We start from the raw sequence: 107,860 nt of genomic DNA on the forward strand, positions 1-107,860 counted from the left end.
TACAACAGTATAAATACTGGCATTAAGGTTGAAATAATAATCAGTTGCATGTTCTTTACAACAAAATACCTATGTCTTAGTAAATATATTTCATTCATTCTGCAGGGATTTTACTGTATTCTTCCCCTAATCCAGTAATCCGTGCTGTGGTGGTCTGAACTCAGTGGTTACCTTTTCACAATATAATCTCTCCCAACTGTGGGCAGTTGGCATACATCTTGGTACGGTGAACTGCACTCCATCTTCTGAGACATCACCATGCTGGCAAAAACTGGCTGTGCACATACAGTATAAAGGCATGCTTCTTGCTGCATGTGGAATCTAGAGGATTGTGTTCAAGAGAAAACTGTTTCTATGCAGTACAAAGAGTCTGTATAATCAGAAATATAGGTTTAGCTGACAAAATCTGTTCATTTAAAAAGAAAACCACACACATATCTACCCCACATTATGTACACAGACAAGCGCCTATGTGATGTCGACATACACACAAATAAGAAATGAGCATTCTTGTAGGACAATTAACATTTTTTGTCTTTATTACAAATGTACAGCTTACGAGTTTCTATTATGATTTGTTTTTGCTTAGTTGTTTCTTTATTTTATACAGTTTACTCTAAAAGAATTTCTCCCATCAGCAATCTCAGAACAGTCATTATGAGTACAGTGCAGTGGGCTGGACTGAACTGAAGAAGAGACTACTCAAAAGTAGGATGTGGATGTTCGCTCGAGCGCATGCACGTCTGTGTGCATGTGAAGGCTTTGTTCATGTGTGCATTGACTGCATGATGGCATGAGGCTGCGTGGGACAAAGGCAGACATTACATTTCTACAGTTTACACCAAAGGAGCCCAACATTGTGCTGGATAAATCATGCAGTCTATGTGTGCAAAGGCTCCCGCTTTCCAAACACACACATCCCCATCTCTTCTCCCAGTTTGGTGCTAACCTCCTGGGTTCTCCCAATATCTAACTACTGTCACAAAAATAAACAACTCCCCATAACCACCGTATGACATTACCAATCTGTGTGACACATACTCAATAACTCTGTTATATGTGTGCTACCCAGAGAGGTCAAAGAGGATGAAAGAGATGGCAACTATCAAGACAACAGATGCTACAAAGAATCTGGCAGATGTGCAAAGGCAATGACGACAGATTCTCTCCCGACAATCTTTTTTGACACATTTTAAAGGAAAAGCATCATCCCATTCCCCAAACGCAAAAAAAGGCAAGTGCATGTACTGGTCGAAATTCACATGGGATCTTAGACAATGTAAGAAACAACGTAAGCAAAATTGCAACTGAAGAACTTTTAAGGCTTATGTAGTGGCAAAAGAAACATACAAAACTAACCATGTAACATTGAAAATAAACGGACAGTATTTGAGTGAAGCTGATGTTATGCAGGCTGCACCTAGACAAGGTAAAACAGTTCCACCTCTGTTCAGACACCATCACTACGTGATCACCTGCTGAAATGTGAATGTGGTCCAGACGGAAACTCATTTTTTGTGTTCAAGCAAGCATCAGACAGGCCTGTGTGAATAACTTATGTGTCTGTCTAAATTAAGCCTCAGGCTGATGAACATAGTGTTTAGATTAAGTAGTGCTTAGTGTGTTTGCGCTTTGAAAGCTCCAGTTCACCACCCCCACAAACATCATGAGGAGTACTTCTCAGCTGAAATGGCTGCATCGTGCCAAGAGCCATTCAGCAGTAACCCACAATCCCCCGCTGCTGCCTACAGTCTCACCCACACCCTCTTCTTTGCTCCTGGATCAACTGAGGGAGAGGTTTATACAGCACAGCTGTCTTTTTTTCCTCATTACCGTAACCTGCTGAAGTGCCTGGGAGGAGAATGTTGATGGCGGTCTTCAACCACCAACACTCACTTCCATGTAGCTTATATAACATAAGGGTCTTGTTATAATTGACAGTACACATGCTTTCCAATAAAAGAAAAAGAAAAAAAAAAAAACGCATGAAGCATACTACATAAAAATCTGATATTCTCAGAGGAAAACAAATCTGGTCCAGGAAATAAGGGCTCACATCAAAGTTCCCTAACACACTACACCAGTAAAGAAGCCGATTTGATACTCTCAAAGAAAGTACAATGGAAGAGCTGGAGAGAGAACCGTTCCAACAGAGTGGAGCTCCTTGTTGCTAAACTGAAAGGTGCAGGCAGAGAATGTAGTGAAATGAGCCCACAATAGAGGAATATTGATGAGATGAATAGATCCCTCTCCTCTTCAGGATGAGATCTGACTTTACCTTCTGATGTCAGTGCACACAGCCGTCTGGGTCAAAGCTGACCACTGCCTTTGTGCTCAAAAGAGTAAGGTCATCGCTACAGTGTTCTCACACTCATCGTTCTCGTTTGGCTATGATGAATGCAAAATAGTTGTACACATAGTCACACATAGTAACCCAAACATGTTCCCCTAGATTACAGGCGTGTTCGGTAAGATCAGGGGTATCTTTTCACAGGTCTGTGAACACACCCAATACTGTAAGATCTGAGTGTCCCATTCAAGAACGCTCCCCTTTTTTTTCATGACCAAGTGATAAATGAAATAACAAAAAGTAAAATAATACCCCCCCCCCCAAAAAAAAAACAATAAAAGAAAATTAACCAAAAAATAATATTAATACATATTTAACAAAGTCAGAAGCAACCATCAATGACAATGATAATCATTACATTAATACAAAACTATAGTCATAATCATTACAATAATTCCAGTGTAAGTGTTCTTTTTTTTTTTTTTTTTTTTAAAGTCTGAGCATTTGTCCCGAGAGGTACAGGCCAGTGGAGTGGCATTCGAAAATAAAAATGGATTCAGGAAAGGGATGAGATTAAGAGAAAAAATAAAAACAATGACAGCAAAACAGAAAGATAAAGACAACACACAAACAAACACAGAGTGGTGCGAGGGGCTGTGGTCTGGTTTTCTGGAACAAGGCTGGAAGTGGGAGAGAGAGTGTGTGTGTGTGTGTGTGTGTGTAGTGTTAAAAGAGAACAGTATATATGAACATGAACCAGAGGAGCCACAGCGAGTGTGCTAAAAGGCCACAAGCACTGAACTGTGTGTTTGTATATGTGAAAGCCAGTGTGTATGTATGCGTGTATGTGTAAGAGAAAGAGACCAAAAAAAAGAAAGAAAAACTTGAGTAAAGGATTTGGGTAGAGAAGAACCCCGATAACAGAAGAGCCACAGGAGTGAGATGATTAGCCGCTCCGAAAAAAGTCTCCCACGAAGCCACCCTTTCTCCATTTTGGTGGTGATAGGTTGGATAGCTGCTTGTAGCTTCTTTTTCCCTTCTTTCACTGTCTTTTTCACAACTCGCAATATTTTATTTCCTTTTCACTTTCATCATTCTCAACATTCATATGCTTCCTTCTTCCATTGTTCATTTCATTCTTAACTTCAGCAGCTCCATTTGTGTCTAGTCCTTTCCTTCACCACCAACATGCCTAATTCCTGCCCCGTTCCTGTAGTGCGTCCCCCCGCCCATCTCTCAGTAAGCATGTGCCCTGCTCGCACTGTGGGTCACTGCTTCTTCTCACGGGTTGTGATGGTGACCAGTTGTTTGGCGGCCTTGGCAATATCATAGGCGCACTGGATGACCTGCTGTGTGAGGAGCTGGTAGTCCACCGTGCTGGCTGATGGCTCAGAGGGCGCCGCCTTGCGACACTCTACCTGTAGTCGAGAGGCACTGGCCGCCAGCAGCCTCAGAGAGGAGCGGACAGCATCCAGCGCGGGCCTCTGTGGATGAAGCAGAGAGAGTTTAACCTCCAATTCCATTTCTCTTTTCTGCTGACCTTCCTTTCTGCCTCCAAAACCTCTTAAAGTGTCATACACACAAGCTATTGCTAAAGCATGTCGACACTTCAATATGTGCACCCAACCATAAAAAATGGCTCCAGACCATTTTTTCCCCTCCACTACATTTGGCATTATGCACGCAGGCAGGTAGCATTCTCTTGGCATTGCCCAAACGCGGACAGCCATATGGTGAGACAATTCATCACTGCAGAGAAGACATTTCTGTTCCAGAATTCAATGCTGGTACGTTCTACACAGCTCCAGTCCACTGCTTCATGGCTAAACTGTTGTTCCAGACAATGACAGCTGACTGAGGTAAACACTCGATAAACTGACTTCCATGAAAAGTGACATCCTATGACAGTGCTACATTGAAAGCCACTGAGCTCTTCAGTGTGGGCCCTTCTATTGTCACTTTTTGTCTAAGTGATTAAGTGATACTTTTTTAATCCCACAAACAGGGAAATTCCACCTCCGCATTTAACCCATCCATGAAGTGAAACACCACATACACACTAGTGAGCGCACACACACTAGGGGCAGTGAGCACACTTGGGGTGGGCAGCCCTATCCACGGCACCCGGGGAGCAGCTGGGGGGTGAGGTGTCTTGCTCAAGGACACCTCAGTCATGGATTGGCGGCACTGGGGATCGAACCAGCAACCTTCCCAACACAGGGCCAGTTCCCTAACCTCCAGCCCACGACTGCCCCTGTCTACAGAGATGACATGATTAAATCTATGCACCTGTTAGCAATGGGTATGACTGAAATAGCAAAAATGTAGTATCATCACTGTCCAAAGAAAAAAATCTTGTCTAACATATTAAAACATAGCAGCTGTCTTTTACACTATGTGTGAACCTCATGACTAGACCAATGCAAATGCTCCAAAATCATGCAGGATAAAATTTCTTTACACTGACAGTAAACAATGTTTTTGCCTTCTTCTGTAAAGTTACCTTTTTGAAGATATTTGGTTTTCTTTGGACAGTGATGAAATGTAACTTGAGTGCTCAGAAAGTAGAAGGTAGTGCGAGATGTGGCAAGTTAAAAAAATGGAACAAATTAACCTCCTTGAACACGTGCAATCATGGAGATGGAACAGATTGTTATCCTAACAGTTTGTAGGCTAAACTTTGTAACAGCCAAGCTGCATTTAGTTAACTAGCAGATCAGTCTGCCATCAGTGTGCAGAAAAGATTACGGTAGTTATGTTTGGCACACCTTTAACTTAAAGAAACTGTGATTTGCTAAAATAATTTGCAACCAGCATGCACAGACAGCAAAAAAATGATCACCCATTGCTATTTAGTGTCTTCTGAAATGCGACAGCTGTAGCTGAAGAGGGTGAAAAGAAAATAATAATGCAAAATCAAAAGTTTAAGAGGCTGCCAGTGCAAACTTTATTTGACCCTTTCAAAAATCAAAATGTGCTTCAAGATGGTGGCAAGGATTCCCCTGAGGTCAAGTGTGAAGGTGAGGCCTGAGAGAGCCTTTCTTTTCCAGAACTGGAACACAAGGCAGATCTCAACCACCAAAAAAAGTGCTAAAAGGGACAGCAAGAAGGTGGTGGACTTACCTTAGGAAAAAGAGAGGCCATTTCTGTCACAGCTGAATGAATCTTCTCTGAGCATGGCACAAAACTACAAACAGAGTGAGAGGCTGCATTAGAGAATGTACAAGCTAAAGAATATTATTTTATTTGATTCAGAATCTGGAAAATTAGGCTACAGTGTGTGTTTTCCTGCAATCTACTGGCCACACAAATAAACTATACCATCATGACAAGTTCATATACAGTGTAAATGAACAATGTACTTGCAAAGCTGTGGAAATATGAAGCTCTTACCTGTCATGTTTGAACTCCTGTGCTGCTCTTAGCAGCTCCTGGATGTTCTTGGTGACTTGCTCAGTCTTCAGGATGACATCCTCCGTGCATGGCAGCGTGGGGTCTGGCTCCCCACCATCACCACTGTCCTCCACCTCCCCTCGGCTATCTTCTTCACTGCTGCGGCCCATGCTGCACACCAACAGAATAAAACAGAGTGGAGGGATAGAAGTCACATCACTTGAACTCAAATTAGGTTGTACTGATACAGATATGAAGTTTGTAACTCAACCATTTTTGAAATGAAATGTTCTGTATACATTTATTTACAATTATGGACAAATGTAGAGACAAAATTGTGCTTTGCAACATACTTTTGTCCACTTTTATACACAACAGTATGATTATATAGTATTAGAAACCACACAGGCAAGATTGTTTGAGATTACTTAAAATGGCTTAAGGGAAGGTATGTGAAAATTTCGATATGCAAGTAGCATGATTCTGGTGCACAATTTAAAAAAAGCTAACTTCAGGCACCAAAATCTTAAGCTTTCACTTTTTTCTGAAGTTTTCTGAAGTAATCTTCACTTACCCAAGAGAGGTGTCGTATGTTTGTGTATTATCATAGTCACTGTCAGTGCCACTACCATGTTTTTCTGTCTTAGGACCCTAGAGAAGAGACAGAAGTACACATTGCTTGATTTCACTGAATAACTATTGAAAATTATCCTTCTCTGAACTACTCCATTCACTTGAATGCAGATAATTCAAGTGATGAACTGATCAGCACGTCCCCTGTCCTTGCCTGACTCACCATATATCGCCCCACCTCCATGGAGGCTGACAGATGTGGTCCTCCATAGGGTGTGGGACCTGCAGGAGCCCCTTTGCGCACCTGAGGGAGAACATAAGTAACACAGAACAAGGCTTAGTAAGAACACTCAGAACAGGGAAGACATCCACCAAGCAGAAAATAGAAAGGAGACCTCAAGAGATGTTTCTGCAGAGAACAGCTCTGCAATGATTCAAGTGCACAATCAGTTTGTTGCACTATATAGCAAGTCAAGGAAGCTGAGACAAAAAATATCAGAATTTTTTGTTAAATGTAGAAGTCAGAAGAATAATACAGGCAGCTTACAGGAAGATAGTCAGGAAATTTTAAGAAGGAAAACCTAGAAATGTTCAGAACAGTAGAAGCAGGTTTGCAGTGGGAATAGGCTTGAAATAAATCTACAAATAGGTTGTTTAAATATACTTACTTTATAAATGAAGGGAAAAGAAAAACATTACAAATTACATTAAACACATCAGGAATTGGCTAATTCTCGACATTACACATGTAAGTCCTTCAACCTTTGTGTACAAATCATTACTCTGCAATTACAATAACTTACACTGAATCAGAAGTTTGATTTAATGTAAGCTAGCATCAAATCACTGCCCTTTACTTGCTCAACCTACAGAAAGCATGATCTTGTTGCATAGATGCATCATTTACACTCTATTAAATATTATTGTGTTTTGTCACATCAGGAATTAATGTCTCAAATGTGCTTTCTGCATTTTGCGCTGGAAGCAGAAATTATCTGGATGATAGGTAAGTGCCTGCTCAGCGCTCCTGTGGTGGTGAGTCAAATATATACAAGCGCTAATTTTTTTCAGATGCTAATCCACTATGTGTGTCCTGCACAGTGGTGACCTGGATCCCAAAGGTAATAGTGGAGAGGAAAAAAACAAAAAAAACAAAAGTACATTCAGTTCAAGCCACTCTCACTATTCAGTCCACAGATCAGACAATCAGGCACCTGAACATTTCATAAACCAGTTATAGACTACATTCCCGGCTAGCTCAAACAGCAGCTAAGCACAAGACAAGCTCATCTGAAAAAGACAGCCTCTCTTGGCACATAAACCATAACTTATAAAGACAGGGATGCCATCACCTCTAAACTTGTATACACCTCCGAAAAAGCAGCAGTTCATGCTCTTGACCATGGTGATGTGATTCTTTTCAAAGGTGTGTGTTATTTGGAGCAATTGGAATATTACCCAGTGAAGAAGTGCAGATTGTGCTGATGTATGGCCATGAGGTGGCAGCAAAGAGCAGTGTGCAGTAGTGAGTTAGAGTCAATGGTGAACACAAAAACACGGTTTAAAGCAGGGACTGCCAAGGCAGAAAAAGCATGTCACTGCTGGTGCAGGTCTGCAGAGGGAGACGGAGGAAGGGTGAAAAGGAACACAGAGGTTACGAAAGTGCAAGGGATCAGGCTGGCCGCTAGTGCTCACACACTTACGCTGGGGCCAAGGGGCTGCAGGTGATCACTTAGAGAGTCCAGCACTGGGGCGAGGGCTTTGGGGGTGGCTGCTCCAGGCTCGTACATAGAGAAGGCCTGCCTGTCCCTGCGGAGCGGGGCTGAGGAGGGCGGGGCCAGGCCCAAATCCCCACTGACCGTTCCTCCGCCTCCCCCTGCCACTCCCCTCAACCCAGCAGGCCAGAGTGGCACACTGCCGCCCCCACCCAGAGCCCCCGGCACCCCAGCCTGGGCCCCCCTCAACGCCGTGTTCTCCGTCTGCATCCGCGAGATCTACAGGGGACGAAGGGGCATCGGGGTAGTCACATTCACACAAATACAGAAACACAAGGAGTCATTCCAATACAAAGGTTGGAGAATGGTATACTGGTAAGAGCTGCATCATGCAGGGAGTAAACTGTCATACTGATAAAATGAGGAGAGTCTGAGCAAGGACAGGAGTCATTCTCAGGGAGGGATAAACACATATACTGCATTCTGCACCATTTTGTACCTGTTTAGGTAAAGGGTGGGCCTGCATCTTGCAGTGTATGTATGTATGTATGTTTGTATGTATGTGTGTGTGCACACGTATGAGAGAGACTGACCAAGTATGAATTATGGGCACACTCAAAGAACAAATAGGTAGTGACATAGACCTCAATAAGACACACTGATCAAATTAAAGAGATGAATGGACTCTAAAACATTTACGTCTACATTTAAATAGGCAATGAAAATATGATTGCTTTTCCTGCCTTATATTTCCATCTTTGCACTAAAAATGTATTAACATCTATCATGAGAGCAATCTTAGCAAATTACATCCTTGGCATAAACACACCAATCTCATAAAGAAGAAAAACAAAGCTAAATCCATAAGTTTAAAATGATCCATGTTTTCCAACACTAATTACTAACAGCCATGTCTAAATTTAAATATAAAGTGACCAGGTTAAGACATGTTCGGTAATCTTCCACAATCTCCTCCATCTTTGGTTCCGTACCTCTTTCTGAAGCCTCCTCAGCTCTTCGCTCAGGTTGTTGTTGACCTTCATGAGCTGTTGGACTTTAGCCTCAGAGGAGGCCAGGGCTTTTTTCACCTCCAGATACTCCTGCAGTGTGATGGGTCCATCTGACAAGTCAGACGAGTCCATGCTCTGATTGGGGGGAAAAAAAAACTTTATAAAAATAAAACCAATCAATCAGGGCATCTCAATGTCACAAGGTTCAAACAAAGAAGCACTGAGAGTTACTCCTATTTTTTTTTAATTCCATGTTAATAACATTTCACATGATGAGAAAGATTTCTGAAAAATCCAGAAATTCAGAGAGAAGAAATACCAAGAGCACAAGCTTAAGGCCTATAAAACACCCATGCTAACTGCTACTAATATTTGCTAATAAAAATATTTTTTATATCTTTTAAAATATTTTTTGTTAATAAATCACTCTGCACTGTGCTGATATTTAATAAACTTCCCTTCATATTGCACAGCAAATAACTCAGATACACAATTCATTGTGAAGCATATGACAGCAGATCATAAAAAAGGAGCACATATCAGACAATCGTAAAACAGGTATGTAACAATAAAGCATTGAAATGTATCACAGATTATCAAATCACTGTATCATGATTAGCATGTTAGCTTGTTGCTAGTGTTTTAGTTCTGGGGTAACATATTACCTTGCAGATAGAATATTTGATTTTGTTCCATTAGTATGCTTTTATAATGTTGCATACATAAATTAACTGAAAACAGAAACACATGAACATAAGGCGCATTTCAGGCACTACTTATTTGTGCCGTATCGAAAAATGTATCCAGTAAAAAAAATGTGTCATCATATCAAATCACATAACGAATTTCATGACAAGAAATTCTGTTTCCAAATTCACAAATTTGGATCTGATAGTACCATTTATTTGAATACACAGCACAGAACAAAAGCACACAGTGCAACATCGGCTCAGCCACAGCACTTCCTGTATGTGGATGGAGCGTGCTCAGACACAGCTTCCTTTTTCCAGCTGCAGAACAATGGCCCACACATTGGAGCTCCGAATAAGTGCTGATGTCATTCCACAAGTATGGGGCAGAGCCCATTTCCCCGCAATGCACGCTGGGACAGGCCGGGAGCTGTGACACAACTGCTTGCTGCTCTATACACCATAGTAGCTGAAGCCCCTTAGTTTAGAGCACTGAAAACCACACAATAAAGTAGTAAAGCAGAACTTGTCCTACACAGGCTCACCCAGACTCAAAATAAATGTGTATGCTGCAGCAGAGTTGCTTGATAACTGCCCCCACATTAGCACGAAGGCAGAGGAGCTGACCTTGGCGCGGTTGTTGCGCTGGGTGTTGTTGTTGTTCTGCGTGGTCAGCTCACTGTCTGTGTCCTCGTCAGAAGCTACGCTGTCATAATCATGCTGGTCGTCATCTGGCTGACCCACATCCAGAGGCTCTGAAACATTCAGCAATGTTAGCACAAACATATCCAGCAACTACATTTATTCTCAGCCCTTCTCTGTCCTTAAGCAGAGGTATTTAATCTCAGGCTACGAAAGAAGAATGTAGGTTCTCTCACCAGTGGGACTTGTCAGGCCTTTGCCTTGCTGCCGTCGCTTGGCATCACTGAGGATATCAATAATGAGCGTAGCAAACTCCCGTGCGTTAAATCGAGCCAACTTCTGTCGACCCTAGGAAACAAAAATTTTAGACTTTAGAGAGCCCATATACTCAATTTTTTGTGAACTTCTAAAAACATCTAAAAACACAAACTGACTTTGAACAATATTGTAAACTGTTGACGTGGCACTGTCTACTATGCTTGCAGAAGTTTAAGTGCATTTTGTGCAAAGTTCATCCTTTATCACAGAGCCAGCTATAATAACTACATTGCAAGCAGGAAATGCTTTGATTGGTCAATCCACTCTCGGGAAACAAGCAGACCCACAGCAGTCCATAAAAGACTGTTTAAGGCCAAAGTAAAACGGGTGAATGGAAGCAAGAGACAAAGTGTCATAGATGGCTCTCAGTGAAAGAGAGAATGTCCACAGCCCTCAAACAACTGGAAAACATTTCTGTCTTTTCCTCTCCTCCTCTGCCGCTGTGCATTGCCCAGTATCGGTCCTCAGCCATCGCAAAGCCACAGACCCTCTATTTTTAGACTTCATGCTTTCATCCACCCAGCCACAGCCCAGACATCATCATGCCAGTTCTGCCCTTCTGTTCTCCCTGCTGGGCTCTTCCTCCAATCCCTACTGCATACAGGCTGTTCCTCCTCACTGCCTGCGTCAGGCTACATCGCTCACATCTGGGTCTGGGCTGCAGCCTCGACCGCACACTACCATATCACTCCTACTCACCCCCACAGCCAGCTGGGTGCTTACTTTCGCAGTCTTGGTAAGGAATGTGCCAAGTGTTGCTACATATTGTTAATGTCCTAAGACAAACAAGGTTTTCTAAATATTTTACAAGGGAAAAAGAAGAAACAGTAACTTTACAATGGAAAGAAAAAGTTCTTAGTACAGCCTAATGTAAAACTGAAAGGTTGTGCATTTCCAACCTTCTATTAATTAATTTTTTATAAATGTAAAATATGATTTATCAATGCAATGTAAAGGCCAGCTAGCACAGGATTTTACACAAAATCTTTAAAAAAAGATCAGTCTCATAGAACCTCATGTGTCGAAAATCCATTCATTCTAAATGTTCACTCAACATAAATGGCAACTGTGTTTTCAGACAGTGTAAGGAGGTTTCCATCCTCAGTGATATATAGTGATGATATACATGTATGTTACCTGGTTGCGTGTGGCTGAGTATTCAGGGTTAACAGGCAGGAAAGGGACTGCGCTCCTCTCTGTAACAAGCGTGCTGTGGTTCTGAGTTGTTAGCCAGACTGTGAGAGAGACAGAGGAAGAGAGAGAGAGTTGAGAGAGAGACAGAATCACAGAGAAAGACCAGGAAAAAAAATGTGTGGTACAGTATGAAAAGCAAGGTCATTTTATCACCCACTCAAAAACCCACACATGTCGAGTTCTACAGAGATGAGCCACATTTAAAAGAACACTTATTTCCATAGAGAACACACACAAATAACAGGCTGCCTGCCCCTCCCCTGCCTCTGTGTGCATAGCCCTCTGCCTCCTACCCAACCCTGCTTACCTGCAGAGACTCAGCATGCTACAGCTCCTGCTTCGCAGAGGAGGAAGGAAAGAAAAAAAGAGAGAGGGCGAGAAGAAGGAGGAGGAGAGACGTCCTAAGGCACTCCTTCAACAGCTCACTCACTCTCACTTTCTCTCTCATTCTCTCTCTCCACTTGTGCGTCCCTCCCTTCCCTGCAGTCAGACTGCTTGGTCAGTGCCCTTCTATAGTCAGTGTTTATACAACACTAAGCAATCAGTCTCCAAGGACTAAGCTACTAGAAGCAAACCCACACTTCACACTCATACCGCAGCTGCAGAAGGCGGGGAGAGAGTGTGAGATGGAGGGAGAGGTGGACAGAAAACAGAAGAAAGGAGAATCTTACCCGCATCGTTTTCCCTGCGGTCCACCTCATCATATACATCCATGGCCAGCTCCTCAAACAAGCGATTATTGAGCTGCGTGTCACACAAACAAAATATCAATACATTGAAATTCATAGGATGCCAGAATGAAGTGCACAGTGAGTGCTGAGGCCATCCACAAGCACAGAGGTAGGCAGAAAACAGGAGAGTGGTATGCACAGACATCAGGACCACACATGGGAGGAATTTGGGAAAAGCCCAACAAAAGCACTGCAAGCCAAATGAAGCAGTAAATAAAGACCAGAGACAAGGAACTAATTCTAAAGGGATATACTTATTGAATATTTAACTAAACAGTGCTATACAAGTGACAAATCTACCATTAGGGTGCACTAATGCCTTCAACAGACATTAAACCGTTTAAGGGCCACTATGGGCCAATGTTAATCTCTGGATGATCGTGGAGGAGAGTCTAGCTCTCTCACCTGCATCCTAAACACTCACCGCTTGTAGCTTCTTCTTGGCGGCCTTGGCCAGTTCAGACAGGTCCAGGCTACACAGAGACAAAGACACAGACACAGGAGTAAAAGGACGCCGGAAACGTACAGACAGAGAAAGATGAGGAGAGAGAAGGGGAGAGAGAGAAAGAGAAAGGTTGAGGGTGGACGGATGGAGCTTGGCATCAAGACAGGAGAGGTGTCAGGTCAGGAAGAAAACGAGATGGGCAGTAGAGCAGCACTGGTCAGTCGAATTTACCCAAGCTTTCCCAAACTACTGCCTGAATTTTAGCACGCACCTTCACTCTAGCCATAGAACTGAAATGCCTATTTATTTTAAGGCAAAAGGTGCACATCTGTGATCACTAGCCATCTAACAGACGCAGTCTGTTCAGCTTTCACTCAGCTCAGACCTGTGCTCTGTTTACCTGTCTCGTTTATCCAGAGTCTGGCACCAGGATAAAGGACAATGAAGAGGAAAGAGAAGATAGATAAGAGGTTATGGAGAGGGGAATGAGAAGAAGGTGAGATACCTCTGCGTCGGGCACTTAGGGCGAGCTCTGTCTCCATAAAGCGCAGCAAAGATGGAGAGAACAGAGAACGAGTGAGCAAGACAGTCAGAGAGAAACAGAAACATATATACAGAGATCAGAGAGACAGGCAAAGAGAGAGAGTGTGAGTGAGAGAGCGAGTGAGAGAATGAGAATATTTGTGTGTGCACGTGTGTGTGTGTGAGAGTGAGTGAGAAAGAGAGAGAATGTGTGTGTGTGTGTGTGTGTGTGTGTATGTGTGTGTGTGTGAGAGAGAGAGAGAGAGAGAGAGAGAGAGAGAGAGAGAGACAGACAGACAGACTGATGGATAGACCCCATATCAACACTCCTGCAGTTCAGGTCAGTTTGACTGTCACATGGCTTTCTCTCAGCAGTAGAGAGTCTAACAGCCAGTCTGCATTAGTGCAGGAGCCTGTGGACTTTCAGCCCTAATGCACACTGACTAATGACACAGCGCAACCTGCTGGCCAATACACTCTAATACACCCACTACCAAGGCAGCTCAGCGTTTCGTGTCTGCTGTGAGAAGGCTATGAAGAACATCAAGTAGAACACACTGTGCAAAGTTTTGTTACACTACAATGTAACTGAACCACTCTAGCTACACAGATACATACTATTCGTGTACATGTAAATAAAAGCCCCTTCCAGCACACAGTTTATTCGCACCTGTCAGCCATCTGAGGGATGATATAATGTCCATTCTTGTGATCTGCAAAATAAACGAGATAAGAGAATACTAGCCATCATCCTTATACGGGTTCAGTCTGTACTAGGTAGAGTAAGAGACATCAACTCACCTGGGCGTCGGCCACACAAGTAGAAGGCCAGTCTGTCTGTGAGCTCATACTGACATTCCACTAAGCGCTCAGCCAACTCCACCTGGCCTGCTTGCCTGAGTACCAAATGCACAAGAATAAATACCATGAGGCTCACTCTGTCTCCACTCCAACAAATACTCATGTGTATGATCTAGAACTTGAAATATTATGTCTGATCCAGACAGGACCCAACTCCTCATGCCTGTTTGGACGTCATTTACCAAATATGTGTAGGGCTCGAGTCGAGTTTACATTTTATATTGAGGTTGTCAGAGCCCGCCTCCCGTTTTTAACACCTCTTACCCTCCACCTCCACTGCTTTAGGTATACTGCTTACTTTATTCTTCCTCTCTATGTCACTATATTAAACCAGTTTTAACCCGACACTCTGGAGTCGTGCATTTGCATTGACAGAATTTAGCACTGAGGTCCACAAGGCCCATGCTTGGATACACAGGAAATAACACAGCAAACTGATTCAAGAACAGTTTAGTGTAGCCAATAGGAGTTTAATGTGCTTAGCCAAATGTATTTTTTTATGGTTTATGTTCAACGTTATATGTAACATGTTCTATATAAACATATAAAGTCTATGGACTGAAGAGGAGAAGTGAACATCTCCCTGTATCAGCAGCGCACAGTGTGAGTGCAGCGCAGTATGTTACGTTTATCCAGACTAAAATGTTTGGGTTGTTCTTCAAAAGCAATATTTGATGAATAAATCTGTTAAAGTGAAATTTGAATTTAATTTAGGGCATCTGATTATTTTTCTTAACATGTTTTAGATTTTATTTGTCCATGATCTAATGACAGCTAGTATTTTCAGTACACAGTAACTAATAGTATGATCTACGTAAAGGTGGTAGCAGGATAATACCATATAAATATTTAAACAGATTTTTCCAATACATAATCCTTGTGACAATATTCTGATACACAGACACAATGCACCAGTACTGCCACATTAAAAACAGTTATTTTTATTCAACCTTTCACATACTGCACTAAATCCAATTTAAACAGAAGTAATAATGATCTCTTTATTTAATGATCTCAATCATACTACCAACCTCTATCATGATAATTCAACCTGTGTGAGGAGGGGCCAGCTCAGGTGAGTTTCAGACAGAATTTTCAGGGGAACTCGAGTCAGTTTCAGTTTCAATGATGTGAATCCGATCAAGTTGAGCTTTTCTTTTTTTGCCAGGCTTGGATCGGGCAAGTACTCAAAACACAATATCATTTGTTGGGCCGACTCTGACGAAGAACTCTAGCGCTGTATTCAGGTTCAGACCAAAATTTCAGGCCCAATTAAACCTTTAATATGATCACCCATTCAGGTTTATGCCTAAAGTGGTTCTGCCACTTTATTACTGTGGCTCTCTTACTGCTTGAATGTTGTGATAAAATAGTGTCTATTACAAGCTAAGCAAATTCCACTTTGGATTAATAAAATATGTATCTGTCTCTGTTTTCTCCTTCTATCTCTCCATTTATCTGGAACTGCTCTCCATTCTATGGCCAATTGTTCCATTTATGCATAAATACTACCAAAAAAGAGGATCACTGGTCTTGGCCAAGACAATGAAGAACTGACAGTGTTTACCCAGAACCCACTGATGGAGTGTATACGTGTGTCTGTACCTAGCATAGTCCATGGGAGTGCGGCCATTGATGTCTGGTGCTCCGGGGTCAGCTCCATAAACCACAAGCAGTTCGGCCTGCAGCACTTGTCCAGCCTTAGCAGCCACATGCAGTGGAGTGGTTCCCTTCTCCTATAGTCAGAGAGACAGCAAGAGATGCCTTCACACACAGCAGCCATGTCATTCTGGGAAAGCGCCTCTCAGACTCTGGATATCACTACTGGATGTCAATAGTGGGCAGATGCTGCAATGTCACCATGCCAGGCCTAAAAAGTAATAATCTACAAGAGAAGTATGAGCAAAATAAAATAGGTTGCCCTAAATTTAATGTCCAACAAAGGTATACTTCGTTTACAGGCACCTGCTTATCCAACATTTCTTCCAAAATCAATTATATTAACAGAGAGTTTGCCCATCCCCCTTTCCTGCAGTAAGAGTCTTTACTACTTCTAGGAAGATTGCACACTAGATGTTGGTGCACTGCCAAGAGGATTTGACTGCTTTCAGCCACAAGTGCATTCATGAGGTCAGATGTCTGATGTTCTACATCACAAACTGCACTCCGACTCAACTCAAAGATGTGGGATGGAGCTCCATCACTCCAGAGGTTACTGTTTCACTGCTCCTAATCCCAATGCTACCATGGTGACCTTATTCTACCATAGTGACCTTAGGCTCATATAGGGCTTGCATTCAACCGGCAATTCTATGGAGATTACACAAGCAGTGTGTGTGCAACTAAATGCCCACATTAGCAATGGATGCATCTTAAAATAGTTCAATTTACTAATTAGAAGGAATAACTGGATAATTTGACATGCAATGGATCAAGCATTAGCAATTTCCAATCAGTAAGGCGTTATTAAGTCAAATGCATTAGACAACAATGTTGTAAGGACCGGAGACTCACAGGGTGAAAGAAGTTAGCCTGAGCTCCGAGAGACAGTAGTCGCAGACATGTCTCCAGACTCCCTGTCCGCACACTCGAATGCAGTTGCTGTTAAAAGAGACACACACAGAGAGAGAGAGAGAGAGAGAGAGAGAGAGAGAGAGAGAGAGAGAGAGAGAGAGAGAGAGAGACACAGAGAGAGAGAGAGAGAGAGAGAGAGAGAGAGAGAGAGAGAGAGAGAAAAAGAGAGAGAAAGAGAGAGAGAAAGAGAGAAAGAGAAAGAGAGAAAGAGAAAGAGAGAAAGAGAGAGAGAGAGAGAGAGAGAGAGAGAGAGAGAGAGAGAGAGAGAGAGAGAGAGAGAGAGAGAGAGAGCTCTTCTATGAATCTTCTCATTAAGATTGCTCAACAGTGCTGAGGCGGGTTCCATTATTCACAAGCAGGGCATCATTAAGGGCGATAAAAGCCCTCCTAGAGGGCCCGCCTGTTCAATTCCTCTGTAGGGAGCAGAGCACAGAAGGGAGAGAGGCTCTGTCTCTCCTCAGGCTAATCTGACCTTTCTGAGCTGCCTCACCTTGCTGAGGTCCTTGGTGGTGACTCCATCGTCATCACGGCAGGGCAGCTTGTGGACGAAGGCTAGCATCTGATACTTGGCGCGAATGAACTCAGACTTGGTGGGGCTGCAAGAAGAGGACAAAAATATGACCGAAATAAATCGAGAGAGCAGGCAATGACTGGCCAATAATACTGTCAATTAACAATAAAACAAAAAACATGCACTAACTTGGCAATCTCAACTCAGATTAAACTACTACTTCAGAAGGACATATTCATGGAAAAAAAATACTAATACGTCTGTACTTAAATCGCATTGTCTTACCTGACAATTATCTGATGGCAGTAGATAAAGGATGACTCATTCTGTTGCACCAATCTCTATTTCCTTTGTTTTCTTACAGAAATTTTCCAGCAACAGATCGCTTCGAATTTGGTTACTCAGAGATGCATAAAATATGATAACATATGAAAAATTGTACAAAGCACTATGCTAATTGAAAAATATGACTAGATACGCAGGGTGGATTTTTATAAGATGTGATTCAGAACAACAGGTGAATAGGAAAATAAATATATATATTAGGGGCAATATAACTATAGACATGGTTTCCCAAAGTACAGGGATGGACAACAGAAGACAAGCATGGACAAGCATTGTGAGCATGAAGCAGTGCTGCCTGGAAAACTATCAGCGATTTAAAAAAAAAGCAAGATCAAGATCATGTATAGATTAATATGTAAGAAGGATAATCTTGTCATAAGTTATGTAAGTAAGACTTATAGCCAAATATCTAACAGGATCAGAAACTCTAATGCAGTTCTTACAGTGCTTCTTATGGTAAAATATTTTTGGTGGTAAGATGTTAAAAAGCTGCTGGAGTTTATATGGGATTTAATTATAAGATGATATTTAAAAAGACGCTTTGACCCCTGAGCGAGACCATGAGTAACATTGAAGTATAGGGGGACCAGGCCTTTTCAACTGAATTAAGAGGCAGATATGTCTAAACCTTCTGAAAGTTGCACTGACCTTTGATCTCATATAGCATGTGTCACAGTGAAGGGACATTAATCTCATGTATTACTCATGTAAATTCATGTATACTTACTGCACTTTATCTTGTGGGTTAGGTTTCCTGCGACCGCTTTGAACCTGTGCAGGGTCCAGTAGGGAGTGCTCCCAAATTGAATTAGCACCATTACTGGCCAGAGTCTGGACCATCTAAAAGTCAAACAAAAGCATATTCTGATATTTATCCTTTCTGGGTTAATAGGGCCTTGCTCTGTGGGGCAGTGGCTCTGTATGCAAAGTACCTGTAGTAAGGAAGGAGGCCAGCCGCTGTGGCGCAGATGCTTAACGATAGAGATGTGGCGTCCCAGGCTCCGGTGCACAGAACAGCACTCATCACAGATCAGCACACCCCGGTTTATACTGCTCCAGCCAGGATCTGCCAACACAGCGCAAAGCACACTGAGAATCCCTTCTGAAAGCTCACCCCATCGCTCAAAATCATCTCACAGAACAGGAGGCGTTTTTCGAATAGACAAAAATGATCAAACACAAGGGAGAGTCTAAGTGTCACATAATTATTTAAAGAATTAACTGAATGACTAATACGACCCAAATAAGAACAAAACAAAAATAAACCCAATGTACTGTTTTTGTCAAGCAATCCTTGTCACTGTGCTCCAAATCCTTTTCTAAAATAGGTCTCATAACTGTAGTGAAAGCAGTTTATATTTCTATGAGGTTATCTGAGGCAACTCCCTATCCCAGGTGAGTATGTCCCCACAAATCCTGGCCTCTGTGGTGGCAAATGACGCAAAAGCTGCCAGGAGACCGGTGCAGTCAGGGTGAAGGTTATGCTCAGGTGAACAGTAAAATGACCAAGCACAGAGTGACAGAACTGCACTGCTGGCTATTACAAGCCTCTAGGACTTCTCTAAAATTACACCAATATACTGCAGCCTTTTACTCCTGGCAGATATCCTCATTGAGGACACTAGTGAACTAAATAAAATCACAGTGGTGGTCATGTTTTGGGCTTTAATAGGCAACTATTTCTTTTCAGTAATTCAGTGGATCAGCCCTTGCATCTTGAGGCTCCTCAAGGCACATGCCTACAATCTACATAGCCTACAAAAAAAATCAAAATAAAACTAGCATTAATTGCATAATTACTAATATGAAAACTACAGCATAAAAAGAAAGCAAACCACGGAAAATTGAGATATTATGTACAATAAATTTAGGATGTGGTCATGCTTCTTTAGGAATATTCAAAAACATAAATACATATTAACTGGGCCACCTCACTTAAGCATAATTAAAAAGCTTTCTCCAAGAAATATATTGATCACATGAAAAAAGGTCTGCTTTTGTTACATTTTCAATGGTTTGATATGTGGTTGAGGTTCTCCACAAACACCAACATGTGTGAAAATTCTAATCAAACATGGGGAAAAAATGTAGGGGTGACATTATGACCATCATTATCAAAATAAATTAATTTCTTTACAATCTGCTTTTCTGAGCACATTGTGGATATTGCCAGCACTTTAAGAACAGTGACCTGTTGTATGCATCATTAAGCCTGTTTAACTGGACTTAAAATATTGAATAAAAAACATTGCATTCATAATTTCTGATAGCATTTAAAAGTGGCACTACTGATTCATTTTTGTCCGTACCCACCCCTACTGCACTGCACAGGTTTCAGAGGAACAACCTTCCACGCTGCACTAAAAATGATCGACCCAAACAATAACTAAGGATATTAACTAATTACAGTCTTTCCATCAGTGTCCGAATCAGCCAATGTGCAGAGACACAAAACTACATGAGATACGACTATGCGTGACAGTCAACACATAAACGCACACAGATTTCCAGCTCCACAGCTTTCCTCCATTTTTAGCCTTATCCACTCTCTATCTGTGTGCCTGTTGCCTAGTACAATTTCACATAAATGGTCACACTCTCACACTCAGTTACAGCACAAATAATGTCATGCAGTTTTTTTACAGCCATATCTTTCTAAAAAAACTCATTGACATTGCACAATATGCATCTTTACAGTCATCCCTTCACATCCACACCACAGCACAACAATCATCAGCTTCTCACCAGCTGACACACTCAGCACCACTTTACACCACACTATTATCTGCATTCCTCTGGCATGTCAAACGTGACAATTACACACTCCTCAGCAGCAGCCAGAGAGCTGCAGTGTTGCAGGCAGTAACAGCGGGGCAGTAACAGACTCAATCTGGAGCCTACACACCGCCAGCTCAGACCCAATGTAGGCGGGGAAAGATGATGTGGACACAGCCGTCCGCCTAGGGCTGACAATGAATGCAGGTACCTGCACCATGCTAGCAGAAGACTGCAGGTAGAAGCTCAGGGTCTATAAATCAGTAGATGGTGCAGGGAGAGGCTGAGAGATGAGAGCAGAGACAGAGGGAGAGAAAGACAGAGACACATTCCTGGAAAAAGAGCAGCTGTGGGTACAACAGTGGCAGCTGCCATACTGCTCCTTCTTCCCCATGGGGCAGACAGGAACTCCACAAGCAAGACCAAGGCCAAGCCTCCACTGATCCTCGTAACAACACGGCTGGCTAACCTGCCTATCATCAAAGGATGCTGTGTCAAAGATGTGGTGACAGCTTAACAGACTACTGATTTTAGGTGTTGAAAATGGAAATTAAAACAGCAGATGGACTTTCTTTCTAACTGCTAACTTCCAGAACAAAGAACAATTTGGTGCAATGTGACCAACTTGCACTGAATTCTCAGGGAACGCATGAATGACCTTTTGTGCATAATAAGTGAAAAATAAATTATAAAACATACAGCTCTATCACACAGTCAGTATGATCACTATTCTATATGAATTTCTTTAAAACATTTTTCAGACTCAGACCAAATGGAGAACAAAACAAAGTAGCCCACTGGGGTGGGAAATATGAAGATATTTATCGTTACTGTGATAAATTACATTACCAGTACTTAAAAAATAACTAGGCCCATTTCACTGTATTTGATATAATTTAAATTGTATTTGCTTTATGCGAAACTAGCTAGACGAAACCCTTTAGGTTCATAGACTTCTATAGCTAGTATTTTTAACGTGCCCGTGCTGGTTTTTATTTGTTCTAACAATCAAACATCTTGTGTGTCGTGAAAATGGCTTTAAATACATATTATATTATATTTTTGCTACCCCTGCTAGGCTTCGCGTTAACATTAGCTAGCTGAGTTATGATAACTTGTAGACAAGTTTTTGTGCTAAGGGTAGCTAACTGACAAATGAGACTTCAAGAGGGACAATCTGGCACTAGTGAGCCAGACGTTTCCGCCAGTAAAATAATATAACTAATAAGTCATTTAATTGAGAGTCACAACTTGGCCTTTCAACAATCAGGGAACTATCTGGTCACCTACCCGAGTTAAAGGCAGTGCCTTGCTAAGTGGCTGCAGTTTTTCAGCAAGACTAACGCTAGCTAGCTAGGTTAGCGACTTAGCTGTACAGCCCACGTTAACTGACCAGTCGTTACGTCAGCGACGCGTGTTAATATCAAACAGGTTTATACAGCCCAATGTGCAACCATACATCACATTTTTCCTGCTAGTAAATTTAAAGCGCATAAACGACTTAAACAGGTTCATTTGCCATAAGCAATGGGGGCAGATACGCAACAGAGGTAACGTTAGTGTTAGCTAAGCTAGCCAGCATAAACCGCGTTCAGCTGGATGGTCAGTTAGTAAGAAAACACAACCTCGCCTCATTTTGTGTGGGCAAATGCACATAATATAAGGATACATATCTAGTCCGTTAAAGCACAATTTCCCTGATTTATCTCACAGGTAGTAACCTACATGGGGAAAGGGTGGATAGTAGCTAACATTGCGTGGCTAGCTTGGTTGCTAACAACAAGCAGGGCTCAAACTCGCCATTACATTAGCCTGTAGCTAACTCAGCTCTACCAGTCAGCCACAGTCAGAGTTTTCAATAAACACTTTCTCTAAGCGCCGTATGAATTGTGTAATGTTGACGAACGTATAACATTTGCTTTGTAAACTGATATTATAGCCGTGGTAACTTTCTGGCCGATGTTTGCAGGCCGTTTCTCTGTTGTGTTGTTGGCCCACGGCTCTGCTGTGTTTCTCCTCCCAGCGCCAGCTTGTTTCAGTCACTTAGACAATGTTAGATCTCAACAACGCCTTGATCCATGAATTTCAACGTACCTGGCGCACTGCAGTCGGCACACACCTCGCTTCTTTGGACTTTCCTGGACATGATAAACAAAAAATAAACGACCAGCCTTCACGAGATAACGCAGATATTCCAATCCAATAACGACGATGTTCGGCGGTCCAGTTTAGCGACGACTGCAGCTTTGATGCCGCCCCTGAATGTCCGGAAGCCGGCGAAGAGCTTTCCAGCGCTCCCGGTCCTCACCCTTCTTCTCGCTAGGGTTTTTTTGCTGCTGCTTTCAGAGCAAGGAGTTTAGCTTTTGTGAAATATCACGGAAACTCTGTCTTACCGTTTGAATGAGAGTTCGTTCGCTTTCTTAGGCTGTATAATTTTGAACGTTTCTCTTGTATACTGTATGTACGCATTAGCCTATTTTACCCAAGCCCCATATCCAGAGCCGAGCGTGTAATAAGAAAAAACATGGAAACAACGTTTTATTTACATCCAGCATCCCCCACTCATTTGTAGGCTGTGGCAGGCTGCATACTGTCTCCCTCTGACGTCCTACTCTCTCGCCCCTAGTGTCAGTACATGGTGGGGTAGCAGGGAGGGCTGAACACATAGCTGTGCATGACTTTGACCACTAATAACTTACAGGATGCATCTGCTGCACTATATGTCAAATCTGCTAATACAATGTTTCTTCTGTGATCAAGCATATTAATAGAGTTTATCCCCCTCTTTGCTGCAGTAACAGCCTTGACTCTTCTGAAGTCTCTACACTAGGTGTTTGAACATTGCTGTGTGGATTTAAGCTACTGATGCTAGAATAGTTCTGGATCACAAACACCACTCCAACTCATCCACAAGATATCTGATGGAGCTCCATCATTCCAGAGAATGCAGCTCCACTGCTCCACAGCCCACTGCTGGAAGATTTATACCTTATTTGAAACTTGGCATTGGGCACGGTGACCTTAGTGTCATGTGATGCTGCTCCAGAGTTTCCCATTCTATTGTTGATGCTTTTCTATGGAGAGGTGTAAATTAAACTGGTTGAAATCACTATTTGGAAAGCATATAAGAACACTTTTGGGTATACAGTATATTTCCAGTGAATGGTCGTACGTTTAATGGTAAGAAACATAAAATTCCAAAGTATTACTCACTTTGGACAGGCAATAATAGGTAGCCTGGATACTAAGTGCATAAAGTTGGTCTGGATGCAGTATTTCATAGTATTATTATTATGATTATTATTTGGTTGCACTCAGATGTAAACTGTAAAGAAAATGTGGCTGATAACAGATATAGCCTGGACATACTTGGTGGTTACTTGATCTTTACTGTTCTTCAGAAAGAGCAGTGCTATGTTCAGGTCAGGGAAACAACATTACTTCATGCTTGGACTGAAGTTGAACCCATTAAGCATGGCCATATTGATACTATAGACACCTATGGGTTTCTTTTTTTACTCTTTCTATTTCTGGCAGAAGAACAACTAAGTATCTTGAAATGATGACTTTATTTCTTTGGGGATTTTAAGGTACTATGTTAATGTTATAATTAATTATTGAATTTAAAGAAAGTAATTATTCTGCGTATTAGGCCCTCATTAGTAGTTAGCCCATTATTTTGGCATAGTTTCAACACATTATTTAGTAGATCCTCACATGAAAATAGTCATACTTGGGTGTAAATTGATTTATTATTTCACTCACAGTAATTTTCTGTAGCAATTTGTTTATACTGTTAACAGCTAAAGTTGAAAAAAATGCATGCTCTGTCGAGTTTTAACTTGGACAAACAGAAACCATATGCCAGTTTTATACTTTTATTCACAATTAAATTTGGATTGTTAAAGTTCAGTAGTCCCATATGACCAGCGGCCAGATTTAATATGATAAATTAAGTGATAAAAACTCACTTTTTGCCCGCATAGGTAAATCAGTTTAGATATAATCTGACGATTGCTCACAAAGGCTCAGGGAGCACATGGACCAAATTAAATTTCAGACATGGACATAAATTTGTTAATGTTTTTACTTTTACTGTAGAAATCACAAAGGATTTCCCTGTTTATGTGCTCAAGAAGACTTTTAAAAGGATCAGGACATCAGCCTTAGTAATACTTGCCATAGGCAACTTGAGTAATGGAGTTACTCTTTTGTGTGTCCACAATCACAAACTGACAATATTTCTAAGTTGACTCCTACATTATTAAAAATAATCTGTACAGACAAAACTCAAGCAAAACATATTTTGCGAGAAAAACAGTCCAGTCTGAGATCACAGTGTGCTCACATAGTTAATTACATGACAGAAGAGCTTAACTCTCCACCCACAGTCTGATCAGATCACTGTTTGGGCCATTAAAGGTGCAGTAAGAGGTCAGACTCAGTGATGATCTCCCCCTTTTACTCTGCTTGTTTGTGCTGCTCAGCGTTTCATGCAGTTTAGGGAAAGTGGAGATTTTAATGTGCACGTCCTGAATTCCAAAATTAGGGAGGCGTCACCCCAGTGCTTTGAAAAGTGAGGGGGCGAATGCCCGCTCGCCATTGTGGTTCCAGGCGGCCCTGAATGGAACAATTCGAAGAAGATTTTGGCGAAAAAGAAGCTGACTTCAGCTTCATCGAGAGCTGAAAGGTGTGGAAAGGGATGAGGAGGTAGCTCTGTTTCTGCTGGGTGACATTGTTATTTTTGCTGTCACACAGAACCAGTACATCAGTATTGTTTTGCCTATGTTTGTGATCACACGTGGTTAGCTTTGCAGCAACAATTTTGCTAAGTCACAACCCAGCTGACATATCTACATCACCTGCTGTGTTATTCACTCTTTATGTCATGATATTTGTACATTTGTGAAGGGTTTTGTCAACGAAGACGTTAAACGTGTTGTTCCCCTTGGCAATGCAAGTCCGTGAATCTGGGGGACAGAGCTTCTGAAGGAGCACTAAAGGAAGAGCTGTGTTTGTTTTGCTGTGGAGTTCAGTTGAAAGGTTACGTTTTAAAAAACAAAAGACCAACAGAATTTTTGTCTAGAGGTTGTAGACATGTGAATTTCCTTCAAAGGTGCAATAAAACAAGTTATATTTTACATGGGTAAACTATACAGGTTGACACCTGTTAACTAAAGTAGCTCACAGACATTTTAAGTTGAATAAAGAGCCGTCATTTTATTCTAAAACAAAGAAAATAGTTAACACAGTACCAGTGCAGCTAGGGTTAGGCTGGAGTTAAGCTGTGAGAAGCTGCTCTGCTTTTTGATTGGAGAATCTTTTAAATTTAGGGCTTTTTTTATATAACTGGTTTATGAGCTGATATGCACACAATTCATTTTTACGCTGCGACAAAAACAATATAGTACATTTAAAATAATAAATAAATGTAAAAATACTATGTTTTAATTGTACAGCCAAAAGTACCGTTACAGGTAAAAATGAACTGTACAGTAACGACAGTAAATGTAATTCGTTAAGCTACACCTCTGAAAAGACGTGGCAACCTCTCGGTTACCATTATCAACAATGAATAAAAAACTCTGAAAGTCTGTAAGTTTCTCTACAGTTCACATCAAAACACCCTCAATGACTTTCATAACAACCCAGCGACTTGATTTTGTACAGATAGTCAGATCGATGGATTTCCCCTTTAAAGTGATTAGCGCCTGTTATGATGCTCAGATATGAAGAACGGTTTTGCCCAATAGGCTATCTGTGCTGTATCTGCCTATTTGAATACGCACTGTGGTGCAGGGCGCAGTGAGAGAGAGAGAGAGAGAGAGAGAGAGAGAGAGAGAGACCTGATCACTGATCGCTGGTAGGAGAACGAGAGAGAGAGTCTTCGCTCATAGGCGGTGATTTTTCCCCTATTTTTAAGGAAAGTGACAGGCTGCGTGCAGAGAAAGAGAAAGAGAGAGACAGAGCGAGAGACCACGCAGATGGCGTTGGCTACGAGTTAGCTGGCAAACCATGTACAGTTTTTAGACGTTTCGCGTATTTGGACTTTACTATGTGGAGGCTGTGCTGCTTGCGGGAGGGGAGAAAAATTCTCTTAACAGGAGCGCTGGCGATAAAATAGCCCGTCTCTTCTCAAAGTAGCTTAAAGAAAAAGGACGAAAACGAACGGACGGGCAGCAAACTATGCGCCGAGGATCATGATTTCTGCCAAGAAAACTCCGGAGAAGAGTCGCTACCGCCTCCATTACCTCGTCTGGCACAACAAACACCGGCAGCTGGAGAAGGAGCTCTCGGCCAGCGAGCAGGTGAGGGGGCTGGTGGGGGAGAGAGCTGCGGGGAGTGGGCCATGGCCGCCGGGCTAATCTCTCGTATAGGTGTGCCACAGAGTTAGCTAGCCTACTGGACTGTTAGTTCGCCTCGCTAAAACATCACTGTCCGTCTGTCATGTTATTCGATGTTAAGCTACACAAAAATGACTGGTAATAGCACAACATGGCTCCAGTGATCGACTGCTGACCGTTATTTTTTAAACAAGGCTCCGAACAAAATCACATACCAAGTCTGCTGTACATATTATAGTAATGAATGCACTTCTAACAGCGGTATGCTATTTTTGACACTCAGTGTGCGGTTTTGGACGCAGCCCTAGTTCATCCTGAGTGCTGCACTGTCTTCAGTAGCCCTCCTGCCTTTTTTTCTCAACCGTCAACTTATCACCCTTCATTAGCTTCTGGAGCGTTCAAAAAGAGTGCATCAATGGCTGTGGAGATCTCGTACACCCTGTGTCTGCACTAATGTTCAGTACCTGACATTTTACTGCGGCTGTGAGACGCTGAATATTTGCCTAATTATTAAAATGATGTGAATTAGAGATGTAAAAGAGAGAGAGAGAGAGAGAGAGAGAAAGGCAGGGGACAATGGCTGCTTGAGTGATGCTTCATCAACCCCCGTTTTCCACTCATGCAGCACATCTCAACACATTCATCAGAGGGTCTGTCAGTAAAAGGTGGGTTTGTCATTCTCATGAGCCCCGTTCATATGCTCATTTAGCACGCAAAGGATCATCACTCAGCCTGTCATTAACCTGCAGTGTGCAATTGTCAATGAAAGCACAGTTTGTAAAATGAAAGAGCAGAAGTGTGACTGATTAAGCAGTAAAAGAAGGTGACAGCAGACAGGCAGATGGAGGATAACAGATACAAAACAGCTTCCTGCATGGAACTCTTCTATTTAGGTTCTGTAATCTTCTCATCACATCACCTGATATACTCACTAAAGATTAGAATATGGAAGAGAGTGTAGATGAATAAAGCTTTGCATGTTAGATAATGTGTTCTTCATCCTGTGGGTGGAGGAAGAGGAAGATACCATGTTGAATGGTGTGTATTATTTGATTTTTACACATTTGCGTTGGTGTATAATTTTCTGGGAGATGAGTTTTAATCTGTGAGTTCACTGTAAATTATATTAGTGATAGAGGTTGAATGATACCACTTTTTCTTTTCAGATACTGATATTGAAACCCTGTGTATCAGCCAATACCAATAGCTATCTGATATTTTTCTTTAAAAACTCCTACACATTAAAATGAACTCTTTTTCAGATAGGATAGCCTATCTAAAAGTGGGCTGTTGTGCTCAAACTACTCAATCACTCTATACAACCCCTCAGGAATAAATATGCATCAAATCATATTATTATTATATTACGATACAGTCGTAACTGGGGCAGTCGTTGGCTGGAGGTTAGGGAACCAGTCTTGTGACCGGAAAGTCGCCAGTTTGATACGTGACTGAAGTGCCCTTGACCAAGGCACCTAACCCCTAACTGCTCCCTGGGCGCCGTGGATAGGGCTGCCCCCCACTCTGGGCAGGTGTGCTCACTTGCGTGTGTCTTCACTAGTGTGCATGTATGTGGGTGTTTCACTGCAAAACAAAATCCTTGATTATCGAGCTAATTGTAGCACTTCTGAATTAAGTTGCTTTGGTGCACTAAAGGCTTTTGCGTGGTTTGGATCCCACACACTAAACCTCAACTCCTGCATCCGTCACTGAACATAGCTTTATGGTCCTGGTCACTAGCTATAATTCAAGAGGTAACCCTGCTGATTATTGCTGTGATATAATGCACTTGTGCTTTATCTGATTTACTGGCTATTGACAGCATAATCTGGTCACAGTTGGCATCGAGTGCAGGCTCAAGAGATTAAGGTACACTCATGGTTCAGAGTGACAATAAGTCGAGATCATCTCCTTCAGGGCTGGGACACAGTGTGGAGTGTGAATGTGTAGGGTGGTGAGAACTAGAGTTGGGTGATATTGATAAATTCAATATCAAATTATTTTCTGTTTTGAATCTTGAATCTTAACTAGACAGAAAGGATATTTACAGAAAAAAAATACTTTTTAAAATTGTATTTTAATTTTTTCACTCCACAGATGACATACATTACAGTTAGCTGTGAGTGCCTGGATGCCATGAGTAAAGCACACAAAATGAAATAAAGCAAAAAAACCTGAAACTAAACCATTCTGCAACATGGACAGGCTATTTTATCACTGTACGTCAGTATAGCGGCATAGACAACGTATCACCCAGCACTACTCAAAACTATCGTGATGGTATCTTCAAAGGAGTTTAGGAAAGACGGCATGCTATGCAGTTTGACAAAGACAAAGGTAGTGCAGCAACACACAGGATTACGTGACTGGTGTTGGGTGTCAGAAAAAGAACAGAGGGGGCAAAACACAAGCCAGAAGGGAGGAGGAAGAGAAGGAGGGGGGAGGACATGAATTGCAAAGAGATGAATTTGAGGGTAGGGGAGGAAAATAAGTCAGTCGAGAGAGCTAAATTTGCAGTTTGCCTTGACAGTGCCATAAAAGCAAAGCAGAGAGATGGAGTAGACAGCTGACAGTCTGCAGAAGAGAAGAAGGAAATAGATGATGGATTGGAAAACAGCACAGGGTAGAAAACAGGCAGGAGCTGCAGAGGAGAGGGACGAATTGTTTAATATATCCAATTCAACAAAATCACAGTTATTAAAAAAGGGAAGAAAAAAACTGCACCCAGAAGCATGTGATCTAAGAAGAGAAATGGTTAGAATCATGTTCATGTGAAGTCAGCAGCAGCTTGAATACCTTTGTCTGCACTCAGGCTCGTTTCTCATGTGTCTTCCAAAAGGCTTAGATGCTTTTGCTCGTATCTGTCCAGTCAGAGTTTATTTCATCCCACTCTTTTCCTCAGGCTTCCATCACTCCAGCTGTTCTCCTCCACACTACTACTGCATCATGAAACCCAACACTAATTGCAGAATGTTGTCACTAGGGATGAGGCCTGGGAGAGAGTAGCCTGAGATTTAGTTAACTTACTGAAAGCTTTTAACAGACAGGGTGGGATGAGTGGGACAGCAGCTGCCGGAGCTCAAAGATTGAAAAGATGTCTGCACAGACCAGCCTGCAATATGTTGTGACTGTGTGGGTCACTGATTTGGAAATGAGGAAATGAAAGGTACTTTGAGGATCATATCTGATTTCATTACGGCTTATGGTCTGAATTTGCCAACATTGGAAGAACAGACACAAAAACACAAGCATTAACACACACACACACACACACACACTATAAAGAAGCTCTGTAAAACCTGTCAACTGTGAATGCTTTGAAGATGAGCTTTTGACCTAGACCACAATTTGACTTAATGGAGCCCTGACATTTGCTTCATGGCATCACACACCACTTCCTGATAAGCAGCTCACCATCAGTCATCATGGTATTTTGTGTTGCCAATAAACAAGTTCCCCTATTCTAATTTGACTATGCAAAAAGCACATAGAGCTTGTGCGTTATTCTACGGTCTCATGGAATGAACTGAGCCTTTTCCTACTTTGGTTTCCAGCACTTCCCCAGTGCCTTATCTCTGCTCCACAGCTCTGGGCAACACACTAGGCTGAAAAGAGCATAGATGACATCATCTGAATGCTGGGAAATGGAGAGTGGCTGGACATGCAGGACAGCGACTGAAAACATGCTCTAACCATATAGGGCTAGTTTCTCAGACCCAAAGTAAGCCAACGCACAGAATAAAATTAATCTTTCTCAAAGGAGATTCACCATTGGCATGGCAATTCATGTTCAAAGCTGCTCTTTTTCCCATCATAGTCAATTCTCTACTCTTTCACCTATTTTGTACCTTATATGAACCCAAATGCAAACTCCAGTGATTACAAATAACCCTGCACATTCACAGCTCTTTAATGCATTTACAATTAAGGTGAACCATGAAACACCTGAGCAATTAGACTCATCTGTCATTCATTCATTTGTACCAATACTTAAGCTTGCCTAAAATCAATGAAGTTCACAAAACAAATGACAAAAAATATGTGTGTGTGTGTGTGTGTATACACATATAAAAATGCAGAAACAAGGTTTTCTTCTGACAGCAGTTTTTTCACAATATCTGGCCTGCTTCATTTCAACATTGCTGCAGATGTATTTACATTTTATGGTATTTGGCTGACGCTCTTATCCAGAGCGACTTACAGTTTGCTCATTTTACACAGGTAGGCATAGGTGGTGTTAGGAGTCTTGCCCAAGGACCCTTATTGGTATAGTGTAGGGTGTTTACCCTGGTGGGGGATTGAACCCCAGTCTATAGCGTAGAAGGCAGAGGTGTTACCCACTACACTAACCACTAACCAACCACTTCATCTGCCTCTGTCAACAGTAAGTGCTATTATTGTGAAATGGAAGCATCTAGGAGGAACAACAGCTCAGCTATAGACCACCCAACTAACAGAGAGGGGCCACCAAGTGCATAGTATGTAAAAACTCAACTATCCTTTGTTGCATCACTCACTACAGAGTTCCAGACTGCCTCTAGAAGCAACATCAGCACAAGAACTGTGTATTGGGAGCTTCATGGCTGTGCAGCTGCACACAGACTTGTTTATTATGACACCCAAAAAAGCACACCGCCGGTGGAGCAGTGGAAACGTATTCTCTGGAGTGATGAATCACGCTTCACTATCTGGCAGTTTGATGGACAAATCTGGGTTTGGTGGATGCCAGGAAAACATGGTTTGACAAGTTTAGTGTAGAATAACTCCAGTGGTCTCCACAGAGCCCTGACCTCGACCCCACTGAACACCTACGGAATGAACTGGAACGCTGACTGTAAGCCAGGCCTTCTCATCCAACATATAGTGCCTGACCTCACAAATGCTCTTTTGACTGAATGACAGAAATGCCCATAGAGGCCCCAAATCTTGTGGAAGGCCTTCCCAGAGGAGTGGAGGCTGTTTTAATTGGAATGGGGAGCCAATTCCATATTAATGCCCATAGTTTTGGAATTCACTGTCCAAACAAGTTCATATAGATGTGGTGGTCAGGTGTTCACAACCTTTTGTCCATATAGTGTGTAACAAAAATGACTATTTTCACTTTATTGTACCAGTATTTTTGCTTCTCATTGAATGTTTGAGATTTATTTTCCTGCCGTAGTCCAGTTCCAACCCAAATCTAGCTAAACCTGCTAATAACAAGGGTTTTTTTTTTCACTCTCCGTATTGGTGTATCTGTCAGTCGTTACATCTATGAGTTTAGTCCCATAGAACAAAGGATGTGATGTGTATTATATTTTCTAAATCATTTTGATGTGAAATTAGAAAAATTCCAACAGTATGGTGAGTCATGGATCCCAAGGCATGAAAAAGTGAAAGTAAGATCTAAAGCTGTAAACGTCCTCTGTGATATGTAACCGGTTGTAGTTACATTTTGTTATATAGGGTGATATTGGCCCATGTTATGATCTCAGGGGTGTGGGCATAAAATAAAAAGTGGCTGCACATAAAAAGCTCACCTATTCAATTGCCAGACCAAAACACAGAACAACCAATATAAGATGGCAAAGATAGATTTTTATTTTCTTTCCTTAGTTTCTTTAATTTGAACTAACCATCTTCTAATGTAGTGAAATATACACTGAAAATCAAAATGAAACAAACTAATTACTGTACATAAAAAAGAAAAATACAATTATCTAGGCTGCAATTCCTACCCAAGAAAGGGAGAACGTTTTTACAGTATTCCTACTTATGAAATGGTTCATGCCCTGACAAACAAGTACTGATAACAGCATTTCTATTCAAATGTTTGCAAATTTTAAGTGAATTTCTGAGATGGCAAAAAAACCAAAATCTGTGTTTCTGTCAGCTACGTCCCTGTACAGCAACAGCACAAGTCTTGTTCACCATGTGGGAGGTATGCAGAAGAGGGATTTTAGCTCTTATTAGCTCTTAGTAGTTCTCAGTAGAGAGGTTTTAACAGCTCTTGGTCATCTGTACATGGCTATAGCCCAAACAGTTCAGGGACACTGGATGGAGAGGGCAGTGGCCCGTTTAATGAGGGCTAAAGCTGCTGTCCCACTTTGGTGGCAGCCACCAAACCATCCAGTTTTCCATTGATGTTGCATTTGTTTGTTAAATTGAGAAAGACCATTGTCTCCGTCTCCAAACATACCTTTGGTTATGCTGCCTTGATTGTTATAAGATGGAAAGGAAACATAACTTTTGTTTCCACTACATCATCACTTATTTCAAAGAATTTTGCTATTTTAAAAATGCCAAAACACAACCTTATCCAAACATGTTCAGGTACATTTTTCATCAAGGTTTATATACATTCCCAAAAGTTCCATAAAAAAGCAGGATGGAAAAGCTTCATGTTCTTCATCAAACAAGGTCCTACATTTTAAAAGACAGCTAGGAGTCAGTAGAGAGGGACTTGTGCAAACACTTTCTGTTTTTGGCCTCTTGGTTTGAAAGTTTGCTGCCTTGGCTCATGAAGTCAGACTCTGCATGAGACACAGGAGTGCTGCTCTGGTGATGTGGGTCAGCTCCCTGTGCGTCACACCAGCCACCTTACAAGCAGAGAGGAGGAAGGGGAGACCCATCTCTTTCTCTCTCTCTCTCTGTCTCTCTTTCTCTCTCTTTTGCTCTCTCGCTCCTCCACTGTGGCTGGGTCACTGGAGAGATGGCTGCTGAAGTCTGACGCCACTCAGAGAGCTTTTTAGAGAAGCCAAACATAACCTAGAGACAAGCTCCCTCAGATCCCACCTGTTTCTGCAGCTTGTATGATGGTCTTAAGTGCCTCTCTTTCCTTTACCTTCCCCTGTATCTGGGAGCAGACGGCCTGCTCACTTCAAGGTAGCGGTATTTATCCTCTTACTTTACATCCAGAAGATAGCAATTGACAGCCTCTGTGCTCACCTTCATGTGCTTTTGCCCACACAGAGCAGCTTTCATAACTTGATTATTTAACCACGCATTGCATCTTGTGCTATTCAAAGCGCACCCCCTGCGCAGCTCTTAGAAACACAGCCGTGCATACATGCACACACATATGTACATATATTCACATGATGTGCTTCTGCTTGCCTCCCACATGCACAGTTTGGGCTCCCAATGAAAGATTGATGTCGGTTTAAGTAGCTGCCAGAGAACATTAGCCAAGGCAGAGAGCGCAAGAGCAGATGCTCCACTAGAGATTACTATCAATAATGCAGTCTCCAGCAGGCCCATGACTGTAGAGGGAGAAAGAAGCAGAAAGGAGGGATGGACAAGCAATAAGTGTGCTCAGATGTGAGGGAAGACTCCAGATGAGATAATATGTACCCCTGGAGGGTGGGCGTCATGTTGAAACGGTTGTTGGGCAAAAACATTATGTTTATACAATTTTCATCTTTTCTCAGGAACCACATAAACAAGTCTACTATTACTTAACAGCCTAATGTAATTTGAGGCAGGTTTGTGGGTAATTTAGGCAGGTGGTTTGCTTTTTTAATGCTAATTGGTGGGGTACATTAGCCTCTCAGCTTCAGTTCAAAAAATAAAAAAAAACTTTAAATTCAAATGTCTTGGCTGATTGACAACATTTGGGCTAAGGGGGAAGAATTGTTGTGTAACATAGCATACAGCTATTAACGTTTGGGTTAACGTGTGGCAGTTTGAGCAAGCGATAAAGGGTAGCACTATGTTCAACAGTATACTATAAGTAGGGGAGAGTGCAGGCTTTGGTTAATGAGATCCAGATAAGTGTAATGTAAAGATGAACTTTCTATTAATATTTCAACCTTTGCTGCAGTAAGCACTAATACTTCATTATTGTAACACATTTTTTTATCATAAGTTCTCTGTTCCACATATGAAAACAAAGCCCATCCAGAACCAACATTATACTTTCAAACACTGTGCATCTCAACTACATGTAAAGTTGCATATAGTTTCACACTCCCCAAAGACTAAGACTTAAGGTGTTATTATTTTCAGTAATTGATGTTCATCTTACGACGTGTTGAATCGGATTAATCTATTTCAAGAAATCTAAGTGGAAAGGATATTATAACAGGCCGTCCCCCATTATAATAGTACACCATGTAACACTGTACAGTACATACTGTATTAAACAAAAATAAAATTTGATTGCTTGCATCACACCTTCTGTAACCTACTGCAAAATGTTAATCTGCTGTTGTATTTGTTGTATCTGCAGTTGTTGATAATATGCACACAATCTGCCATGTTCAGCATCTGACTGCTTGGATGAGAAGAGCAATATTTGTCATTGTCTGTGTAGTTGCAAGAAAGGCTGTTTTTTCTGTGTACTGCACAAGATGAAACCATAGTTCAGCGTGTGCAGAGAAGGTGGGTGAGCAAAAATGAGTGTGTGTGTGTGTGTCTGGGTGGATTATAAATAGCAAAGAGCAGGGTCATTGTAAGGCCAGAAACAATTGATGACTATAGTTCTGTCTTCTCACTCTCTTATCACTCTCTGATCCTTCATAACATGAAATTTCATCTTTCTCTCTTTTTCCCACCCCTCTTCTCCCTCCCTCCCCCTTTTCTCCCTCTCCCTCTCCCCTGAGTGTTAAGCTGTCGCCTCCTCTCTGTCGTCAGCCTCAGGGCTTGAGTTGAGCTGCCTGGCGGACTGACCTGAGAACCATTGTTCACTTTAAACTTGGGATGCACCGAATCACCTTTTCAATCACAATATTGACTCCAGTGTCACAATTTGTAATAAATTACACAAACCTAAATACACAATAGAGGCTAATTTACCTTAGTGGAGACAGTCAGTTATATACTAACTTTAGTGATGTCAAATTTAGTGTGTTGATAGTGTGTTGTGATGAATTATTAATGCATCTAATTTGTTTTAACAGCATTAACAAATTTCTCTAGTTTGAATCAAACATCCGTAGTACCACTCTGAAGCCTAGCTGTTTCCATGCTATATATTGCTTTGATTGACAGAGATTCTAGTGTTCTTGTTCAAATATAGGTTTAAAGAGTGAATTTCGTAAAGGACTATGATAAATCACATAATTATTTTAATCATCTAAAAACCCTGACATTATTTTTAAATACATTGTTCTAAAAAGTTTCTAAACTTGCACAGTTGCAATTCTATTATGACCGTAGCAAATAGTATTACATGTGAATCAGTCATGTGTGCCTGAGATCCTGTCCACGTTCCATAATAAGATTAGTAGTACTGATCCTTATCCAGAATATTGGATTGGTGCATCATTGCTTTAAACCACTACTGTGCTCCATACTTCCTCTCTCTTTTTCCTTCCATTGCACCATCCCACTGCTTCACACCCCTTCCTCTGCTCCCTCTATTACCATAGCAATGCACCTCCTCGTCCACACCCTCCTGTGTGCTCCTGCAGTGTGTGAGCTGCTGTGTTTTCATTCCTCAGAGGCTGCTCAGGTCCCAGTTGTTGCTCTGCAGCTGCTAACGAGGGAGGCAGCTAATTGCAGAATATGGGAGGAGCTCAGGGAGGGAGCCTGGAGCAGCAATACTGCACAGGGGAGCAGCTTTACTGCACACAAGAAACGCTGTATCTTACACATACTCACCACAGTGCACTACGTACATTACATGTTAGGTTAAATACGCATGCAAAACAACAGTGCAGTAGAGCTCAGTGTATCAGTATTGACGCCAGTACTGTCCTTATTAACAAACTGCATATCAGTCAGACATGAACGATTCACATTCTTAGTCATAGTTGTAATAGAATTCTATGTGCGATTATAGGAACTTCCTAGAAATGATATAAATACTGAGTACTGTGGTACATTTGCCTCTGCTATATATTTATGTTTACTGTGTATATACAGTACTGGGCAAATGTCAGAGACCCTACTTCATTTATTTAATTTCCAGTTAAAGAAGCCGTTAAGCAAGGTATCATTTTTCAGGAGATAAGTCCAACAAGATTAAATATAGGACAATGCACTTGCATAAGGAAGGAGAATGTCAAAGAAATATAAGAGTGAAAAATATATACACTGCTCAAAAAAAAAGGGAACACTTAAACAACACAATATAACTCCAAGTAAATCAAACTTCTGTGAAATCAAACTGTCCACTTAGGAAGCAACACTGATTGACAATCAATTTCACAGCTGTTGTGCACATGGAATAGACAACAGGTGGAAATTATTGGCAATTAGCAAGACACACTCAATAAAGGAGTGGTTCTGCAGGTGGGGACCACAGACCACTTCTCAGTACCTTTCTGCTTTCTGGCTGATGTTTTGGTCACTCTTGAATGTTGGTGGTGCTTTCACACTCATGGTAGCATGAGACAGACTCTACAACCCACACAAGTGGCTCAGGTAGTGCAGCTCATCCAGGATGGCACATCAATGTGAGCTGTGGCAAGAAGGTTTGCTGTGTCTGTCACCGTAGTGTCCAGAGGCTGGAGGCGCTACCAGGAGACAGGCCAGTACACCAGGAGACGTGGAGGAGGCCATAGGAGGGCAACAACCCAGCAGCAGGACCGCTACCTCCGCCTTTGTGCAAGGAGGAACAGGAGGAGCACTGCCAGAGCCCTGCAAAATGACCTCCAGCAGGCCACAAATGTGCATGTGTCTGCACAAACGGTTAGAAACCGACTCCATGAGGATGGTATGAGGGCCCGACGTCCACAGATGGGGGTTGTGCTCACAGCCCAACACCGTGCAGGACGCTTGGCATTTGCCAGAGAACACCAGGATTGGCAAATTCGCCACTGGCGCCCTGTGCTCTTCACAGATGAAAGCAGGTTCACACTGAGCACATGTGAAAGACATGACAGAGTCTGGAGACACCGTGGAGAGCGATCTGCTGCCTGCAACATCCTTCAGCATGACCGGTTTGGCAGTGGGTCAGTAATGGTGTGGGGTGGCGTTTCTTTGGAGGGCCGCACAGCCCTCCATGTGCTCGCCAGAGGTAGCCTGACTGCCATTAGGTACCGAGATGAGATCCTCAGACCCCTTGTGAGACCATATGCTGGTGCAGTTGGCCCTGGGTTCCTCCTAATGCAGGACAATGCTAGACCTCATGTGGCTGGAGTGTGTCAGCAGTTCCTGCAAGATGAAGCTATGCATTCCTGCATTGAAGCTGTGGACTGGACCGCTCGTTCCCCAGACCTGAATCTGATTGAGCACATCTGGGACATCATGTCTCGCTCCATCCACCAACGTCACGTTGCACCACAGACTGTCCAGGAGTTGGCGGATGCTTTAGTCCAGGTCCCCCACCTCATCAGGAGCATGCCCAGGCATTGTAGGGAGGTCATACAGGCACGTGGAGGCCACACACAATACTGAGCCTCATTTTGACTTGTTTTAAGGACATCACATCAAAGTTGGATCAGCCTGTAGTGTGTTTTTCCATTTTTTTCTAATTTTGTGTGTGACTCCAAATCCAGGCCTCCACTGGTTAATAAATTTGATTTCCATTGATGATTTTTGTGTGATTTTGTTGTCAGCACATTCAACTTTGTACAGAACAAAGTATTCAATGAGAATCTTTCATTCATTCAGATCTAGGATGTGTTATTTGAGTGTTCCCTTTATTTTTTTGAGCAGTGTATATAAAAGATATAGATATAAAGAAATGGGTCTTCTAACAACCATGCAAGACCTGGTAGACCAAAAACAGAAAAGGAAAAAGACAAAAAAGAAGAACATTTCAGAATCAAACACAGCAGCAGCTCGTGTTCTTAGAACAGTGAAGTGGTCACCATATTACACAATCTTTTTGGCTTAAGATGTGACCGGTCAAGGTAAGATTTTCACAAATTTGTTTTACAGAAGCAAATCTTATCTTAATTAAGGAATTCTATCTCATCTTACAGCATCTTGTCTTAAGTTAAGAAATCTTTACCTAGTTGATCATGTTTACAGTCAACTGTCACATCTGATACCAAGCAACCAATGATTCACCACAGCGTCATTATTGTGGTTATAGTGAACTGTGCTGCCTGTCACTCCCTGAAATGATACAAACAGAAGTTTAAAACAGAAGTTAAGACACCCCTGGAGTTGTCTTAATGGGCCTCATCCACCAACCAAGACATTTCTTCTTAAAACCCATTCACGCTGTTTTTGACTTCTGACATACTCGCCAGTGTTTTCTTATTTGGGATTTGTTCTTAGGCAAGAACAAAATCTACACACACTCAAGTGCACAAAGATGCAAACAGTTCTGTGGTTTAAGAACACATCATGAACTTGATGTAGAGTTTTTCTTATGATCTTTCTCAAGAACAAATCTAAGAATAAAATTAGAAGACTGATGAATAAGGCACAAAGTTAGGACACAATTTTCTCTAGTTGTGATGTTTTTGTAATACTGTTTTCTGATCTAGAGTTAGAATAAGTATATGAACTAAAGAACTGTTGTTCTGTAATAGCAGCTATCCTCAATTCAGTCTTAACTTGTTATGGTGACTAAACAGATAAGATGAGATTTCAGAGTTAATGTTTTTCTGAAATATGGATAACTTGAATAACTTGTGCATGATGGGCATTCTGACTGTAAATAAAATAAAGTACTGTATTGCATCAAGTACGCATGCAAACCATTAGAGCAGTAGAACGTGGTGCAACACTGTAGGGTCAACAGTTCTTCACACACACCTACACTACGTATTCTGTTCAATGCAAAACAATGGTGTCATATAACTCAGTGTAACAGTTACTGTATGTCAACACACACTACAACATGGTGCACACGTATGCAATGCCAGAAACACACTATACCTTCTGTTACATACACATTAAATATGAAAGGCCAGTGTACGCACTTACAGGCAGTCATAATTTTCATTCAGTGAGACACACAGACACTGTAAGAACTAAGACAGTGCACACAGACACTGTATAAAGTGTAAATACAGCAGTCTGCCAGTGCTACTGCGAGGCAACTGAACAGCACTCCCAGCAGACAGTGAGCCCTCAGGCAGTAATATGTTTCCATTATGATGTGCCAGTCTGAGGAGTGTACATAAAACCAGTATTATGTGAGTCACTTACTGTAAGCCTATTCGAAAGAAAACACTCCCGAGGCACTCGCTCATCTACATATCCTCATTTTCATGCCAGCCCTGCCTTTCCCTACTATTATGACCTTGCATCATGACAATGGGATTAATGTGTGTGGACACAATCCCAGGCAGTCCGCCAGCTCATCAAATATGATCAAGTGGGATGTGCTGCATGCATAAATAACAGCACCCATACAAATAAGGGCTGAGTTATGTTTTTTTTTTTATAAAGCATAGTAACAACTCTTTCAGAGCCCCTGTGATAGTTAAATGGCTTAATTATTTTTTTTTCCAAATACTGAATCTCTGAAGGCTTTATGTTTTATTAGCATAGAGTAGCTGACATTTAATGTACCTTATATAATTGATTGGCCTCTTTCCCTGGGCTTCATAGTCAACTTGAATATTTTAAATTAATATAATCAAAATGTTTCCCTGTAGCTGTTATGAAATTAACAAGGACACAGTTGGTCCTATGTATGTGACTTGTTGTGAGCTCTGTATTGAGCTGCTAGTGAGAAATGTTGATATCAAAAACTTGATATCAAAAATGTACTACTCCCACATTATAAAGTGGCATTTCAACACAGTCAAAGCACTAATAAATTCATTTGAGGGACCTCCAAAGCATTATGACATGAACTGCATTTGCAATCAATGTCGGCACTTTTTCCAAAAAAAAAAAAAAATAATTAAAATAAAAATGCAAAAAAATATGTTCTATGTAAAAACAGAAATGTGGTACAGGTTGGAAATTCAGAATCTTTTGACTGAATTTCTGTGCTCATTTCAGTTAACGGTGAATGAGAAGTAATTAATATACCATTACAGCATGTTTTGTAACTGCCAGTGAGAACTGCAATTACTGGGTTAATATAGTTACTAAGTAATATAGTAATATAGTACAGTCTGAATGCTCATGTTTCTCATGGGGGTTACACCACAAAGACTTCCCCTCAAAGCCTTTCTGCAAAGGCTTTCTTTGTCATGCTTGAGTGTGATGGTTTAATTATCACCTGGCACTTCTCCCTCCATCGTGCTGTCTCACCTCAGGCTCCCCCTCTGTTTACCACCTGGGCACCCATAAAGTAACTGCAGCGCTCTCTCTTCTTCTCTCCTCCTCTGATTTAGGTGGACCTGGAGGTACTGGACCCGCGGGGCCGGACTCCTCTGCACCTGGCTGTGACTCTGGGCCACCTGGAGAGTGCTCGTGTGCTGCTGAACTATGGTGCTGATGTCAGCAAAGAGAACAGCAATGGTTGGACAGGTAGGACCACAGCATTACGTCCATTCACCTTTGGTTCTCAAGTTACTATGTGAGGTTACATCCTCAAAGAGATGCTTAAAAATGTACACCACTTTCCCCTTAACCAAAATGTAGTCATCCAAGACATGTTGGGTGTCCATGGTTTAGTGTGATGAGAGCTTATCTACACTGATTAGCAGTGTGCAAACTGCATGCCTAAGGCCTGATCCCATTTCTTATTTTTACACTTAACCCTGGTTTTTGAGTGTCACTTTGCCATTTGGAACAGAGTTATAAGGTGTAGTGGTTGAAATCTTCCCCTATGAAATGGAACAGCTCTCAACTACAAAAGAACATTACTTCATTAACAGACTACTAGCCTGTCTGTAGGCAACCCTGCCAGTCTGCAGTGACAGCAGAGGAGGGTAAGATAAGATAGTCCTTTATTAGTCCCACAGTGGGGAAATTCACAGTATTACAGCAGCAGCAGAGTAACAGGAGTAAGGCACTCAGTAATAGAAACGGGAAACATTATAAACATTATCAACATTATAAATAATAAAAAATTAAAGCTAAATCTCTAGACTATTTACAACAAAATAAGGATAATAATAAAATAAGAGTTAAAATCTGTATTGCACTTAGGAACATATTGCACAATTTAAAATGTTTGCATTCTGAATGTGTGTATATTGTATGTGTGTATATTGTGTGCATGTGTGGTCTACTGGGAGCAGTGCTGGTTGAACAGCCTCACAGCAGCAGGAAGGAAGGACCTGCAATAGCGCTCCTTCACACACTTTGGGTGAAGGAGCCGGTCACTGAAGGAACTGCCCAGTGCTGCCAGAGTCTCATGCATGGGGTGGGAGTAGTTCTCCAGCATGGATGCTAGCTTGTTTAGCATCCTCCTTTCTCCCACCGCCTGCACTATGTCTAGAGGAGTCCCTAGGACCGATCCGGCCCTCCTGATCACGTTGTCCAGTTTCTTCCTGTCTCCAGTGGAGATGCTGCCGCCCCAGCAGACCACTCCATAGAAGATGGCTGATGCCACCACTGTGTCAAAAAAGGTCCTCAGGAGTGGCCCTTGCACTCCAAACGACCTCAGTCTCCTGAGCAGGTAGAGTCTGCTCTGTCCTTTCCTGTAAAGTGCAGCAGTGTTTGACCAGTCTGACCAGTCCAGTTTACAGTTAAGGTGCACACCCACACCTATAAGATTCCACTCTTTCAATGTCCGTTCCCTGGATGTTCACTGCTGGAGGGGGATGTGTGCCCCACCACCAGGTCTTTGGTCTTCCCCGCATTGATCTGTAGGTGATTCCGCAGACACCAGTCCACAAAGTCCTGAATCTGTACTCTGTACTCTCCGTTGTCCTCATTTGTGATGCGGCCGACGATCACGGAGTCATCAGAGAACTTCTGTAGGTGGCAGTTTGGTGAGTTGTATATGAAGTCTGCAGTGTACAGGGTGAAAAGGAACGGTGCTAACACCGTTCCCTATGGGGCCCCTGTGTTACAGACCACCGTGTCGGACAAACAGTCCCTTGTCCTCACATACTGTGGACGGTTGGTGAGGTAGTCCAGGATCCAGTGCATTAGGTGATGGTCCACCCTTGCTTGTTCCAGCTTGTCCTTTAGGAGCCCAGGCTGTATGGTGTTGAAAGCACTGGAGAAATCAAAGAACATGATTCTCACAGTGCCCCCAGGCTTCTCCAGGTGAGAAAGAGCTCCATGCAGCAGGTAGATGATGGCATCATCCATCCCGATGCCAGGTTGGTAGGCAAACTGAAGTGGGTCCATAGATGAGCTCACCATAGGGCGGAGATGTCTAAGGGCCAGCCTCTCCAGTGTCTTCATCAGGTGTGATGTCAGTGTCACCGGCCTGTTGTTGCTGAGGTCCTTTGGGTGCTGCGTTTTCGGCAATGGCACCACACAAGATGTCTTCCACAGGTGTGGTACTCTCCCCAGCTTCAGGCTTGTATTGAAAATACAAAGTTAAACCACCTTGGTACTGGGCTTTATTCTTCAGTGATATGAAGCTGAAGTCAGCTGTTCGCCAGCTTCTTGTTCCAGTTTTCCTGTTCCACCTTACATGGAGCAGCAATTCTGACACCTGAGGCACCCAAATGTAACTGCTGCACCATTTAAGGTGGGATCGATGCGTAAAATGGAGGAATAAGGAATGGAAGGGCAAGGGGTGAAATGGGATTGGGCCTAAATCATCACACACTTGCTTTACATCACATTGAGCTATTTTAAAATAACAATTTATAACACTATATGCTATACTACTAACTATATAAATGAGAAAAAGTGCAACAAGTTGCTAAAACAATAGTTGCACCCATTTTATGCCTGAATTTTGCCTGCCATTTCCATGACGGTGTCAAAAAGAACATTTCTATTTGAGAATATTCAGCAACTCAAGCAACACAGTTTGAGGCAAATGTGTGAAGATTTAGGCATGCAGTTTGCACAATGCTCGATTGTGAGATAGAAAAAGCCTCCATCATTTGTTAGCTACAGTAGCCACATAAGTCGTCTATTGCAAAACTGAAGAGGCAAACTTTAAAAACCAAACATATCTTGCCTGATTGACTACATTCCAGTTAATGAGAAAATTATGTGCATTTGATTTTTTTTTTTGCCAGACTATTGCTTTAAATGTTTAAGCATCACAAACTGCCTTCAGACCGATGATTGAGACAGCACTGGATCCGCTTCCAAACACATGAAGGGTGCTAAGTAATTAGAGTGCAGGCAGTACACTTGGGAGAAGAGGTTATTAGGAGAAGATTAGCATTATAAAGGAAGTTTATTGCTGCTGCAATAAACAGTTGCTCTTTCTTTCTCTCAGTGCTGCAGGAGGCCATCAGCAGGGGTGATCCTGAACTGGTGCGTCTGGTCCTGCGTCACCGGGACTATCAACGCACATCTAAGAGACTAGCAGGCATCCCCCGTCTACTGGAGAGACTGCAGCAGGTCAGTTAACAGCACTAACGTATCAGTTAATTTAAAACCTCACAACAGTAAAGCCTGGCACAAAATATGCGATAACAGCAGCCTTAGAAGTTTACTGCCCGCCACTCATTGCATGAAATGATGCCAGTAACGTCTTGGCCAGACTGTGCAATATCGATTATGTTCATGAGTGCCACATTCCAGATAGTACAGTAAAAAATGTGTTTCCCTACAATGCAAGAAAATGACCACTTTCTGTCTGGGTCATCCATCTGCATCTTTCACTTTTCATGGTAAAAAGCTGAAGCCTGTATTAACAGTGACTGCCTTACATCAAACAACTGCTGGTATTTCATTGCTGATGGAACAAAACCTTTTCTTTTCAAACTGTAACTTTTTAGGGAAGAAATAAAAGAACATTCTTTACCTATAATGGAAGAAAATGGAAAAAATGATATTCTTCCAACTGATCTTGAAGCATTTCTGTTGGTCTGTTCAATATGAATATTTCACACAATGTAAAAGACAGCTGGTGTTTATAAATTGCAGACAAGGTTTGTTTCAACAGCTACAATATGAATTCTTAATGCTAAATGTGGATGGCCTGTCTCCTCTACAGCTAGTACCACCATTTTATTTGCTCCAATATTAAGTGCAGTAAATGAGTGAAACTGTACACCAAGATTAAAAATATTTAAGTTTGTTCCCTGTAGAGGATGTTAACTTATTTTAGATTAGAAAATCAACAAAACGTGTAATTTGATCAGGGGTGTTCAAACGTTTTCATATAACTGTACATTACTGTTGTGCTGTTCAAATTTTTTAAATCACCTGTCTCATTAAGCATTGTCAAGGCCAGATTAAGATCCTATGGTGATGCTGAACTTTGGAGTTGTGGTGCTTCATTCCCACAACATCTGCAAACATAACACTGTCTGCATCACCAACACCACTTACCTACTGATAATTACCTAACCTTACAACTAGGTTCTTCCGGGAGACTTAACCAGTTCATCCTTCATAAAATTCCTAAACCAAAGCAAGGTTTCGATCCCTAGCTAAGGCCTTGTCAGCATTGCATGGTTATGCCAAAGAAAGAGCATCAGCTCACTTGTGAAGATCAATAATATCCAATTTTCTTCCAATTTTGCTTGTGTTTTGTTGGTAGATGGCAAAATGTACACTGTCTAACAAATTTAAGGCACAGATAATGATGATGCTTTGCATCTGGATTCTTACACAGACTGACTAATCTGTTCTCTGGGTACATTAGAACCAACTGAATCTTTCAACACATTTATTATTTTTAACAACACTTTGGTGCCCCTGGTCACCCAGGTCACCCATATTGTAGATTAGGCCATGATCATTGTAGTTAGTTTGTTCAATAAAAATCGAAATGATGTAGATCAAAATATTCTGTAATAAATAAGAGAAGGTATTTTTAGTTTTACTTAATATTTTAGGTTTTCTGAGAAGAACAAGGACTGTAATTATAGCAATTGTACTGTTAAGATTTGATCACAACTTGAAGACATTGCAGATATTAACTTAATTCTCAGTTCTATACAGCTTTCATGGTTATTATGGGATCTTCCACATCTCCTTTCATCATTCTGAGCACATTTTAAAATATCCTAATATTTTAAAGCGTCCAAAAAATTACTTGAAACCTGTAAGTCATCATAATGTAACCATATATGCATGTATTTGCAACAGACCTGTTTTTATACTATTGGAAACATCAATTCCGCTATTGAATAGTGATATTACTGAACTTTCACTGAATTACTGAATTTTCAGTACTGAAAATTCTGAATTTTTGAAGGGTGTTGTGCACGCACACACACGCACACACACACACACACACACACACACACTGGTTTTCTGCCACTCAGACTAATCTCTGATAAAGCTTGCGGCTCCTTCTTACAGCAAATATCCTGTGTCTCTGTCTCTCTCTGTCCCTGGGCACTTCCTGAAATTCACTTCCTTTTGGTGATGATGGATGTGCCATCTCTCTCCACAAGAAATGTATTAATATCTCCCCTAGTCTGCCTTATACTCTGATCTGTCTCATCAGCTCGCTCTGTGTTCACTGACGAATGATTGCACGTTAGCCCTCTCTCTAGTCCCTTTCTTCTCTGTCTCTCTCCTTCACTCCCTCTCACCTCTCTCTGTTTTTTTTCCCTCTCTCACTTCTCTCTCAGGCTCAGGACTTTTATGTGGAGATGAAATGGGAGTTTACAAGCTGGGGTATGTAAAAAAAAAAATGAACAGTTTTATATAAATTAACACGGATTACATCAAATTCACAGTTAACAGAACCCAAATCATGTGATACCAGTTCACAGCTGACCACAGTTTCATTTGACTACGTACACAAATTACGTTAAAAAAAAAAAAAAATCACAAAATATATTTACTAGGAGTTAATCCCTGGTTAGGCAACAGCAAGGTGAGTCTTATAGAGGTTGTCACCTGTCATACAGTACAACATTTGTTATAAGTCCGTGATCATGCATTTTGTCATGATTGACACTGCAAAGTGAGCCATACTGTACCCGAGTTCCCGAGCTGAATTTTAGTTACCCTTTATTCTGAGGTACGAAGCATGCCGAGCCAGCATGTATGGATAGAGCTAGTAAAGGTGCAAACCACTTATTCATGAAAGAATTATCATGTGGTGTCACTAGAATTGGATAGGAGCAAAAAAATGTAAAACACTAGCTTGTCAGAATTGCTGTCTGTCACCTTCACATAAAACCAAACAGCAAGTAAAAGGTAAATGAGCCCTTGAAGCTCCTCCATTGCACCATGCAGTACCGTACTGCCCAGTAGAAAAAAAACACCATAGGAGTGTTAGATTCTTGTTCAGAGGCGCAAAATCTGGAGAGATGCTTCCTGGCTGTTGTGCTACCTCTCTCTCTAAATCTTGCTCAGTCTTTCTCCAGTCCGGTAATATTTAGGTGGCTTTGTTCTTCACCCAGTTGCAAAAAAGTTGAGACCGTAGATAAAATGCAAATAAAAACAGAAAGCTTTATTTATTTACATATTTATTTATAATATAGATTTATAAATCTACTTTGAAATAATACCTATTTTGAGCAACAAAAAAACCAGTACAAAGTTAAGATGTTTTCTTAATGTTTTCTGCCAGTATACAAGTACTGAAGACTTGTATAACAGAACAAAGGCAAAATTGTCCACTTTTAAAACTGCATCAGTTTGTGTCTTCAGTTCCCAAACTTTTATTAAATGCTGTTAAAAGGAAAGCTGATGTAACACAGTGGTAAACATCCTCCTGTACCAACATTTTTGGAACATGTTGCTGGCATCAAATTCAGAATAAGCTTATATTTGCAAAAAACTATTAAGTTCATAAAATAAAACATAAAACATTGTTTTTGTACTGTTCTCAATCTCATTGAATACAGGTCAAACAGAACTGACTAAATGAAAAATTAGGTTGTTTATAATGCCTGCATTTTTCCTTAACTCCACATTAAGCTCACCTTACTAATTGTAATTGCATGAGCTTAAGCTAAATAGCTATGTGCTAATGTTAACTATTAAAGGATCTGCATAACAGACGATTGAAACTTCTAATGCCATATAAAAACATTTTTAGTTTTAATACTTAACATTCACAGCCCATAAAGTCCATTTAGGGAAACTAATCTTCAAAAACATCCTATTTCCCACATCCCACTTTAGTTTTTGATGCAAAAACTGGCACATTTATTTGTATCTGCCTATTTAGCCTGCAGCAGTTTAGCCCTGTGCAGAGCAGCCAGTCAGAACAGAGATCTATTACAGAGATCTATCAGTTTTAAAGGCACTGTAGCAAGAACAACCTGTTCTAATGGATGAGAAGAGGCTGGAATATTGTCATCTAAGAATTTATTATGACTAGAAGAATATATTAGGGTACATAAACCCACACAGGAAAAAAGGTACTCATTGCAAATAGTGAAGTATCGTATCAGTCATCATAATTTGTGACATATGTCTTCCATGCGGAAGTCTGCTTCACAATGATCTCCCACACTATTAATTGACCTTTAAAATAAGCTTAAAGTCGCTTCCAGTTTTGGACATAATTCATAATGGCCCTACGGAGTTGGCTTTCAGATTGGTGCCAAGGGCTATAAGTAACAGCCTGGCTTATAATCTCATGTTTGTGCCTTATGGTGTTATTATTGAAGATTCATTATGTTATTGCAGATTCATACTTTTTGGAGGTTATTTTTATACAAATTATTGAAAATGTCTTTATTTACTACATCGCTGCAGTCCCATAACATGTGTTCAGGCATTCCTTTTATTCACCTGAACTAATCTGGTAAGATCAGATAAGGAATGTAATTTTTTATGCATTAGTGTTTTAAAATGATCAAATAAACTACTGAAACCTGATTTTTTAAAAGTATCACACTGTCCATTAAACAACTGGATAAGCACTTAATTAAATTCAGTTGTTCTGGCTATAATTGCCAGTATATTGTCTATGTAATGTAGGTCATATACCTTTTTGTCAGGTCTGCCTTGAAAGGAGGTCAAAAGCTCAATGGGACTTTACCTGTATAAATAAAGAATAGGTCATAAATAATTCAGCTTTTATAGAATGCCTGTACAGTGACTCTCTCTCCCTGGCTAATGTCTGTATCTCTTTGTCTCAGTGCCACTGGTCTCTCGTATTTGTCCGAGTGATACATATCGTGTATGGAAGAGTGGCCAGTGTCTGCGAGTGGACACCACTCTCATGGGCTTTGAGCAGATGACCTGGCAGAGAGGCAACCGCAGCTTTATCTTCAAAGGACAAGGTTTTGATTGCTTTCTTCCTACATTCTAACATCCTTGCCTATTCTGTTTTTATTCTTTTTTAGATTTCTCTTAGTTGCTATCTTTTAACTCTAGAATTATTTTTTTCATTTTGCTACACTTTTGAATCCTCCTCATCCTCGTCCTCTAAGTCACTTCTTCCTCAGGGTCATGGGGGTGCCGGAGCCTATCCCAGCTGTCACTGGGCGGACACTTTTGAATCACATTAGAGAATTATGTATATGTAACTGTGTAATTAAATGATTATTTATATAGTTGGTAAATTTATAGTGAATTATATATACATCCAGTTTATATGCTATCGATCGACTGGTTAGAATCCACGCTTCTTACTTTTTTCTTTTTGTTTCAATGTCAAAAATCAACAAAACATGGCCAAAATGTGAAGAATATACACACAACAATAGCTTTTCATCAAATTTATATCCTGATAAAAGATTTCTGTACTTGCAGACACAATTATCCATTTAATTTAAAGTTTAGTATCTGCACTTTAAACAAATTTCTTTTTTCAGTGGGCTATGAAAAAATCCCCAAAATGTAAGAGGAGGTGTTTCAAAGTGTTTACACAGTCAGAGACCTGGAAAGTGTTTAGCTCAGTTAATGCTCACTCACTGAAGCGGTTTAGTGTAGCTCCAAATTAACACCGTGGCTCCATTGGTCTTACTTCTCCTCCCTTTCTCTCTCTCTCTCTTATTCTTTCATTCACTTAGACTCTAGTGCCATGGTGATGGAGGTGGACCACGACAGGCAGCTGGTCTTCTGTGAGACACTGCCCTGCCTTCCCTCGTCTCCATCGTCCCGGCCACACCCTTCCGCTATCAGCCTGTTGGGGGCGCTGCAGCCCAGTGATGAGCAGGTCGCTGCCCGCCTCTCTGCTCCAGTGGTCACTACACAGCTAGACACCAGGAACATTTCTTTTGAAAGGTAAGCCAAAAATAACTGAACAGTTATAATTTGTTATATAATTGGTTATAATTGAACAGAACTTTTGTTTTCAATATTCTGGGTAAGTACAAATTATATGTACAGTACTGTACAAGTCAGAGACCTTTAATGTACTAAATTTAAAGTCAAAACATATTCTCAGGAGATATTTTTGACGATATTAGCTATATGACAATCCACTTGCATAAGGAAGAGGAAAGTCAAATGACAATAACTGAAAAAGTGAAAGAGTTTTCAAAACAGGAGTTCAAAAAATTATTAAAAGATAAAGCAAAAATGGGCCTCCTAACAACCATTCAAGACATGATAGAACAGAAATACTGTCACCATAAACAGAACCAAAAACTTTCATCCTTGAGAGAGAGGGCAAATAAAGCTGCACTCTCTGTGTAATAAGGGCCAGGGGATGTTCTAGGGCATTGTTTCCACCCTACATAATTTATACATTATAAAGTTATCATCTCACCCCCCCCCCCCTCTTTTTCATTTTTTGTTTATCATCTTCATTTTTTTTGTGTCTTTTTTCTGTCTTTTGTAGGTAACATTGTCTTGATCTGTAATTCTGTTCAATTTTGTGTAAAAAACAATAAATACCTTTATATCATGATGCACCTTAACTTCTTAATGCCTGTTTATACTGGAAATTAAATAAATGAATGGGACACCTTTGCACTGTGCTGTAGATCGAAGGCATCCATATGCCTGCATTTTGAAAATATAAGCTACATTCAACTGTTCCTCTGGTCAATGCATCATCTTTTGTGGCATAGTGAGGAAATTACAGAGAGACCTATAGAATTGGCCTCCTCTTCATTTCCAATTATCGCTTTTTGGCTGCATCACAGTGACACTTATTTTGCTGAGAACACATGCCAGCACTCTTGTACTCTTCCTTATTAAAAAGATTGTGATAGACTCACCTCTGTCTGCAGGTCCTCAGCCCAGTGTTAATGCATCTGCCTTTCTCGGCAGGAACAAGACGGGCATTCTTGGCTGGCGCAGCGAGAAAACGGAGGTGGTGAATGGGTACGAAGCCAAGGTACTGGCTTTATGCTTAAGCGCACAGAACACATACACTCTCAACTGGTGTTTTGTATGTGTATATAACTATATAATGATCAGAACAAGGCAAACAGACAAAAAGGACATTTAGAATAACATTAAAAATTCCCTTAAAACCCCTGCCACTCGTGCCGCTAGTATTACACTAAATAAATCTAGAACAAACTTTTTTCGCCTTGCTATTTTTTTGAGAACATGGGGTCCCCCTCAACTAAAACAGACTTGAGAATATGCACTAGTACTGCAGCGTATGTATAAAACAAAATCAGGTCATCCCATTTGTCCATAACTTTTACTGTCTATTATTAACTCGCTAAAAAAAATAAAAAGCAGCACATGACAATAATATCTTCCATTTTCTGCATATGAACAGAGAATATTGATTAAGAAATTACATTATAAAACAAATCAGCTCTGGTAGCACATCCTTTAATTGATTTGCAGAATAAAAAAAATCCTGCTTCAGACAAGTATAGTCAGAGTACCTTACGTAGACTATCAAATGGGCATATATCTCATATTTCATACATCTGTAGCCTCATAAAGATGGATTACGAAGTCATACGCATGTATACGATACTAAGTTGTTTGAGGAAAGTTTTTGACATATCTGCTATTCACTGAGCCACTGTAGTGTCAGACAGCATCTGGTTTTCATCTTTTCAGCGGCACTGCCCTATACTTGTTGATAGTTGCAGGGAGAACAGGGATCTTTCCTACGCAGTATGGCTGCTTTGCCATTACAATGTGGTATGCTGCCTCATGTAACACTTAGAAGATGTTCAGAGGAGCTTGTCGCAGTTTTGATAGCACACTGTTGTTAGTTTACTTCACTCTGTTTAATGACAGAGTCATTAAAATATTTATTTTTTATTTAATATATTATTTTTATAAAATATTTATTTATTTTCTGTCTCAGCTCTCATCAGGCATGCCCCAGTGTTTGAATACCTCCACTCTAATCCCACAGTAATGCAGTCTGTGTACATCTGTTCTAGGTGTATTGCGCCTCCAATGTAGAGCTCATCACCCGCACACGGACTGACCACCTCACAGAGCAAAACAAAACCAAATCCAAAGGTACCAGTACACATCCTCACTGAGCTCAGACTGTATCCTGACAGACACGCTTGTCTTGGTGCCTAATCACAGTTCAAACATTTACAACACTGTTACTGGGACTCAAGACTGAGCTGCTCTTAATCAGTGGAAATATCATCTGCTCTCGTATTTTCCCCAAACACATAAATGAGGTTTTCTATGCCTACTGGATTAGCATGGTGTGATTACTCTTAACAAGTGAGGACACTCAGCAGTAGTAAATTCTAACTGCCATTACTGGCAAACTGGACAATTCAGTCAATTTTCCTAAGTAATGGCAGCTCTTTCCAGTAAGTCTCAATGAGGAATGGTAGTTAAGGCTCTGAGTTTGTTTCTGTTGTCCAAAAAGCTTTAGGTGAGTGATTATGTGTGGACAATAAAGTTTCCTCTCCTCTAGGTGGTAAAACCCCCTTGCAGTCCTTTCTTGGTATCGCAGAGCAGCACATGGGTACTAACAATGGGGTGAGTACACTTTAATACAATACTGAGCATAATAATAAACTACTAAGTAGTTCAGTATTTGAGTCTTAGCTGACATTATATAGAAAACATTCAGCTTTTGTGTTTGTGTTTTATTGAAGCTGAAGGAGTTTTACTAGAGGATATTCTGTAATGTAATTACACACAATTGTGTCTACTTGTTATTGCATTACTCTGAGGTGGATCTGAACAGAACTTTACAGTTTAAATGAATCCAGCATGAAACAGGGCTTTATATGAATTCCCTTAAACTGTAGACTTAAATTCCTTACTCTTACAGTTAACACCTTAAATGGCCAGGGGACTACAGCACAATAATTTATTAACTATCATACATAACTGATGTACTTAAAAGAGTGGGAAATTGCAGTGAAGGCCCGAATACAAGTTCTTAGGCTTTTAGGGATTAAACCAGGTCTCTGAGTCTGTGTATGAGTTGTTTTGGTGTGCATTATAGCAGACGCTGGTTACCCAGATGTCGTGCCCTGTGACGAACCCCTGTGCCCTTACTGCAGAGGAATACTTTAACCCCAGTCTGAACCACAGCCACAAAGACATTGGCCAGCCTTGCCACCTCACCACAAAAACACAGAGGTGCTTACTTTGATCTACTCTGCTAATGTGTATCACAGTTCTGAAACACAGTCCTTTGGTAGCCTAACCATTCTCCTTTCCTGCAGCACTGACAAATTTGTTGCCATACTGAATGCAGCTTAAACATGTACCAATATTACACATATGCAGCAATGACAACAAAACTGAACAAACGTATGAATGACCATAAAGTTTAAAATTTCCTGTCTATATCTTTAAGCATTTTGTTTACCTTGCATTCTCAGGTTCAAGGCAAAGCTGTGGCTCTGTGAGTCTCATCCTCTGTCGCTGGCCGATCAGGTGGCACCCATCATAGACCTCATGGCCATATCCAACGCTCTATTTGCCAAGCTCAGAGATTTCATCACCCTGCGTCTGCCCCCTGGCTTCCCTGTCAAAATAGGTGAGAGAAAGAGGGTATAGTGTATAGTAATATTATATACTGTTCAGAAAAATCAAAAAGGTTTTTGATCTACTTCAAAAATATGAAAACAAATTCAGGAGGACAGCAAGTTAAAACCTAGGTATCTAGACCCCTTACTTTAGTTTTGCTTCTTTCCTCTGCCTAAAAAGATGAACGATGTCTCTCTGTGATGCTATACTGGAGAATAATGCATAATAAACCAGATTAAACATATTAAACTCTAGGTTTTGCCTGGAATACCCTTCTAAGTATACACATATTATTAGCATCTTGTGGAGTTATGGAAAAAAAACAGGTGTAGTAAGTGAAATTGGATAATATATTGAAATACAAGATGTTAGTTTTGCTCTATTTAAGTACAGAAGCTTTGGATGGATATGAGGCACTATAACATCACAGCCCTCATTTTAGACGAGTGAAAGTACTGCAGCAAAAGAACTCTATATTTACCATCTGGCACTGATGTATTCATCAGATTTTGAGCAGGGCTTGACAGTTGGTTTGTTTTCCTTGTGGCAAAACTGTACTTTTCAGGTTGTCCAAGTAAAAATCCACAGAATTTTTCTATGCACTTCACCTCTTTTTCTTCTCAGAAATCCCCATCTACCACATTCTTAATGCCCGCATCACCTTTGAGAATCTGAACGGCTGTGAGGAGGGAGTAGTGGGCAGGATGGAAGGAGAAGATGGACAGAAAGACAGCCCCAGAGCAGAGACACCGTCTCCAGGCAGTGATTCCTCTAGTGTGTCTAGCTCCAGCTCCACCAGTGAGCACCAGTCTGTCACTCACACTAGCACAAGCCACAAAATTACAGTTGATCATTGTGTCCCTATTGTATACTAAAACACTTATGCTATAATGTACATGCTGTAGGGATGTAAATGATTAACCACAAAACATAAACCTAAATTAAAACATAATAAAACATAAATTAATTTAATCCTATTTGAATATGTCAGTTTATCACTTAAGGGACGTTATTGAATTGTACGCTTAAGGGTGCAATAGGCACTTGGTACCGCTGGATAGGCCTACTGAAAAATTAGTAGAGATGTTCAGAACCACATTTTGAGAGGACGATAACATAACTGCAGTGACATACCAGTGTATTGATGTAAAATGTACCGAAAGCAAACACCCTCAAGGGATTGTTGCTCATGTTTTCTGAGAAAGTGTGGTCCATTGCAGTGTGAGGAAAATAACACATTGATGTGCAGATACTATAGAGAAGGATGTGATGGACGGCACTGGCTTTCGAGAGCTACTGATTTCCAATCATGGCTTTTCTATTCTTTTTTCTATTCTATTCTATTCTATTCTGAGCCTGTAATGATTGGTAAATAGAACTTTACCACTTCAGAATACAGAACAGTAGCTCATGATTGTATATTCCAGTCATTTCGTCAGCTAATTTTTGGTCATACAATCGTGAACATTTAGTTGGCAGCCTCTCAGTTTAAACAAAACAGGGCAGGTACTGGTTATGGTATGTTTAATATAGTTTCACTCCATATACACACTTATGACTAAACCTACTCAAGTTTGACAGTAAATATAAGGAACACTTTAATAACATTAATACAGAATTCAGTTGTTGTATGCACTCATAGATGTGTATATTTACACAAGTATTTTACAGTGGCTTTCAACGTGGCTCAGCCAATCGGATTTCACAGTCAGAACTGACCTTTTTATAGTTCTTTTGATGAATCGCATCTTTGATTTTAGATTTGCTGGGTAATGATTGTTCAGCATGATTATTGGTCAAAAGCATTTGCCAAAATTTGCATCCCCAATATGCTGTGTACATGTGTTAATGGTGTACAAATCTGGTAGATTTGTACGCAAAATACTAAGATACTGCACTATTTATTAACAGGAAACTATGCCGACCTGTCTATCTAACAACGAATATGCAGACTACCACCAATTTAAACAACAAAATGTTATGTCATGGACTTAATAGTTTACTTTGGGTTTTCATTAATTGTTTTCTTTACTCATCATAGAAGCAGTCAACTCATCATCTGCCATGTTTTCAAAATTTTCCAGCCGTGAGTAGCTTCTTTATTTCTACTTTGCGTTGCACTGTAGGACATTTGTGTTAACACCATGCACTAAAATTGGTGACTTCAAAATATTTGGAATTTTTTGAGAATCTTTTTTAAAATACTAGCCTACATTTTGTATCTCAAACAAAAGTAGTGGAAATTATTATGTAGTATACAATTGGGACACAGTAAATGTGATGGAGAACACAACTTTACCCACACCAAACTCTTGTGCTTAGCAATTGAATGGAATTATATTACATGCGTTCAAAGAACATGCTGGTAGCAGTGTCTTCATTCTGTCTTTTACAGCACTGCATTGAGTCAACAGTCAATGCCTTTAGAGTATGTGGGTTTGTGTGTGTGTGTGTGTGTGTGTGTGTGTGCACCTCAGACTCATGTCGTGGAGGCGAGATTCCACCATGTGTGTTTGAGGCACCACGTGGCTACAGTGTGTTGGGAGGAAATCAGAGAGAGAATATGCGTGAGGAAGAGGATGATCTGCTCCAGTTTGCCATTCAGCAGAGTCTACTGGAGGCAGGCTCTGAATATGACCAGGTGAGACACACATCACACGTCATCTGTCAAATACAAATTTACCATAACATGTCAGTTTACTGATGTTTACTATTGTTTTCTCTATAGGTGACTATCTGGGAGGCTTTGACGAACAGTAAGCCAGGAACCCACCCGCTTTCCTGTGACCCCAGCCGCGTGGAAAGGTCTGCAGTCAGTATCTCTTCCTCCCTGTAGTCTCAGGGTCACCACTGTCAGGCCCTTATTCACCACTGCATATAGTGTAACTGTTTACACAGGTCCACTGTCTTTATTCTCTGGCATCACATAGTGATCCTCATAGAAGTTGACTCTGTTGTGCCCTTGTCATCTCTGTTTCATTTTCATCATTCTTGTCTGAAGCAGGTGTGAACAATGTCTTAAAGGAATAATTATTCCAAAATCAGCCAAGACTATGTGTTTTCCTTTGTTTTACACTGGAGCTACATTCTAGTGTGGCTTATAAGTAATGGAAGTTTATATCTCACCAGTTAGCATCATGCTGAAATCTTCACACAATTGTCTCAAACCATGTCTAGTGATCTCAAATAGACGTGCATAGTTGTTACTAATAAAAATAAACAAAAGTGAAAAGAATTAGGATTCCTGGTCACTGCTACTACTGATTTTTTGCTATGTAACATACTTTCGCTGTTTCAGAAAATAGGAAAAAAACAACACAAATGTCAATTAAAGGTTAATTAACTCGGTGCGGATTGAGGCAAGTGCATGATGATTTAGGCATGTAGTTTTCACAGTACTTAACTTTCTGCTATAATCCATTGCATGTAGAGCTGACATTGATTAAAATGTACATTCTAAATAAATCGGCAAGGATTAGTTCGCAATTTGAATGATAAATAGCAATGACTATGATGTCCTCAGGTCATTATAAAACTGTGCTTGGTGGGCTGAAGATTCTCTAAAATTTGCTTTTGTGCGCATAATTGAAAGAGAGGAGACCCACACCAGCAAGATCTCACAAATGCACCTTTATTTTCAGTTAAAAAATGCTTGTATGTGGAGCAAAAGGTGTTATTTAACTATGTCTAGCTTAGGCAGCTGGGCAGTCAAACCAATAATATTCAGCTAGGAAGCTTTAAATATATACTGTAAAATTACCATGTACAAAGATAGGGACATGCAGCTTGAATGTATTCACATGTCTGCACTTACATAGATCCCATGCTAGCAAAAATTAGCATTATCTTAGTGGAGGTACTCAGATAAACTAAAATAAAAAAATTAAAGACATTTTTTCACAAAATGATGAATTCTGTGTTAAACATATAATCATTGAGCAGCTGTGCCAAGAAATAAACTTGAATGCTCTCTCTCACCCCAGAACACCCCAGCACAAAAGCAGCGCGGTGGCCAGTCCCCGCACTCCTACCCCTAAGCCGCCACGCAGCTACGATGAGCAGCTGCGATTAGCCATGGAGCTCTCCGCCCGCGAACAGGAAGAGGCGGAGCTCCGGCAGAGGCAAGAGGAGGAGGAGCTCCAGCGCATCATACAGCTGTCACTCATGGAGAAGTGACAGGAATCACCGCAAGTGGGAATTAAAAAATGGTGGGAGGGCATACGCAGCAACAGGCCCAGTAAGAACTGCGATACTTTACAATGCCAAGCCCCTCCTCTTCTAGTGACCTGCCAGAGGCACAAAGCTCAGTAGGGCTGACCACGTCCTTACAGCATCACAGAGATCCGTCGCCGTCCACTTTCTACAAGTTTACAACCACAAAAGCTATTCAACTCATGGGCAATCAACTGGCAGGCACCAGACTGGTGCATGGCTATTCAGCAAATGTGTGTGTGTACGTTTTGTTTTTGACAAGTAAACGAGACTGGAGCTGCTTTGGAGATTTCAGCATCCCTCGGAAAGCCATTATCCTGAGCTCCACTCAGAATGAGGCTCAAGTCCTCCTAGACTCTCTATCAGAGGGAGAGAGGTTTACAAAACCATTGCGTTTTTTTATGGAATTGGTAAATAAGCCTTGTTTTTCATTTGCACAAAAAAATTTATTGCACTGTAGTAGAAAGCATAAGAAAGTTAATGGAATGTGTAAATGTAGAGAACACTGGCCTTATGTTTTGGAGTTGGATTGTTGACACCTACTCTCTGTGCACGATAGAAACAGCATGATCCTCTCTTCACTTGTCCACCTCACCCCGTGCAACTTAATTAAGTTTGTTTCTAAAAGCAAGAGCAAGTTTTGAACCACAGGGTGCAGGATTGCATTATGACATTGTAACTGATAGGCTTGAACAGCATAGTATCAAATTAGCAACAGGCTTCCAATAATTTTTCAGGTCTAATTTAGGTTAATCTAAGGTGTAAACAAAGAACCAGACACTCACTGCAATACTTATGTTGTGTGTAAAGAATATGATCTCAATAGCTCAGAAAACATACATTTTAATGTATGTACTATATCTAATATGGTGCTATGTCAGTCTTTCCTATCACTTTATGTTAATTGCCATTTCCCTGAAAGCATAAATCATACATTCTCCTTTTTGGATTTAGTGATTAAACCCCCTTCCTATGTCAGTTTCTTTTTTGTGGCTTCCATGCTGTGCTTCCCAACATATTCCTTTAGAAACCACTGTCAAGAAACTGTTTATCTTATCACAGTGCTTGGAGTACCTGAGTCAGCCAATCAATGGCATGACTGTAAGCAGGAAGGTCCAATCAGGTGCACTGATGCAGGGAGAAAACCAAAAGGGCTAGTTTCTCTGATCCAGATAACAGCCTCATCCTGATGACAAATAATCTATCTGGAGAACCTCTTGTCAAGAGTTTTTCTCTGTAGTCTGACAATCTGGGTCTAAGTGACTGGCAGAGCTTGTTTGATGGTAGAGCCTGAATAATAAAATCGGAGACAAGGCCATAGACCATTCCTTAAGCGCTATGGAACTCTAAACAATAGTGAAACAGAATGTTTTTTCCTTTTAAGCACAATTTTACACAAGGCAGTTGGGCTCTGTGCTACACAGCCAGAAACTTAAGTGACCAAAGGACTGCCAACAGTATAGCAGTCAAACAAAGGGACGTGTATATTTGTGTGTAGTGTTACGTAGAGAGTTAATGATATGGAACAAGTGATTATAAGGATTTGGGTGTATAGAAATGCTTGATGTGACTCAATGTTTTAATATCTTAAATATTAAAACAATATGACAATATTTCACTGTTTCTATTTAAATCTGATATGAATGTGGAGTGTTGCTATGGTGTCCGTATGATGTGATGGAACTGCCTACAATGACGCTGCTCAGATTTGTAAAGAGAGAACTGAATAAAAGAAAATACCATTTCATACCGAGTGTGGAATCTTAAATGGATGCTGATGGGTCACTGCTAACCGTGATATTGAAATAAGAGTCTATGAGGCTGATTTCATGCAGATGTATGCACAAGTTTAAATTCCCTAATCAAGTGATGTTTTGTTGATTTTCTAAGTGAAAATAAGCCAATACATAATCCACAGAGTATACACTTGTATATGAAATTTTTGTACACCATCTGTATTGATTTGCTTTAAATATTATTTAGTTTAACATTTATAAATAAAATGTTGCCCAGCCCACAATTAGTTTTGTTTTACAGTATGTGAAAATTCAGCAAGTAAACAGTAATTGTATATTAAAATATGCAGAAGTGTGTTCACTGTAGATGACGAGTTACTTTACTTGCACTTAGAAATTCAACGAAACACATCACACCCTGGTCGTAAGGCCATAACTTATGCATATGATTAGTCTTCTTGTAGCACATATATGTGTAAAAGTACAACATTAAAAAATGAGCAAAAAAGGCAGCACATTATATTAAAGTGTGTTTAAATTTTTTAAATACAATTATTCAAAAATACACTTTTACAAAATCCTTCAATGCAAGGTGGAATGTGCAAGTGTGGTTTTATCTTGGCACAGAATTTTTTTTAATCGCACTGTCCTTTTCAATCTAAGTCCATTAATCAAGCTAAAAACTGCCTTGGAAACCACATTTTATGTCCATTTATTGAAGTATCTAGGCTGTAAATATTTCTTAGCATGTGCTAATGTGCTAGCGTGGACTAAAATAAAAACAAAACTTTGCTCTGCTTCAAGCTTTAGCTCAGCTATAGCTGCTTTTTGCACATCTCCAGCAGGAAACCTTTCCAAAAAAGTAGAACAGTTTCTTGTAAAGTGTCTCAATTTTTATGAAGCTGAAATCAATTAGTGAAATTAGTTAAAGAGTTATACATTTATTAAAACGTTTAGGACCATTTATTGTTAAAAAAAACTGTTAGAACGGTCAGCATCACGTAATTTTGGTAGAGGTCACTAATGAGTGGCCTTTGATGTGGTCGTTACCAAAGACTGCACGAGGTCGCTAGTGTGCACTCCGTCTAACCTTGGTATAAGACTGGAAAGGACACATCTTACAGACTTTAAAAAAAAACAGTCCTTCAATGGTTCTTTAGTAAAGAAGTAAAGAAACTGGTTCTGTATTGAACCATTAACACTTACAGAACCCTTTAATCACGCAAAGGGTTTTTTAAGTGTTCACGGTTCTATATGGAACCATTTTCTTTACTAAAGAACCCTTAAAATAATTCATTTTTAAAGAGTGTTCAGCATCACCGACTGCAAGCGCAGGACACTGTACTCACCAGTGGACAGGACAATGTTAAGCTAGCACAGTTTTGCCATTTTGAAACTCAACACCCAAACAAACTCAGCCTCGGCCGTCAGTGCCGTCGCCCCATATACACGCACACATCCTGCAGACCAGCCTAAAGCACCTGAATTAGATACAACCAACAGTCACAACCAGGACAGTGACATGAGCAGATAATATATACTGCGTTCAACCGAACTAAACTAACTAGTTACGTTCGACCGTAAAACACTGCCCACGTCCGACTGGGAAAACTCAAGGAAAACGGCCTCTTCGCTTTTTTGAGAAGGTGAATACAGCATCACTCATATGGCACAACTTACCTGGCTAGCTTGTTGCTAACGATACTCGTTTTGAGGCGCCCCTGTTGTTCCCACTTTGTAGCTTGAACGCGTGGAGGCTGAGAATGGCACAGCTCTGAGGTCCGACGTCCCCATTCTTAGCACGATATTTTCTATTTAAAAGTCGTTATAATCGACTATGACTATATAAATGACAACTACACGCCGTCCGCTGCAGCTTTGACCTACTTTAGCTATGTACCGTGTATGTTTTGTTGAACATTAACTGTTTAAATGAAAACACATTAAATAATTAATATAATATAAACCAAGATCTTTTTAAATCTACACCTCTTGTTATAATGAGTACAGCTAACTAACATCTTCAGGCGCAGTTTAATGGTGACTTGCCTGTCAATAGCGCTCCCTGCTGGAGAAACGTCAGACTGTACATGATTTCCAAAGCCACGCCCACATCGTTTAAATATTAAAGACGTCGCTGCATGGGGAGTTTTCATAACTCAGATAACGACCGGAGCACTTTTCTCTCTGAGCTAGTATTTTTCCTTTTTGCTGTAAAGAAAATGTTGCAAAATATTACAGAGAGTCTTCTTACTTCAAAATGATGATGCCACAGATTTTCACAAGTTCTTGGGGTTCCCAATTTCTAGTCTACTGATGAAAAGAGAGCCATCTTATGCACAATACATTCAAATGAATGTCTCTTTTAATGGAATAAAAATGAGAGGGGGGGTGCAGTTTAAAAAGCTCCTCTGTCGCCTGCTCAGTAGCGTCAACTGGCCCATATCACCTCTCTGTCACAACATGAAGGAGCGTGAGAAGAGCCTCATCAGCAGCACCGAAAAGGCCTTTGCTCCAGTTATTTTTGGAGGATTGGGAAAGCACCGCAACGAAAGCCAAGCAGAACGCCACCAATCTCAGTATGAATCAGCAATCTGCAGAGAGCTTTGGCGGCGTGGTGAGTCAACCTCAATGAATAACATTAACCAGCCCAAGAAGTCAAAGCTGTAGCTGTGAAGAGAATTCACAAACAGCTCAGACACAGTCTGGGCATCAGAGTGCCAGAGCAAAGGATTATAAATATACGCGTGAATGACAGACGATGAGGGAGTTTAACTGAGAATAGATGTGGAAACTGTGGGCAGAATTCCAGCATTGCTAATAATGAGTTTTTATACTGCATGTTTGAGTAAACGCTTTTAATTGACGGTTGAGTAAATACCTTTAGCAAATGTGCTTGAGTGAACCTTTGATACATCTCTCAGCTTTTAAGAGTATTTTACAAGCTGCTGAAATGAGTGTTTTCAGTCCTGAAATAAGCGGTACGGATGTACCGATTCGGCTTGGCATCTGCAGTATATATTCTCGAAATAAAACCACCGCTTTAAAGCAATTCCTATTTTAGTGTGCACTGTTTTCAGTAATTTGCAGCTACTGCTGTTTAGCTGATGAAAAGGGGCAGTGAAGCTGTCGTGGATTAAATAAAGTGTGCAGCTTGAGTGGATGTGGAGGGAGGGCAGTGCTGCATGGACAGCACTAAAGCCGAGCTGAGCCAGCTACACACACCATTACATCATTCACGCAGTTCCACTTCTGTTCACACAGCGGCACTGTTTCCTACACTCTTAAGAGGCCAGAAAGGGTTCCTTAGAGAACCATTTTTGTGGACTGTCAAGAACCTTTTTAACATTTAAGGAACCTCCACAGAATGTGAAGGCAGCCGTAGCCTGGAGTTTAGGGAACCAGCCTTGTGACCGGAAGGTTGTCGGTTCAAACCCCAGAGCAAGGCACCTAACCCCCGGGTGCTGCGGATAAGACTGCCCACTGCTCTAGGCAAGTGTGCTCGCTGCCCCCTAGTGTGCATGTGGTGTTTCACTTCACGGATGGGTTAAACGCAGAGGTGAAATTTCCCTGTTGTGGGACTAATAAGGGTCACTTAATGTAGGACCCATATCCCTCTTGCATTTTAGGTTCTCCCTTGAGGTCCGCTTTGGACATGTGTGTGATATTACAGGCTAAAAACAGTTAAAACATTTACAATTTTTACATAATCATTTTCCAGTGTCTCCTTATGGCATAGTTTGTTTTTTGTTACTGTGCCTTTAAGACAGATCTATGTAAATATTTACAGAATTCTGAGTGGCTGTCCCATGTTCAAAGTACAGTCCATGCTGAAACACCTTATAACTTCCAACATAAATGGGCAGGGCAAACTATTGTAGGCTAAAGAGGTGGATAGATACATAGTTTTGGATGTCTCAAAATATTGCTGCTTATATTGATCGTATGCACTTGTAAGTGCACGGAGTGAACAGCACTTAAAAAGGTTCTTCTGCTCTTAAACCTCTTCAAATACGAGTCTTAAGGAGACCAAAAAAAATTGGTTCTTTTATATTATTGCTAAAAGAACTCACTGTGGCACCGTTTAAGAGCACACACTAACAAGACCATGCTATAGTGCTTAAAAGTACAAGTGCAAGTGTATAGAGGAAAAAATGGATGAAATGGTTAAAATGTATGTATTTTCTATTTATTTATAATAGCCACAAGATTAAAAAAAAAATACATAAAAGTCATTCTGGTTCTCCAGCAAAAACCAGGCCAGCACACATTGGTACACACACATACAGACAGACAGGCTACCTTCAAATCAGTGCAAAACATACGCTCCAAAATAAAAACAAACTAAAAAAATGAACAAAAACAATAATATTAAAAATGAAGGGAAAAAAAAAAAAAAAAAAAAACACAGAATAAGTAAAGTGCACATTTTAAGAAACAGGCCACCTTATTTTCCATTGATACTCAAAAGCTCTTGGATCTGGGCACAGTCTCATACACTCATACTATCGCACACAAATACAGTAGCATGGACTCACAGTTTTAGCTTAGGTATGGATCACACAGATCCTGACATCTACAGGCCAGAGTCCGCCTCAAATGGCACACAGGTACACACCTACCCTGATTGAGTTCAGTACAGGTCACATAGTATTGTACAGCACGGTTACTGTCTTTTTCTTGTCCGCTGCTTTGCGCAGTCGCCGCACCGGGTGCGGCTTGGCATGTTGCTGTTGCTGCTGCCGTGTGCAGACTGAGACGGTAGGTGGAGCAGAGGCATGTTCTGCTCTGCTCCCTTGTCTATGCTGCAGGTGTGAGAGCGAGGTGGTGGGGCCTTCAGTCCTGTTGGCCTCCAGTGGGTGAGCAGCAGCCAGGGGGCTGGAGGGGCTCTGAGGTAGAAAACGTTGCTTCTTATGGGCATCGTCTGGACAGTGAGCAAGAGAGTGAGAATGAGAAAGGGAGGAGGAGGCCGGCCCAGGGCCCAAAGCTACAGGGTGGAAATCCCAGTCATTCAGGTCGTGCATGGACAGCTCCAGCTGGTCCAGCTTGGCCAGGGAGGCAGAGCGCTTCATGAGTGAGGGCGGAGTTAGCCCAGCCTGTCTGAGCCTTGCTTCAATTTCCATGGCTCTCTGCCACACTGCTGGAGCTTTGGGCTCTGCCCGCTGCTCGGCTTCTGCCTTGCTCTGGTTGCTTTCAAGCTGCTGTTTAGGGTCAGCCTGGTTGGCCAGTCCCCCGGCCTCATACAGAAAAGCCTGCAGCTCCCTCAGGGTCTCTTGGATCTTCTCCAGGTCCTGGCTGCTGCGGGCCAGACGTCCATTCGGCCTGAGTGGATCATCTGCATCACTTTCCAGCTCAGTGACGCCCTCCAGCCATAGTAAGGAGGAAGAGGCAGAGCTAGGCTCCAAGCTGGGGTTCACAGTGACTGCTGAAGCACTCACTTCATGATATGTAGAGAAGGAACTACATGGGTCCGGGATTATCCCTGAATCTTCGTCATCCAATAGCCGGACATCTTCTATTTGTCCTTCTGTGGTCTGCACGGAATCAATGTGTTCTGCAGTCCGGACAGAATCAGTGTCCACAGAAGGTGGTTGCAAATCAGGGCTGGCGGTGCAGGGTGAGTGCAGAGGGGAGCGGGCAGGGACATTCTCCTGCCGCAGCCTCAGCTCCAGCTGTTCTGTGGCACGACGCACAGATCCCGTGGGTTGTTCACAGGGGGGTGTGGAGGGGGAGGGAGGGAGCGATGTCCTCTCCTCTTTCTTGACCTCCGCCTGCTCATGCAGTGGGGACTGGTGCTGAAGGCTTTGAGTGTGAGCGATGGACTCCAGTGAGGTCACCATGTGCCGCACGAACACGCCATTGTCGGGAAGGTGGGCCGATGCAGTGGGCAGAGCTAGGTTGTCACTGGCACTCTCTGAAGGAGAGGAACACTGAAAGAGAGAGAGGGAGAGAGAAAAGCATGGTTTAGAATGCTGATATAACAACTGCATTTTTAGGGAATAAAGTATAAAACATCTTAGCTTAGTGATCGTTGACATTTCTCACATTAACGAGTACAGTTAGCAAACATGCAAATGTCTACAAACCATTTGGAAGACATGTTACAGAGAATTTCAGATCTGGCATCTTCTTTATTGGCCAAATAGCAAAATTAGACAAATAGCTAAGAAATCAGTTTTACCCTAAAACCCTTACAGAAAGGGCTTATATTGTAACACAGTTTTGTGGGGGCTGGCACACTAGTAATTCTCCATGTTTCCAGTAGGTAGCAGTACTGCATTAATTTGACTTGCCCTAATTTGAGCTGAAATGAAACATCATCTGCAACAGTAATTTAGCAAACCCTGCCAAACTGTATGTGTACAGACTGAGTGCAGTGTTGAGTATGATTGCACTCTTACCTCCTCTGCTGCAGATAAGATGGTCTCCTCCAGGCACAGGCTGGAGCATCGGGAGTGCACAGTGCGCGGAGCTGCCACTTCAGAGAGCTGGCGAGTCTGGCCATCCTGAGACAGCCCCAGGAATTTTTCTCTGGCGCTGAAGAAGTCGATGCTATCAGTGCTGAGACTGGAGGAAGCAGGGTTCACTGAATTAGCTGTCCTCTGAGCAGGCTCAGCTCTACTGCTGGAGCTCTGAGAGTCACTGTTAGAAGGAAGTCCAACTGCTAGAGGAGCCCCCGAGGGGCTGATGGCCATAGGCGTCCGTGGAGATGCTAAATTGCCTTCCGCTTCTCTAGCACTGCTCACAGTCCTCACAGTATCCAGATATAGTGCCAAGCTCGGAATCCCAGAGGACTGGGAGGTTTGACAAGAATCGTTTTGATCAGGCATGTCCAGGGACGGCTCAACAGAGTCTGTTTTTGGCTCTGGCACAGTGTGGGGCTGCTTGAGGGTGTGTGGAGGAGGAGACACAGCGGGAGTGAGAACATGGAGAGAGGGAGGAGGGTGAGGGCGAGCAATAGGCACAGTCACTGCTACTTTCAGACCGCTGCTCTCTGCTATGTTTTGTTCAGGCACCACGGTGGCTGCCCGTGGCCTAGGCAGAGGAGGCAGCAAGGGGTCCTCGTACCTTGACTCAGAACAGAGGTTTTCCTCTTTTGACTCACACGGACCATTAGTAATGCCGGAGGAGTTGGAGTGTGGGTCTTCTGCGCTATGCCGGGGCCTGTTGAGTGTCTGCAGCACAGCCATTCCGAGCATGTTCTGGATAGATGGGTGGCTGCTGTTTTTGAGGTGGTTGTGGTTATTGTGGGGGTCAGAGCGGCCCAGAGTGCATGGACTTTTACACAGAGGTTCCTGCTGCTCAGACAAGTCGCTGTCGGAGTGAGACCGCCACAACTTGTTGTGCCTCTGTTTGCTGGAGACAGTGATGGAGGAAACAGGAAAGGAACACATTTATATTAACCAATGTTGAGTTGTTACATAATCTCAAATAAATTTGCCTATGATGTTTAACATTGTAGGACATACTGCTGACTATCAAATACAGCCAAAACAGACTTTATAATACAGTATAAGACAGTTCACTGGGTGAAGGCTTAATGGGATAGCTCATAAGATTCAACATGCTGGCTGCATTACAAGTCCCACCCTTCAGGAGAAAGAGCCAACTGCCTTGTAGATAAAAACATAAGCAATAAAATCCCTCCCCTCCTTTGTGAAGATAAGCACATGCACAGTTGTCGGAACAATGTAAAACAAGCTGATAATTGGGTCAAACACTATATAACTTTGTCAAAATTTTACCAGTGATTACAAATGTTTTTGAAGTGTTATTGTTCAGGTTTCAGGCCTAGCTCTTACTGCTCTTGTAGGCATGCTACTTTTGCCCCTTCTCAAAGATAACAGTATATCATATAGTGTAAAACACTATTTGTGATTAATTAACTATTTGTGATTAATTGACAACTTGACACACTTTGAGGCAAGCGTGTGGTGACCTAAGCATGCAGTTTGCACAATGAGCCGTGGGGTATGAGCTGCAATTTATGGTTAGCTACATTAGCCTCGTACCTCCAGTGTAAGCCTACAGCAGCAAACATTAGAAACCAGACATGTCATGGCTGAGGAATTACTTCTAGAATTAGGGGGAAAAACCGTGTTGATTAGATTTTTCACTGAACTATTACTTTTATAGAATCACAGCACAATTGTCTCACATTTTTCATATGTCAAATTCAAATGTCACTGTGTTGGGAAAAAGTATGAAATAAGAAAGGAGACACTGATGGTCCTGACCTCCTTTTGTCAAAAAACGGAAAGAGGAATACTTGTACATAAATAGAAATGTAAACATTACATCAAAGTGTGACGGAAAGATGCACAGCAAGGGAATGCTGCTAAGCAGCTAACTCCCACATAATTCATACGTTGCAAGCTGAGAGTACTGTAGCTACTCAGTGTTGATACAGAAAACCCTTTAAGTAAACCCTCAATGGAAAGTCCCATCCCAGTCTACAGTACTCTTTTTGAGAGTAAACTAAAGGTAATCTTGATTCATTGTGTACAAGTGTGTCAGTACTGGTGTCCCTTTGTGGTGAATAAATCACAGGGTGTTTGCGTGAGAAACAAGCTCAAGGAATACCAGATCAGCAGGATGTCCTGCTACTCCCTATGTACAATAATGGATAAAAATAAATATGTGCAGTAGCTTGGTTCTAAAATGTGCTGGGCATCAGATTTGCTCCAAAACCTATACCAGAAAACATGTTAAGAGTTTCCCAGTCCTGGTCCTGGAATCCCCCTGACATCTGCTTTTATTGTTTTAGACCCAGTTTTGTGAAACTGTAATACCAATGGCATTTTACCAATTCAAATCCTAGCTACTCAACGCCAGCCATTAGATTTAAATTCTTGTAGATTTAAATTCTGCATCTACAAGAAATGAGTCCCAAAATGTGAATTTTGTTTACTTTCCAATTTACACAGGTCACTTAAGGATAAACTTCGGGCAAGTAAGCAGTGACTAGCACTGGCAGTATATGCATGTATATATGCATGCAGTTTCGTACCTGGCCAGCAGGATGCCCTGATACTCCTCCAGCTGCTTCATGAAAGAGGGGTTGGGTTTAGTGACTGAACGCCGCTCTTTCACATGTTCAAATGCTCGGTCCAGATCCCAGCCGTATTCCTTCATTGCGTACGCTATTACAGTGGAGGCTGAGCGGCTCACACCCATCTTACAGTGCACCAGACACTTCACCCCTGCTTTCCTATAACAAACAAAACACACAGCAACACTCAGTACATGAAGTAATACATTACTACGTTGTTTTTTGTGGCCATAAGGAGCCTAAACCCGTACCTGGCTTTGGAGATGAACTTCCAGGTATCGTTCCAGTACTCCAGCAGGTTGGTGGCCTCCTCGTCATACACTCGGATGTTGTGGTACTCGAAAAGCCCAGGGAAGAAGTTATCAATCTCCCGTGTCACATTCAGGATGTAACGAACCCTGTAGAGCATGGAGGGGTTTGGGGGAGATTAACAATGAGTTCACAAAAGCAGACCGGATGTGTTGATTTGAACCAGCCATCCATAACAATAGTACTTACCCGCTGCTCTGGAGCTCTTCCAGATTGGACGCATTCCATTCTGAACCCTGAATTACAGCAAGAGAGACATTTCAGTTCACTCTCGTTTATACAGTACAATGTGGGATTTAAACAGTTACTGGGGTCACAACAGAGAAGGAAAGACCCTCACCAGGAACACATGATCAAAGATTTCTGTGGGGCTGTCCATCTGGCCCAGGATGACTATCATTTCGTTGTCAATGAACTCTTTGAACTCCCGCAAGTTACACACCATCTGCATCTCCAGCTCTGTGCGGATCTGAGAGCAACAAAACAGACCAGCTTATCAGCACAGGACAACCAAACACCAGTATTCACTCACTCGGCCAAAATAGAGATAGAGCAGCTTAGAGTCCACTCACATAATCTAATCAGTTACGCTGAGGTACAGAAGATGAGTTCAAAAGTTTGTGTGTAAACATCTGTAGCCCCGGAAAACCTGCCACTGCAGCTATGAGTGCATACCTCTTTAGAAGTGATGTTTTCCAGGTCCTTTTGCATCATGATCTCTCTCAGACGGGTTTTTATGAGTCGTTCCGTGCGCTCTCTCTCTGTTGGCCTGCTCACACAAGAGAGGACATAGCAACTTGCTTTTAAAAGACATAGACTTACATAATCAAACAAGTTCAAGTAATTTTATAAATATTGTTGACATCATATCTAAAACTCAATAACTATACATTTTTTAGTCATTTGAAAATATGAGCTGACATACTGAGAGCATTTCATGAAGAATGGAGTGACAAATGTCTTACATTGACTTTTTTACCATTACATATATTAAAGTTAATAAAGTTCTTTTCCTTCTCCTGTAAAAATACCATATCAGAGAAATGACTGATAATGTGGAGGCATAGATTTGTCAGTCTGAATAGCAGAACCTTTAACATAGATTCCTGGGTGTGAAATTAATCCTCTCTCAACAACAGAGTATCGGTACTAAAATTAGGTACTTAGTGGCTCCTGATTGGGTCACTGATTAGGACAAGAGGGGTTCAGCTAACAGCTCTTACTAGAGAGAAAATAGTAAAAATAACAGCAGACAATGTAGGTCAGCCTTCTCAGCAAGTGTATGCAATGGTGTTTATGCACCATTACATGCAATGGTGTTTATGCAGTCCACCTGACTGCCTCATGTTCTCATGTTTGTTTATGTGTGCACACTTTATCAAGTGCCTGAGAAAGAGCCAGGTTACATGCATTAATTCGGGCCGTTCTGAGAAGCAGCAGTGTAGGGTTACTCTTTCACAGAATTTCCTATGTGAACGCTGCTTGTGCGCACACTGAAAAAGCTTGAAAGCAAACAAGCAGAACTATCAAAATGACAGCATGTGGGCTGAGGAATGGAGACAAAACCATCATGAAGGCTGGTATTTCACCTTTGGCAGTAAGCCCAACAGGATCCAAATTCAATCCCATTGTATGTTTTGCAGCGCTTGCATAGTAGACAAACACACCCATCATTTTCACTTCCTCACTTGCCCTTCACGAGTAGTAGTTAAAAACACTTATGCGTGCAAAGTTGCTTCAGCAGAACTTAAGAACCTGATGAATTTCCTCTCAAGGAAAATAAACACCTAAAAAGGCCACTCAGTAGATCTCCCTTTCCAAACTGACTGTCTAGACCACCTTAACTAAGTCAACCCCCCCTTTCTGAGCACCTGTTTCCATCGGTCAGTGTGCCTGTCCATCTACCCGTCTCCATGCTTTTTTCCGACTGTAAATCAAACCATCTCCAAGAGGAGCTATATAAAGCCCTGGCCGTGTGTGTTAGAAGTTAAAAACATAGGCACGTGGGAATATTTTCAATCATGGGGAAATTCCCCCCCATGATACGATCATAAATAAGTGTCTGGGCCATATCCTTTAAGCACTGCCATGTATGCAAACTTTTGTGAAACTTTGCTACAGCAACTTGGGTAAAAACAGCAGCATATATATATAGAGGGTCACAATATAAGATGATCATGAGAGCTTCAGCTGGATGCCATTTACTGTCATGTTTTGGGAACAAAACCCTTATTGACAAGTGTGGGAGTAATGTTTAGTAAATGATGAACCAATGGTATGTGCCACTTTCCAGATGATCCCTGTTAAAGCATGAAAACAGCAAGGTTTCAAGTATCTGACAGCTTCTTTGAATGGGTTTTTCCATGTGGGTTATATGTATGTGTGCATGTATGCACGCACTCACACATCGGTAAACAGCACAGGTGAGTCTGCGCGGTGTGACTGCACATCCTGCATGGCATTCCACTCGTTGATGCAGTGCTGCTCAGAGCAGATGCAGCTCTGGTAGTAGCTTACCCACGTCAGAAAGAGGCTGCCTGGGTAGTAATTGTTACACCGTGCTACTTCGCATGCTTTGTGCAAAGACTGCAGTGCTGACCTGAAAGAGACAGAGAAGTGAATCAGAAAGAGCATGAACGAGGGTTAGAAAAGACAGAACGAGAGGCAAGACACAGAGAAAAGCAAGCAGGCAAACAGGAACAAAGAGGAAGCCTGAAAGACGAAGAAGGACAAAACAAATGCACTGATCCGAAGCACTTCTCTCATGAAGCTTCATAAGCCAGTTGACAAGGTGCCACCTATGTGAGTGTGTATGCAAATGAGGGAGTTACAAGCAAGTTACATGAAGTGCTCCGCATCTAAAAACAGGGCAAGGACTGCATTGATGATTTAAGTATCAGTCAGAAAGAAGACATAAAAGCCAGCTGACAGACAAACGGGAAGAAAAAGTCAGAATGAAACAGGACAGAAAGAGCAATAAAAAAAAAACAATTCAAATGAGTAAAAGAAAAGGGCAAATAAAGAGGCAGTGGATGAGTGAAGTCACAATGATACTCACCACATGGCCTGGACGGACACAGGCTTGAAGACATGGACTCTGTTAGCAGTGGACACACTGAAGCCACTGTAAAGACACAGAAACAATGTCAGTATTGGTGGTGCATTCTAACGCTGCTAACAAAGGAAATGCTTGGGCGTGAGCGCCTCCTTACCCATCTCCATCCAAGTGAATCAGTGTGTCGCTCCACAGGGGTAAGACCAGCCCAACCGTGCACAGGCTACAGGAGACACACCAGAAAACATAAACCTCTAGCTCACAGAACGACCAAGAGCTATCACAGTATGACAGAGGTGTGATGAAAGTTGGCCATACAAGAGAGACTGACCGGTCTGAGCTGGTGAAGTCCATGCCAAGGACCACACTCTCCTCAGTGTCCTGCCTCCCATTGGTGGACACCACTACCATGTACCGCGTACACTGGGGGTAGGCACTCTCTAACCGAACCGCCTGAGAGAGAGAGAGAGAGAGAGAGAGAGAGAGAGAGAGAGAGAGAGAGAGAGAGAGAGAGAGAGAGAGAGAGAGAGAGAGAGAGAGAGAGAGAGAGAGAGAGAGAGAGAGAGAGAGAGAGAGAGAGAGAGAGAGAGAGAGAGATTTGGTGAAATAAGCAGAATCAGCACACTTCTCTCTTTTCAGTAAGTGGAGCTGAGGGATGGTAGTTACCAGGCGGATGGTGTCTTCTGGCCGCAGCAGAGTGAACATGGTCTGCAGGTGTTGCTGAAGGTCACCTGGACAGAAACCAAGACACTTATTAATTTCTAAATTAGAACTATGAATTCTACAATACACTCAGACACAACGACATAAGCACCTTCCACTTCTTTTTACATGTAAAACACACACTCCTTGTTCGCTGGATTTTATATAACTCAGGAATTTGTGAAAAGTACTGAGAACTCAGAGGTTGCAGACAGTCTACTGAAATTGGTTCATCACAGTTACTGGTTACAGTTAATGTCATTCAGAACGCATTTTCAGAGAAGCCTATATATTCAACCCACAGCAATACACGTACATGTCCACTAACTAAAATAATCAGTGTCCTTCACCCTGAAGGTCAAGCTTATGGAACAGTTCTCTTAAATAGCCTGCCATATATATTAGCCTCCATTCTCATGACCAGGTCACATTCCAGCAGCCTCACTGCTCTTCTGACAGTGGACTTCTGTCCAGTAAGCACTGAGGCTGGCGCACATGGCTGTACCTCACTTCTGTACTTACTATGAGCAGAAGCAGACTGATAAAAAATTTGCAATGGTCACACAGGCCACCAAGCCAATGAATCTTGTGAAGTTTTGGCCAAAATAATAGAAACACGTTTATCACATACACACACACACATTTACAGTTAACAACCATGCTTCAGTAACAAAAACACAGGTGCTGATTTGAAAAAAGGAAAATATTTTCCAAAAACTTTACATTAATAAAAACTTGGTGGTCCCCACTGCTGAGGTATTGTTTAGCTACTGCAGGGATGGCTTCTCAGTGTAACATCTATTCACACGCTATTCTATTTTAGACCTTATTTCATAGAGTTACATTAACAAACTTTAGTCAATGGTAATGCATCTGTGAGACTGCGTTCCCTCCAGTCACCACACAACTATACTAGCTATTGTGGTGGTTACAGTTAACAACTGTGACAAAATGTAATTTGTCCGATTAGTTTTGTATCCTACCAGACAGGTTTGTTAAGACAGAAAAACTCCAAGACAAGTGGCCACCTGCACAGGCTTGCAATTGGCCAAAATGTGAAATGTTGTGGCCAGGGGCATTAGGACATAGGCAACATCTAATCCTATATGAGCACGAGAGTGATCTTATTAATGGACCAGTATGGTTCACAGAGAGAATGGCATACCTGTGTGTTTATTCCGTCGCTGTGTAATGCGGGGCACTGAGGAAGGTGAAGAACCATTTCCACGTGGTAAGAAGACAGCAGCGCCTTTGACTGTGAGGAAATTCTCACTGATACTGAGACAAAGGACAAAAAAAAATTCTATAAAACTTAAACATTATAGCATTGCAGAAACATTAAACCATTCATATGTGGCAAGTCTTACAGTGGTAACCTGTTCTCTCATACACATACATGTGAACATAAGCACACACACACAGTTGGTATTGTGTCTGGGGTTAAGCGCTGTCTCAGTGGGATGGTGTGGTACAGCGCTCAGTGAAAACACTCTGCAGAGACTCATTTCTTGTGGCCACATCACCACATAAGATCTCTACATAACATGTCCAAGCGACACCATAGGACTACTGACTGGAGGTTTACATCTCTCACCTGTTGCTTCAATTTGATTACAGTTCTTCAGGAAATGATTTAATACTACATGAATCTCCAATTTTACCATGATTCAATTCAGTGATTATTTTGTATGATACTATTCAGAATTCTTGTTAAAAAGACACTGAATATACAAGCATGATTGAAGGAACCATTTACACAGTAGTTGAAATTATACCATTACAATATACCAAGTCTGTAGGTGTGTGACAATTCATGTGGTGTCTTATTCCATACATTTTTGGATGCAGCAAAAAAGTGTGTGAAAATATGACTTACGTTAGTATGTTTTTTTTTTCCTTTCAGTTTATTACAGCTTTCAAATTTTTTATAACAGGAGACTAAAACAAGTATAATACTTGACTTCAAATAAAAAAGTATAATTCCTAATGTGCCAATCTAACACTCTAGTCACATGCTGTTAGCCCCAAAATAGCATGCTACACAATAGAACATCATATGATGCTGCAATACAATTCAGTAAAATGACACATACTGTTATATGTTTTCTATGCTTTTTACATATTTTCTTATGAAAGAACAGCCAGGAATTGTATTTTGGCCAAAAAACTAGCAAATATTTGAGTTTTATGATGACCAATTATGACTGACTAGCATTTCAAAACTGATGTAGCTGGATTGTCACCTCCAGTTTTACACCTCTACTAGGTGATGCATAACAGAGAGACAGGCAGTGCTTTATAGACACACTAAGTGTGAATCTGGTCTCTACTCAGAACTCAATGAAAGAGCAGGGCAGAATAGAGAGGACTGCCGGAGTTATCATTACAGCCCCACCTTTACCATCAACTGAATACTGTGAGAAACACCAGCAGCTCAGCTTTGGCTGGTGGGCTCCTGGCTTAACAGCAGCTCCTCACCCCACAAAATCTCTCCAGCCACTTCAAAAAGGCTGTGATTAAAGCAAGAGGAAACAGTCAGCTCTCTGTTGGCTTGGTGTTCTCTCAGGAGCCCACGGCAGAAAAATTTTCACCGACATTTGCACAAGGCAGAGAGAAAGGAGTCACAGCCAGAGGAAAAACAAAGAAAAACAAAAAACACTGAGCTCATTTCCCATAACCCACTCACCCCTGACCCAGCTGTTTCCTCTCCCTCTCTTTCTCGCTCTCTTTCTCTCCACTCATTGCTTGGTTGAATTTCCCTCTCTTTCTCTCTCCTCTCACTGCTTGGCTGAATTTCCCTCTTTCTCTCACTCATTCATCAATTCTTTTTTTTTCTACTGCATCTGGCTTCAATACCGCCTGACCTGAGAAACTGTTATCCAAGTAGTCTTTAAAGCATGAGAGACAGCAGAAGAGAGGGAGAGAAAAAAATACATGAGGACATCCTTCATTTAATAAAGAGGCTTGTGAAACAATCAGTGCCTCACACTACAGTACAGAGTCTAGATCTTCGCTGCAGGCTTGCAGCTAAATATACGCAGCTAAATATAGTTGAAATGGCACAGTGAACGAACGTAGGCTATTGATAGACTTCTACAGTTTTGGTGCCTACTGTATAACATCTCCGGTAATAACTTCCAACTGTAGGTCTCCCTGGGTTTGAAACCTCCTAGAGGTCCTAAAGAGTTTGGCGGCACATGTATGTTTGTGCTTTAGTTATTGCAACACTGCATGACATTAGTATGTTATAAACCCAACCAATTTGAGATTTTTTAACCATTTGATAGTTGTGAGCAATTAGGCTCCAACTGGTTGCTATAAGACTGCATTATTTGTTGGATAAATTAGTCTCATAGCTCCAATGAAACAAACTTTAGATGACAAACATGCCAGCAAAATTTGTGGTATGGGAATAAAAATGTGTAATTTGTTGTCTGCAGGACTATTACTTGAAATAAACAACAATTTGTGTGTTTATATTATTCAATTTCCTCTATAAACCATGCAGTCATCTACTGTCAAAGCTCTGCACTTTGGGTGCAGGAAGACTTTTTTTCTAGTGAAGAGTGAAGAATGTGACCCAGTGCGCTGCCTTCAGCAGGGTCAGTGGGTTTCACAAGTAGAGCTCTATCTATGTACAGAGAGCACAGAGGGCATGAAGGATACACACCAGCAATTCCACCCGTTGACATTTCACTCGGGCAGACTTTGTAAGGTCATACACAGACTTACTCGTTGTCTCACGGCCAGGGGTGGGGAAAAAAAGAAAAAGAAAAGGGAACCTGATGGGTCAGACAGGAGGAAATAGCCAGCCTGCCTGTACTCGTCCACATGCGGCTTAGGAGGATGAGTGAAAAAGGGAGGAACCAATGGGGGGTGTTGGGTGGCAGCATCGTTTGGCATCCCTATACTTGTTAGGGCACAGACACAGCCATAACTATGTAAGGGGACAAAGCGCTCCACTCGTCCACCCCTTCAGCGGGCGGAGAGATGCCTGACCCCCACCTGTCTCTGCCCTTATTAGTCACACTCCCACTAGGGAGGCGATAAATATAGGTCCGGGTCTCAGCCCAACCTAACCAAAGGCCTTAAGAGTTCAGGCCAGAGAGAGCGAGAGAGAGCGATATGGGGGGCAGGGTCAGGGGCTTGAGAGAAACTGAATGCATTCTGTCACCCAAGATATGGATTAGCTGTGTATTCTACACATCCAGCAATTTACTGGCTACTGCAAAGTAGGGCTTTAAATCTCTGCCCTTGCAATGATTCAATAAACATTCTTGTGACTAAAGAAACTATTTACACTATAGTGGAAAACACAATGAAAATAATTGGGTCCGTCACTATCGACTGTATTAGCAAGTAAGTAATGTACCTATTAATTTGATAAGTAATGGAACAATAACATACTTTGCAAAGCCTTTCAAAAGATTCAAATGAAAAAGCACTTCAATGAAAGAGATACAAAAGAAAATCTTTTTAAAAACTTTTCATATAAATCACTGTAGCAAAAAAATCAGGGTTCATTAATGCTGCTTTTAGCCAGTCACTTCATGGTCTTGCTATATACAGTTACATATTTCAATGTATCAATAACCTGAGCACCACTCATATGATAATGCTAGCAGCTGTGTCGGAATTTCAATGATATGTTAACAATAAGCTAATATTTCAGGAATGACCTTTGGATATTCTGGTTATCTTTCACCAATACATTATTTTTTAACTAAGCAATTGTGACAGCATTATAAAATAAAACACCAAGCCCAAATTTTAATCAGATTTTTACAAATCATGTAAACACAACAGCCCTAATATCACAAACCAAGCTTTAACATTTAAAAAGGAAGAATAAAAGAATTTTTAAAATGAATGCACACTACATTAAATTTTATAATGATCTATTAGTCAATTCCAACATTCCAAATCAACATAACTTAATCACCACCTTTAGATCAAGTTCATAAGAACATTAACATTTCTACGGAGATACAATAAAACTCCAGCCAAGAAACTACAAAGAACTGTAAGACTAGGCTGAATCTGACACTGAAACCAAAGCTTTAAATTCAGTAAGTACGACTGGGAACTAGTTCAAGCCAGAGGCTGAATTAAAATTGCTCCATACAGCGGCTCAATAAGAGATATGTTACAGTAAGCAGAGGGGGGTGGGAACTTCCTTGCATGCTGGGGGGGCAGGAAATGGAGACGATGGAGGTCAGATGTGATTAGACACAAACTGGTCCCACTACCCCAAAAAAGGAAATTCATGTAGAAGAGGCAGCCTAATCTCTCCTGTGAATGTGTTGAGCAGATAACCACTGAACAGTGCTTACAAGAGTAGAAGGTTTCTACACTTTTTTTGTGTAACATGGTCTAATTGACCATCCATGGCTCAGCTGACTAAATTGGTTTAACTCATTGTTATAAGGAAACTTAAGAAAGTAACCAAACCTTCAACCATGCAGCACATCAGTTCAGACGAACATCAAGCCCTTGCAACCTCAATCGGACTTCCCAATTCAGCTGCCAACACAACACACACCCTTCAGCTTGCCACATTTGTACTCTTACTGCCTCTTCCTGGAATAGCAGATGTGTTTGTGTGTGTGCTTATCTGTCTTTGTACACACTAGAGAGCGGAACGGGAGGATGCTTTTAAATTTCAAGTTTCAACATAGCACTTCCTTGCTTGGAAACCTGCTGCAATTACCAGTTAAACATTAAAGTCTCTCTCTCTCTCTCGGTCTCCCTCTCCCCGTCCCTCTGTCTCTCCCCGTCCCTCTCCCCATCCCTGTCTCTCCCCGTCCCTCTGTCTCTCCCCATCCCTCTGTCCCTCTGTCTCTCCCTCTCCCCGTCCCTCTGTCCCTCTCCCCGTCCCTCTGTCCCTCTCCCCGTCCCTGTCCCTCTGTCTCTCCCCGTCCCTGTCCCTCTGTCTCACCCCGTCCCTCTGTCCCTCCCCGCCCCCGCCCCTCCCTCTGTCCCTCCCTCTGTCCCTCCCCGCCCCCGTCCCTCTGTCCCTCCACGCCCCCGTCCCTCTGTCTCTCCCTGTCTCTCCCTCTCCCCGTCCCTCTGTCTCACCCCGTCCCTCTGTCCCTCCCCGTCCCTCTGTCTCTCCCCATCCCCGTCCCTCTGTCCCTCTGTCTCTCCCTCTCCCCGTCCCTCTGTCCCTCCCCCGTCCCTCTGTCTCTCCCCGTCCCTGTCCCTCTGTCTCTCCCCGTCCCTGTCCCTCTGTCTCTCCCTCTCCCTGTCCCTCTGTCTCTCCCTCTCCCCGTCCCTCTGTCTCACCCCGTCCCTCTGTCCCTCCCCGCCCCCGTCCCTCTGTCCCTCCCTCTGTCCCTCCCCGCCCCCGTCCCTCTGTCCCTCTGTCCCTCCCCGCCCCCGTCCCTCTGTCCCTCCCTCTGTCTCTCCCTGCCCCCGTCCCTCCCTCTGTCCCTCCCCGCCCCCGTCCCTCCCTCTGTCCCTCCCTCTGTCTCTCCCTCTGTCCCTCCCCGCCCCCGTCCCTCTGTCCCTCCACGCCCCCGTCCCTCTGTCTCTCCCCGTCCCTGTCCCTCCCCCTCCCTCTGTCTCACCCCGTCCCTCTGTCCCTCCCCCGCCCCTGTCCCTCTGTCTCTCCCCGTCCCTCTGTCTCTCCCCGTCCCTGTCCCTGTCTCTCCCCCTCCCCGTCCCTCTGTCTCACCCCGTCCCTCTGTCCCTCCCCCGCCCCTGTCCCTCTGTCTCTCCCCGTCCCTCTGTCTCTCCCCCTCCCCGTCCCTCTGTCCCTCCCTCTGTCTCTCCCTGCCCCCGTCCCTCCCTCTGTCCCTCCCCGCCCCCGTCCCTCCCTCTGTCTCTCCCTCTGTCCCTCCCCGCCCCCGTCCCTCTGTCCCTCCACGCCCCCGTCCCTCTGTCTCTCCCCGTCCCTGTCCCTCCCCCTCCCTCTGTCTCACCCCGTCCCTCTGTCCCTCCCCCGCCCCTGTCCCTCTGTCTCTCCCCGTCCCTCTGTCTCTCCCCGTCCCTGTCCCTGTCTCTCCCCCTCCCCGTCCCTCTGTCTCACCCCGTCCCTCTGTCCCTCCCCCGCCCCTGTCCCTCTGTCTCTCCCCGTCCCTCTGTCTCTCCCCCTCCCCGTCCCTCTGTCTCTCCCCCTCCCCGTCCCCCTGTCTCTCCCCCTCCCCGTCCCACTCCCTCTGTCTCTCCCCGTTCCTCCATGGTCGTTAACTGTTTACCACAAACAAAATAAAGCCCCCTAAATTTAATGCAATGCAGTCAGAAATACTTAAATGAGGAGAAAAGCAATAAGCACAGCCCTGAAGCCAAACTGGGTTAAGCATTCTAAAAACTATGTCATTTGGACTTTCCTGTGCAGTTCAATTCTGTGTAAATTCACTTTATGTCTGTTCTAGTACTTCTAGTGGGATCTCTTTTTTCTATAACCATATCAATGCAGTATAAAAAAAAAGAAATAAAAATGTTCAAGTATTGAAATATAAAACTAGATCACCAATGTCTTCAGGTGGACTCTCATTTCTTGTCTTTTGTGGAAGCCATTGTCAGTGATCAAGCCTTAGGCATCTGGGTATATCTATTTTTGTACTGTTTATAGCTTATTGTGCTGCTTTATACGATCATTATTTTGCACAGAGAAACTACTTTTCAGTCTTTTGTTTTGAAATTAATGCTGTATTGATCTGAGCCAAAACAACCTGAATAATCTATAATTAGGGCTATGCACAATCAACGCATATAACACAAAGTACTGGAAATCAAACAAAATAGGAAAGCAAATGTGATATCAAATCTGGAAATGACTTCGACCTATTATGTATTTAGCATTTTTGAGGTCACCGACAGCGAGAAACAATTGTACTTGGTGAACAGAATATTCTGATCTAAGGTGATGAGTTGAGTACATCAAAGCTTAGATTTAACACAGGGCAGCAACATTTTCAGGTGAGACACTAAACGGCTACCCAACATGCACTTTACAGGTCTGAAGCTACACAATGACACAGTGGTCATGTGACAGAACCATGGATGGCTGCATACCAGGAAGAAAACTTTTAGTCAGGTGAAGGCTCAGTAACAGTCTCTGGACTTCCCCCTCATGACTGTCTTTCACCTAATGTAAGCAATGAACCATCAAGGGCATCAAGCAACACAACACCTTTCTCAAACACTTCCTGAAGACATCAGTCTGGTCACACACACTGCATGATCTTTCTACCACACGAGTGTGTTTCTGAAACATGCAAAACCTGCAGGTGAAATACAACCTGGCAGCAGCTTGTCACTGTACACAATCACAACTGTACATGTAGTACATGCAAAAATGTGGAAACAAGCAACTTCAGCACACACTGAGTGCGATTTGTATAATCAAATCAGGGTGGCTTGATATTCTGAACAAGTGCAGAGCGCCCAGTTAACGACAGGGCCTACTGTAACAATTAGACCCTAACCTTGAATGGGCAATTACACTAATTTTTCAAATTTTCATTGATCATTTTGATGTAAGCACAGTCATTTAGACTGTTTTAATGTGAAATGGTCCACTGTTATAGCCATTTCACTTTTCAAAATGACCAGCGAATCTACACGTGTGCTCTTACTGCAACGTTGATAACAGTTCAAAAATAAATAAGTTTTAAAAAGGGAGGGGAAAAAAGCCCTGTTTTCGTAAAACTACTGGAAACAAATACACTGCAGGCATCAGGTCGTATGTTCAGAACCATGTCAAGTTACAAGTTTGTGAGTTTTTAAAGGCATTAAACAATTTGTCAAACCACTATGAATGACTTTTACACCATAACCATTTAATTTTGACGAATGCTGGAATTCTCCTTTAAACTGCTTCACAAAAAGGGACAGAGACTGCATAAGGTCAGATGTGATGCTCCAAATCAGTGCGCAAACGGAGGCAGTGTCCAAAACCGCATAATGCTACCAGCATACTAACTAGTACGTCCAAAAATACTACACCACCAATAACTCCATTCATTAGTGTAGTAAAGTAGTATGTGGTTTTGGATGCAGCTCTAGTGATTTCCCAATATCTGAACAGAGGGAAAAGACGTTTCCTTTTGAGTCAGCAAAACAATAGTGCGTCTCTGTCAGGCTCATCAGAGCAGCTCCAGCATAACTAGGTGATTCACTCACACACACACACACTTCCCAACACAGAGGAAACACCTCACGTCCTGCTGCGTCACACGTTTAAGAAACTTCACGTTCAGTAACTCTTGAGCAACAAGAAAACCTGAATTTCTCCATTTCTTCTCACTGAAGTGATTTTATTATATACCACCCTTAAGCTCATCTGGAAACTTATGAGCCGAAAAATGTGTCAAATCTTACTCTAGTCTACGTTGTTCGAGCTGAATGAAGGCTGGCTAGCCTGTTCTCCTAGCTCGACATCACAAATCCAGAGACATGATCAGCTCAGTTAAAGCAGACGCGACACTGAGGCTTCACAAAGCAAAGCAGGGATTCTCAGCCAGGCTTAAGCCTGAAGTCCAGTAAGACTTTCCCTCAACGCTTCCTTTTAGACAGGCTTGACTTCAGGCTTAAGTGATCTGGCTAACAGAAATCCTGCTTTGTGAAACACCATCTGATGAAGTGGTCGGCGGACTTACAGCTGCTGTGTGTGGCTGTGCAGCGGGGCTGTGGCGAGTTGAGCCCCGCAGCAGGAGCAGAGCTGTCCGGGCGCAGGGCTCTCCGAGGCGGCCAGTCGAGCCAGAGTCATAGCTGAGACCTGGAGATCCTCAGCAGCTCTCTCCCACGGCCATGCTAGTCCACACTGGAAGGAGAAGAACTAAGCAAACCGGCCAGGCAGACGCACTCAGGCGCCTTAAAACCTCCACTATGGACAGCCGAAGTCTTCACTACACTCACGATGAACCGCGCTGTCCGATTCGGCCTGAAGCGCTGCCGCAGAAACTCGAGCTGCCCGTGTTAAAAGTTCTCTTAAAAAAAAAAAAAAGTTCTGATAAAAGTTCGTGTTGTATTCAATCTTCCAGTAAAACAGTAATGAAAAGCGCCCTCCTGGGGCAGCGAAAAAGCACTAGCTTGTTTAAAAACTTCCAGTTCTCAGCTGAGCTGAAGTTGCCTGGCGGCCAGGCTGATCTGAGCTTTAGGCGCTGTGAAGCCGGGCAACTTCATGTGGGCGGACTGAAGGCTCGGCCATGTGCTCCAGGCAGGCGGGGCTCCGCAGCAGGGCCTACAGACAGCCTACACCCTGGGCTCCTCAGCAACAACACGGGCCCTGCTCTGTATTAATGGTGAGCGATATGAAAATATCTTCTAATTATCGTCATAAATCACTTCACCTTCCTGATGAGTGCATCATGGGTATTTTCAGTCCATCTACTAAACAACTGCATGTTTCATAAAAATCGACCCATTTAGACCAGTTATAGTGAATCTGTAAACAACCACAACCTGTGTATAGCAAGTGCATTAACAGCATAGCAACAAGTAGATGAAGTCTAATTTCAGTACTTTATTTTTACCACGAAGTATAAAACTTTCATCTTTGAGAGACAGGAAAAATACCACGCTCCAGTCTTGCCACAAGTGTTTTGTGTCCATCCTTCCACTGTGAGAACAGAACTGGGTGCTATGGGTCTGAAAAGATGTGTAGCTGTCAAGAAGCCATTACTGAATAAAAAAAGAAAATGTACAGATGAATTAAAGAAGCTGCTGCTGTTCTCAGAACAACAGACTGACCACCCCAGAGTCTAGCCCTCAATATCACTGGATGCGCTGGGGATTAAATTGAATTGTGAGATGCAGAAAATGCAACCAACTTCTGAACTCTGGAGGTGTGGAAACATATCCCTGCACATGTTGTTGAAAAACTGAAAGCAAGTCTCCTTAAACATATGGAAGCTGTAATCGAGGTGAAGGATGGACAAACAATTCTAAAGAAATTATTTGTTGTTGAGGCTTCCGAGTAATTTTCTGTTAAATGTACGTTTTCTGCTTTCTTCTTGATGATGCCGATGAATGAATAACCTGTGCTGACTGCAAATTAAATCAATGAAAGGTGGTCTAAGGCTTCTGCACTGTACTTTAGCTCAGGAGCTGAGCTGTGATGGTGAAATTAAAGGTAGGTGGATCATGGCACGTGTTTAACACTTAAGACATATATATAGACATTTTAGTCGAGGGTTGACATATAACCTAACCAGCACAGAATACCTTCAAGACAACCTTCAAAATCGTGACTGTCTCACTTAAATCATTTAAAAAAATAATTGTTTGAAAATCATCTATCAATGTCTCTCACGATGAGCTCCAAGTGCACTCCAGTTCATGCTGTCGTTTTCTTTGGACAGTTGTGCAAGGGCTATGAATAGCTTCCGAGGTAAAACAGTACACAAGCAGGAAAAATACTAAATTTAGAATCAACAACTTCAAGGAACGCAATCACTGTGGTTGTTTTGTAATACTCTTCTGAGACTTTGTAGAGATGTGTTACTAGCAGACCTCTCCTCATTTAGGCCTTGGAGACCGGCTTCTCAGTGAGAGGAGAGACTGACTTTACACAGGTGACTGTGGTTCATTTAGGTTACTGTTTATACCAACGATTATCTCCCTTTTTTAATGTAATGTAAAATAAATACCCACACACAGAAATGCACAGAGCACATAAGGCCACCACACAGATAGTTATACAGGAAAACAGCCGATGCAGTAGCACTGCCACTTAAAGTGCTTTGGTTTTCTACAGATAGCTGTCCAGAAGAAAGGTGATCTCAGGGCAATTAGTGTAACACTGGGCAGACTGTTGGTCATCCGTTTACACCACACCTTTAATTACCTATTCTAACACTAAACACTCCTTCACAGTAATTCTTACCTAAAGGTTTGGTAAGTGAATAAGACCTGCTGACAGTATGGTAGATAAGGTAAGATATAAGGTAAGGTAAGATATTTACAAAAAAAATCCCTCGAGATGTTCTTTATTTCATAAAAATGAAGGTTCGTAAAATTAACATCAAAGATGAAACCCAAAAACACAATCGGGTTGTCAAGAAACAATTCTAGTTCTGTCTGGATAAGCATGGCTCGACCACGTCACTGTCAGCTTACGTAGCTTAAACGTTACATGTCTTTGTTCATTCTGAAACACATCCTCAGGCAATACAGAAAACTGACTGCACTGGATTCCTGTCTCCTCTGAGCTGAGCTCTTTCTTATCTACAAAGCACTGTGACATCATTTTACACCTCTGAACTTTTTGTGGTTATACTTGACTTTCTTAATTACAGTAAATTACTCTCATCACGTAGTACTTAATCCCCGAACACTTACTCTCCATCTTCAGCCCTGTAACTGTAATCATGCCTAATAATATCTAAGAGAAAGACCCAAAGCAATCTCACTCTAATGGATTAATGAAGAGAAGTCTTAATTAAAGATTTCCCTGATGGCTTGAGAAACTTAGTCATTATCTTGTGTTTCATCTCTCTGAAGCATCAGCTGCACAATTTGCCTCTGATAAGCATCAGTCAAGCCTGAATGAGACAAGATAGTTTAGCTGCAGATCAATACAGCCTACCAGCAAGGGCTTGGGGGGTGAACAGTCGGTCAAAGGTTGTTACTGTTCAATTTCCCAGTGTCTAGGATGCACTGCTGGAGGACATCATGGACTTGTGCTATCATTTAGGCTAATGCTATTCAAGTGCAGTGCACCAAAAACCAAAGAAGAACCACACCTGTCACGTGGAGACTGACGAGCATGAGGGCGTGTGACGTTGGCGCCTGTTGTGGACGTGCTGAGGAGAATCCACATGATCGCTTACATCACATGTAAACACACCCAGCTCCTTACATTACAGCACAAGACGCTCCAGTCCTCACTGGTCCTGTATACTCCACCTGCAGCTGAAACAACCATGTGCAAAACACCTTGCTCCATCTTGATCATGTGGCAGCAGTTGGGATGGAATAAGACACGGTCTACTCGTGTTTATATCAGACTTGTTCCATTAAGACCTTTCTCTTCCACTCATCTGGTAATCTGAGATGTTGCTGTTGTCATGTCATGTTTACAAAATCACTCATCCCTCTTGAGCAATGGCTCTACTATTTGTGTGGAAGTGCTGCAAAAAGGTCATAAGTTCTTCCTAGATTCTGGATACTCCCCAAGTTACCCCCCCCTGCTCTGAGGAGCCAGCTGTTTCCTATACTTGGAGCAGGAAATGTGAGCGTTACATATTTTAAACTGTTACATGAAAAAACAGTAGCAAATAACACCAAATCACTGAGCCACTGAAATGTGGTCACTCTGAAAAGGTTTGTTTGCACTGGTCATTCTTGCAACCATGCCAATGAATCTCATGGCCACAATAATAAAATTGTGGCCAGAAGTTTAGAAATATGTTTGTTATATATACATTGTATTTACAATTTATAAGCATGCTTTAGGGTCAAAAAGCAATCAGATATAGCTTTGAAACATTTGTAAAACACAAAATGGTGTGATCTAATGACAACTATTACCACATGGTAACCAGCACTCTCCTGTCAGGTATTATTCTGCACTTTGGGTGATGGATGGGCTGGTTTGGGTCAGTTTCTGACAGAATTTTGTTATGCTTGGGTCAGTTTCAGACACAAAACATAATGATGTGGTTCGAGTTGGATTTGGACAGATCTTGGCCTATATTCTGGTTTTGACTAAACTTTCAGGCCTAATTAAAGCTCCCCAAGCCATGCCCACGAGGTGCTGTGCATCTAAAATGTACATTAACGAGAACAGCGCAGTCACATCTGTTTAGCCGTTTGAAGTTCGCATGCAAGCGGATTTTGTGTGTCACTTAAAGACCCAAGAGCCATGAATCCAGCTGTTTTTGAAGTGAGACGGTTTTTATTTTAAAATGTTGAATCCGAAAAGATTCTGGCAAACCGTCAGCCGACTCAGAAGGGGAAAGCAGTGTGCCACTAGCACTGTATATAGTGGAGATGGTGTGCTGCTGACTTCGACCGAAGACGTCATTGGGCGGTGGAAGGAATACTTTGAGGACCTTCTCAATCCCACCAACACGTTCTCCAGTGAGGAGGCTGAGTCTGGGGACATGGGAATAGGCTTGTCCATTACTGAGGCCGAAGTCACTAAGGCAGTCAAAAAGCTCCTTGGCGGCAGGGCTGCAGGGGTGGATGAGATCCGTCCCGAGTTCCTCAAGGCTCTGGATGTTGGGGGGCTGTCTTGGCTGACACGCCTGTTCAACATTGCGTGGACATCGGGGGTGGTGCCACTGGATTGGCAGACTGGGGTGGTGGTGCCTCTTTTTAAAAAGGGGGACCGGTGGGTGTGTTCCAACTACAGGGGAATCACACTCCTCAGGCTCCCTGGTAAGGTCTGCAGGGGTACTGGAGAAGAGAGTCCGGCTTATAGTCGAACCTCGGATTCAGGAGGAGCAGTGCAGGTTCCGCCCTGGTCATGGAACACTGGACCAACTCTTTACCCTCTCCAGGATTCTGGAGGGTTCATGGGAGTTTGCCCAACCAGTCCACATGTGCTTTGTGGATTTGGAGAAGGCATTCGACTGTGTTCCCCGAGGTATTCTGTGGGAGGTGCTTCAGGAGTACGGGGTACATGGCTCTTTGCTACGAGCCATTCAGGCCCTGTACAAACAAAGCAGGAGTTTGGTTCGCATAGCCGGTAGTAAGTCAGACCTTTTCCCAGTGAGAGTTGGACTCCGTCAGGGCTGCCCTTTGTCACCGATTCTATTCATAATTTTTATGGATAGAATTTCTAGGCGCAGTCAGGGGACGGAGGGTGTCCGGTTTGGTGACCTCAGGGTCACATCGCTGCTGTTTGCAGATGATGCGGTCCTATTGGGGACATCAGGCCGTGAACTTCAGCTTTCACTGGATCGGTTTGCAGCCGAGTGTGAAGCGGCCGGGATGAGGATCAGTACCTCCAAATCCGAGGCCATGGTTCTCACGCGGGAAAGGGTGGAGAGCCCTCTCTGGGTCGGGGATGAGCTCTTGCCTCAAGTGGAGGAGTTTAAGTATCTCGGGGTCTTGTTCACGAGTGATGGTACAAGGGAGCGGGAGATTGACAGGCGGATTGGTGCTGGGTCAGCAGTGATGCGGGCTCTTTACCGGTCTGTTGTGGTAAAGAAAGAGCTGAGCCATAAGGCAAGGCTCTCGATTTACTGGTCGATCTACGTTCCCACCCTCACCTATGGTCATGAGCTTTGGGTAATGACCGAAAGAACGAGATCGCGAATACAAGCGGCCGAAATGAGTTTCCTCCGCAGGGTGGCTGGACTCTCCCTTAGAGATAGGGTGAGAAGTTCGGTCATCCAGGAGGGACTCGGAGTAGAGCCGCTGCTTCTTCACGTCGAGAGGAGCCAGTTGAGGTGGTTTGGGCATCTTGTTAGGATGCCTCCTGGACGCCTCCCTTGGGAGGTGTCACAGGCAAGTCCACCGGGGAGGAGACCCCGGGGAAGACCCAGGACACGCTGGCGTGACTATATCGCCCAGCTGGCCTGGGAGCGGCTCAGAATCCCTCCCAGGGAGCTAGTGGAAGTGGCTGGGGAAAGGGAGGTCTGGGCTTCATTGCTCAGGATGCTGCCCCCGCGACCCGAACCCCGGAGAAGCGGAAGATGATGGATGGATGGATGGACGGACAGTTATAATAAGCTAAAGACAGCATAGAAAATAGGTCTAAGCTGCAGTGGACCATGTGAAAATACTCTACTGATCAGGCTAGTGGAAAGTAATTGTTTGTAAGTAATGGTGGATATATGTGAACGTGTGAAAATTCAACTGATCTTACAGTTTGTTAAAATGGAAAAAAGGAAGTCTCCAAGGCAAGTGTTCACTCAGGCCATAAGCTTTTCATTTTCAGTCAAGAACTGGTCAGGTGTGAGAACTGGGTGAAATTAAAGAATCAGACGTGATTCAGCTTGTAGCACCGCTTGCATGCCCAGCCCTTAGAGGAACATTAGCTCAGCCTAAGCCTTGTGCCTCACGCACATGCACACCCAAGTCCTGATGAACCTGCTCAGCCACACACTGTAAATGTAGGTTACCTGTAAATAGATGTCATCTCTATATCACTGACTCCTTTCTTTTCAAACCCAGTCTTTCTACTTGTTCAAACTTCTCTTCAGCTTCTCTTTCTCTCTGCTCACAGATTATTCTCTAGTCTCAAGTCTAATGTCAGTTACTGCAACCAGGCCAGAGGACAGAGCAAATGAGTGTAAGGCAAGGCAATGACTGAATGGCCCCATAAAAATACCATGATTTTCTCAGTATGTCAGTAAAGGCAAAACATTTCAGTGACCTCTGGGGCCATACACTAGCAACATAATGATCACAGAATGTCTAAACTCTTTTGCAGATGCAGCTTTTCTACTACTCACTTTGCACTTTCCCTTTTTTAATGGTGCAAACAGGACAGAAATACAAATGTGCGTGAGCTGTCCTTCTTCACATCCATAAACCCCCACCCTCTCGCTTTTTTACAATCTGTTGTTCCAAGCACAGCATGCTATGACCTACAAAGTACAAAACATTCACATGACTCAGTAACGTTCAGTTTTAAGGGCACGCACAGCACCCGTCAAACTGTGTTTGAATGCCTCAGTAAGTAGGGGCATTATTTAGTTCATAGTTTATTTATTCAGTACAATCTTTAATTTAAGAGAGGATGCTGCTCAAAGAGCAGTGAATTTATCTATTTAATTCATCTATCTCTCTGGTGCCAGAGAAAGCATAACATATTACACTACAAACTACACTTTGTCACAAAAGCATTACAGGAACTGTCCCACTCACCTGGGTCAACCATTTTTTAAACTATTCAGTTACATTTGCATGCAGCCACAGTCTACGTGTGTGCATGAGTGTGTACGCAGGTGTATGATACCCGACTTGATCCACTGTTAATTTTGGATACACGTTATATAATCAGCAGTGGGTCAGGCTGTTACATGGGGGGCTGGGTGCCTATATTTTTGAGGCAGATGATAATACAGAGGCCCTCGGATAGGATAAAATCACAAGGAAATGATATCATTCACATGTCAGAATTACCTAATGCACCATATAATTGAGGCCACATGTGCAGCTGCAGTTACGAGCCAAACTTGTGGAGTGCACTGTACGACCTGATCGGAGAGTTTACATTTTGTGTTGGTTACTACAGAACCAAAACCTGATGTCATGAAAGCCACTTCTCAGGCTTCCTACCTCTTAGCATGCTGGGCTGTGTAGCGTTGCATAACAAAGCTCAAAAAGTGACCAACCAATCAGAGCATGATTCAAATTACAACATCAGTCAAATGTAATGCAAAAAGTCAAAAATGTGTGCAAAAGTCAGAAACCCTGAATTTATTTAAATTCTTTTCAAAACAGCCATTAAGATTAGGTGCTCTATCAGGTCTTGCAGGGTTGTTAAGAGCCCCATTTTCTCTATATCTTTCAATCTTTTTTGAACTCCAGTTTTGGAAACTCCTGTTTTTTTCCCACATATTTTCCTTTTACTTTACCCTTCCTTAGTGGATTTTCTAATATATCTTGTCCTCACAAATATATCCTGAAAACTGGATAACTGATAAATAGATGAATGAATGAATGGTGGTACTTTTGTAAAGTACTGTAAATTTAACAGTATTTAACATAATAGATTCAAAACAGCATTCAGTCTTCACATACAAGTACAATAAAGTGCATCAGAACATGTATGTATCAACCACTGCGGCCCTCTGAAAGAGGCTGGAGTGAAACCCCTGCATTTCTTTAACATACTCTCTCTATCTGCTGCGACATATAGTCACTTAGCATGAACAACAGAAAACAACAGGAGCCAAAGGACAGTTGCTGAAACCCAGTGGCATCTATTATAAATGTGTTTGTACAGAGAATAGACCTTCTGTGGCAATCAATCTTGCAACAGACCCAGCAGATTAGCTTGAAAGATTAGCTTGAAAAACACTGGAGTATCCCTGGAAGATAATGGATTGTAAGGAAGCAGAAAGGTTCAGTCATTATTGACTGATCACTTCCCAGATTTCCAAAAGAAGCTCAGCTGGCGATGTACAAATTTAACCGAGTGATTCAAACCTTTTGAACATTTTTTTTATAAGATTTTAGATGTTCGTGTGATAGAGGCCTCTATACGAAATACTGCAGAGTCACCTGACAGAGCAACATAAGAGACACCGACATGAGGGACCGCGTTTGACGTCTGCATTGACGCACTGCGGTCTAGTAAATACAAACACAAACAGTTCAGTGACATCAGATGGCTGATAATAATGCAAATAATGCCATTACCTGGATCATATGATCACCTTTGCACAACAGTGCTTAAACAATGGTCTCATTTCTCTTTCCAATGAACTTACATAAACTTACAAAGTTAAGTAATAGACTAATGTTCATATTTTAATTCAAATGAGCAAGTACTCCTTTTGGGCCTCTACACTGTTTCGACTGATGCACTCAGGAGGTCAGATACTACACTGACAACTGCTTCTAATGAAAACAGCAGAAAAGAGGCAAAAATGGATTCAAATGCCTCAATACGCATAAACAAACATACTCTATGTAGTTAATGTTTCTTCGGATTTTGTATTGATTGTATTCTTGTTAATGATACAGGCAAATAAATGTCTAGGGAGTGAACTTATGGGCCTTGGTAGTCCTCCTTTTATTTTTTTATCATTATGATAAACACAACACAAATTATGCATGCACATGCACATTCATTCTTTTCATAAGACAGACTACAGCATGGACTTCTGCAACAAAATGAGCCGACTAACTGCTGCCTGCACAACCCACAGTGTACCCAAGTAGCACAGTGTCTCAGAAAAGACTCCCAATAGCAGCGCAGGTTGTCTGTCTCTCATGGCCTCCTGGGCTCAGACGCCAGTGGAGTCTATCGGAGTCTTGCTCATGTGCCACTGAAGAACCCAACTGTATACTAACTGAGATAGTACCTTTGGTGACTGAGCTACTCTGGAGCACAGACTTACTATTAAGCTTATTTTAATTAAATTCAAACAAACGTCCTAAGCACCTATGCATTAGTGTAAGTGGAGTCATGCCAGAACACACACTGTACAGTCTTCTTAGTCTTGCAATAATCAGAAGACTCCTCACAGTGGCCAAACTGAGTACTGCACTTTCACTAAGCAATTATCCCATAAAGGGTCATCAGAAAAAAATGGAACAAGACTAAATACTAAAGGTTGTCTGTATTTGGGTGTCTAAAGCAGTGATCTTAAAAGAATGGCTCAGCAAAAAAAAGAAAAAAAGAATCAGATTTACACAAACGTACCTGATCAGCCAAGTTTGCTTCTTTAGTCCTGCGCTGGAGCTACAAGGCTAATGTAGCTAAAAACTGACTGAAGTGTTTATTACTGAAAATCAATTTAGACGACATAGACTTCTATTGTATTAGTCTGGTAGCTCCAGTGCAAAGCTAAAGAAGCAAACTTCAGACACCAAACCTATGTTGGATCAATTACATTTGGGATTAAGGGATCAATTACATCTGGGATTAAGGGAAGACTGTATAAATAAGATTTTTTTCAGGAAGCCATTCTTTAAAGAGATTCTAAAAATTGGGAAATGAACCATGAATGAGCTTCCATATCAGTAAGGCTTGCTTACTACTACAACATGAAACATGAAAAAGAGGTCACTTTTTAATTTAACAGCAGATATTCTAGACTAGTAATGTCATATTAATCATTACTGCAATATTGGCCTTTGTAATACCAATTCCACAGAAGGCTGTAAATGATTTGATGGTTTGAGCAAATCACTGTTATTTTATGGTGCACTAGGAGTCTCCTGATCAATCATAGCTGCTCCAGATGAGTTTCTGTGAGTGCTTAGATGCAGCAAAACATTCAAATGATCCAACAAACAAACCACTTTAGTCAAAAACATTCCAGACTAATCTTTAACCACATAAAGGAGTCACTAAGATGTTTTTACACACTGGAAGACATAATGCAATATATAGCAATGTGGATATACTGGTATGCTATTTTATGTGTACTGAGCAGCCCTGTCCTAGACTAGAACTGGACAGAACTGTGAGAATGAAAAGGTGGTCCTTACCTTCTGGGCTGGGAATGACGGTCATCTTCACCACTCCCTGCCTCCTGTAGACACATGGAGATAAACAGACACAAAGCAAGAATGAAAGATTAGTCAAAATTCAGCACAACTGGTTCAGTCTGGCATCAAACTATACACGTTATCCATCATTGCAGAGGGAACAAAATTCTACACTGAAAAACATTTTCATAAGCAAGAGAAAAATAAGTTGAATCGGTTAAGCAGATCACATGATGCACAACACAAAAATTCTTCCAGCAACAACTGTCTTATGCCAGAAGGTCTCCTATCCACTTATTAATTAACCCCAATCCTCTTTAGCTTTATAGGGCACCAATGCTATCACCAACAACAGCAACTTATTCCCATCTCCAACCCTAAGCCATCTCTTTTCTGCAACTCCTTTATTTTCTGAAGCAGTCAGGAAAGGCTAAAGGAAATCAGCTACAACAGGGTAGCACCACGTAAAACCCAGCAGCTGCAGGCTCTTGCCCTGCTCAGGCCCAGACTGGCTTTAATCCACACTGCCTGCTCCAATAATCCCTGACTCCTAGTGCTTTCTCTCAGGGATCAGCTGCCAATCCTCCAGTGTTCCACAGAGGGCCACACTGTGACACCAAACTAGGTTAATGGGATCTAGTCAGATGCCTGTACAGTTCCCATCTCCTACAGTGACACACACACTGCCAGAGAGAAGAAGTACAGAGTTGAAAGCTCACCAAATTCACTGTACCTGCGCTGAGGCCGCTTGCTGAGGCAGCAAGATTCTCATGGTAATAGCAATGGAAAGCAGGATTTCACAATATAGACAAAATGTTGGATTTGTAAGGTTCTATGTTGAATTGCAATGCACCTGGCAATATATTAAAAGGGGAATTTCTAAACATTTAAACATAAATCATTAAGATGCTAAAAAAAAGTGATTCACAATAGTTTAATATGAAACTACATTCTAGAGAAACTTAGAGACAAAAGTGTGAGTGGTGGTGAGGGGAACCAGATGTCTGAAGAGTCTGATGCCTCTAAAAGCTTACACTCAGTTTTTATATGAAATGGTTGCCAATATGATGCCTGATAACACATTCTACAATAGTTGGCCTTAAACATATGTTTAAATGTGTTCATGGTGGAGGAGTACATGAAGGGCATTATAAGACAAAACAGTACCCTAAGAAAACTTATTTTATGGATTTACTGTTGATTCCTCAGAACAATAGTCAAATGGCTAAATGGCTCATTTGCAAATGTCAAAACTGTAATAATGACTAATAAACAATATACTGTGCAACCTTGACGAAAAGGGCAGTTCCTTAAGCCCTCAGTTTTCTTCATGATCACTCATTTCAGAAATTTGATTAATAAGGTGCACCGAAAGCACAAAGTCAGCACAAAACCTGAGCTAGAAGCCCTAAGCTAAGCATACCAATAAGGCGCCAATCATTTTTACTACATGTTGCACTGAATAGTGCGCATTACGTGTTGGGGCAACACAGAAGCAGAGAGGTTCACATAGGACTTTCTCTAGGAAAAGCTCGAGGCATCTCACAAGATGACTCACATGAGTGCCTCACTGGGATCACATGATGGGCAGCTGGTAGCATCACATCCACAGGGGAAAATCAGCCCATTTAACTTAAATAACCTGATTTTTCTGTTTGGCTGGAGCTCTTCGTTACAGCCTTTCACTAACGGTCTGATGGTCTAACCTAGATATTTCACTGAAGAGTCCAGAGCACTACTTTTTTTTAAACATACAACTGGCTACCTTTAAAGACAAGTGAGAAAGAATCAAACTATATAGATAAAGAAACTCCAACAACAAATAGAAGCCTCATAAAAAAAAAACCTGTTTGTACAAATATAATGTCAGCACCAGAAAAACTAGCTGAATTAATTGTGGCCCTACAAAGCTGTCTTACAAAGTTTTCCACCACAAACCAGAACATAACTGTTGGACTATTTAAGGTGAATCAAAAATATTTTAATCAGAATTTCAGTCTCATGCTGGGTCTGAAGTCCAAATCTCATCTGAATCAAGCTGCACTTATCTCAAGGGTTTCCAAAGTCTGTTCTGTGGACCCCATATTCTGCACATCTTTATGTCTAACACACCTGCCCTACCACATGATGGGCTTCTTAATTAATAAACTAAGTTTACCAGAGTGCTTTGCAAGAAAGCACAAAAGCAGCCCAGGGTCTGTAGGACTGTCTCAGGGAGCCCCTAGCTCTGCTAAAGAACTCTGAAACAGAGGACAAGGAACCAGGCTTCGTCATTATAGAAACGATGTCATGATGATTGCACTGTCACTAGACATTAGACCAAGGCCCTCCTAACTACAACATGATACAACCTGACAGGTGGGCTACAGGCTACCACAATAACCCACATTTCATGCATTGTCTACTCGCATCATCCACAAAGGTATAGACGGGACGCCTTAAAGAGCAACAATCTCATGTCATCATGTAAATAACAACTCAAATAATATACATTTAGATAAAATACCTGCAAACCAAGGAAGCTTCGACATTAAAGAATGTTAGAAAACCTGTCTTAATTCACAGAATAAGTAAGACTGATGTCCAGTCCATGTGTTGGCTACAACTCTAATACACCTGATTCAATTCGTCGCATAATTATGAGCTTAATATGGTATTTTAGGACTACCCTGTCCATCGCAGGGGGTAATCCAGAGAGGGGATTAGGACACGTTGCTCTAGGTTACTTAACAATGAGGCTAAAATCATACACCGAGTAAATACATCACAGCTGTTTGGTTCAGCATTTGATTTGTGGCGCCTGTTGTTCTGACAAGCCTCTGGATATTAGCTTTCCTTTTTGCTTGTCTAGCTTTCTGGAGGGTCAACTAATGTTAAGAGTTAACGACTCATTTTCTAACGTAGGTCCACCAGTGTTGCTACACGTGTTGAGAAATAAACAGAGCTAGCTACATCATTTAAAGATAACGTTAGTGTGAAGCTCAACCTGCTAACCTACAGATGTGCCGACAAGTTAGTGGAGCAGGACTGTAGCAGCAGGCTAATCCCGGAGCTAACAGAGCCTGCTGAGGAGAGGGAGAGCCGGTGTCTGAAGAAAGCTAAAAGGCGGGTAACTCAGATTTAGCTGGTGTTGGTTTGTATGTAAGGACGGTAAAGACAGCACTAGGGTAGAGCAACAAATGTAGAAGTCGTTTGACCCCGACAGGTGACTCCGAAATCTGCTAGTTAGCTTAGCAAAGTTATAGTAAAGAGCACAACTGGGCTGTTAGCCGTGCTAACGCATGCGCAGACAGCAGCCCCGGGAACAGCGTAGAATAACTCATTTCATAAACGGGCGATCAGCCGTTATTACTAACGTTACTCTCACTCACTCACCGACACGCTCGGGCTGGAGGTGGTGCTGGGAGTCGGCGAGCGCTGCACGGTCACCAGCGCCATTCAGGGTCCGGAAAGTGAAGAAGAAAGTGACAGCGGCAGAAAAACGGACATAATTTGTCGAGCTGAGACAGAGGAAGATGTGCAGAGACTCTCCTCTACTGAGCTCCCTCACTAGAGGAGCTAAAACGCATGCGCCATTCAGACAGGCAGCCTGAAGACCCAGCTCCAGGACACGGACCCAGAACACAACACAGGACATGTTAGAGTAGCACACTGCTCCTTTAAGGAGAAAGAAATATACATTTTTTAAAAACGATAAAGTGCTTGTGTTCCCTGGCCGCCCCCTCTATCTGTCTGTGTGCGAGTGTGTGAGAGAGAGAGATAAAAGACGGTGTTGGACAGTAAACAAAACTGGGGTCTGTCTGTTTATGATGGCAAGCCGTTTTAGCTTTTAAATCCTTTTTTTCTTGATATCAGGAATTCAATTTGAACATGTGAAAATTAAATTCTTACATGTAGGTATTCAGATTTTGATATCAGGAATTCAATTTACACATGTGAAAACGTAATTATTACTAGTAAAAAATACATTTTTATTAGTAAAAGTTGAATTCTTACTAGTAAAAAATATTTCACATGTAAAAATGTATTTTTTACTAGTAAGAATTACATTTTCACATGTTCAAATTGAATTCCTCATATCAAGAAAAAAAGGACTAAAAGCTAAAACGGCATGCCATAGTTTGTGGCATCAACGTGTCAAATGTTTTGAGTTACTATGTAGAAATAATGACTTATTTTCTTGAAATAATGAATCCTTGAAATGTTGACATCTCAAAATAATGACTTTTGTATTCCCAAATACCTTTTATAAAATAACTTTTTATTCCCCAAAATTATTATAAATCTTAAACCATTTTAATTAAGCTTTTAAAAGGTTTAATTTTAATATAGTTAGTCAACATTATAAAAAATGTCATTGTTTCAAGTTACAATTTCATAATTGTTTTCAAAATATTAAGCCAATTAATTGATGGCTTAGTGTGTCAGAATTTTGATATAGTATTTTAAAACAATGACCTCATAAAAATTGTTTGAAGGTACTATGTCAAAATTCTGACACTGTTGGTCGAAACAAGGAGAGGGAAAATGTTTGCCCCTTTTCTCCTTTACCTGGTGGCACTGAACTTGTGTCGCTGCTACACGAATTCAGCATGGAAGTGGCGTACACTATCCGTCACTATGTTTTTCAGCAATAACAAGGTCTCAGCGTCTGTGTATCTGCTTCAGTTCTAGAGCCTGTGGATAAACAGAAAGATCTCAGTGTATATCTTTTATTTTGCTTTTTGTATCAATGTATCTGTTTACAACTGTTAGCAACTAATGTAGCACCTGTGCCTGAATGTTAAAGAACTTTATCTTGATGCATTCTAATAAAATAAATATGTAATTAAATAAAATAGACACAACAATGGACAGACATTCTCACAGAAACACGAATCAGTCGTAATGACTAAAGTTTACAGAGTATTTTTGCAATTTTGTTTTGTTAATGCACTTGTGAAAGTGTGAAAGACTAAAAGGAAACTGGAGAAGGGCATCAAAGAGCTCTTGTGATCATATTGTGGATATTATCAGTACCTAAAAGGCACTGACCAACTGCATGTTTCATTACAAAGGGATCTTAATTAGTCCTGTAAGCACAGTAGGTAAAATTGTAAATAAAATCACAGTTTTTAATAGTTTTTCATAGTGGTTTGGTACTACTGCTTCTTTTTTGTGTGGTCAAACTTATCAAACCACTAAAACTACACTGTGTGCATTGTGTATCGTAAAAACGTTTTCAGGTATTATGATGTTTTTAGCAGCCCTAATCTTGTGTACCTCATACATTTGGTGACTGAAGAGTGTGATTCTGATTAGCTGCAGTGAGGGACCAAGTTGACAGATTGGGAGAGGATAGCATGGCAGAGGAGGACAAATTCATCAAATCCTTTGAAATATCTGGGCCACAGATTAAACTCCCCACAGCTCCCTCTGCATCCCCTCCCCCAGTTTATGCCAGCACATGCATTATCATTGCACCACAGTTTTAGGCCAGAAGACAATGGCCATAATTACCATACACTCCGTTTATGAAAAACAGGCATATGTAGTCATAATAGGTGTAGACTGAAAGCACACTGCTTGGGGGCCAATGATAATTATGTTTATTGTCGTGACACTGAGTTGCTACAATGTGTTATGCAATCACTTCAACTCATTTATTTTCGGGTCTGTCGTCATCATAAATTTGAAGATCACAACGTTCCTAGTTTTCAGTCATCTTCAAAACAGCGTACAGTTTTGGTATTCAATTGAACTGAACAAGAACTACTGGAACATTCTAGCACACCCTCTCCTCTACAAAATCTCATAAAATGCCAGGATTCATTAGTCATAAATGTAGATTTCCTCTAACCGCTAACTGCTCTTTATGCCTCCATCTGACAGCTCATTTCTCTTTAGCTAAATCTCTGTCTCCAGACAACTAATAAAGCCCTGCTCTCATACAAACATGGATCAACACAAAGAAGATCACTGAGGAACATGAATTTTTTTTGCAAAAGAATTCTTCCAATTTTGTGACATACCTTTTGTAGATACACTATATGGTGAAAAGTGCATGGACACCCCTCTTATGTATTGAGATCAGGTGTTTCATCCACAGTCATTGCTAATAGGTGTACAAAATCAATCACAATCATGTAATGTCCATAGACAAACATGGATAGTAGAAGGGCTGAACTGAAGAGCTCAATGATGTTAAACATGGCACCGTCATAGGATGCCACCTCTGCCACAAATCAGATTGTGAAATTTCTAACCTAGTCTATTTCTGAGGGTTTGGGCTTGGCCTGTTAATTCCAGTGAAGTATAATGTAATGCTACAGCGTACCAAGACATTTTACACAATTATGTGCTTCCAACTTAGTTGCAACAGTTTGGGGAAGACCATTTCCTGTTCCACCACAATTGTGCCCCTGTTGGGGGGGGGGCGCCCTGACCTCAACCCCACTGTCCACCTTTGGGATGAATTGGAACATTGATTGTGAGCCAGACCTTCTCCAACATCAGTGTCTGATCTCACAAATGTTCTTTTGAATGAATAGGCAAAAAGTCCCACACACATTCCCAAATCTTGTGGAAAGTCTTCCCAGAACAGCAGAGGCTGTTTTCATTGCAATGGGGAGCCAACTCCAGATTAATGCCCATAGATTTGGACTGGGATGTCAAACATGCTTAAAAAGTTGTGATGTGAAATGTTTGCATACTTTTGGCCACACAGTGCAAGACTGGACACCCCTGTATTGTAGGTTACTCTTTATAAAAAGTTTTCTTAACATTCCTTAACATGTATCATCTTTATCAGTGGAGAATCATGACAAGCCATCAGTTTCAGCCATAAATGTCCAAACTCAAGTAAAAAATGAGGGAAATTACCTCAAAAACGTTCTTAATTAGTGGGTAATTGGGGCAGTCATTGGCTGGAGGTTAGGGAACCAGCCCTGTGACTGGAAGGTCAACGGTTCAATCCCCTGGGCTGACAGTACATGACTGAAGTGCCCTTGAGCAAGGCACCTAACCCCCAATTGCTCCCTGGGCGCTCCATAGGGCTGCCCACCGCTCCGGGCAAGTGCCCCTTAGTGTGTGTGTGCATTCACTAGTGTGTATGTGGTGTTTCATTGCGTACATGGGTCAAATGCAGTCCCCAGTGTAGGACTAATAAGGGTCACTTAATTTTAATCTTAATATAACTCTTTAGGCTTTTCAGTTCAGCTCCTGAAATCCTGAAAAATGAAAGCACTAACTTGTCTGGATGTACCCAGATACCAGAGATCATGATTGGATAATTTTCCATTGGTTGTTTCAAGAATTTTGCCCTTATGTTTTCCAATTGAAACTTAACAATGACCTAAAAGTATTACTCCAAAGTCCTACAGAGCTGAATTACAACCAGCATGACGATTCTATTAAATAAGAATGATCTCAACATTACACATATGTATTTTTGTACTGCAGAGAAAACATTAGGCCTTCTTTGAAGGGCTAAAAGAACCTGATGGTTCCCCTGTGGTCTTTATCATATATAATCCTATGCATAGAGCTGCTGTGTGTTTATCTATTAGTGACCAGGTCTCTGCCTCATCGTGTGTGGATTAGCAGGCAGAGCCCAGGAAGACCAGATTAGATAGGATTACGGTGGATATAGTGACTGTCTTGGTTTAACATCAAGCCAGGAAACAGGACCAAGGCAATCACAACTTTCAATTAAAGCTAGCTTAAAGGCCTTGGCTCGGCAACTATTTGGAAAAAAGAAAGGATGTCGGAGGATCAGGGTTATTGAAATGTAATTAAGTCTAGGAATGAAAATGCAATAAGGTTGGCTCTCTACTTAATACTAAGGGCAGTGAAAGACAGCCACTTTACATCCTGTGGACACTGAACACCTACCCTAATGTAAAACGTGAATCTTTCAAGCAGGCCTGAAAGATTGTTCGAGAGATCGATCATTCAGTGATGAATCTTATATGAGACCAGAATGCCCCAGACAGCATCCTGCATATAGAAATACACAATTGAAATGAGTTTTAAAAGTTCAGTGAATTCTTAATAAGCAGGCTTTATTCATAGGAGGCTTGTTGGCCAATAAATTGACTAAGGAAGTAATTTATATCTTATGAGTAAGTTATGACTGCGTCTGTTGTTACACAATATTGTTAATTCTGTTGTTAGATTACATTCATTAAACTATGTTGAACTAGGTGAACTGAACAGTGTCTAACACATCCCTTACAAAAAAGAGAGCTCATATCACTCCTGTTTTAAAAGAACTGCACTGGCTACCTGTATCGTTCAGAATAGATTTAACAATCTACTAGTAGCTAGTAGTTTTTTAGGCTCTAAATCACCTAGCAGTCGTGCATCTGTCTGTTTATGCTCCAACATATGATCTTAGATTTGCAGATACTGACCTTCTACAAAATACAGAAAACATGGAGAGGCCTCATTCAGTTAATGTGCTTCTAAACTGTGGAACCCAGAGCCTTAGTCTATAAGGAAATTTATAGCTCTCTAACCCCTTCTGCTGGTCACTAGAGGAACTACATTTGCCACAGGATCAGGTATGGGAGGTTTGGGAGGGCAGGATATCCTGAAATTACATTTATGGGTTACATAAATAAAAAAATCTGTACCTTTACTCTACCAAGACTATAGATAATTTAGGCTAGATTTAACACTTAGCTTCCTAATTTAATACAGTATAGTAAACTAAAAACTGGGACACTCAAATCCATAAGATTAATCCATTTTTATAAAAATGAATACAGAAAATACTGCTGACACTTAGCTTTGACAACAAAAGCTTTGAGATTTTTTAGTGACCCACAGTCCTCTGAGGTAATCAGAATGTCTCTGTACGATTTTATTTGTAAGTGTCCTTCAGTGATATGCAATTATGAAACACAACACAGCACCACAGTGATTCCACTGTGTCCATTGTTGACTGCAGTCCATTATTTCCATTTGCAGAGTGCACATTTATCCATGCACAGAAGCCAGATAACCAAGTTTAGATGTAAAAGAGGGAACTGGTGACAAAAGTCCATCATAAACAAGCTGAAGTGTGGAGACTGTCATGAGACTCTACTGTCAGTGAGTGAGAGGTGCTCTTCAGTCATGTTTCTTCTCCTGCAGCACCTCACACCTCGAGGAGTGTAGACTACAGCTGCCAGGAGTACAATCACAAAGACAAGGAGCAAACTCACTGCCACGGTCAGACCTTGAAAGAAAGAAAGAAAGAAAGAAAGAGAGAGAGAGAGGGAGAGACAGACAGAGAGAGAGAGAGAGAGAGAGAGAGAGAGAGAGAGAGAGAGAGAGAGAGAGAGAGAGAGAGAACAAGCTTAAAGGCTCTGGTACAGGTTTTGCATACAATTAATTAAAATAATTAAAGTATGAACAGAGATGGAGACTGCATGGTTTGACGGATTTTCATACTGAACTAAATCCATTAGCTATGTGCTTTGGTGTATGAGGAATGGGTGGATCAATACTGAAGGACTCTTCCATCAGTTTTTTTTAAAAAATAGATCCTCATATAAAATCCTCGAAATAACCTGCTTTCTTTAAGCAGTGAACAAAATATTAACATTTTTATTAAGCAGAATGTGTCTCTGATGTGAAAAAAACGATTATACTAAATAAAAGTGAAGAAAATGAATTACTTTCCTTCTTCTCTCTTCTGCTTCTCACACAACACAGCTACAAGAGTGCAGTGAATGCTCTACAATGGCTATCAAACGGAATTATTTCACTCCATTAGATAGTTTGAATAATAACAATAACAATATTAATAATAATAATAATATTTGTTATTTTATATAGTACCATTTAGAGTCCAAAATCTCAGGGTCTTTTACAAAAATAAGAATTTAGAATAAAACAGAATAAAAATCGCAGTTTATAGCACTTTAATGGACATTAAGGTTTTATTCCCCCTTTACGTGCACAAGGCGACCGCTGAGCTTTAGTACCAGTGGTGTGTCTGGATGTGAATCCTGGAGTTAGTCTGTCTCAGCTGTGCTGCGTGTGGTCTGCTCTACACAGAGACTGATCAGTGCTCCTAAATCTTTACCCAACAACCTAAACTGAATAAAAAACTCATAAAAACAAAACAAAACTCAGAAAAATGAAGCAACATAAAGCCGGAGTTCTCTGCTACCTGGCTGTTGTTTCCCGATGACTCTCTCTCCTGTAAACCAGTCCATAACTTCCACTGAGAGGAAGTGAAGAGTCACATGACATGAAAGTGTCTCCGAAGTCACATGACTTTCGTGTTCAGTAGTTCATCATCAGAGATTCAGATCGTTTTTGGAAAGACGCTATAGCTTCTAATCCACTATTTCTGATATCAGAAATTTAGGAAAAAAAGTACAGTAAAGTACAAGTAAAGGAAGGTATTTTTAGTACTGCTAAACAAAAAGTACATAAAGTAGCTTTAATATGTTAAATTAAAATTTTACTAGCAGGAGTTATATTTCAGCATACAGGATCTCACTAGTAAGAACTCTTGTTTTCACCAGTTCAGAGGATTATTATTCTTATTCTTATTCTTATTATTATTATTATTATTATTATTATTATTATTATTATTATGACATGTTGAAATTCTTCTTGCCCCATTTAATGCCCCAGTTGACCAGTAAAAATGTACAAATACATTTGTGGAAAAACTTTTCTATATGTAAGAATTACATTTTCACATGTATCATTTCAGTTTTACTAGTATTACATTAATTATAGCATAATAATCAGAATGTCACCATGTCAAAGCTGTATTTTTATCTTGTAAATTTCACTATATTTACCTCCTCCCATTAAATCGTTCCTCCCATTAAAAGGAATTGTAAACATTAATTCTTACTACTGAAATACTACATGCTAAGTTTTACTAGTAATATCGGAATTTTTTACATGTTGATTTCTAACATTTTATTTTTTACTTGTATTTAAACAATTTCACAACTTAATTTGATGTCTTGAAACATCTCATTAAATGTAACTAGCCTTTCAGGAGTTCACTAAAGTTACAAGAAGTCACAATCAGCAAAGATTTATGTGGGTTTTGTGTTCTTTAATAGTCTGTGGATCAATTTCCAACACCTCTAATCATGTAATTCCAATGCAGCCTGTAGGAGGCACCACTGGCCAGATTATGAACAGCAGTGTTCTCATACCTCATGATGGAAAGGCTGTCTTTGTGCTTTTATGACTTTATCATAAATCTTACCATTAAAATCTGGGTTGATGAGGCTAAAAGGAAACAGTCATGCCTGTGGGTATTTGTGTCTGTGCTTTCAGAAGGAAAGCCTAAGTTTTAGTTCACTTTCAAACGTAGGCCTTAGACTCCCCACTCGGCTCCTGATCTCAGAACTGCAGCTGTTGTTCCTTCACAGCATTATAGATGTCAGAGAAAAGTAAGCTAGACAGGTAACGCTGTGGCTATTCTGGAATTAATAATTAATATTAAGAGTAGATTGAAGGCTGAAGAAGGAGGGGGGAGGGAAGGTGCGCTTTGCTTGTGTGTGTGTAGATAAGCAGGTATTCTCAGGGTGCAAAATGAGTTTATTAAGCAGCAGGCTGGCATGGAGAAGCCTAGTTTGCTCTGATAAAGGCTATGGAGGAGGAGGGAATGAAAGGTTTCATTTCCTGCTCCCACAAGTTGACGTATCGCTGCGATCAGAGGCAGGCAGGGCCTGGCTAGGCAGCGTGAGTGACAGGAGAGAGAGAGGTGGAGTGAAATGCCAGAATCAAACACAGGTGAAGAAAACAAACCATGTGAAATGGAAATTCATGCACACAAGAATAATACAAAGGATCCGTGCATAAATGTGATGGACTCAGTTGCAGAAGTATATAAAAGTATACAGAACAAAACATTCACTGAAACTTGGCTGAATGACTGTAAAATTCATGTGACACAAAACTGTAGTGCAAATCAGTTTGACTTTCATATTGACACACTTCAAAGCCTGCCTTGTCTTGGCAATTGTGAAATTTTGAGACAGATTTTTTTCTTTTTTCCCCCTTTTTTATTCTCTACCTTGCTGAGTAAACAACGCAGTGGAAAATAAAGAAAAAGAGAAGAATAATTTGGAGCAAAGCCTCCAGATGGGGAGAGATAGGCTGAGATAGGGATGGGGAGATGGGCGCAGGGGGAGCTGTGCCAGGGTGTTTAATATAGATCCTCTGGCCAGATAAGGCACACAGGAGGCTTCCCATCAGCAGGAGAGCAGGGCTCATAGGAAATTGCCTCAATGGAAAGCGCAGAGAGAGGCAGCAGGCGGTGTTACTGACACCTTGATTTCAGTCCCGTTATCGCATTACATGGATCTATTGCTGCATTCTTTCTCCAGCGCTGTGTTCTTTTTTGTTTGGGTCACTGAGCAAAGTACCACATGAGCTTCATCACAGGCTAAGATGGAAGTGAGCAGTATAGAAGTAGTGTAGTGTTTTGATGAGCATTTAAAATGATTTTCATAGTTTGTTGCACAGGCCTACACTTGATGGATATGGTAGCCCCATAACTCAACACTGTACGTATCTGTGTGCAGAGTGAAGTGTGAGTAAACAGTGTGGCCTGTTTGCTCTTTCTCTGCGTGTACATTAGGTAGATGGATTAAGCCTTGATGAAAGAGAGTCAGTTGAAGCGCTCGTCTTAACACCATTGCCACCTTCAGCAGTCACAAACACTCAACACGCATGCAGCATGATGCCTACGCTCTGCTCAACGTGTTCTTCAGCTCAACTGAGCTAAAGTCAGTGAGCGTTTACTGTGGCCCTTTGTCAATGAAGTCCTGACAGTTTTGGGATGAAGAAGTGAAAGCTGCAATTATAAGAAGGAGCCTCTCAGAATAAGATGAAGAAGAGTTAACTTCAGGCTCCACAGCTTTCCCTTTACCCCACATCAATCAGCCAAGAAATGTTTGGTGTCTGAAGTTTGTTTCTTTAGTTTTGCACTGGAGCTAGGAGGCTAATGTAACAAGTAATACAGAGCAAAAAGATATATCTTCTGAGCTGAATCATATTCAGTCTAGTCAAAATATTTAATATTTCTCATATTGACGTTGTTATAAGAATGTTATATTATAACGACCTATTTCTACACTCTCAAAAAAGTGTATGACACTGTCACTGGGGTGATACTTTCAAGGGTACATCTCAGTATCTTAAGTCAGGGAACATAATTGTACCATAATCCACTGAAATTGTATTTTCTAAATTGTTATGACTCCACACAACCCAGGCTTTTTATTTTATTGTTCTGTTTTAAAACATTACGTTATGAAAATGTACAAATATGTACTTTTCACCTAGGAAAAGAACTTCAATTAAGGTTCACAGTTGGACCTTGAAATCACTGTTGTACCTTTGAAGGAACATTTTCATTGCTTGTATCTTGATAAACAAAAACTTTACCTGCACAGAACCTTGATTGCTAACAGTATAGATATTTTTACTCATTTGAAGTCATTTTATCTAGTGAAAGTTGTCTTATTATGTTCCATTATTCCACTCCAAGTAAACCCATAAGAAAGAGAAATAATGAAATTAAGAATCTTCTTAATGTCTTTAATTTCTCTTAGACATGAGTGAGTAGAGATTGAAAGACAAAAGAGATTTTGCTTAAGTTTTGTGCTGTTCAAATATTTATCCTGAGTATTGCTTGTTTTAAAAAATGCAGATAATTTTGCCTGTTTGAACTGTTATTTTAAGCGTTAATTATCTTTCAGTGCAATATGACAACATGACCAGATAATATGACTTAAAATAAGGAAAAATGCCTAGAAATGAGTTAAACCACCTACTCTTACATCAGTCTTCCCAATATTTAATTTTAGTGCATACACATTTAGCACGGTGCAAACTAAATGCCAACATCCTTCTGCAAGTGTGTGATAAATAGACTTAATAGATTCAAACAGACTTAATTTCAGATACTGTATGATGTTATTTAAAACTACATAGCTAAAAGCTGTAGCTGCAGCCAGAAACTAAAATTTTGGCTGCACTCAAATGACAAACTAAAGAAACAAACTTTGGACATCAAACATGTTTTGTCAGATCAACTACATTTTAGCACAAGGGAAACTGGATAAATATTTGACAAGCTATTGCTTTAATGAGCTCATTGTAGAACACAATCAGGTCTACTGAGCCAGACTCTCCTTTATTGAGTGTCATTCACTTTTACACAGTTAAGAAACATACTATGCCACTGTGGTAATTCTACTATCTTCATTGTTGACTGGCCTTTTTCACCTGGCAGAGTTCATCCATGTTTTGAGGAAGGTTCTAGAAACAGACAGGCAGCACACATTGAGAGAACAGGGGAGTAGCTGTGAGTACATGAGGAGGAAAGCTCTGTGGGGAGCTGGGAGTAGCTCAGAGATGGCTGTAGGGTGTATAATCTGTTCCATGCTAAGAGACCAGAATTCCCTCATTGATGAACAAGACATTGCCTAATATATCTGTGTCACTACTCACTTGATAACAGGCCCTCAGAGAGAAGCCAGAGATAAATGGATTGCTGGAGGACAGAGAGGAGTGAATCAGGGCAAATATACAGAACGTCTGCAGAAAAGCTCAGAGGGGAAAAAAAGGTGAGGAGCTCTCATCCAGCCGTAATTAAAATCCACTGAAGTGATTAACACAGTTTATCTGGTGCTTATGGCCTTCAGCCCCCACTGCCAAACAGTAAATAAACTCAGGCACTGTTAACGTGCTGCTTTATTTGCTGGCGCTGACGCAGACTGAAGGGTGAAATGTAGCTAAGCAGTACATTAGTCCTTTTCTGTTTATAATCCTCTAACGGACTCTTCCTTGCTCTTAAGGAGTTTTTCTGCTGCATCACCCTCAGCTTTTTAGAGTGTAATGAGCCGAGGGTGTAACACAGGGGTTCTCAGTTCTCCCAGCCCTGGTAACCCCAATGCTTTGCACATTTTTGCATTTTCCCTTCTACACACCTCACACAGCCCACAAGGAGCTTGTTAATTAGTCAATGAGTTGAATGAGGTGCACTAGATGACATAAAGCACAAAAAAGTGCATAATATGGGGTCACCAGGACTGGGACCCTTGCTGTAATGATTTTGATACAATATTAAGAAAAACACAGGATATTGATATTATAAGCTGTATCGT

The 107,860-nt window shown here is 41.6% G+C and overlaps 3 protein-coding genes and 1 long non-coding RNA gene across 12 annotated transcripts; 1 reads left to right on the top strand and 3 right to left on the bottom strand.

Moving 5' to 3' along the window:
* Positions 1-521: 521 nt before the first annotated feature.
* git1 (G protein-coupled receptor kinase interacting ArfGAP 1) lies at positions 522-23,196 on the bottom strand. 3 transcript variants are annotated; one of them, XM_037546615.1, is made up of 21 exons: positions 22,683-23,196; positions 18,746-18,879; positions 18,541-18,653; positions 17,448-17,553; positions 16,898-16,984; positions 15,989-16,119; positions 14,324-14,418; positions 14,193-14,235; positions 13,506-13,532; positions 12,980-13,028; positions 12,496-12,568; positions 11,768-11,865; positions 10,549-10,660; positions 10,298-10,425; positions 8,964-9,116; positions 7,960-8,250; positions 6,480-6,560; positions 6,258-6,334; positions 5,684-5,854; positions 5,414-5,477; positions 522-3,774 (listed from the first exon to the last, which is right to left on the bottom strand). In XM_037546615.1, exons 1-21 carry the CDS (start codon positions 22,732-22,734, stop codon positions 3,559-3,561), a joined length of 2,301 nt encoding a protein of 766 aa, XP_037402512.1. In that variant the 5' UTR covers positions 22,735-23,196; the 3' UTR covers positions 522-3,558. The 3 variants fall into 3 exon arrangements, with proteins under 3 accessions (XP_037402512.1, XP_037402513.1, XP_037402514.1); XM_037546616.1 differs by lacking the exon at positions 7,960-8,250; XM_037546617.1 differs by lacking the exons at positions 7,960-8,250; positions 13,506-13,532.
* Positions 23,197-26,439: 3,243 nt separating this feature from the next.
* Positions 26,440-59,564, top strand: ankrd13b (ankyrin repeat domain 13B). 6 transcript variants are annotated; one of them, XM_017719193.2, is made up of 16 exons: positions 26,440-26,896; positions 41,107-41,242; positions 44,076-44,200; positions 46,390-46,435; positions 48,862-49,005; positions 49,738-49,951; positions 50,945-51,011; positions 52,033-52,114; positions 52,533-52,597; positions 53,073-53,209; positions 53,455-53,612; positions 54,227-54,400; positions 55,644-55,688; positions 56,080-56,243; positions 56,331-56,407; positions 57,586-59,564. In XM_017719193.2, the coding sequence occupies exons 1-16, from the start codon at positions 26,789-26,791 to the stop codon at positions 57,776-57,778; spliced, it is 1,935 nt and encodes a 644-aa protein (XP_017574682.1). In that variant the 5' UTR covers positions 26,440-26,788; the 3' UTR covers positions 57,779-59,564. The 6 variants fall into 6 exon arrangements, with proteins under 6 accessions (XP_017574682.1, XP_017574684.1, XP_017574683.1 ...); XM_017719195.2 differs by having other exon boundaries at positions 55,647-55,688; XM_017719194.2 differs by having other exon boundaries at positions 53,076-53,209.
* Positions 59,565-63,717: 4,153 nt separating this feature from the next.
* Positions 63,718-96,357, bottom strand: ssh2a (slingshot protein phosphatase 2a). Of its 2 annotated transcripts, XM_017719192.2 has the most exons (15): positions 96,114-96,357; positions 92,739-92,782; positions 73,834-73,946; positions 72,633-72,697; positions 72,298-72,419; positions 72,124-72,189; positions 71,970-72,035; positions 71,316-71,510; positions 69,587-69,680; positions 69,252-69,380; positions 69,101-69,147; positions 68,854-69,000; positions 68,561-68,761; positions 65,952-66,906; positions 64,194-65,480 (listed from the first exon to the last, which is right to left on the bottom strand). In XM_017719192.2, the coding sequence occupies exons 1-15, from the start codon at positions 96,174-96,176 to the stop codon at positions 64,194-64,196; spliced, it is 3,594 nt and encodes a 1,197-aa protein (XP_017574681.1). In that variant the 5' UTR covers positions 96,177-96,357. The 2 variants fall into 2 exon arrangements, with proteins under 2 accessions (XP_017574680.1, XP_017574681.1); XM_017719191.2 differs by lacking the exons at positions 92,739-92,782; positions 96,114-96,357 and adding an exon at positions 82,274-82,383 and having other exon boundaries at positions 63,718-65,480.
* A 5,097-nt stretch (positions 96,358-101,454) lies between these two features.
* LOC108440381 lies at positions 101,455-102,955 on the bottom strand. The gene is made up of 2 exons (XR_001858838.1): positions 102,880-102,955; positions 101,455-101,940 (listed from the first exon to the last, which is right to left on the bottom strand). It is a non-coding gene; the product is annotated as an uncharacterized LOC108440381 (long non-coding RNA).
* Between the last annotated feature and the right edge of the window lie 4,905 nt (positions 102,956-107,860).

The sequence above is a fragment of the Pygocentrus nattereri genome, chromosome 17, assembly GCF_015220715.1.
Source record: "Pygocentrus nattereri isolate fPygNat1 chromosome 17, fPygNat1.pri, whole genome shotgun sequence".
NCBI lineage: Eukaryota > Metazoa > Chordata > Actinopteri > Characiformes > Serrasalmidae > Pygocentrus > Pygocentrus nattereri.

Bases quoted from the DNA above. Each gene is read 5' to 3' on its own strand.
- ssh2a (XM_017719191.2), bottom strand. From the start codon at position 82,383: ATGACTCTGGCTCGACTGGCCGCCTCGGAGAGCCCTGCGCCCGGACAG. The intron at 69,001-69,100 runs GTAAGTACTATT...CATGCTCTACAG, and splicing joins GAAGAGCTCCAGAGCAGCGG to GGTTCGTTACATCCTGAATG. The intron at 66,907-68,560 runs GTACGAAACTGC...CACTGTCTCCAG, and splicing joins CAGGGCATCCTGCTGGCCAG to CAAACAGAGGCACAACAAGT.
- ankrd13b (XM_017719193.2), top strand. From the start codon at position 26,789: ATGATTTCTGCCAAGAAAACTCCGGAGAAGAGTCGCTACCGCCTCCAT. The intron at 41,243-44,075 runs GTAGGACCACAG...TCTTTCTCTCAG, and splicing joins GAACAGCAATGGTTGGACAG to TGCTGCAGGAGGCCATCAGC. The intron at 51,012-52,032 runs GTACTGGCTTTA...CATCTGTTCTAG, and splicing joins TGAATGGGTACGAAGCCAAG to GTGTATTGCGCCTCCAATGT.
- git1 (XM_037546615.1), bottom strand. From the start codon at position 22,734: ATGTCCAGGAAAGTCCAAAGAAGCGAGGTGTGTGCCGACTGCAGTGCG. The intron at 13,029-13,505 runs GTATCTCACCTT...GTCTCTGTGTAG, and splicing joins CCTAAGTGCCCGACGCAGAG to CCTGGACCTGTCTGAACTGG. The intron at 6,561-7,959 runs GTAAGTGTGTGA...GTTCTCCCTCAG, and splicing joins TGCAGCCCCTTGGCCCCAGC to GTGCGCAAAGGGGCTCCTGC.